Raw genomic sequence first — 124356 nt, 5'->3', positions numbered from 1 at the left:
CCTGTGTCTTTGGTGGTCTGTGAATCTTTTTGAGCCTCAGTTCTCTGTAAAATGAGGATGTGAATACCCATTTTGCAAGGCTGATAACTTGAATCTGATTGGAATAATGAGTGTGAGGCTCGTTAAGCCCTGCTGAGAGCCCATGGCAGATGTGTTTCTCGGGCACTGGGACTGCTACTCCCATCCTTGTTCGTGAGCACAGGCAACAGAGAGCCTGAGCTGAAGGCAGGGGTCCAACCGACTGGGCCACCCAGGCATCCCAACATTTTATGTTTTGATGTCAGTTTACATTGTTTTACACTGTGTATCCATTATTGTAGCTGTAATTGTTTTTAATAATTAATACTCGAGTTTAATAATACCAGAGCTATAAATTATTTACCCATCTACAATATTGGAGTGTTTTGAATTTAACTATATATTTATTTTTACCAGTGAGTTTTATGCTTTTGATGTTTTTATTTCAGCTTGAAAAACTCTCCTTAATGTCTCTTGTAAGGTCAGTCTGGTAGTGATGTTTCTCTTCAGGTTATCTACAGAATGCTTTATCATAATCTCCCTCAATTATGAACCACTTCGCCAAGTAGTTGACAGTTTTTTTTTCTTTCATCATTTTGAAAATATCACCCTACTCTTCTGGCTGGCAAAGCTTCTGCTGAAAAATCTGCTGAATGTATTAAGGGTTCCTTTGTATAACATGTTGCTTTTCTCTTGCTATTTTTAAGATTCTCTCCTTGCCTTTAACTCTTGACAATAATTACAATGTGTCTTACTGTGAATCTCTTGAATTAATTTTATATAGTATTCTTTGGGCTTCCTAAATCTGGGTGTTTATTTTTTTCCCCTCAAGTTACAGAAGTTTTCAGATACTCCAGTTCTTGAAACTTTCCCTTTTACATTCTTTGACACAGCATTTCCTGGTTTTGCTTTTGTCTTCTTGCCTACATCTTGGTGTTGTGAACAATCTTTCTTCCTTCTACTCTAGAGAGTTCTTTTCTAAATCGAGATTCTTTCTGACTCTAAACATATTCTCTTCCTTTAATAGCTTCACTTTTCATCTCTATGACAGTGATTTTCAAATAGTTTCCTAAACCAAGATCTTTTACTCAGAGTTCACATTATGTACCTAACTGCCTATTTGAACATTTCTTTTTTGTGTTCCAAAGACACCTTGAACTCATGAATCCCAACTTGAATTCGTTAATTCATTACTTTCTAAGCTTTCCTCCTTTGCAATCCTACTCATCCTCTTAAGCACAGCTATCAATGACTTATTACCAGCCATGCAACCAGCCAAGCCCCAACCTTGGTTCTCCTTCCTGCTTCTCTCCCTTCTCTGCTCCTCAGAGTCCTGAAGATTCCTCCTCTGCCACCTGCCGACTCAGCCACCCGTTACAGTTCCTATCGCCATCACCTTAGTGCAAGTCCTTACCATCGCTCACCTGGATTATAGCACAACCTTCTGTCTGCCCTACAATAATTTTCTCCTTCCAGTGTATGACTCATACTGTAGTCCAAGTAAATTTTCAAAAATATAACTAAAACACATCCTTCACTGCTTAAAAGGACTCGATATGTTCTCGGGATAAGGTCTACACTCCTTAACATGGCTTACAAAGTCAATAATTTAACCCCTTCCTCATTCAGTATTTTATCTCACTACTCTTTCATGGTATACTCTACATTCGAGTAATACCAGAACTTGTTCAATTTTTTAAAAGGATTTTATTATTTATTTATTTATTTATTTGACAGAGATCACAAGTAGGCAGAGAGGCAGGCAGAGAGAGAGAAGGAAGCAGGCTCCCCGCTGAGCAGAGAGCCCGACATGGGCCTCCATCCCAGGACCCTGAGATCATGACCTGAGCCGAAGGCAGAGGCTTAACCCACTGAGCCACCCAGGCGCCCCAATTTGCTCAATTTTTTAAAAAAAATATTTTATTTATTTATTTGACAGAGAGACACAGCGAGGGAGGGACCACAAGCAGGAGGAGCGGGAGAGGGAGAAGCAGGCTTCGTGCCGAGCAGGGAGCCCAATGTGGCGCCTGATTCTAGGACTGTGGGATCATGACCAGAGCCAAAGGCAGACACTTAACAACCGAGCCATCCAGGCACCCTGAGATTTGTGCAATTTTTATATACAATTCTGGGACTTTGTTCATAGTTCCTGCCCTCTTCTTTCATAGGTCATTCCCATGACCTTTTAGGACTCATCTTAGATCTTCTGACATCTCTGAAGGCCTTGCTGATCCACTACTGCCTTGAAAATAATTGGGGATACTTCCCTCTGGTTCCATACACCTGGTTCTTATCCTTCCCATAGAGCTTTTCATACTGTACTTATAATAAAATCACTGGTATGTATCTTCTATGAGATGATGAGTTTTTTGAGAGAGAAGACATCTTCACAACTTGTCACTACCACTTACTCAGAACCCGGCGTATGACAGTGAATAATTGCTAAACAAGTGGGTAATTACATGCACGTACCTACAAACAAGTGACTTACATTCAAACGTTTATCCCCAAGTTGTTAAGTTCTCTACCGATACTTCCCTTCATTTATTAAAAAATAAATGAACATCCTTCTCAGGTGGGTCTGACCTTAAAACAATGTGAATAAAAGTCAGAGTTAACTTCGTTATCTGAGCCAAAAGATTTTCGAGTCCCTTGAAGTAGCAGGGACATATTCTTCCCAAACGAAAGTGGAACATTGTTAAGTTCTACTTTGTAGATGATAATAATAGGTCATACTTACTGAACACTCACCCTGTGTCAGTGTTCTTACTAATTTACATGTGATAAATTATTGAATCCTCACAACAACCCAATAAAATTGCTACTATCCCATTTTATAGGTGATAATTTGAGGCATAGTTAGATTTAATAACTTCCCCAAAGTTACACAGTTAACAAGCAGAGCTGGGATTTGTATACAAATTCTCTTGCTACCCTTTGATTCACCTTCGAGTCATGGCTATGATAACATAGGCAAATGTGGATCTATTCCCTCTAGAGTCTTCACAATCAACTCAGAATTAATTTCATCCTTTGAAACCAAAGCACAAGTGCTAATACTTGTTACTATTATAAGATAGAGTAATGCCTCCACATGTGCACACTCTTTTCCATAAATTTGAGCATGCATGTATATAGCACTAAATTTCCTTTCTAAATCTCAGGACTGACCATGTCATTTGCAGGAACCAGTGCAAAATGAAAATGCAGGACTCCTTGTCTAAAAATTACTAAGAACTTTAACGTGTCGACAGCAGAGCATTAAACCAAGCATGGGGCTTTTCTAAGTACAAGGGCCTTTGCAACTGCGCGGGAAACTCACCCATGCAACCAGCCCTGCTCACTCCCTTTTCTAAGAGGCGATGAAAACGAATCTCTTACCTACACTTGACAGTCAGTCGGCAACAATACTGCTTAGCTTTTCTGTATATAAGACTAAAAACTCGGGGCACCTGGATGGCTCAGTGGGTTAAAGCCTCTGCCTTCGGCTCAGGTCATGATCTCATGGTCCTGGGATGGACCTCCGCATCCATCCGTCTCTCTGCTCAGCAGGGAGCCTGCTTCCTCTCTCTCTCTCTCTCTCTCTGCCTACCTCTCTGCCTACTTGAGATCTCTGTCTGTCAAATAAATAAATAAAATCTTAAAAAAGAAAAAAGTAAAACTAAAAATTCTATCCTCCACTTTAAAACAACACCTGTAAGTTGTTTAAAATATCGAGGGCGCCTGGCTGGCTCAGTTGGTAGAGCACGTGACTCGATCTTGGAGTCCAGCCCTTGTTGGGTACAGAGATTACTAAAAAAATAAACAAACTAGGGGCGCCTGGGTGGCTCAGTGGGTTAAGCCGCTGCCTTCGGCTCAGGTCATGATCTCAGAGTCCTGGGATCGAGCCCCGCATCAGGCTCTCTGCTCAGCGGGGGGACTGCTTCCTCCTCTCTCTCTGCCTGCCTCTCTGCCTGCTTGTGATCTCTGTCAAATAAATAAATAAAATCTTTAAAATAAATAAATAAATAAACTAATAGTTTCGTAATAAGGTAGTAGTAATAGGTAGTAATCCTCACTACCATTTCCACGTCGCAGAACTTTTGTAATCAAATTGGGAACCTGGTACATATAAAGTATTACTGCATCTGACCCACAAAACACCTTCGCAACTCTGTGTGATAGAAATAAGGGCTCCTGTTTTGCTGCTGAATAGAGAGATGGAGAGAGATTCAGCAATTTCTGTAAGATCACTTACGAATAAATTTGAGGAGCTACTAGTTAAGCCCAGGGCCACCTGCCTCCAAAGCCTGCAGTTTTTCCATTATACCATGCTGCCTTTTTTGTGGCAATGGAAAAAAACACGAAGTCATTGGACTCAAGAGCTGGATTATAAGATGTTTCGTTTTTGCCCTAAGCAAATAAAACCTTACTCTTGTTTTCTCTGTATGTCTCCCCTGTTTATCCCGGATCCTCCAATCAGGCATGTGTGAACAACACAATATATGATCTTTAAAAAGAACAAGGCTATCTTCTGAGAACTGGTGAGGTCCCTGCTGGCAGCACTGTCACCGTCACTCTCAAATGTCAGGGGCAGATGCGGCCTATTAGGAGTTACAAGGCCAGCTGTTGTTTTAGATCATTAGACTTTTGAAACCAACTGGGAAAAATCTCCTTCTGCCAAGAGGCAACTCTCCAGGCTCTGCAACAAATATCAATTCCAATTTGGTTGAAGTTGTGCAGGGTTGCTTTTTTTTTTTTCTTTCCAGTTTTCATGGTTCCAGAAGTGATTCTCTGCACATTGGTTGGAGCCTAACCTGAAGCATGTCATATTTTCCGTCTAGATTGAAGAAGATGTGCGTTTATTCATGCCTTCTGAAGCAGAGCTGGGACACACATTTTCCATCGAGATCGAAGATATACTTTTATTTACGCCCCCTAAGCCAGAGCTGAGGCATAATGCTTGTTGGGACTTTGAGCTCACAACAGTGCATAATTTGCAGAACCAATCATCTTGCCTGAGACAATGGAAAAAAAGGATTATAATTTGTTTTTCTCTCTTGTGAACAGTTACATTGTCCAGTCGAGGGTATTAGCCATCCAGAAATTTGCAAGTGGTTCTCCTTGGCAAAATTTGATTTTGGGTTTGACAGCAATGCTGATGATTTCATAGCATTTTAGAATCATGAAGTGTTAACATTGGAAAGGACTTTGGAGATCACATAATCCAAATACCTCATTTTACAGAGGAGGACATTGATGTTCAGAGATGTTTCAAGGTGGCAAGAGTCATAAAGCTAGCATATGAGCTAGTCCTGGAAATCAGAGCTTCTGATCCCAGTTTAGTTCTCTTTCCATGACTCTACAGCTGCCTCCTTTTACTTAGTTGACATGTCAGACTTCATTTGCTCTCACTCTGCCAGCAGTTTCCAATTCAGGAGGGAAGCGTTTTGAAGTAGGGACATGGAAACAAATCAAGTTTTATTGAGCATATACTTACTGGGTTTTAAAAAAAAATACTTAACACAGCATTCAGCATGGTGCTTTGTACATAAATAGCTTTCAATCATTCTTCTATCCATTTATTCAGTCAACAGAGCTATATTGAGCACAAATAATGGATGCATATGAAGATGGAGTCCATTGTTCGTTTCTAAGAGCCTATTCCCGCCCTAAAGGAGCTTACAGTCCAATGGAACACACATGTATGTATGTTAATCATGTATATAATTAAACAGTAAGTGTTTATATAGTTATAATTAATTATATATTATTTATATAGCAGTGATTCTATATTATAATTAATTTATTATAATTTATTATAGTTAATTATAATAAATTAAATTATAATCATATATATTTACATATAAATAATTCCTAATTATTTAATTAATAATTACAAGCAAAAATACATTCAAGGACAAAGGCATAATAAAAGCACTACAGAAAGATGAACTTTTACAAAAAGCCTTACTAAGTAGGTAGCATATGGAATCAAATAATGTTATCAATAGAATCCAATGTGAGGAATAACACTATAGGTTATAGAGAAAAGAGCATGGACAAAGGCACAGATGAGTAGAAGGACATGTGATATTCTGAAATCACAGAAGGGGATAGGAGCAAGCTAGGGAGGTAGAAAGGTAAAATGACATCAGCTCTTGGTGGTTCCTGGATAACAGACGCAGGAATGTAGATGTTACCACATGAACAATGGGAACACTAGCATGAGGGAACTAAGATGATCCAATCTGTATGTTTGGGGACAGTGTGTATGTTGTACTGGAAAACCAAGAAGAGAGAGATATTAAATAATTACAAATTTATCTCCACCCAGTGTAAATTAGGTAATCTCACTGATTGTGTTTGATTCTGCCACTTTCTCGTTTAAGATCCTATATTGTTAAACCTTTAAAATCTAAAATCTTCAGCTCTTCACCAGATTCCTATCCCACACCATGAACAAAAAAAAATGCAATAAAATCTTTATGTTTGTGCACTGGTGCATTATTTACAAGATGCTTTCTAATACATAGTTCCATTCGATCTTCAAAATTGAGACAGGAAGAGGTTAATATCTTCATTTTATAGATGATGAAATAAAGGCTCAGAAAGACTAAGGTCAACTTATTGAGGGCCTATTATGCATGTTCTTCCAACCCTCCCCTTCTCTAAGTTCACACATCTGGTAAATGGAAGTCTCCCCCCAGGTCCTTGACTTCTCTTCTCCAATGACATTGTCCTCCCGGACCTCAGCCACATCCTCCCGTGGTCATTCTCTGACTTTGTCACGACAAATAAGTGCAACATCTCCATATTTTTTTCATTCATATCCTATTTTTCCATTCACTCTCATTGTCAGTCCAGCCTCAGTCATTTTTCAACCTCGCTACAATAAATAACCCTACCCTTTTCTCACTGGATGTTATTCCTTTGATGTCTCTTCCCTTCCCCCACGTAGCATAAATTCATAGCTAATCATTAGAATCTCCCCCTTTTACACATTCCTAATAACCTTGCCTTCTCACTGTGTCAAAGCCACAGCCCATAGGCCAAATTATGGGCTAGTCCATTTACTGCATCACTATTGTAGATGACTATCGAACACACCTTCTCTTCTCCCCTCAGATATCCAACACCCCCTCCCTAATACCCATTCGCAGCTGATGAGCTTGTGTCCTGCTTTACTGAGAAAACTGAAACAAACAGAAGTTTTAGACTCCCATCATCCCATCAGGTTACCTATCAGCATATGCAGGCACATACTCTTCCTTCCTCCTGTTACTAGACATAAACTCTCTCCTTGCTCCCATATCAGCCAAGCTATCTACGTGCACAGAAGAGATTCCATCCCTTCTCACCTGCCTAAGGACATTAAGAAGTTCTCCCCTCTCCCACAACATCAGTTTCTCCCTCTGTACAGGACAATTCCAACCAGCATGCAAATACCTCATTGTTTCTTCCATCTGAAGACCAAAAAGAAAGATACTGCTACATCTTTCCACACTGCACCATTCCTTTGCTTCCCTCTAGAGCACAGTCTTGTCTACACTTGGTGCTTCCGAATTCTCTCAGGTCTGAAACTCATTTTAATTATCTCCTCCCTATTAAAAACAAGGTCACTAATGGCTTCCTCATGGTTAAGCTCAGTGGTCAATTCTCAGGCTTCGTCTTCCTGACACCATCAACAATATTCGACACTGTTGATCACTTCTCCTTGATGTATTTTCTTTATCCTTCTTTCAAAACATTAACTTTCCTGTATTTTCTCCTGTCTTGCTCCTTTCAACCTCTTTTTGTTGGTTTCTCCTGGCCTCCCTTACTCAGTGTTGAGAGCTCCAGAGTTCAGTCCTTTGTCTCTTTTTCTTTAACTGCGCTCATTTATTTTTTGGTGATTTTTTTGGTGACCTCACCCAGCCGCATGACCTCAAATATAATCTGTAGGCCAATGACTCCCATATTTATATCTTCAGCCCAGAATTCTGCCCCAGACTGCAGGTTTGTGTGACTAGTCCCTTCAGTAACATGGACAGAGGGGGACATTCTGTATGAATTTTACTCCTCAAAAAGCTGAGTTTCATAAATGTACAGAAAAAAAGAACAAGTTAATGAACAAGATTGGCGAAATTCTTATCTGAAAGAATCAAAGCAATGGGAGTAGAAGAACAAGAGCGAGAGGGAAAGTAAACTCTTCTCAGAGCATCACAGAGCTGGCAGGAACCTAGAGGTTGAGCAGTTCTCATTCAATAATGAGAATGCTAAAGTCCAGGGGGCAGGACAGTTTAATCCAGCTCAAAAATAGCCCTGCCATGGCAAGCATCAGGATGGAAACTTGGACATCCTGCTCTATCCAGTGCCCTTTTGATCATATCTCCTTCATCTTTCTGTAGAAAGTAGAGCCGCTCCTCCAGATAAAATTGGCCACAGTGAGAAGACACAATAAAAATCTGAATAATTTGACTACTGAGAATAATAAACTATTTTTGACAGATTATTTTCAAAATCCGATGATAACAAAAACTAAGTTTAGAAGTGGTTAAGTATCAATGCTTCAGCGGCCACTTTAATTAGCACGTGTTGCTAATGTGTATTGCTAATATATAAACACAGTCTATAAATACATAAATGACATATTTTTTAATATGTAACTATGTTTTTTATTGTAACCAAATACTGTTTTCTCTCTTAAATTCCAAAATATTTCTACAAGCTACAACCCACCTTTCCGATCTCGCAGACAGGCGTTGATTTCTGTGTACCCATACTAGGTATGAAGAAGTACCAGGATCCCTTTCTCCGAGCGTGCCCGGCAGAGGTACTCACTTCCCAGGCTGTGATCCAGCCCCACGCATGCGTACTTACAGCCGTCAGAGCTGTGTGGAGGACGGGTGTGGCACCCAAGCCTCAGCATTAAGCAGCTTTCCAGACCGCTGTCTTCTCAGTGACCAGCTCATCTCTAACCTTAGGGATTCCATTCTAGCTGGGTGAAAAATAGCGTGACAGCTGCAAACTAAAAGTAGAAGAGGGTAAAAACTCTCTTTCAGAGGGCCTTATCTTGGGGTCAAGTCTCTTGAGTTAAATTATAATAAGCTACGAAAGTTTCTCTTCAATTAATTTTCTATTTAGTAAATCAGAAAATGCTTTCTTTTTCTTAAACATACCAATGTACCATAAAAAGTCACACTTATGCTACATCCTAGGTTTCCAAAACACTTTTAAACTGGCTCTTTGGGCACCCATTTACCTGCTTCTAAACCGTCTCACAAGATCTTTCTTCACCAGTAGATGATAGTGTATCCTAGAGCAGGATCCCTTTCTAATTTATCCTGTGTTCCTGATAATAGTAATAGGAACAATAATTCTTTTTTGAATTTTTATTTTAATTCCAGTATAGTTAGCAGTGTTACATTAGTTTCAGGTATACAATACAGTGATTCAACACTTCCATTCAGCACCCAGGGCTCATCATGATAAGGGAGCTTAGTCCCCTTCACCTAGTTCACCCAGCCCCCACCCACTCCCCCTCTGGTAACCATCAGTTTGTTCTCTAGAGTTAAGAGTCTGTTTTTTGGTTTGACTCTTTTTTTCTCTGTTCATTGGTTTTGCTTCTTAAATTCCACCTTTGAGTGATATCGTACAATATTTGTGTTCACTGATGGACTTACTTCACTTCGCATTATAACACCCCCCATCCATCCATGTTGTTGCAATGGTAAGATTTTATTCTTTTTTATGAGTAATATTCCTGAGTGTGTGTGTGTGTGTGTGTGTGTGTGTGTGTGTACATACATCATATCTTTATCCATTCATCTATTGATGGACACTTCCATTCAGTAGGTTGCCTTTGGTTTTGTTGATTGTTTCCTTATTTTTTATTTTGATATAGTTCTAAAAGTTTATTTTTCCTTTTATTTCCCTTGCCTCAGGAGACATATCTAGAAAAATGTTGCTATGGCTGATGTTAGGGAAATTACTGCCTGTGCTTTATTCTAGGTTTTTATGGTTTCAGGTCTCACATTTAGACCTTTAATCCATTTTGAGTTTACTTTAGTGCATAGTGAAAGAAAATGGTCCAGTTTCATTCTTTTGTATGTAGCTGTCCAGTTTTCACAACACCGTTTGTTAAAGAGGCTGTCTTTCTCTCATTACGTATTCTTGCCCCCTTTGCTAAAGATTAATTGACCATGTAATTACAGGTTTATTTCTGGGCTCTCTATTTTGGTCTGTTGATCTGTACATCTATCTTGTGCCAGTGCCATACTGTTTTGATTATTATAGCTTTGAAGTATATCCTGATGTCTAGGAGTTGATTCCTTCAGCTTTGTTCTTTTCTTTCTTTCTTTTTTTAAGATGCATTTATTTATTTTAGAGAGAAAGCCTGCATGAACCAAGGGGAGGGGTACAGGGAGAGGGAGACAGATAGAGAGAAGCATGGAGTCTGAGGTGGGCTACTGAGATCACGACCTGAGCCAAAATCAAGAGTCAGATGTTCAACTGTCTGAACAACACAGGTGCCCCTCCAGCTTTGTTCTTCTTTCAAAATTGCTTTAGCGTCTGAGGGTCTTTTGTGGTTCTGTCACATGTTAACATTTTTGTTCTAGTTCTGTGGAGAAGGTTGTTGGTGATTTGATAGGGATTGCATTCAATCTGTAAATTCTTTGGGTAGTATGAACATTTTAACAATATTGATTCTTCCAATCCATGAGCGTGGGATATCTTCCCATTTATCTGTGTTATCTTCAGTTTCTTTCATTAATGTTTTGTGTTTCTCAGAGTACAGTTCTTTCATCTCCTTGGTTAAGTTTACTCTTAGGTGTTTTATTATTTTGGGTAGAATTGGAAGTGGGATTGTTTTCTTCATTTCTCTTTCTGCTGCTTCATTATCGTTGTATAGAAATGCAATGGATTTTTGTGTTTTGATTTTGTATCCTTCAACCTTAATGAATAATTTATCAGTCCTAGTAGTCTTTTGGCGGAGTCTTGAGAGTTTTCTATATATAATATCAGCGGCAAATAGTGAAAATTTTACTTTCTCCTTACCAATCTGGATGCATTCTATTACTTTTTGTTGTCTGATAGCTGTGGCTAGGATTTTCAGAACTATGATGAATAAAAGTGCTCAGAATGTACATCTTGGTCTTGTTCTTGGCCTTAGGGGAAAAGCTCTCAGTTTTTCCCTTTGGGGTATGATGTTCACTGTGGATTTTTCATAAATGACCTTTATTATGTTGAGGTATGTTCCCTTTAAACCTACTTTGTTGAGGGCTTTTATCATGAGTGGATGTTGCACTTTGCCAAATGCTTTTTCTGCATCTATTGAGACGATCATATGGCTCCTGTTGTTTTTCTTATTGATGTCATGTATCATAATGATTGATTTGCAAATATTGTATCCACTGGAATGAATATCACTTGATCATAGTGAATGATTTTTTAATGTATTGATAGATTTGGTTTGCTAATATTTTGTTGAGGATTTTTGCATCTCTGTTCATCAGAGATATTGGCCTATAGTTCTCTTTTTATGATCATTATCAGTAAACTTTATCCAGTATTGTTCAGGGCAATGCTGGCTTCACAGAATGAGTTTGGAAGCTTTCCCTCCTCTTCTATTTTTTTGAAATAGTTTGGGTAGAATAGGTATTAACTTCTTTAAATGTTTGCTAGAATTCACCTGTGAAGCTGTCTGGTCCTGGACTTTTGTTTGTTGGGACTTTTTTGATTTTTTGATTCATTTTCATTGCTTGTAATTGGTGTGCTCAAATTTTCTATTTCTTCCTGACTCAGTTTTGAAGTTTATATATTTCTAGGAATTTATCCATTTCTTGTAGGTTGTCTAATTTGTTGACATACACTTTTTCATAATTTTCTCTTATAATCCTTTATATTTCTGTAGTGTGAGTTATTCTCTTTCATTTATGATTTTGTTCATTTGAGTACACTCTGTGTCTGGCTCTTTTAGGTATAAGGTTTGGTTTTTGGGGGGTTTTGTTTTGTTTTGTTTTTTGTTTTATTTTTGAAATTTTTCTTGTTTCCTGAAGTAGGCATTTATTGCTCTAAACTCCCCTCCTAGACCAGATTTTGCTTCATCCCAAAGATTTTGGACCATTGTGTCTTCATTTTCATTTGTCTTCATGTATGCTTTGATTTTATCTTTGATTTCTTGGTTGATTCATTAATTGTCTTGTACCATATTATTTAACCTCCATGTATTTTTGTTCTTTCCAGATCTTTTTCTTGTGAATAATTACTAATTATTGTGAATAATTTTCTCATGAATAATTCTTAATATGAGTACAATACCTTACCATTTTCAAAGAATGTTCTTATACCCCAATTTCACTGTATTTTCACAAGTTGGAAAAGTATATATGTATTAGAAATTTGAGTCTGAAGACCCAAATTTGATATCTTAGTGGATTCATTTGATATCTTAAAACAAATAAGCTGTGACTCTGGATCTAGAACATAAAATCTTTATTCCCACCAAGGTTAAAAAATAATGTAATAATAAGATTTTGAAAGTCCATGAAAGCTAGTGATTACAGACTCATTGGAGATATTCAGGAGTATAGTTTCTGTGGTATAGTGAGTAATAAAGTGGTTTTGAGGTCTGTAGTATGTCTTCACAGTAAAGAGATGGAAGAAGAAAGTTGATTTAAGAATTTTGATAGTAAAATGGAGAAAGGTGAAAGATGGGTTTGGTGGAGTGGCAGGTCAAGAGAACGTTCTTAAGTCATGAATCCATGAGCATATCTGCATGTGTAGTAAGAGGAAAGAGCAAAAACACAGGTTAGAAGAGTCAGGTAGGCCCAGTATAAGGAGATTCTTCCTGAAGAGGTGTTGAGAGTGGGGCGCCTGGGTGGCTCAGCGGGTTAAGCCTCTGCCTTTGGCTGGGGTCATGATCCCAGGGTCCTGGGATCGAGCCCCACATTCGGCTCTCTGCTCAGCAGGGAGCCTGTTTCCTCTCTCTCTCTCTCTGCCTGCCTCTCTGCCTACTTGTGATCTCTGTCTGTCAAATAAATAAATAATCTTTAAAAAAAGTGTTGAGAGAGAAGAGCAAAAGACAGGACAAAAAGGGTATAAAAAGAAGGAATTTTATCCTACTAGCTCTCTTTAAATTGCATTTTTGAAAACACCTTGAAGTCACATATTTCAAACTGAAAAGTGCATGCAGGTGTTCTGCAGACGTATATTCTCTTCATTCAACAACTGTGGATTAAGAACCTGCTTACAGTAGGCACTGTTTGCCCTTGACCTTAACTTCCTGGCAATGGCTCTCTGAAGTACTTATTTTGATCCCCACTTTTCTGGTTGGGAAACTGAGTCTAATACATACGTGATTTCCCACTAAACCCGGGCAAAGGCAGCTGGCTCACAGATCTCTCCAGCACATTAGCCTGTCCTTCAGAGGATGTACCACCCACTGGGCCAGCAAGACAGGTAAAGTGGGCAATTACCAGACACACTGGGGGCTGCGAGGCCTCCATCCGCCTGGGGACCATCGGAGAAGGTCCGATAAAATATAACAGTTTAAAGTATTTCTTTGCAATATTTAAGAAGCTGTTTCAGATCTTCAGCACAGTTTCTATTTTGAATGGCACTTGCTTTTGTGAAATTCTCCCAATGCCTCGGAGAAAGGTACTGTGGGATGGAAACTGGTTTTAGACACTCTGCCCTCACGTGCAGTTCTTTCTAGAGCCACCGTGTGGTATTGTTGTGCAATTAAAAGAGTGAACCAGTGCCCCCATGGTCCTCTGACCAGTTCTCAACTAAGTATCTTTTCTGCATCTTACCTGTTCATTCTCTTCTAGATGCTTATATCTTTCCCCTGACGTAGGGCTTTATAAACGTCTGTGTTTAAAAAAAAAAAAAAAAATAGGGCGGGTCACCTGGGTGGCTCAGTGGGTTGAGCCTCTGCCTTCAGTTCAGGACATGATCTCAGGGTCCTGGGATCGAGCCCTGCATCAGGCTCTCTGCTCAGCAGGAAGCCTGCTTCCCCCTCCCTCTCTGCCTACTTGTGATCTCTCTCTCTCTGTCAAATAAATAAATAAAATCTTTAAAAAAAAAAAAGAAGTCTGTGTTGTCAGATTTCTCTGGAGGGTGAGGAAACCAGCTGGCCAAATATGTGTGTTCAGAAAAAATCAGTAGGGCACATGTACCCATGTCACTGCTTCAAAAAAGAGCCATCCTGTGTTTGCTGGCCGGCCACTTTCATCGCGGCGCCACACGGGAGAGCAGCGCTTGGCCTGCTCCATCGGAGCGACCCCACGGCCAGCAAGTGGATAGCCCCACTCGGATGCACCGGCTTAAGCTGGTTCTTTGATGCTCTGCAGCTTTTCCATCATGAAAGCCACATAAAAGCACATGAAAAATTAAGTCTCATGTTTAAAAAACCCCTAAGGGAAAGCTATGGCTGGGGGAGGACAGTGCAGACGGCTGGAATCTGGAAGGAGTGCGCGGCACTGAGCTTTGGAATCTGCATCAGAAGTCCTGGAATCTCTTTGGAAACCTATGGCAAAGGTTGAGTCTCTAACTTCCCATCTGTGCTTAAAAGATGATCCTCTTTTCTTTCTTTCTTTTTTTTTTTAATATACTATTGGTTTTTTTTATTAACCTACAAAGTATTATTGGTTTCGGGGTGCAGGTCTGTGAATCATCAGTCTCACACACTTCACAGCACTCACCATAGCACATGCCCTCCCCAATGTCCATCACCCAGACAGCCCGTCCCTCCCCCCAGCCCCCAGCAGCCCTCAGTCTGTGTCCAGAGATTAAGGGTTTCCTGTTTTCTACCCTCACAATCACCATTCAGCTCTTACTGACTACATTATTCTGTTGTTACCTTTGGACACCCTAGAGCACAATGGCTCAGACACCATCTCGGATTGTTTCAGAAGAGAACCAACACCCCAGGTCACATGGAAAGGTGTACCTCAGGCAGATAACAACACAGCCCTACTGCTTTTGTATTCCTGAAGACTTTTCAAAGTGTTTTTCCTCAGGCATGACTCGTTCATTCTCCCAGCAGCTCTGGAACAGGCATCGAAGGTCAGTGATTTTCTTCCAGTCACCAGTGGCACAGGCAAGTGGGAGCTGGGGTACTGGTTCTCCGTGTGCCGTGTTTCCACTTGATCCCAGCGAGCCCTGCCGGGCAGCAGACGCTAACAAACAAGCACGCTCAGTGAATGGAGTTTGGGATAAAAGGCAAGGAAAAGGCATAACAAGAGGCGGGCAGTTGGGGAAACAGAGGACTTCCATGAAGTGCGGGAGACTTCAATAACCTAAATGTAGTATATGCTTTCAACTCCCTTTTGGCAGAATTCTCATAAAATAGCTTGGTAGGCGGCAGGAAAGTAGATTCCATGGCTTAAAAAAAAATCTCATCAGCTAATGTTTGTCATGATGTCTTTCATTTGAAAATGTGTTTTGCACATGTGGGTGCCTAATAAATGCTACTTGCTAATGACAATGAGGACTGATGGGGTGGAATCACCTTTGGCACTGAACTTGTCAGCTTTCGCAAGGGCAGCGTGTGCTGAGGAAGGCTGCATCCCATTAGCAGCCGGCTGAGCACTCGAGTCTGCAGTGGTAACTTGGAGAACACAGTGTGGTGGGGTACAAGGCCATGCACACGCGATGCCAGTCATTCCGATGAAAACTGGAAAATCCGGTCAATCAGCTGAGGACGCATCCACGCGGCACCGAACGTTGGATGACTGAGTGTTTCCAGTTTTCAGCAGGTTGGTGCGTAGACTCACACAGACTCGTAGAGACTGGTGATGCCGCAAGATAAATAAACTCTCGGGTAACATGGCACACTTGGGCTCACGGGAGTGTCTCATTCATTCATTCCCTCAGTAAATACCTTTCTGAGAGGGAAAACTATGTGTCACCAGTCACTGTTTTTGTACAAGGGACCAAACATATACAAGGCACTTCCAGCCCAACAGGGGAAGACAGTAATTATAACGCGAGGTAATAAAATCTGTCCCAGAGACATAAACGAAATGCCAAGGGGAGGCAAAGCGGAAATGCACTACCTCTGCCTGAGCGTTCGCGACGCTTCGGAGATGAGACGGCATTTGAACAAGGTCTTATCGTACCTCAGCAGAGCAGACATAGGTGCTCCAGGTGAAAAAAAAAGGCAGAGTGCCGTACGTAAAGACAAAAGAGATACTTAAAAAAATGCTTTTCAGGGAAAATGACCCCTCAGGAGGGGGCGTAGAACATGAGGTACTTTGGCTGTACCTTCTCGAGGTCCTGTGCATCCGAGGACCAGGCTGCAGTCCGCCTCCGGCTGTACACCTTCCACGAACCAAGGAGCGCGGGCAAGAGGACACGCTCCCCTCAGCCCACACTCAACCCCTGCCCGCCACCCTATGTTTGTCTTTCACAGGCCACAGTCTGCTTTCTTAGGATCCCAAATCCCCTGTCCAAATGGCCCCCCAACCTAGTGGAGAGCTCGCAAGGTCCTCTCTCCAAAATCTACCCTTCCAAAGGCAAAGCATGCCATTGCAGCAAGCACCCCCACACGGAGATGAGGCCGGAGACAGCTACTGGGGAGCGTGTGGACAAGCGTGGATGCGGACTCGAGTCCCCACTGCATGGCTGAGGTCACTGGCACTGCGGCGGGGCCGGATGCAGTAACAGAAGGGGCGCGGGCTGCCGCTGGGGCTGGGAGCCAGCTGTCCCCACCCAACCCCGCTTCAGAGTGGGACTCCCAAGGGTCCCGGAAATGTAGTTTGGAAGCCAGCCGGCAGATCTTATGAAGGTCGGATACCAGTGTCGTGCATTATTTCACAGACCGTTACCTTGCCTGGTAACTTTTGAACATCTAAATGCACGCGGTGTGAGCCTCCACGGATGCCCTTGACCTGGGCTTTATAAACTTTAGAGACAAGTCTGTATTTGGGGAAACTGGTCAGAGAAGAAGCAGAAAGAAAGGCTGAGTCTAGACTCTGAAGGGTTTTATATGAGAGGGTGGACACAGACATTTCTAAAAGTAGATTTGTGTGCCGTCGAATGGCTCAGACTTTCCCTTTCACGTCTTCTCCACGATGACCTCCTCAGAGATGGCTTTCTTTTCCAAAATACCATTGTAATCATCCACAACATGGAGTTTAGCTCTTAATCATAGATTATCAAATTGTTTGCTGAATTCCATCTTGACCCCCTACCTGACTATAAGCTCTAATGCAAGATAATAAATATCTAGCATCTTTTAAAATTATTTTTCTTTTTGTTTTATTATGTTATGTTGGCCACCATGCAGTACATCATTCGTTTCGGATGTAGCGTTCCGTGGCTTGTTTTTTAGGTATGACACCCGCGCTCCGCACAACACGCACCCTCCTTGGTCCCCCGCCCCCCGCCCCCCACCCCTCCCTTCCAAAACCCCCATTTGCAGCATTTCATTTCGGTCACCCATGGATGTCTTGCATAGTTTTAGGTGGTGGTTTTTCTAGTAACTACTTAGTGATTCATTGCAAAAAATTGTTGATGAAAAGCGAATTTCAGGGTCACAGCTGAGCCATGCTCTGAGCCAACCCTTTCCTATTCCTCTGTCCCTTTGGAACCGGCTCTATGATTTGCAGTACCTGGTGCAAAACAAAAATGTGAGGCTTCTTGTTTAAAAATTAAGAATTCCAAGAAGGTGAGAGCAGAGCATTAAGCCAAGTGTGGTCCCTTCTGAGCATGGCCTGTGTGTCAGCCCAGAGGGGTACCCTTCACCCGCTGAAGATAGGTGCTTTCCTCCAGGTTTTGTTCGTAAACTGGGCGAAGTCGTCTTTATGACTCTTTCCCAAAGTATGGCTCAGTGGCAGACAAGCTGATTTTATTTTATTTTATTTCTAAAGATTTTATTTATTTATTTGACAGAGATCACAAGTAGGCAGAGAGGCAGGCAGAGAGAGGAAGAAGCAGGCTCCCCGCGAAGCAGAGAGCCCGATGCGAGGCTCGATCCCAGGACCCTGAGATCATGATCTGAGCCGAAGGCAGAGGCTTAACCACTGAGCTACCCAGGCGCCCCAGACAAGCTGATTTGAGACGGTGCGCAGATGGACACTTGTGTAGTGTGGTGGTCATGTACCCGCGTGTTATGATGCATGTAATAGTTATGTAAGTACGCTTTAGGGAAATACGATTTGCACATCAATCAATAACTTCATGTTTATTATTGTTTGGGACAAGGCTAAGTTAAAAAATGGATCGAATTAAAGAAAAATATTAAGTAAATAAGAGTAGGGATGGTATGCAGATGTTGTAGAAAGCATAAAATGGTGTTCACGTGACAGAAGTTTGGAAGCAGTGGAAACGCTGGATGGTTACGTCGTCCTAACGCCCCTACTATTTGGGTAGCATCCTTGGGCCACAGCTGACCTTTGATTTTCTGTTTTGGCTGATCCCTTTTTTGTGCTTTCCTGCTCATCTGGTACAAGATTTTCCAGGAGTAAGAAGGAAAGTCTGCCGAACCTGGAGCCTCGGTGGAGGCCGTCTCCAGGGATCTCCAGGGATCACCAGGACCTCACAGTCCGTCAGCAGCCGCTCACCACACCCTCTCCGGACCCTATTTTGCAGAGGGATAAGACGCCTTGCGAGGGCCAGAGAACTTGGAGCTAGACACAAAGCTGCTTCTACCAATTTCCAGTCAGCTTTCCACCCATTTTTGCCCTTCCCAGGTTTATGCATGTACATGCAGAATTTTAGCAAAGATCACTAGGGGCAATTGCCCAAATTTACACCCTTTATTTATTTAAAGTTCTTTTAAAAGCGCAGAATGGAATTCCTATTCTTATATGATCTTATCGACATTCCAGTAAAGTATTGGTTTGTCTCTGTTGCCCAGTGGCCTGCCTGGGACTGCCTGCAGGGCAGGTTTCTGCGGGAAGGCTTGCATCCAACTTTTCCCGTTCCCAAATTCATAACATTTCCACCATTCTTTGCTAGAGTGTTGAACACCAGAGCCCCAGGATTCCATTCTAGATGTGATTTCTTCCTAAATTTATCCACGGCCAGTGGTCTGCCTTCCCAACAGGTATTAATCTTAGGGATTTGGGATCAAGAAATCGGAATGCCTGGGAATTCTGATAGTCGTAAGTTATTCTTAAAATCCTTCCAACATTCTTCACACTCTTTACTCATCGTGGATCTCTAAAAAGTGTTCGTTTAATAAATGTATTCATTATTGATTAGTAATTTATCAATATTTATTGTTCATAAATAAGAGATACTAAGTTTGGTGGTACCAGGAAGAACCACAGTCTATAGCAAATAGTCAAACAGTAGGAAACACCAGAAAACACTATTGGGAATTATTTAAGTAATGTGACATTTAGCTCTTCTCACAAGGACAGCAGCAGTACACAGAATCGTATGTCAGAATTATCAACGGAAGGACCTATTTCAGCTCCCGGCTTGTTGTTTCTTCCAGAAACACTATTTGTAGAATTTGCATAAAATATTCCATATGATTAAACTTTCTGTATTTGCACTGTTCCCAGGAGTGAGTCTCTGTCGGCAGCACAGGGGGCCACACACACACTGGTCGCGTGCAGGGGACACAAACAAGGCTGATGGGACGGTGATCCCTCCTGTGCGCTCCCGTCCCGGTACAGAGGATGTTGGCCTTACTCCGCCTCCCCCCACAGGTCCCCATTTCCTGAGATTTCTTTGACTCAGCAACTTCTCTGCGTGGCTTACTAAGTTTAATTCTCTCAGGAGATAATACTTTCCTTTCCATTTTCCCGACTGCTTGGCCGATGTTCTTTGGGATGCATTTAGAAAAGACTGTAAAGGTAAGCAACACACTGGGAGAACTTTCCGTGGAAATTTTAGTGGCGCTCTACCTGCGACGGGCAGGGATCCAGGGTCGCAAGCGTCCAGGTGGAGCTCTTAGTCCCGTTATTTGTGTCCCAAGAAAGAGAAGAGCAACAGTTAAGGTCTCTAAAAGCACTTCCTGGTTTTAAATAAGGAGCCCGTTAAGCCTCATATTAGATAATGAGGGGTCTACACGGACTTAAAATCCACTGTCTTCCCAGGAAGAGCTATTATTTAGGAGTTAATTGCTGGTTGCTCGTTCAGTCTTTCTGGGGCCGTCAGATTATTGCTGAGTGGGGGCCTCATAAACAAGACGCTTCCTAGCCTGTCCTCTCCAGACCAAATGGACATGTGTTTCCCATTTCAACATTTCATTGCCCCAACTGAAAACAAATCAGCTGTGTCTTTGGGATCTGAAGGGGAGAAGGTTGGGATTTATTCCTGGACAAGCCTGAGGAAAACATTACCCTAATGGATGAAATATGTTTGTACTAAAGGCTTCTTAGAAGTGTTGAACTGGTCTTTCCCAACTTGATCTCCTTTTCCTTGAAAAGAGAGAAGCTGCCGTGAAGTCCGTCAGGATTATCCGAGAGCTTTGTCCTTAAAGGAGGAGTAATGGGTAAAACTTGCCCTGGTTTAGGTCAGACTCAGGAGTACTGACTGTCTTTAGAGACAGTCCACACACCTGTGACAATGCGGTCTCGAAGTCATATTCTCTCTTGGCCACACACAGCAATAGAAACCCACTTCCTGTTTTCTAAAGCCAAATTCCTCCTTTGGTTCAGTCTTTCCCAAGAAGGCTCTCCATGATTTCTCAATACCCAATGTGGTCAGCAAGAAAATTGGTTCTGGAAAAAATATTTGACTTTCTGTGTAGAAAATAATGGTCTTCTTAAGACTGCAAGCCCACTGTGGAGGAATTTTGGCTTATTTTATGTTTTGCACCCTGATGGAGCACAGGAAATCGGAAAACAGATTATTTTCCTTGGAAAACCTGGAGCATGTTTGCTTTAGCAATTGGACAATTTTTAGAGTTCAAATTGGCCAGCACGATGTGGGGCCACTCTCAAAATGGTGTGTCAGGGTCTAAAGCATCATTAGGGAAATTCATCAACACTGATGGCTTTGTCCTGAAATCCATGTGATAGAACTGCCCAGTCAGCAGAATATGTTGGTTTCTTTTTCTTTTCTGAGTTGCATTTTGCCATAAAAGGCTTGGAAACTCAAAGAAACTTGAGAGCTGGCACGTCCCCCTGGTGTACCCAGCTAGCTACCAGAAGCTGGCACCTTGCTTATTTTGGGGCCGTGCCACTCAGGCAGGGAAAATACATCAGAGTCATGTAAAAACGACATTTAAAAATTATCCTCATGTAGCTATCTGACTCAAACTTAGAACGAAATGTAGAAATCACTTACAACAATAAACATCCCTCAGATTGGTGAGGCTCCATCTGGAGACAGGATAAGAGAACATTTCCTGTTTTGGGCTTGCTCCTAGAACCAACTGTCTCTTAGCAGAGAAAATTTCAGCAGAATCAGTAAGAATCAGTCGGTGGTTTTACCTAAAGTGTCTCCTGGCTTTTCTGGACCTATACTTCTGGAATACCTCTGATGTCTATGACTTTCATACATGGTCCATGATATTTCTCCATCATATTTCCTTGGTTAATGATATTGTTTAATCAATGTAATCAATTTCTGATAAAAAGGTAGTCTATATAATGAGTTCTGTGCTATTTAAAAATTATATTATCAATATTCATAAAGATCAAGCTTGGTAGCTGTCTTGTTCTATAAGCTTTCTAGTTTTTAATCTTTATCATTTACCGAGAGAAGTATGTTAAAATTTCCAATTGTGATTGTAGATTTTTACATTCTTTTTATAGTTCTGTCATTTTATATACTATAAATTTTAAGGCTACATCATTACATGTTGCTAAGTGTTATCTAAAATTGTGATGGCTTCATGTTGAATTGTTCTTTTTATCATTATGTGATAGCCTTTCTTATCCCTAATGGTGCTCTTTGCCTTAACATCTATGTTATCTCTTATTAATATGGAAAAACCGAGTTTCTTTGGTCTAATACTCATCTGACTTCTATTCTCTTCAAAATATCCTTGTGTTTTATGCATCTCCTGTCAACAGCGTGTATTTGCAGGAAATGCGATCCCATCTGACCACTGGCCATTCATTTGATGTTGGGGTGAGATTGTCTCCTGAGAGGGTAGGGCCTGAGGTATGTTCCCGGTGACAGAGACAGCAGGTCATATGGGAAACAGCCCAGACTTCAGTGTTTTGAGTCTTGGAGAGGGACATTCCACAATCATTTCTCGGCCTCTGTGGTGACTGCCTTTTCCCTTGCTGACTCAAAAACAGTAAATTCCAAACAGACTCTTTGAAACTCGCTTGGAGTCAGGAAGGGAGAGGCTGGGAATCAGGAGAGATAGGGAGTACCATCCAGGCTGAGGGGGTCTCTAGCAGGTCAGCAAACGCCTCCTCCCTGAGGAGAAGGAGCATCGCCCAGTCGGGAGACAGTGAGGAGAAGGACTTGAAGCAAAACGCGGTCTTCCCTCAAAAACGAGCTCTGTGCCCTGCTGCTTTGTGTAACCAAAGAGGAAAGAGGAAGTCATCCCAACTCCTCAGTCATTGTTCTGTCGGATTTCCACTGGGGTGGGAGAAAGGGCTTCTGAACTTTTGAGTGCCATTTTTGTATTCAAGGCAAACACAAAAACAAACATTTCCAAAGAACCAAAACAAAAAACCACACACCAAAAAGAAAGTCAATTTTTATTTAAATTTCAGTTAACACACAATGCAACATTCATTTCAGGTGTACATAGTGACTCACCACTTCCGCGCGTGCCCTGTGCTCGTCGCGGCGAGTGCACGCACAGGCCCTGCCGACCACCCGACCCAACCCCACTGCCCTTCCTTCTGCTGACCCCGGTTCGTCCTTGACGATCAGAGTCCGTCTCTGGGTCCGCCTCTCTCTCTCCTTTTTCGTCCTTTGTGCGTTTGCTTCATTTCTTAAATTCCAGTATTGGTGAAATCATGTAGTATTTGTCTTTCTCTGATGGATTTATTTTGCTTAACATGATACTCTCTAGCTCTCTTCATGTCATTGCAAATGTCAAGATTTCATTCTTTTTTATGGCTGGGTAACATTCCATTATATATATATATATATACACACACACAATGGAATATGAAATTACATATGTATATGTATGTGTGTGTGTGTGTGTGTGTGTGTGTGTACACATACATATATATAAATACCACATCTTCTTCATCCATTCATCAATTGATGGACACTTGGGCTGTTTCCATAATTTGGCTGTTGCAGAGAATGTTGCTGTAACCATCCGGGTACATGTATCCCTTTGAATTAGTACTTCTGTATTTGACTAAATACCCAGCGGCACAAATGCTGGGTCGTAGGTAGCTCTTTTTTGAACTTTCCGTGGAACCTCCACACTTTTTTTTTCCCAGTGGCTGCACCAGTTTGCAGTCCCGTCAGCAACGTGAGAGGGTTTCCCTTTCTCCACAACCCTGCCAAAATTTGTTTTCTTGTGTTGTTGATTTTAGCCATTCCGGAAGGCGTGGGCTGATCAGTGATGTTGAGCACCCTTTCATGTGTCTTTTGGTCATCTGTATGTCTTTGCAGAAATACCTATTCATGTCTTCTGCCCATTTTTTAATTGGATTATTGTTTCTTGGGTGTTGAGTTGTGTCCTTTTTAAAAAATATTTTGGATACTAGCCCTTTATCAGACACGTCATTTGCAAAAATTTTCTCCCATTCTGCAGGTTGTCTTTCAGCTTTATTGATTGTTCCCTTTGTTGTGTAGAAGTTTTTATTTTGATGAAGTCCCAATAGTTTATTTTTGCTTTTGTTTCTCTTGCCTCAGGAGACATATCTAGAAAGAAGTTGCTACATTATTGCCAGTCAAGACCCCTCAATTTTTTTTAAAGGATTTTCTGTCTTTATTTAGTTGACAGAGAGAGCGAGCTCCTGCACAAGCAGGGGGAGCGGCAGGCAGAAGGAGGGGGAGTAGCAGGCTCCCCGCTGGGCAGACAGCCCAATGCAGGGCTCAATCCCAGGACCCTGAGACCACAACCTGAGTCCAAGCAGCAGCTTAACCGACTGAGCCACCCAGGCACCCCAAGATACCTCAACTGTAAGAGTATCTAGGCAAAGGGAAAACCATCTTGTGTATACTTCTGGGAAGAGCAGGGCAGTCACACACATTCTAAACTACATGTTCCTTCTTTTCCTTTCTGCATTTTCCCACCTCCGTTTCTCGCTGCCACACTTTACTCATCCTTGAATTTCTTCTGCTTTGGTGCCACACAGAGAGCCTGGGCCACTGATGACATCCCAGGGCTCTCTTCCCCGTACCTGAGCTGTCCCTTGATCGTACAGAAAGACAAGGAAATCCACAACGTGATTCAAGTAGGCTATCAGTGCTTTGTGCATCTGTTCTCTTTAATCCCTCCCCAATCTGTGAGGCAGATCATCACTTTACAAAGAAGAAAAATACACATAGGACAGGAGCAACTTCCCGAGATTACATGGCCGGAAACACGGCCCGTGCTTGTGTCACTTACCCCTTTCGGTTCCCCTCTGCAGAGATCTGGTCCGTGTGCTGTTCTGCAGCAGGACTCTCAGATCCCCCCCGCTTCACACACACACACACACACACACACACACACACACTTCTCTTCTTCCGTCTTTTCCTCCATTCCGTGTCTTAAAACTATGTCCTGTTCTTTCAGGATCATGCAGGAATGATAAAAAATGGCTAATGATAACTTCAGGGCATGGGCCACCTCATACAGCCCAGACCATGGGAGACTCCTGGAAACCCATACTCTGAAGGTACAAATTTAGGGCCAGTAGTAAACCGAGGGAGATATTTTTGGTAGAAATCTTTCAGAGACATCAACGCTTCTATACCTCAAAGCTCGATTAGGTGAGTTAAGTTATATGCGGGGTTTTTTTTTTTTTAGACCTCTAAGAACATGTACTGTGACCACTTTCCTCTCCACTTGGCTACAACAAAATCTGGGATTATACGGACGCACCCACCTCAATCTCGCATCTCCGCCTGCGGAGGCGGTAAGATACACATACGCGTTCTTTTCTTTCCACATTTAACAAGTTTTGAAATATAATATTCACAGCAAAGTAGAGAGATCAGTATCCTGATGTCTCTAGCAGTGCCCGGAGCTAGAGATGGGGACATGCTGTACTTACCACACAGCTTTCGTCAAACTTTAATACTTGTCCTCTTTGTTCCTCATATTTTTTTAAAGAAATAAGATATTTCAGGTATGTTTGGAGCACGCAGGGGCCCTTTCCAACCCAGTCCCTTGTCTCCTTACTCAGAAGGTGCTTTTTCTGAAATTATTATCCTGAAATTGATTTTCATTCCTATGCATCTTTTTATATTTTTACCAAATACATTCATGTTCACAAACAATATATATTTTAGACTGCTTTTAAACCTCATAAAATAGTGTCACACAGTCTTCTGTAACTTACTTTTCCCCTCAAAGCTACATTTCTGAGAGCTATGCAAGTGGGCATGTGTAGCCATGGTTCACTCATTCATTTTTTATTTCTGAATAGTTTTCCATTATATGAATATATCACAGCTTATTTATTCTCCCATTGATGGACATTTCGTTTATTTCCAAAATTTTGTTTTTACAAACCATTCTGCAATGAACATTTTTGTTCCTGTCTTCCCATGCTCGTGCGTGAGCTTCTCTAGCTGTCCAGTTTTGCTGGCCTTAGTTTACCTATTCTTAACTGAGTGACACTAGGCAAATAAATATATGACTCTAAGAAATAGTTTTCAGACGCCTTCAATCTGTGGAAGACCTGTTTCTCTTCCTTTCAGGAATGCTGCTGTTTCACAACTAGAATAACATTTTGGAAGTTATTTTCCAGGAAGCCCACAGTGTTAGGCATTAATTTACTGAAATGTTTTTTGGTGTATTAATATACTCTTACATTTAATTACTTTATTAGGAGTAATCCAAAAGGCACAAGATCCATTATATGGACAACCATATAACGTCCGGTGTGGGAGAATTAGAACATGTGGTCAGGGAGAGCTATGAGGCTATGAGGTACAAGAAACATCTTGAAATGCAGGTAGTATAGAAAAAAGGAAGGGCAGGCAGGCAGGGGGTCGGGAGGAGGAGGAGGGAACCAGTAGGGAAGGAAGGAGAAGAGGAAAGAGGCCTGCCAGTTGGGTGAGGCTAGGTTGCAGTTCGAAATAGGCCCTGTTGTATAGTGGTTCAACATAGCAGAACTTCATTCTCTGTCATCTAACACTCCAAGATGCTTCCTGGCCAGCAAGGGTTGTACCTTTGCTTCCCACAGTCACTTTTCAGGATCCAAGGCTCACTGCTGCTTTACCATTTTTAAAATACAGCCTCCAAAGTTGAAATGGCCTGGCGACTGAGCACTGCAGCAGTGCCCGGAGCTAGAGATGGAGACCAGAGGAATCGTGTCGGTGCCCAAGCAGTACCTGAAACAAGCAGGCGCCCTGCTTTGGGTGCCCAGTACCTCTCAACCCACGGGACACAATGTCTGGGTCATGGGTGTCCACGAAACAAATCAGGGCGATGGAGTCCTCCCCCAGGATTTTCGTAACAGGAGCTTGTTTCTCTGATCTTTCTTCCCAAGTGAAATGGACGGAGGCTGCGTCTGGCGGTAGCTGCTTTCCCTGCGACGTGGAGAAAGCTCGCACGCAGAGGTGAGAGGCAGAGTTCTGGGGATGTCAGCTCTCAGTTCTGTTGCCGGGGCTTTTCAGAGCTACCCCAGTTCCTAGAGCTCCTCCTTTCTTCTTTGACTTACCCTCCACCCACGTAACAAATCCCCTGATTAAACCATCACCGCCTAATTTGAGTTGGGTTTCTGCCACTTGCAACTGAAATGTAGCCGACCAGGTAGAAACTGATGGGTAAAAGCGGAGCATTGTTACAGGCCCTGAAATCGAGAACCAGGAGACCTGAGGTACTCGGTAGACCAGGGAGGATCTTTACCCAATGCCAGGCCTCCCAGCCTCCCAAGGGTCAGATAGTAGCAAACTCTGCGAAATGTAAGACCTCCCTCTTTTCTAGCAGAGTCAGAAGGCTTGAGACAGTGGGAATTACAGGGGCTTAGAAGGAGCTAGAGAAATGACTGGAGGTCTTCGTTCTCGGCCCCTTCCCAAACCTCCCTGCTGTCCCGTCCCCCCACAAGCCCCATGCAGTGCGTCAGGACCCGTCGACTGGAAAGCCCTTTATACCGCGAGGATGCTGAGTAGAGGAGGCACGTTAACTTTTTTCAAAACTCTCCTCAGCCTGTCCCATGGGAGAAGTAAACTGAGGCCTTAGAAGTAAGCAGAGCTCTGAGTCCTGTTCAGAGAGGAAAAACAAAAAAATAGTGAGGCTGAGATGGATCTACATTCAAGAATTACGTCCCAACAAGATTTCTGGCATTGGTTTCTGTTTAATGGGATATCCAGAAAGTGAACCAAAAGCTAACCAGCCAGATCTTAAAAGAGGTGTGTGGTGCTCCTCCACCGGGCGCTGTCCGGGCAAGAGTAGAAATGAAAATCCAGGTTTATCTCCAGACATTTGTTATCAATCAAGCTAACAATCTATTCAACAAATTATGTCCGACACTCTTCTCTTAATGAACATACTTCCATATTGACCTGGAAACTCAGGCTGACATGTAGGATTCTCGAACTATTTGGAATTCCTTCCCAGAAATGCCCTGCGGGGATGGTCAGATCCTAGAACCCCAACCTGTGTCCCGCTCACCTCCCTTTCCACGTCAGCCCATCCTGCACCCAAAGTAGACTTCCACCCACAAGGGTGGCAATGGCATTGTGCTCACCGAGCTCCGGCTACACACCCTGACCCCCCCGCAAACAGCAGTCGCAGGAAGAGAGGCCCATGGGGCCCTGAAAGTGGGCTCCAGGCTACCGGGACAGGAAGCCTCAATCAGAAATGCCTGAAGCGTGGTCTATGGTGAGGACAGCGGGTTCCAGGTCCGCACATCTGGCTGGCACTGCGGACTCATTGCCCAGAGGCCAGACACCGTCAGAAGAGCGCCAGTGGGCTCCGGGGCAGGGCGTACAGACCTTGGCTTGTCTAGGGGTGCAGCCTCATTCCAGCCTCTGGGACCCCAGGAGCGGCTCGGCTCCAGCAGTCGTAGTTTGGGTCCAGTGGGCACCCCCATGGGTTTTAAATACAGCCCTGCGATTTGAACCAGTTGCCACCTGCAGCTCAAAGAACCCTTATTCATAGACTTTCGATGCCAAAGGGTCTCGAGCAAGTAGTCTATGAGCCACGGCTTCCACTTCCATTTTTCAAGGAACTCATTCCTACCATGACTGGTCAAAATGTGTCTCCTTCGCCCAGCACTGCAGTAAACATCCTCGAGAAAGTCATGCATCCAGTGGCCTTTCCTCCACCCCCAGTGAAGCTGGTCTGCTCCCCAGCATCTGACCATGCCCAGCACTCTCTTCTCTTCGGAGACTCCTTTTCCTTAACTGTGGGGCAGCCAACAAGCTGGTCCTCCTCCTGCTTCTCAAACAGCTCCTTCCAACGGCCTTCAGCAGCTGTCTCCTCGCTACATGTTCTGCAGAGTCGGACCTTCCTCCCTGGGCTGAAACTACAGATGACCCTCTGAACCACATGGGGTCGGGGCGCCACGCCTGGTGCAGTCAGTAATCCATGTGAAACTTTCCACTGCCCTAAAACTTAGCTACTAACACCTGCTCTTGACCACAAGCCTTACCAAGGGCACAAAAAGTCTTTGCACACAAATTCTGTGCATGTATTCGATGCCGTATCTTTATAATAAAGTAAGCTAGACAGAAGAAAATGTTATTACGAAAATCATAAAGGGCCACCTGGGTGGCTCAGTTGGTTAAGGATCGGCTTTGGCTCAGGTCACGATCTCAGGGTCCTGGGACTGAACCCTGCCCTGGGCTCCCTGCTAGTGGGGAGTCTGCGTCTCCTTCTCCCTCTCTCCCTTGTCCCACCTCCTCGTGCTCTCTGTCTCTTTCTCAAATAAATGAAGTCTTTTAAAGAAAGAAAATCATAAGGAAGAGAAAATACAGCTACAGTACTGTGCTGTAAAAAATCCACATTGGTGTGAACCTGGGCAGTTCAAAGTGTGTTGTTCAAGGGTCCACTACGCTGCCAGAGGAAGCACAAGGACTCTCTTCTCTCAAAAACTCATTCATTCTCGTACCTCAAGGTGTCACCTCCTTAAACATGAATCCCAAAGTTGTATCTCCATCCTTGACCTTGGTTTCAAGCCAAGCTTTCATACCTTAACTTACATTTTGTTGTTTTCAAATTCACTTACGTACTTAAAACTGCCATTACTGCTTCTTTCACAGGGTCTCACATTTCTGTTGGTTTTTGTCAGTTTTGTCTGTGATCCCTTCTCCTAGTTCCCACTTTTTCATTTATTTTTATCTTAGACTCTATTCTCTTTTTCCTGCCATAAAGTCTTGTTGATTCTTTCCTCGCAAGATGTGCCCTATTCAAGCTTTGCTTTTTGTCTTCCTGCCAACTGTTCTGCTTCTAGTTCCTGTTCTGTTCTGGCTTCTCTTCATTCTTTTACCACAGCAATCCTGCTGTAGTAGTATGTTTTGCATGACTTTTTTCCTACTTAATAACTTTTAGTGGATTTCTATGGCCTGAGCAAAATTCCAAACTCCTCTGTCCCGACACACCATACTCTGCGAGAGGAAGGCTCAGTTTCAATCTCCAGTGTTTTCCTCCACGTGGATTCAAAACAAGCCTCCGTTCCATCTGGGCCTGTATTGTCATGGTCCCCGAACACAAATTCCTCCTTCCTGTGTCCCCACGTTCATCCGTTTTCTGTTCTCTGACTTGAAGGCAGCACCTCCTGTCTTCCCAGTCCTAGAGGATTAAACGAACCCCAGATCTTCCGTGAGACCCTCTCTCGCTTCAGCTCAGTGTTTCTACTCTATTCATTTGACATCTTCACTTGTTGTCTTGACTGTTGCATACGCTGGTTCATCACGGACTTCCCTTTTAAATCGGATCTTAATCTATATGAAAACAGAACATATGCCTCCCAGTTTGGTTTTCCATCCCCACCCCCATACCCACACCCAGTGCTACACACAGTAGGTGCTTACATTTTACTCTGTTACTTCTTTATTCTAAAATAAACGTGTGCACTATTTTGTCTGTTTTGTCATATAGAGCTGGTATTATGGATTCTAAAGAAATGGGTGAAAATTAACTAAATTCTCATAAAAGTGTCCCTTTACGCATTATGCCAATAAATATCCCCTCTCCCTCCCACCATTGTCTTTGCTTTTGAGGAATAGACAGTTTGCATTTTTAAGAAATGCTACCACACTCCGATGAACGTTCTGTCCACAAATCTTTCTGCCTTCACTCTCCCGGCAGGCACCCTTAGGTCCTAGCAGACTGATTTTTGAAGTTCTAAGAGAAAAGAATCAGCAGACTCAAATGTATGTAACAAAAGACCGCACAGTAGCATCCTTCTTCTTTTTATTGAAAAGGAATCATTTCTATTCTAGCGCAAACAATGTATATTTTACATCATAAAGCAAGATATAATTTACATATTACATTTATTAGGAGATCTTTATACCTAAGTGTCATTCCCTTTTTTATTCAGTCACCTCTTCTGGTTTGACTTAACCTGCCAAGTGTCCTACAGATCAGCATCTAGTTTGGGAAGGGACTGGGGACACAGACAGACAGTTTGCCCGTTTTCATCTGTATCTGGGTTGAACGATGGTGAGGAGCAGGGAGGACGCCTTGGAACGTTGTTGGCCTGAGGCCTTCAGTGGAGACCTGGCTTGGAAGCCAAAAGGCCACTCCTCTAAATCATATATCGAACTTCTACTTAAAAAAAAAAATCAAGAATAAATGAACAATACTGAGTGCTTGTCTCATGTGTATACTTCTTGATCAGGTGCTTAGATAACAAATGTTTGTGGTGTTGAGTCACTAGCAATGAAAATTCCTATGGCTGACCAGCACTGGCTACTCTCTGATTTCCCACACATCGCTTCCCAGGCATTGGTGGCAAAACTGCCCAGTTTCACATAGCGTTTGGGTTTTGGGGTCAGGCTTTTCTGTTCACTACTGAAAACGGATGTCAGGACGAAAGCTTCAGTGACTTTATTTCATATGACCTATTCCTTTCCTCCCTCTTCAAAAATTCCCCTTTCCTAGCAACACCTTGTCTTGTATGAGTTCTGTTCCCTGCACTGTAGCCCAGAGTCCAAACTCCAGATGTTCACCAATTTCTTGGATTTCACTCAATTCACAGAGAATGTTTTCATCTGTTAGTTTACACTGTTCCTTTGAATCTTGATAATCCGCAGCAGCTAGTGGGACCAAAGAATTAGTCGAGGGAATCCTTAGGAAGCAAGTAATATGTGGTGTTCAGCCAGCCCACATAAAAGATCAGTAAGAAATATTTTAATAATACGCTAGAGGAAGAGGGAATCAGTGGATGGAAGCAAAATGCACAAGATGGGCTTTCTTCTTGTTACTAAAAGAAGTATAGATTCAGCATTTAAAATTACATTTTCCGATTGGTGAAAAAGTTCCACCATTGGTTCAACTTGCTAGGCTGAGGGGGGAACAAGCGTGTGCTGAAAGTGCATCTTAAACTCAGCAGTCCATGCCAGTCACTCAGAGTTGGCGTATTTGGCCAAAACCAATCTAAAGCTTTTTAATTGCTGATAACTAAAGGTATTAGAACCAACCTGGTCAGGATGAAAATAGGTCAAAAATATGTCTGTTCTGTGTATCTTATTCTTTGGTCAAGTGATGTGATTTTTGAGAGGTCTGTAAATATAAACCTATTTCTCATTTCCAAATACAAGGCTGAAAGTATTTACAGCAAGGTAGCACTTCCTTGCTAGAAAACAAGGCTTCCAGGTACCTTATCCTTCCATTAACATTGTATACTTTTGTAGTCCCTTTCCTCCCATGGCTACCAAGTGCTGCACAAGCAGAGAACACAGGAAAGAATGAGGGAGCAAATGAATAGAGCCTCACAACACCCCTGTGAGGTAGGTATTGTTAAACCCATTTTACAAAAAGGTAAACTGAGGCACAGCATGGTGGTGTGGTTTGGTCTTGTCCACCCGACAAGTTACAAAAGCACAGCTGGAGACAAAAAGAAAGAAACAAAGACAGGTCAGTCCTGGCTCGCAGCCCTAGGCACTAAACTTTATTTCAAAATATTAGTAAAAGAATAGCCCACAGTCGCCTCTTAAATTTTTGGAATTTAGACAAGACATTAAGGATTCCATTCAAACATGTGTCTTTCAGATTCCTGTTGAGTGGAGAAGGGGCAGATGGCAACATGGCTTTCCCTCCTCTAAATGTGATCCCCACGACGTGTCAGGATATACTCCTGTTCCACCAGAGCGGTCTTCAAACTCAAGAACATTTTTACAGCCTCGAGTAGGCTCTAATTTATTCAAAGCTCAAATGTGAAAATGCGACCTGTTCTGAAACAGATGCCCTGTGAAGTGCTCTGTGGCCTTGATGAGAATTTTGTGTCAAGAAAGAAAGGAAGCGAGATCCCCCAGAACATCTCATCACTGTAGAGATCAAGGACAGTGGTGATGGTGTGAGATGTGCTTTTGGTAGTGTTCAAGAAACTGCAACCTCAAGCTTGCAAGAATATTTTAGATATATATACATAAAATATATAAATATATACAGTATATATATAAGTGTGCATCTGACTATCCTTAAGGCACTAAAGAGATGTAGGCCATGCCTTTCACAACTCAGTCTTTGTTTTCCTAAAGAAATCTCTCTCCCTCTCTCGAATGTCAAGCCCATGACAACGAATCATTCAAAAACAACAAATACCTTTGACTTACGATGGCTGATTGCCTGGATGGGGGTCAGGGGTGGTGGTGATGGCAATATCATCATCTATAGCTTAGAGCTTAAATCTCTAGCTGATAAGGAGAGCTTCGATCTACAGCTTAGAGCTCAGAGTTAGCCAGACACAAGCCAGTGACCAGATGTTGTACATAATTGCTTTCTGAACAGGAGCTGATGGGAAGACCTTACCATGACCGACAGAGATGGAGACCACAAGACAGGAAATTGTGTCTGGCACAGATTTTTCAGAGAGACTTTGGCTTCTCAGAAGCTCCTAGAGCTTTTATTCAGAGAACTGGGAAGAAAGATAGGGGCAAGGCACTGCGGTTCAAACAGGTCATGAGGAGAGGCTAGACAATGACTCTGAATGTATATGTGGTTTCTTTGGCTGCTCTAGTTTTTTTGTTTTGTTTTGAAACTCATACGGCCATGGGGGTGGGTGGGCTGAACCTAACTGAAGAAGCTTGGAGTATATTAAAGCAAAGCACACGAGGAGAAGGAAAAACAAAATCAACACACGCAGAAGCACGTGGTGGTGGTGGTACCCCAGAGGGCGGAGAAACACTGGTGAACTAATTTTCATTTTGCTCCTCTCCGGCTTTTCTCTGCCATGGTCCCAATGTTTGAGTTCAGGTTTTTTGTTTGTTCGTTTGTTTTATTTATTTTTTCCTCAAATGAAGAAATGACAGAGCAGGAAAGGTGTCTTATGGTGTTTGATTTCTTCGTAGGCCTGTTTAATGGTTTTTTCTCCTCAGTTGACTGTTGGCACCTGGTTCCTCTGTAAACTATATTCCTTGGCCTTCAGTCTCAGGTTGGCAATGCTGTTGGCCATGTGGATGCCCTGTGCAGGGCTAGTGTTGGCACATGTGGCGGAGTAAGTAGCCATGGCGCTGTAGGGACAAAGGAGAGAGCAGGCAGAACAACAGGCATTAGTTTCACGAAGCCGCAGTCGGCGCCCCGGGAAGACACGAGTCTCGGCATGGGGCGGGCGGGGCGGGCTGCACGGGTGACCTCTGAGGTCTCCATCAGCCCCGGATCTGCATGGGTCTAGGGCACGCGGGCAAGGCTGGCAGCGTCCGGAAGGGCAGGGGAGCGCGGGGACAGGGCGGGCAGAGGGGCCTGCCGTGTGGGACACAGTGAGGCATAGCGGACTTCTGGGCCGAGAGGAGAAAGCTGCTTCTGCGGAAAAGCGGGACGTCTCCCGGCCGGTGGCCTCTCTGCGTCCGTCACAGCCCCTGGAGCCGGGAGCGACACACGTGGCGTCTGGGGGGTTGGGGCACCGTGGCCTCGTCACCCCGCGCCCACCACACTGCGGGCCGTCGGCGGGGGCCGCGCCGGGAGCTGCTGGAGCAGCAGAGCCCCCGTCCCTGACCCCGCGGCCCGGAGCACCAGGTGCTGCCGCAGTTTCCTGTCCGACCCGCCGTGACTTTGTAGCTTCTTCCCAAGAGGACTTGAGTAGCTCAGGATGCCTTCAGGTTAGTTATTTGGGAACTGTTTAAATCCCCTACATGAACGAGCAAAGGCTCTGTCCAGGTTCAGGATTCCTGGCCTCAGAGATAACTTTCTCTCTTTGTCCTTATTCCTGAGAGAAACCTGAAGTTGTTTTTCATTGTCAGAGATGGTAATTGAGACCCAGAAAAGCAGCTGGACAGAAATGGGCACTTGGTGGTTTTCTGTGAATGGAATCCATGAATTTCTTTTAAAGGAAAAAGTAAGGGTCTCTCAGACTTGGAAGCAAATTATTCTTTACTGTCTACTAAACAGTTAAAAGGGAACTCGTTCTAGTTAAATGAAAATGTTTCTAGTTGTTTCTAACATTAGCAAAATCCCTTTCAACGGAGGCCTGGAATGAGATAGACTATAAATGGGACGCCGGGAGCTCCACTGCTGACTGCACTCCGGGGCGATCGACCAGCCACACGGGAGTTGGTGGTTCTGGGGTCAAGTGACAGACCAGAGACAGAGAAAAGTAAAGCTGCTCTCCAATAGACCGCCTGTGCCGTGCATCCCTATTCGGGAGACCATACATTGAGACTTACGGTTAAGACTCACAATAACCTGTTTCAGTTCACTTACTAGCAATTAGCCCAGGAAAATTCCGTTAATGAAGTATAATCAGTCCCAGATCACTAGGTCTCTCCAGAAACACACGTCCTTAATTTAAAATTCTTATAGCGCTGGTGTGTGTGTGTGTGTGCGTGAGTGTCTTAAGGCAGAAAAAGGAAGACTGCATAGTGCTCCAATAGCGCTGGTGTGTGTGTGTGTGTGTGAGTGTCTTAAGGCAGAAAAAGGAAGACTGCATAGTGCTCCAATAGCGCTGGTGTGTGTGTGTGTGTGTGAGTGTCTTAAGGCAGAAAAAGGAAGACTGCATAGCGCTCCAATAGCGCTGGTGTGTGTGTGTGTGTGTGAGTGTCTTAAGGCAGAAAAAGGAAGACTCCATAGCGCTCCAATAGCGCTGGTGTGTGTGTGTGTGTGAGTGTCTTAAGGCAGAAAAAGGAAGACTGCATAGTGCTCCAATAGCGCTGGTGTGTGTGTGTGTGTGTGAGTGTCTTAAGGCAGAAAAAGGAAGACTGCATAGTGCTCCAATAGCGCTGGTGTGTGTGTGCGAGTGTCTTAAGGCAGAAAAAGGAAGACTCCATAGTGCTCCAATAGCGCTGGTGTGTGTGTGTGCGAGTGTCTTAAGGCAGAAAAAGGAAGACTCCATAGCGCTCCAATAGTGCTGGTGTGTGTGTGTGTGCGAGTGTCTTAAGGCAGAAAAAGGAAGACTCCATAGTGCTCCAATAGCGCTGGTGTGTGTGTGTGTGTGTGAGTGTCTTAAGGCAGAAAAAGGAAGACTCCATAGCGCTCCAAAAGAATCCTACGTTCTTCCGTCTCATTTTTACCTGCTTCACTCTTACCCATATCCGGGAAGAAGCTCTCAGCCATCTGTGCAAAGTTAGGTTCTCCGAGAGCACCCAGGAAGTTCCCTTTCAGCACTTAGGTCAGTGCCTCACCTGTAAGCGCACAGATCCGACCCCACATCTGACCCCGTCCACCACTGTATCCTCGGGTGGAGCTGACCTCGTATCTGGCACGTGTCGACGCTCAAGAAAGTGTGTGACGAATACAGAGCTGAGAGATCTCCTGTGAGGAAATGACTCCTGCTCAGTGTCCGTGGTCTCGCTCGGCCTCCTGCTGGGAGTAATGGGTTTTCAAAAATGTCTTACCAGGGGCACCTGCAGGGCTCCGTGGGTTAAAGCCGCTGCCTTCGGCTCAGGTCATGATCCCGGGGTCCTCGGATGGAGCCCCACGTCAGGTTCCCTGCTCAGCGCGGCTTCTCCCTCTCCCTCTGCCCCTCCCCCCGCTTGAGCTCTCTCTTTCTCACTCACACTTTCTCTCAAAAAAAATAAATAAAATCTTTTTAAAAAATTCACCAATATTCTTTTATCATTAGGAAGTAGTCCTTCCTATTACATTTGCTCTCTTGACAGAATGAGCACAATCAAAGGGACGGGACAAAAGCCAGGGCCAATGACTGCATATTCTTGACCCATCAAAAATATCTTTAAAAAATGAACAAATATTAGATTAGTACAGATCTAACAGCAGACTATCACTTTCCTACTGTCTACCAACAGAGCAGAAAAAGAGTCCCCAGTTAAGATAGGTTTCAATTAGGAGTGAGGTAAATGATCAGAAACCCTGTTAAAATAGGACACGTTTTTTTGTTTCTTTGTTTTGTTTTGTTTTTTAGTGATACACCAAAAATTTTCATTTATTTTTGAAACCCATATAGTACTCTCATTTAATTTCTATATGAATTACTTGCTTCCATTCAAGGCACTACCAGAAATGTATACAAACCCGTAAATCCTACATTCAAAAAATTGCTAGTATATACTGAAACCCAAGGTTTCAAGGAAATGAAAGATGTCATTTGTTAGGATGAGAAACCACTGGGTTTGGGAAATGCTTCTAAGTTACAGATCATAAAATGAACCCAGTCCACCTTTCTTAGCCAGGTTTTAGTGAGAGAATTAAATCCTGAAGATGGTCCATAGTACCATTTAAAATGCATAAGAGAGGAGCTGAAATGGCACATTATCTATGTTATTGGTTAAACAGAATAAAATTGAACGGCTCCTGGAAACAGAAGGCTAAAACTTTATGAGAGAGCATAAAGAAAAAATTCTCTGATGGTAAATTGTGGATGGTCATGGAGTATCACTCTTTCAAGTACTTGACCTAATTCTCTTGAGGTTCTATTTTCCTTTGAGGCTCTAGGCAAGCAAAGTCCTATTTCATAGAGATTTTTCTCCTTTTTTAAAAAAAGATTTTATTTATTTATTTGACAGAGAGAGATCACAAGTAGGCAGAGAGGCAGGCAGAGAGAGAGAGGAAAGCAGGCTCCCCACTGAGCAGAGAGCCTGACGCGGGACTCGATCCCAGGACCCTGAGATCATGACCTGAGCCGAAGGCAGAGGTTTAACCCACTGCGCCACCCAGGCATCCCGGTTTTCTCCTTTTTTGATGGTCAAAGATCGAGTCCTTTTTCCATAGTAGACAAAGGGGACTGGAACCTTTGGGGGTTGTTTTTGTTTACTGAAGACATCATCGCTGTTTTCTAAAAATGTCTACTATAGCTTTGACTTCAATATTATCTATTTTACAATTTTTATAGAGCTGCTTTGTAGTTGACTAATTTCATCTGATATTCTAGTCTGAAGACTTCATATGGTAACACATCTTTTGGAAATACTGAGATTTCCCTCTCAAATGTGTCCAGAAAATAATCCATTTTCCATCTCAAAACCAAATCAATGCAAATTAGTTACATATTGCACAGGAAATTGGATTTTCACTGGGACACTTTCCCCTAAATGGAAGCCTGAGTTTCTAGAGTCGAGAAAGTACCCTTGTCCGATTGTACTGAGGTGCTGTTGTAAGGGTATCACTGCATTCATGACCCTGTGCGATGCTTTGTAGGTAGCCCTCAAGTTAGTGGGGCATGAAGATTAGAACAGCAGCTGCTCTCAATGAATGAGTTTTGCAGTTTCCTAGGAGCACAACAAATGATAACATTTGCCCTTGGTAAATGTTTAGGAAATTATAAATTTTCAAAAATGGATCCAACTTAGTCTGGCACATTGCACAGCTCTAAGAAGTAGGACACAAGAACAGAGCCCGTCTTACTTCATAGACGACTAACCAGGGTTTGGAATAGCGCCTGCACTAAAGAATTACAAGTCTGTGCTCCGTCTGGTAGTTCGACATGGTTCTAGTTCCTCAACTTGCACTGAAAGAGCCATGGAGGCAAGGAGCGGGCAGTCCGTTGACACACCAGTGACAAGCGAGACGTGTGACAGGTCAGAGAAGACAGAATTAATGAGGGGGTACTCTAGAGCCGCTTAGTCATGCTTTAAAGAAAGCATGAAAAGTAAGTTGGAGAGGACCCACTTCCCAAAGTGACAACAGACGTGAGCGCCTTGGCTGGCCGCCAGTGTGAAAGACTGTTGTGACCACCTGTTTCCCAGGCCACCAAAACTTACAAAGGTCTATGTTAGGCAGAGAGAGAGGATCTTGAAACATTTTCTCTCAAGATGAAACCGAAGAGGGTTAATTAGGTATTTTCGACCAATTTTATAGGACTGTTCAAAATGTGAAACGAGCACTCATTCCTACACAAGAGGACACTTGCCGGGATCAGAAAGTGAGACAGAGACTAAGTGATCCATATCGATGACGCACATGGTAACGTCAAGAGCTTAGCGGCACCGACAGGTCCGGCCCGCTGGTCCTGCCTTCTAAGAGCCACCTGCCCCTCTAACAGGACATGCACATGAGCTGAGCACAGGAACTGGGTTAATAGGGTTTGGCGAAAGCATCTTTTCTCTTGAGTTTTGAAGAATGTCGGTTCTTTGTGTCTGTGACCAAGAAACTGCTCTGCCAAGTGAAGTGCACTGCGGAAGCGGAGATGGAACAGAAATGCTTGGGTCCCATCTGTTGATCCAGCAGCTCTGCGCCGGGACGTGGACGGAGCTGACACATTCAAGCAAGCTTGAAATCTTTCCATCTCCTTGTTTGGAGATTCTTAACAGATGGAGATCAGCCACAGACGGCAGAATGCTAACCGCGGCGGGGTTCGGCTCCACTTGCACTGGGGACAGATCATTTTTGATCATTTCAACCTACCCCGGAAGGTTGTCGGGAGGAGGAGCGTGTTCAGATCGCTGCCAAACACCAAGGAAGCGTGGAGAATGCTATATATGGTATGATTCTAAACCAGGAGACTTACAGGCACCTGCCCCTCTGCTTTTCAAAACGCCCCACAGATCACCAAACACTTGAGGAGCGCTTGGGGGAAGATAGCGCCTGCCTCTGTTTTCAACGCAACTTCGTTTTCTCTTTGGCCCTCTCGGACAGATGATGACAAGCTGTTGAAAATTTCCCCCCAAAGACAAATCTGTCGGCCCGAGCAGTCTGGGTGTCCTCCTGAGACCCTGAGGTTTCACCAGCTTATTGGGGGTTTTCCAAAGGCGGTGGGCGCGAGGCCGCTGCGGCGCGGTGATGCTGGCGGTCGGAGGCCAGGCTCCAGCTGCGGCTTTTGCAGTGCGAGAACCAGGTATACCCGCTCTACCTAAGCCCACGCCATACCCGCTCTCCTGTGGACATTTACCTTTAAAGAGAGACCCCATAAATCCTTCTGGAGGTGATCCTTTGTGATTAAATAAGCATTTCTGAAATTCAGAAGCTGATTTTCTGCATTAGCCTTGGCGTGCACTGTTCGCTCACGATCCTTCTGCCATATCTAACTTCCCCTCCTAGGAACATTTTACACATGGGGCCTGCATCACTCTCTCGTCTCGTTGACTTTCGTGTTGCTTCTTTCACATGCTCGTGGCGACCGGGACTTGGACGCCCTGGGAGGCATGGAGAAGGTAAACACCGCTCGCTCGGCCCTAAGGCTGCGTGAGAGCCTGACAACCCGGCTGACGGCCTGCAGAGTGGCCGGAGCCAGGACAAGAACACGGTTCTTCTGACCCCTGCCCCATATCCTATAGTCCCCTACTCCTAGGGTCGTAGCCTCAGTACCACGGGAGAGCAGGTTAGAGACGCAGCCGAGTCCTGAGCCAGACGTACAGAACGCGTCTGCACTGCAGCCTGATCCCAGGAGACTCCCGTGCTCAGTAATCTCGGAGGAGCCCTGCTCTCGGCTGTGCGACTCCCCTTAACTCCAAGGACTCATACGCCCGCGGCTCCGCTTCCCCATCGTATCCCCACCTGAGGACTTCCCTGATGGCGTTGCTAAAAACTGCCAAGACCCACTTTCTCGAACACACTTCGTTCCCACTTAAACCCTACCCCCAGCAGCCACCCTCGTCCCCCTCTGACAAGTTACCTTTTCAGTGTCTTCCGTTAGAATCCGTTATGAAGCCCCTCGTGTAAACAACATCTTGGGAGGGACGAGGATCTATTTTTGAAAGCGTGAAAGGGAGAAATGAGCCAAATGCGTTCAGTGGATGTCAGGCAGCACCATGACCACGATCAAACGGGGAGGAGGAGCAGGACAGGGAGGGGAGCCGTGGACAGGGACAGCTGGCCGCTCTCTCGCCTGTGACTAGTTCTCTGGGAAGCCCAGTCCTCCCTCTGGAAGTGGCACTGATGATCCAGGCCATTCTCCAGCTCCCATAGGAAAGGATGTCTCTGGGGAGAAGCTTCTCGACTACCTCATCTGGAATAACAGGTCAAAGTCTAGGATTTGGTTGGTCACTGCTCCCCAGGAGTTGAAGCCCCCACGCGATTTGTTGGACTTACTACCTCCGGTGCCGGGTGCGCCCTCCCTTGCCCAGTTCTGATCTAAGCAGTGGGCACGTGTGCCAAAAACCAGCTTCCCCCCACGGGCGATGGGTAGATGCAGCAGACACCTGCCGGGACAGCAGCGTCCGTGTCGGAGGACGCTTTGCTCCTCCTGGTGGTTCAGTTGCCTGCCTGACGTCATCACCCATAACATGCTCGAGGGAACGGACGGGGCCATGTCGTGCTATAAATAGGGGGAACCGTATGCCCCCAGTGACGCCTGTTTTTCTGGTGTCATTATTAATAGCACTACCCTTTCACTTTCCGAAGCGTCCCAGCTTGGATGATAAATTATACAGCCACCATGCTGGATATAAAAGACACCCAGAAAAAAATGTGTTGGCTCTCTCCCATCCCATGATTCTGACCACATGCAAACGATTGCTTTGAGTCTTGGTTCCCTCCCCTCCTCTTCCAGGGCAGAGCGGCGGAAGCCAGTGAGCCATCCTTTCTGGCAAAACCGCTCACTCTTGCCTGGTCGCATGACCAAGCCACATCAGTCCTTCAGGGGATGCTCACACACCCCAGAAGGCGGCCCTCAGTTGCACGCATGCAGCCCTGATCTGAGACAGACACTGAATCAAAGGGCATGTTTACAGTTTCCCGGTCTTACTCTTTTTACTGCATTCAGTGTAATGGAAGCCTGAATCTGAATGAGAACATGGTGACGTGGCCTAGTATGCTGGACAGACAGACACAGGCACCACGGGCACCGGGTCTTACTCTGCTGGCTGAAGGCTTACACTTGGGCAAGTGTTCAGTTTCTTCTTTGGAACCAGAGCAAGGACGGAGCTAGCACACAGGAGCGTTCCAAGGATTAACCAAAAGAAATGCCTTTTAATGAATGTCACATGTGAGATAACTAACTTGACATCAATGTACCAACAGAAATAGCCAGTTAATTTTTTTTATAACACAAAAGGTCTCTCATTTCCTTTGCTTTTCAACACTTGTTTCTGTTTTATGTTTCCTAAACAAGACACATTTCCTACCAAGCTTCAAATTGTGAAACCATAATGTATTTTGGTCCTAAACAGAGCAGAAAAATCTCCGAGTAACAGAATAGCCTTGCCACTTTTAGAAATTAACCAAAATATAAACACTTCAGTCAACATTGGGTCAAAAACATTGATATTGATTAAATTAGTGTTTTAAACCATCATTCTTCTACTTCTATCTGGAGATTAATTTATTCTTCATACAGAATATGAACAATCAGATCCTATGCGATTTTTAATTATTTTTTTTACAAACTCTGTATCTAAGAGAAACAACTATATAAAAGTATACCATGAAATGAGTCAAAAGCACTAGCTTCTATGATTTTTAAATGAAAACAGCAGAATACAAGATATGTACACTAAGGCTACACTATATAAAATACTGAACTCTAATTGCAAAAATAAACGAGTTATATCAAGATGGTGGCATTATGAATGCTTCTTAAAAAATGTATCTAGTATTTCTACATAAATCTTTTAAAATAAAATAGAACATTTCCCAAAAAGGCACACACCAATTGCATGTTGGTGATTGCAGCATGACGCCCATGTACCACACGTGTGTGACGCGGGCGCTGGGGCGTGACCCCCACGTAGGGGCGGGCAGTCTGGTCCAGCACTAACTCGGGGAGGCGCTCAGCCTCACCCCCGCAGTGTGGTGCCCTCAGACTCTCTCTCAGGCTGCCAAGGACTACATGGCAGCCATCTGGATCGCTGAGAGCCGGTGTGAAACGTTCCTAACTGGGACCCAGGTAGGGAAAGGAGCAGGACTTCCTGGTCAGGACCAAATTCAAACCAGAGACCTTAAAACATTAATGTTGAACCACATCCATTCCCAAGCCACTGAATGAGTCTGTGAGCTATCAATAATGATCAGACAAACAAAGCGGTCTTCTACTTCTTTAAAATATTAAAAGATACGTGATTTCACAATGGTCTTCAAGATGTGTTTTTAGTAACTTTTCCAATGGGAAAAGAGTCTAAATTTTAAATCGGACATAGGGATAGGACTAATCTTTTGAAATCAGCAAGGCTTACTATATCTGAGAGCTGGAGAAATTTCCAGTTTCCCAGGTATGGGGTCTCTAAGTGCTAAAACCAACATAATTCAGGCTAATTGCACAATGGGGGATTAAAAAAAGTCCAAGCACAACTGTGGCGTGTCTTTGGAGGAATCGATGTAGAACAGAACGAACGATGAGGTGAGGCCCTCGCTTTGATCTAAACCACCGATTCTGAAAAGTATTTACATTTCACGAACATGGCTTTTCACGTTAGGAGCTGAGCTTCCGCTGGGGGATCATCTCCTATAATTAGTTTAAGACCGCTCTTTAAAGCGTTGATTAACCTTCACAATAAAAAGGCAAATAAAAACATAAATGAATTTGTGAACACTTCTCCACTGCAGCTGGCCAGAGAGAACACGCAGCCTTGACCCTGGGTCTAAGAGTACTCAGGGTTAGGTTCAAAGAAAGGCACTTAAGAACAGTAACGATGCTTAGGTTCAGCTTCCCTTGGGCTAAATTAATCTGTGTTATGGGAACAGCATAATAAATGGAGGTTAAAAGTCTTTCCAAGGAATTGAAATAGTACTCTGTTACTTGCTTCTTGAAAAATCTTCACCTTTTTAATATAAAAGTTTAGTGTGAATCACACATTGTTTTTATCTTTTAGAAACCCCACACGGACAAACTGGCCCCCAAAGCACTCCAGAGAAGTGAGAATTCGCAGTAGAACAGGAAGGTATTTTGGAGCATAGACCATCCCCACCTGCTGACCAGGGACCGTGGCCATGAGCGTGGTCAGAACGGCTGGGGGTGTCCCTTCCCCCCTCTCTGGCTCTGTCTCTCTGTGTGTCTCTCGCTCCTCCCTCCCTTCCTTTTCGTTTCCTTCCTTCTTGTCTTTTAATTCCAGATCAGTTTTACCATAACGTTCACCTTTGAGCCTACACTTGGAGCCTTACGAGTTAAATTTCTCCTTCAGTGTAATGAAACCCATCTATCTTAAATTTGGAAGTGGCGTCAAGTTTTGTTCCTGAATGGTCGCAAGAGGGACTCTGGGCAAAGCTTAATGATCTTTTCTTTTAGATTCTTCCCCATCTTTGAAACCTGTGCAAGAGTTCCTGAGTCCAAGAGGAGACTGCTGATGGCCCGTCCCTCTCTCTTCTGCCCCAAACCCTGCTCCTGGGGCAACTAGTAATCTCCCGTGAAAATCTGGGGGTGTCAGCAAGTTGAGTGTCTCTGAAGAGGGTAACCCAGTAAGAAATGTCAGCCGGCCGCACCAGCAGCTGCGCGCGACCGACCGCTGAGAAACGTGTGGAAGTGGAGCAGGGGGGGCGGGCCCGCCATTCACCTGTACGGAGAGGCCGTCCCCCAGGAGAGATAGTCGGTGGGTCGTGGAGCCGGACGAGGCACAATGGGCTGCTCCACAGCAGTCACGTCCCCTGAGTAGGATTTGAGGAGGGAAGCGTTTTTGTTGGCCAGCATGGCTCTCTCGTTCCTGCGGAATTTGGCTCTTCGGTTCTGAAACCACACCTAGAAGAGTGCGGGGAGCAGAGCACAGCGGGGAGAGGGAAACAAAGAAGAGGAGGTTACGCGAATCACGCCAACGTCCTGGCCAAGGTTACCCTATAACGCCTCCCCAGAAGAGACGGGTCAGGTACAGCCCTCTTCCCAGAGCGATACAAAGATGCCACAGCCCTTCCCTGGCGGCCGCGTGAGCTCACCGCCCTCGTATCAGAGACGATCACGACAGGCCCCTGCCGGGCCTCCATCAGCACCCCCCGAAGAGGAGATCCAAGACCAACCCACGAGGCAGCAAAATGTGGTCTATAACCCTTGTTGCTTTGTAATCCAGGAAAAGAGAAAAACCTCGCTAGACCATGGAGACTGGCTTTTTTAGAAGTCTTTTTCAGAATTCTCCAAAATGTGAAAATATCATCCACTTTTGAAATGCTTATTGGACATTTAAAGAAAGTTCTCCGTGTCCAGATCCACTGGTGCCTGCGGCAAGAATCTACAAAGCAAGTGGTTTACTGGGGCCTTGCGAAGAGCACCAGGGCAGGGGCAGGAAGTTACAGCCAGAGGACCCGTCCCCGCTCGCGGCACGCCTCTCATTTATCCAGAGCTGCCAGGGCTAGAAACTTCCAGAAGCGCACTGCATTCGTTGCTTCTACTGATCCTGCTCATTCCGTATACTGGGTTTTACTTTTTCTATTTCAGAGTCGAGGAAACAGGTTCGACGAGAGTAAGTAATTTGTTGGCGTTCACTGGGATCGGAAGCGGCTGCGTTCCTGGGCTCGAGGACATCTGGCTCGTGACCACTCCAGTCGTCCAGAGAGCCACGGACTCGTGTGCAGTCGTTCACTCATTCGAGAAAGCTTTCGGAGGTCCCTGCCGTGTTCCAGAGCCTGTGCTAATTGCCGGGAGTAGGGAGATGAGGCTTATTTTCTGCTCATAGCAGCTCCCAGTCAAGTAAAAAAGACCGGCACGTACCTTTGACAAACTGCAAAACAAATCTTTTAGGTACAATTAACGGGAAATGCAGGACGAGGCCTGGGAAAAAGCCATCCCGTGGTGTGGAGTGGGACAGTGTGCGGCTCCTGGGAGCAATGCTGGTGTAAAACACCACACGGCTAGTGCCCCGTGGGTCGTGTGGGTGCAAGGGCCGGGCAGAAGTCAGAGAAGGTGACTCGCGCTTGCTTTCTGGGTCCGCACGCGTCCCGCTCTTTTCTTGCTCCTACGTCCTTGGCACTACTGTTACCTTGATCGTCTTAAATGTAAGTGGAATCCGCTGTCATCCGCAGCTCTCCATTGCTCACCGAACAGAACCGAAACTTCTTACCACAGAACAGAGTCTGCTCGGGAATGAGCTCTTGGTCCACCAACCCAGCCACGTCCTGCATCTGGCGGGCCTCATGCATGGACCCTCCGTGTTCCAGCTCCCGCCTCCGGCTCGGGACTGCCGGGTGTGTTCCGTTGTTCCCGCCTCTGAACAGTCAACCAAAGGCGCCCTCTGCCTGTGACAGTCCCCCCCCCCTCCGTCCAGGCATCCAGCGACTTGCTTTTCAAGATTTGACTTTAATATCCCCTTCTTGTGAAGAATCCTAGTGGAAAGAACATGACTCAAGTCTGATGGAGTTGGATGAAAATGCCGGCCCCGCTGCTTTAAAATGCCGTCCTCAGCGCCTCCGCACCGCCCAGGGACACTAATACGCACGGGGCTGTCGTGAGAGTGGCACAGAATGGGTGCTTCATTTAAGTGTATTTTTACCCTTTTCCCGGGGCAGATTTGATCGTCCCTTCCTCTGGTCTATCACGAATTCTCGTGTATTCCTTGAGCGGAGGAATCATCTCACGCGTCCGAACAGGGTGGCGGGCCCATCTACGGTCTCGGTCTCCCACCGACCACGCCCTGGAGGAGCGGGCCAGTGTCTTACTCATCCCCACAAAGTGAAACATTTCCAAGAGCATAATAGGTGCTTGATAGATGTTCGAGGGGGAGAAAAAGAATAGGAAAAAGAAAGGGGGGGAGGAATTTTTGCAAAAGTGGTAAGATACGGCTCCCATCCGAGAGGACTCACAGACTCGTGGGGACGTTGGCCCACATGCGACTCAACATAACGGTGTCGTGTTGTGACGGATGCCGTAAAGAAGGCCAAGGTCGGAAGGGAGCGGTGCGGACTGCGGAAAGGGGACTCCCGGAGGAGGAATGACATGGCGGAGGGAGAGTTCTGTCCGCTCACATCCCAAATGCCCACGGCCGCCAGAGGGATCAGAACACAGTGCGCTGAGAGAGGAGGAAGAGCGAATAGTTTCAGCGTCTAAGAAAGCCTTTGCCTGTCCCTGTAACGGGGGCAGGACCGGCTCACGAGCCGCTCTTCCACGTTGAAGAAAGGACGATGCCAGCACGGCCTGTCCGGGTGCCCTTCTGTGCCAGTCAAAGTGGTGCTTCAAGGAGCTGCGGGTCTAAAATGACTCACTACACCGCGGCGGGCCAAGGCCCGGGGCACAGAAGGCGCAGCGGGTGTGAAGGGAGAGGAAGGGATTTAAGGTGGAAACGCAGAGCGCGTTTGGCGCACCGCGGATGGCAGCGTGGGGAAGAGGCCGTGGGAAGGCAAACCTCGGGGCTGTGCTTGGGATGGCGGAACGGGACGACACAACGGAGTCTCGTCCCTGCAGATCCCGTGGGTCCCTCTCACCCCAGCAGGGAGGGACCGCCAGGCAGTGCTGAGGGCCTCGCCCCCACGCGGGCAGGGGTCTAGACAATCTTCCCTGTCGCTGACCTCTGTCTCCTCCCAGGGAGGCCCTTCAAGGTGGGGTCACCGCTTCCCTATGGGGCGGCTCTGGCCAAGGTTCCCCTCGGGCGGAAGGGCCCTCCAGGGCCCTCTCCATCGACTCAAGCGTCCCTCGAGGTATACAGCGCCTCGTGGCACAGACACAGTTGCCACCTCCATGCACTGAGGGTCTCGCCCCAGTCCTGTCGGTCCAGAGATCTGTCACACGCAGAAAGAAATCCCTCAAGCCCGGACTGAGCACAAACACTAGGGACCATTTCCTCGAGCGGACAGGACGGATGGGCCGGATCCGCGCCCGGCCTTGTCAGCCGGCAGCGCGGCCAGCTCCAGAGGACACCGAGGTCATCACCTGCGGCCGCGACAGCGACGCAGCCGAACAAGGAGCCCTCGGCCGGGAGACGCCGCCTCACTCCGCGTCTCCTCTGGGGCTTGACAGCCTGAGCTGGGTCTGCTTTCAGGTCCCGGCCGAGCCGCTCGCCGGCTGTGCGACACCGGGGAGACGCTCCAAGCTCTCCGTGCCTCAGTGTCCACATCTGCAAGGCGAGGGGCGTCCGCCAGCGCCCTGACGAGTAAGCAGACCAGGTCACGTAAAGGCCTTAGAACCGCACTTGGCACAGAGGGTTCCAGAAGTGCTGGCGACGAGGCGATTGTCGTCGTCCCTAATCCCGCCGCGTGATGTCAGGGCGGCCGAGCGGCCCCGCGTGGACGTCGTAGGCCGCGCTGCCCCCTGCGCTGCCCCGCGCGCTGCCTTCCCCCTGCACAGAGCACGGAGTCGCCCCTACACGGGCTCCCGGGCGGCTCCCGCTGCGCTCGCGTCCGCTCCCAGCAGGGCGCACCCCCAAGTCTCCCGCCGGTCTGGACACCCCGAAAGCAGCAGCAGGAGATGAGGCGCGGGGGGTGGTGTCGAGTCAGTCGCTCGGAAAACAACGCGGGTCGCCGGCTCCGCAGGGCCGGCAGCCGCGGGGCGCGCCCCGAAGCGGGGTACGGCCGCCCACCGAAGGGCTCGCAGCCGGTCCGTAGAAATCCTGCGCGGGGACGCCCGTGGCTCCGTCGGCAAAGCGCCTGCCGTCCCCTGGGGCCACGATCCCGGGGGCCTGCGGTCGAGGCCCACGCGGGGTTCGGCCCCGCCCCCCCTCCGCCGCCCGCCGCGCCCGCTGGTGCCCGCTGGCGCCCGCCCTCTCGCAAATCAATGAATAAAACCTTAAGAGCAAATAAAAACGCTCCGCTGCCCCCAGAACCGGGTCTGGTCGCGCCCCCGGCGGCCCCTGGAGCGGCCGCCGCCGCGGTACCTGCACTCGGGCCTCGGTGAGGTTGACGCGGCGCGCCAGGTCCTCGCGCACGAAGGCGTCGGGGTAGTGCGTGCGCTCGAACACGCGCTCCAGCGCCTGCAGCTGGCTGCTGTTGAACGTGGTGCGGTTCCGCCGCTGCTTCCTCTTCTTCTTCTCCTCCGAGTTCAGCGGGTCACCTGCGGCGGGAGAAACCGAGGCTGAGCAGCGACGGTCGCGGGGGTCCCCGGCCACCCGCTCCGGAGCGCCCGCGGGGAGACGCCGCGCCCCGCGCCCCCTTCCAACCTGCCCTGTTGGAGCCCAACGTCCCTCCCAGCGCGCGGGCGCGGCGGGCCCCGGGGCCGTGAGTTCGGGCGCCGGCGAGCCCCGCGGTCCTGCCGTCTGGGCCGCCTGCACCCCCGGACCAGCCCCAGCCGTCGGGAGACCGCGCGCTCCCGGACGCCGGCTCTGCCCCCGCGGCCGCGGACACCTCCCTGCCACCGCGTTCCCCGGGCTTCTGCGGAGATGCCGGAGGACAGGACGTTGCCGGGGGCCTGAGCTGCCTGATGCTCCTCGTGATCCTCCGCACAGTGTCCTCCCAAGGAAATCAGCAACTCTGGCTCCTCCTCGTTAACGTACCCACGTAGTCACGAGCCCGGGGGGCGCCTGGGCCGCGCAGTGGTTAAACCTCTGCCTTCGGCTCAGGTCATGATCTCAGGGTCCGGGGATCGAGCCCCGCATCGGGCTCTCTGCTCAGTGAGGACCCTGCTTCCCCTGCCCCCATGCCTGCCTTTCTGCCTGCTTGTGATCTCTGTCAAATAAATAAAACCTTAAAAACCAACCAACCAACCACGAATGCAGAGTGACTCAAACTGGTGAGGACGATTCCCGTTTCCCCACGCGTTCTCCAGGGGACACCGAGTCATTCCTAACTCCTGTGCTCGAGGCTCCGTGCTCTGCTAAGGGCGGCGGCTGAAGCCTCGGCCCAGATCAGGGAGGCGCCCCTACACCCGCCCCCCAGCCAGCACGGGCCTGAGGCTCCCCCGAGGAGGACCCCGGCCGGGACCGGACCTCAAGATCTCCGAAACAGTCTCACCCAGGACCTCTGGGGAATCGTGACCCCAAGTTTTCACCTGTTTTCCTGTCGATTCCCCCAAACACACCTTGGCAAGCGGCTCACCCAGCCCGCGCATGGGGCGAGAGGGTGGTGGGTCACCCCCCCCCCCCCCCCCCCCCCCGCCCGAGCCAGCACCGACAGGAAGATGGATGCGGGAAGCTGAGCCAACACCAGCGGCACCGCCGCCACCAGCGAGCCATCCAGGGAGGCCGGGCCACCTGCGGAGGCCATGCCGCGCCCAGAGATGTCCAGCGCAGGGGTGCGGAGCCTGAGACACGTGCTCCGCCGGAGGAGCTGGACTTCCACTCCCGCGGCCCTCCCGGCGGACTCCCAGCCTGGCCGGAGACAGACGGACGAGAGCGGGGACAGACGGAGAGAGGAGCTTGGCCCCGGCTCCACACGCAGGAGGAGCTCCTGGGTCTTTTCCCAGCACTTGATGTCTCCTGATCCTCTGGCCAGAGACACAACACACTCAAGAAAGCGCCCGCTCAGTCGCTGAAGCGTGGACTCCTGATCTCAGCTCGGGTCCTGATCTCAGGGACATGAGTTCAAGCCCAGCACTGGGCTCCCGGCGGGGCCAGAGCCTACTTACAAAATAAGTAAAAGCAACTAGCATGAATCCGGATCCTCAAGAGAACTGATACCTGCCCGAGCTGTCATATTATTCTTGTCACAAACTGAGGGCACGGTCTACATTTGGATGTGGATTCAAAGTGCAGCTTATATCCAGGATCCCCCAGCCCGGATCCCTCAGTGCCTGACAACTGAGGCCTCCAAGTGGTTTTGCTCAGAGACCCCTTCTCCCCGAGGGCTGAGCGGAGACCGCACGTTTCCTCGGGGTGTTTCAAGCACCCGGAGAGAGCTCGTGCTTGTTGAACTTGAAATGTCCTTGTCTTTTTGGGTTTCTGCTGAAAAACCCATATAATCCCAATTCCATTCCCCCGGCTAAGAAGAACTGACACTTACTCCTTCTGTTTTAGGGTCACGTTCACAGTCGACCACCTCCCTGGCTTTGTTCCCTTTGTGTTCCCAGGAGCCTTGCGTCAAAGAAGCTGCTATGACACTTTCGGTAAGAATGTCATTTCCGCAGCATCCTGACATGAGAGCCAGTTGAACTAGTGCAAATTCGGGGACCGATCGAGGCCTGGAACATTCCAGCCACAGCCCGATTGTACCACTGTTCACCTATCAGCAGAAGCAGCCACAGCCACATCCACACTAGAACCAAAGTCTGGGTCAGACAGCGCTCAGCAGGGGCCTTACCTCTGTGTCCTCCTTTGTATTTAAATATTTGGAGTCTTTCCTGCGGTTTCCATTCTCTTTCCCCAATCTTTCTATCTAGCTTTATATGGCTTGTACTTCAGTCTCTCTAGGTCATCCGGGCCTTTCTGACGGCAGCACAACGTGCATTTCGTGCTCCTCTCAAACGGGGCTCTGGCAAAAACCTGTAGATTCCATCCTGCCCCGGACTGAGACCGATCGGACAGACCCTGGACGATTACGTTTATTCACATGAAGGAAACCCCTTATTAAGCCAGTCCTACGGTTGGTTTGTCTCCCTCAAAGAGAAGTCTTTCTCTGGTAGAGCCACACATTCTAAATTCTTTATGCTGTTTTATGAGCCTTTTCTTTTTGTGCTGCCAAACCGTGATCAAGAACAAGAATATTTTATGTTTGGTTCTTAGCCCTACAACCTGCTACATAACCTCTTGGTAGTTCTTTAAAACCTTCCACCGTTCGCTCAGATTCCACCGACTGTCCACGAGAAACCACCAGCTCCCTGACGTGGGAGGAAAGGAAATGGAGAATTATAGTTTATGACACAGAATAAATAGTTAGGGTGACCTGACACGAGGCCAGCAAACGCTTCCCAGTGAAGGTTCTTGTTGTTTTTAACAAATGAAAACACCGGCCCGGGTCATGCTGAAGGTGAGAAAAGACACACAAATAACGGGTCCGAGGAGCCTGGATCTGGCAAACGCCCTCCCTAGCGCCGGCCTAACGGGACGAGACGATGCGTCGAACAGCTCAAGCTGGCAGCTCGAGCGGCAGCCCGCGGGCTCGGCTGTCTTTGCTCACCCGCCACAAGCGTTTTCCTCCAAGAACACAGAAGCCGGGAGAAGACGGGACCCAACCCAGGCCCCTGGGCGCCCGAGAAGAGCGGTGCAGGTCGCAGAGCTTTGCAAAGGCCTCGTTCGCGGCGCCTGTGAGAAGCCCTTTCTCGCAGAGTCTGGACGCCGGCTGAGAGACGGGGAGGAGGTCGCGTGTGTGTGGTTGGAGGGGTCGTCTTTCCTGTAAAACCAGTCACGGGGCAGGTCGGTTTTAACACATGCTGCCCAAGGACACCGGTGTCCAACTGGACATCGGGGGCGTCTCAGGCTTTGGGGTTCTGGCGTGGGCGGGACGCAGCGAGCTGCGGGATAACCACAGAGGGCGCGGGTGCGACTTTATCAAAGTCGTAGTATTTCTGATGCGAGGCATTTGTGGGTTTTGTGAATGATTATGTATTTTTACGTGTGTTGTGGATGATGGAGTAAATTGCCAGTATACAGTTACGGCCACGTTTCCTAGTTAAAAAAAAAAAAAGCAAAATGGCCCTGTGAGCAGGTGTACTTTCACGTGGAATCATGAGTCCCAGAACACTGGCACCTCAGGAAGCCGAAGACGCTGTGGGCTTCCACGCTCTCATTTTACAGAGGAGGGCCATGAAGGCTCGAAGAAGGAAGTGAGAATTCCCACAATCACGACCCGGTGTGCCGGAGCCGGAGCCGGACGCCCGCCCTGCCAAGGCCGCTGCGGCCTCCAGGGCAAGTGACCGCGGTCACGCGCGTGAAGCGTCAGAGGCACAGACGAAACCACGCCCCTGGGGAGATGTTGTAGGAAATGCAGGCTTTTCCACATGAATTCTACAAAGAGGGTCTAAGATAGAGGGTCCCTGTGTGTCACGCGTTGTCATTCCTACCGGAAGAGTCACAGAACTGTCAGCTCTCTCATCGGGAAGAGCAGATGATCCAATGTTCCCGAAGTTTCTTTCTCCGTGGCCTCCGCTCCTCTCCGCTTCCTCAGTTAAACAGGAGCAGGTCTTCACGAAGTAGCAAACCCCGTTTTCCGTCTTCTCTCTGCATCCTTAGTAGCCCTTCCCTTTCGTTCACTTCAGGACACAGTTCAGAACCCCCGTTTTGTATGATGCATCCCAGTGTGACCTCCTCTAAGACGCTGCGGTAATTTCCATCCATACTATCTCTCCATTCTCTTAATCCCTACATATATTTTAGTGTGTCATCAAACACTTAAAAAATGATGGTTCGGTTCTCTCAGAGCCAATGTTTTGTCACCTCTGTGCGCTCCATATTCCTGTGGAAATGACTGAGGGTCTCTTGATAAATGATGAGACAATAAAGTCTTGAAACAGTCATGGTCATGTTGTGGCATAAATGCAGTCCCAGAAACTTAGAACTTTGGCGATTCACCTGAAGTTTTGAAGGCTGAATAATTTCTGAATTCCCAGTTATTCTTTTTAACAGTTTCTAGCAAATAACTGGGTTAACAGTATCTTTTGTTTCTGGATAACTTTACCCGTGGAGGACAGAACCTTCACTCTCTCTTCTTCAGACAGGTTAGGAGAGATGGGAGGAGCTGTGTGGTTCTGATTCCTTCATGAATGAAGAAATTCATCCTTCATTTTTATTCCATAGTAGAAAAGAGGCTCCAAGATAAAGGAAGGGTTCCAACAAGGAGAAACACTGGTGAGAACGAGATGTTAAAAGGAACGGCCCTTGTGATGGATGCGGATGAGAACACATGGGAGCGTCGCTCCGAGTCCTCAGTGGGAGCCCCTACATTCAAGTACAAGGTAAAGGGAACAATAGGTCTGTGCGTCCCCAGGGCTGCAATCACAGGGGACCCCACATCTGGCTGCCAAGCTGCCCTGAAGGCTGGGTGGGGAAGACGACGTGAGGAGGTCGGTCCTCTGAGGGGGGACCGGGTAGCACGGGTGACCCCAGCTGCCGACGGCCTCGCACTCGCCCGGCGGGCTTCCCGTAGCTCCCAAAGACCCCGACCCTCTTCTGCTCTGCATCTGGTGGGAGAAGCCTTGGAAATTCCAAATAGGTCAGCCAAATGTAATTTAAAGGTACAGCAAAAACATATTTTAGGAATAAAATCTGAAGAAAAATGTGTTTCGTATGCCTGAGTCACATCAATTTGGAAAGAAATCTGATGCAAGAAGATAAAACGCCAGCTTCAGTAGCAGAGACCAACCACCACATCAAAGCCTGCCTTCTTCCTTTTGGTTGAAAACATGGCAGGCGAGCGGATCTCCAGAGCAGCCCGCTGATCATTTTATGGGCATTGAAGAATGTGTTCAAAGGAACTTACATTGCACAACAACTACTTACTTTAATGGGATTTGTGCGGTTCGGGCCCTGCAACCTTTGGAAAATTGAAGGGAAGTGTAATTGCAAAAGCCACTAAAAACTGCTTAGCTTTTCTTGCAAGGCCTATGAAAAGCAGCAAGATACAGCGGCGGCATTCATTTGAGTTTCTTTAGTTACACTAAGCTCCAATTGCAATTAGGACTGTGTCCTTTTAATATGTGCCCGATAAATGGCACAGGGGTCATTTCACTGGGATGGCTGTTGCAGTGTAGACCAAGCCTAGCGCATCACGATGACCAAAGCCAAGTTTAACGGAGCACCCATGCCTTGTCAACAGCACAGCTGAGCTCCTCCACCACGGAGTCCCGACACGGAGGCCCGGCTGTGGGGCAGCGCTGGTCACATTGTAGCTGCCGGACCTTGAACTTCGCATCATCGTCCTTGACATGCAAATTTCTTTCTTTACAGTCAACTTGGCAAATAACACTATTTATTTTTAGTCAAGTGTCAGTCCTAAGCCTTAGAAGATAGCATGAAAACACCTCAGATGTAATTTTGGGGACATACATCCTTTGGAGAATAAAATGCTCTTAAAAGTGTACAATATTATTTGTAATAGTTTTGCCCCCAAAGCTGAGTCAGTCGCTCTGTGTAAAGCTACCGTGGTTTCATGTGGAGACAGCTCAGAGTTCAGCACTCTCAGCACAGCGGACGATCCTTCGGAAGACAGAAGCCTGCAGGGCCAGAGGTGTCCTCGTGGGACCTGTGCTGCTTTTGACTCTGTCTCATGGGTTCACTCGCACCTCTCCAGGCCAGAGCCTTTCCCAGAGAGCCACAGCTCAGGATCACCTCATCTACTTTAACTCTCTTAGGACGTTTTTCTGAAAGGATTCCTGATCGGAACCCCGAGGAGAGCCGACGTAAAGCCTCCCCAAGCAGCCCCGTGCTGGAACCCTGGCTCTCTCCTGGGACTCGATGCATCGTTTCCTCATGCTGGGACCTGCTGTGGGACTCTGAGTCTCCTTCTGACTGTAAACTTGAAGTACAACATGTATGTTTGCATTCAGTAAACACGAACGGAGGATCAGATGTAAAATACTCATGTGCCAGAATTATTACTACAGGACTTCAATTACCCAACAAATACGTTCTCTTGTATGAAAAATAAAATAAAATCCTGGCTTCAGATATGTAACCTACTCCCAATTTCTTTACGGATGAATTACCTATTTACCTACTTTCAAGTCATTTCTAGATGTCAAAAAACAAAACAAAACAAAACAAACAAAAAAACCGGAAAACGAGAGTCTTTCCATCAGTGCCAATTGAACAGCCATTGGCAGGGGCACGGCGCGGAGGAGAAGGGAAGGTGAACCGGCTTGGGAACCGAGACAACCTGTGCTCTCCCACAGGCCCAGCTTCTGACTGACTGCGTGGCCTTGGATAAGCCGCCTTCCTTCTCCGAGCCTCAGTTTACAAAACAGTAAAACGGAGGTAAGACGACCTGCTTTCTTGGGTCATCGGACAGCGCGATGCGCACGCGGCGGGCACGCGGTCTGGCACTGGAGAGGCACCGGGCAAGGGCAGGCTTCACGGCCACCGCCGCTAGCATGGTTTCTCCTCAGAGACAGACTGACTGCTCAAAGCCACTGCTGTTGTTTCTTTTTTTCCTTCTGTTCACTGTTTGTTGGTATTTAATCGGGAAGATTTCTATCACAGCAAAACTGCAGAGAAAGTGAGAAAACCACCCACATATGTGACGCCGCTTCGTTGGTTTGATTTTGGCTACTGGACCACGGAGTGAGATCTACGGAGCTTGACAAACGAACAAAAGCTTTAAGAGTCAAGATCTGAGATGTGGTGGTTGATCCAAAATTGCACCACAGAAGTCATGCACAGACGTTTGTCTGAAAAGCCCCATTTGGGACATTCTTTCTGCTAGTCAACTCCTGGCTTTCTAAGAAGACAATTTTCCTTTCTCAGTTCAGATTTTGGGGAAACGTTCAGAAAGCAGGCAGATTCTACACTCAAAGACAGGTAAGCCACGGGCACTTTTAACAAGTAATCTCACTAGAAATGAAGTAGAAAGGGAAAAAAAAAAAAAAAAAAAAAGACAGGAAACAGGAAGAAAGCCAAAGGCTAAGCCCGGCTCTGAAAATTCAGTGATTTCCCAGCCGGTGTGCCTTGGGTTGACTAATTTGGTTGCCACATGTCTAAAAACACGAATCTTGGGTCATATTACTCAATATTTATTCAGTGATTTTTTTTCCCCCTAAATATCTGAGCCCCTTTGGTAAATGCCAACGGGATGAGAAGAAAACCAAGAAAGGCAAAGCTCTGGGAAAAGAGTGAGTTCTGACTGAGATTTTAAGAGCTTTCTAAACTTGCCATATTCCAGGTGTGTGGTCCCCACGAGAGCCCGGGTATTCGAGCAGGATTACCGAGCTCTAGATGAGTAAGGCCCTGCCTTCTGCCCATGGCCCTTCTCCTCTGTAGCGAGACTGTTGTCACTTCGAAAGAGACACAACATCAATCTTGACATTAGCCGCAGAAATTGGTGTCTTCATGGGAGGTAACCACTCTGAGTCGTATTTTTTAATGATTCATTTTTGGGGGGAGAGGGGTAATAAATTTTAAGGTTCTAAAGACAAATCTGGGGAAAAAGCAGGTTTTAAAAAAAGCACAGCTGAAAGCGAGAGCAGCGGAGACACGTGCAGTTAGTGACGAAGCTCGGGCCTTGGGAGAACCGCGGTGACGCAGCAAGACTCTTCGCTGGAGAAAACACAATGGAGAGGCTGTCGTGGGCATTTGAAAACCTGAGAAGAGAGACAGGATTTCACTTCCTTAACTTCTTCATCTCAAGTTGTTTCTCTCTTTTTCTTTCGTCTCAAGTTTTAACTGTAGCACAAGCAGCCTACAGCGCAGAAAGCCACAGGGAACAGGAAATTCACTTCTCCCTGCAACAGGAGAAGGAACCAGGGTGATTTTGTGCTGACACCAGACAGAGTCCAAGAGGGGCCCGTAGAGAACTGCAGCCCCTCGTGGCAGTTTTTCCAGTCTTAGACGTCGGACCGCTGTGGAGCCCGGACTCTGCTAGCGCGGTCAACAGAAGAGGCTTGCTGTTTTCCAATGACGTTTAAGTGGAAGGAAATTAAATTCTGTCTCTCTCTTCTTTCCGGTTCATGTATTTATTTCAGCGAGAGACAGCGTGCCCCTGAGTGGGGGCCAAGGGAGAGGAAGAGAGAGAATCTCCCGCAGACTCCCCGCTGAGCATGCAGCCCGACGCTGTGCTCGGTTCCGGGACCCGGAGGTCAAGGCCTGAGCCAAAGCTGAGAGTCGGACGCTTAACCGACTGGGCCACCCAGAAACCCCTAAAATTCCCTTTTAGGAATAAGAAGAGCCAAATGTAAAGAGCGATTTAAGCTCAGTATTTTGTGGAGGAAGAGGCCGCACCGTAACATCTCTGCGTTTCAATCTTGTCTGTAAAACGGGTTGTAAAATACAAGATAGGAACAACACACGTTTTTAAAATTGTCACAATCAGACATACACACTTCTATTTTGTTTTAAATTCTCTGCGGAACAATGTAGAAAGGGCTCGGCGGGGGTGGGGGGGGGACAATCAGGAGGCTCAGATTCTAACCCAGCAGGATTACTGGTCAAATCTGTGACGTTGGGCCTCAGCGTCCTTATTGCAAAATCACAAGTTTGGACCCAGTGACTAAGATCTCCTCCAGATCCAGCACCGTGGGTTTGTAGGGATTGTTTTGTATTTTCCGTAACTAGTCCAACAGAAAACTTTCAATCATAGCTTATTTAAGGCAGTGGCTGAATCTTGTTCTTTTGTGGTTATTGTTGTGTTTTTGGTTTGCTTTGTCTCGATTTGTCTTCATTTGAGAACACCTTTGGCTGGGGACAGAGTGGATGAGGGCTATTGTCACCCATGCTTGGGAACAGCCCAGGTGACTGGACTGTTCCTCCACACCCAGAGCCCCCTACAGAGATCAGTCTCCAAGCTGGAAGCAGCATGACTCCATTTTAAAAGAACCAAGTTCACCTATAAACACAGTGCAGAGAAAGAGGAAACCAGAAGGTTTCTAATAGACTTGAAATTAGCAGACAGAAATGAGAATGACTGTTTCTCTTCTTTCTCCTACCAGCCTTGACCTCCTGACCACGGGTGAACTGACAGTGTCTGTATCAACCAGCTTAGGCTAATCCCCAAAGTGAGGTCGCTAATGGTGGTCACATCAATCCTGAACTTTCACACCTGGTTCATGCATTTGAACACATATTTATTGAGCGTGTGAAGCATGCTGGGCAGAGAGGCACTCGACGAGATACAGAGAAATGATCGTACGTGTAGTCTGCCTTCAAGAACTTTATAACTGGTGTGGGGAAAGAAGTCACAAGTACTTGAAAAGTGAAGTGATGGTAACAAAAAGATACCCCAGTAGGGGTGGCGGCCGGCAGAGCCAGTAATGGGCCAGGGAGGAGGGCAGAGACAGCGGCACGGGAGGTAGGTCAGAAGACGGTCTGCCGAGGCTTCCTCTGTCTCGCTGAAGTCCAGCGTCCCTCTCTCAGCCATGCTGGGACATGTCCTCCAATCACCCCACTCTAGTTGTGCGGCGGACATGGTGACTTTTTGTCTTTCCTTTCTGTTCTCCTTTGGCCTGATTCCACCTGACAACACATCCTAGGCCTTACTTGTAGCCATTGAGTCTTTATCTCGATGGTTCCTTGTCCTCCTCCAATCTCAGTCACCTGTCAGCAATCCCAGGGACCTTCTCTGGTCACCAGCCAGAAGCAGCCTTCCCCTCGTGGCCCTCCATCCAGCATCTGAAACACCTGCCTTCTAACAACACCTCGGACCAAATGCGATTACGGCTGCTGACCGTCGCACTAGACTACGAGCTCCGTGACGAACCTTTTCTGACTTATTAACTGCCTATCCCAGCATCCTGGCACACCGAGGCCCTTCTTTGGAATGACAGAATGGATATGTCAGTGGTGCCGGGTGAGATGCCTATCTGGGGGGCATCTGGGGGGCACCTGGGGGGCTCAGTCGGTTAAGCGTCTGCCTTCAGCTCCAGTCATGATCTTGGGCTCCCTGCTTGTTGGGGAGTTGGCTTCTCCCTCTCCCCGCCCCTCCCCTGCTCATGCTCTCTCTCTCAAATAAATAAATAAAATCTAAAAAAGAACAGAGAAAATGCCTATTTGACACACCCTGATCAACTCACATGCAGCCACCAAATCTGACAGCCCCTTCTGGGGTGAGTTTCTGGAAAGCCTTGGCACACAAATTTTCCTGAAATGAAGGTTTACTGCATTGTTTATAAGACGCATAAATCCCAGGAGCATGTGTTACCCAGGCTTTTCATGTACTTTCTCTGTGCAAGACTTTACATCAGTAATTATCTCCCCGAATTAGAAGGCGAGCCTCGGAGGCAGGTGAGCAAAGCCTAGAGAATGGCGGCCTGTACTTCGTAGCAGCACCCAACAAACGTTTGGCTTTGATAATGATGACACCTATGGAACTCCTGACCATTTTAGACATGTCCTGGCACACTCATTTCTATGTGCCAAAAATTATGTTTAGCTTCAGGTTGTATTTTCTTGTAATTAGTCCTTTCTAGTCACTGTGTTTTCTGTTCCCTTTCACTGGCAAAGGAGCTTGGGCAAAAGCCAGCGACTTCATTCTCCAGCCTACAGTGACATGACTGCCAGCCAAGCACACCTAAACCTTAATTATATAGTGATTTCCCCTCCAAGGATGTGTGACTCTTTTAACTAGGAAGGAAGCTGATGCACTAAGGTCACATGAGGGGGGAAAAAAAAGGGTTTCAGGCAAAACGCTCAAAAATCCATGTGGAATAATCTTATTCTACTGAATCATGTCCCTGTTGTTGAACAGCCCTGAAGAACTCCTTGTCATTAGGTGATTCTGTCTGCCTGGGGTGGAAACCTATGAGTAATCTGTGTGTCACTATGACTCATGTCATGGCCACTATTTCCAGCTCCCCTCTTCCTGAGTGTTGGCAGGAAGAAGTCATACCTCAAATCATAACGGGCAGAAGCCAGCATAGAGGAAAGACCTCATGACAAATCTTATTGATTAAAAGAAAAGAGAACCAGAGGCGCCTGGGTGGTTCAGTCGGTTGAGCCTCTGACTCTTGATCTCAGCTCAGGCCTGCTCTCAGGGTTGTGAGTTCAAGCCCCACACTAGGCTCCACACTAGGTTTGGAGTCTACTAAAAGAAAGAAGAAAGAAAGAGAGAAAGGAAGGAAGGAAGAAAAAGCAGGGAGGGAGGGAGGAAGAGATACCCAGAAAAGCAGGATGACCAAGGGTAAGAACAATCCACGTAAATGATTCTCTTCCTTGGCATCTGCTTCCAATGTGCCTTCTGGGTCAACGCAGGCATCCTGCCCTCCACCTCCTTGAGTGAGTGATTTATTTATTTATTTCAGGTTTCTCCTAGCTTTAGACTTTTTTCAAATTTGTAAATCACTTTCATTAAAGGACTTTGAGAGCAGTATGTTGAAGCAAGAGGAAGGACAAAAGGGGGCAGCCCGGTCTGTCATTCCATGGCAGAGCCATTTCCCAAGCACTGATAGAACTTTTGTTGGCAGCTTCCCTCCTCTTCTCTTCTCCTCTGTGTCTCTAATTCAAATCGCACAGCGTTTAATGACCTGATTACCTTACTCTGAAGCCAGTACCTTTAAAATAAAGTATCTTAGGGATAAACTGGAAGATTCTATGAATTCAGGGGACCCTATAAGACATACCCTAATTAGGAGGGCCGGTGGGGGAAGAGATTTTGGAAAATCAGATTTTACAAACAAAATGTTTGCCATAAATTGGTTAAAGGAAAGTATATATATTATAGTGGATTTAGGCAAAAGTGGGGACATCCTAAACTACGTGTTTACGATTTTTTATCTAGCCCAAGCGGGAGTTACTTATGAGGAAATCTGCTCCATTTCTGCTCTCCAGACATGTCTGCAGACCTTTGCTGGGCTCCTTCAATTTGTTCATTTGGTTACTCCTATACTAAGGTTTTCTAGGGACAGTGATCATACCTCCTTTGACAGCAGCGGGAAACATCTTCCTTTATTACAGATCTGTTAGTCTCGGGCTGATTTATTATGATTTTGATTTTCCTTCCTTGACATTTTAGTTTTAGGACCGGTCCCAGCTCTTCCCAAGACGAACAGGCTCTGGCTTTGCTGGCCACCATAGGTGCGTGGGGATCAGGTAACACTACATGGTAACCTGACTGGAGGGAACCCATTCTTCTAATATCAAAGACTTTCTTTCATTTGTCAGAGCCCCACAGCAGACTTGTATAATAGTGATTTTATACCCTTTATCACATTTTCTACAATTCAGTAGTTTTAAATTTTTTTTCAAGAATTTTATCATTAAGACAACTTTATATAATGGGGGTGGGGGACGCACTCCAGTGAATTAGAAGTCAAACAATGTGAGTTTCATCCTGTCTGTCCCTAAAAAGTCACACGATCCCCCCCCAAGTCCTGCCATCTCAAGAAGGTAGCTTTGCGGGGGGCGCCTGGGGGGTGCATCCGGCGAAGGAGACGACTCTTGGTCTCAGCTCAGGTCATGATCTCGGGATCTCGAGATCAAGCTGTGAGGCAGGCTCTGCGCTTCGCACTGAGTCTGCTTGAGATTCTCTCTCCCTCCTTTCCCTCTGCCCCCCCACTCATGCTCTCTCTCTCTCTCTCTCAAATAAATAAATAGATCTTTTAAAAAAAGGTAACTTGGCCAAATGTGTTTCCATTCCTACTGCTGTCAAACGGGGCACTGAATTAGACTGTTTCAAATATCTCTTCTGGATTTTAATTTACAAATTCTTCTTCAAATACTTGACCAATGGATATATCTGTACATTTGCAGAGTAAAGAACAATATACTTATTTATTACTTACCTCCATTTTTATCATCTATTAGTTTAACACAGATTAACTACAGTTTATATAATTCAATGACTACAGACTTCTATAGTCAAATGTGTAATGTTCTTGATGTTTTAAATAACATTACAGGGCATTTTTGTGGATATCAGAGTCATTTCAACACTGTATGGATGCTTATTTTCTTTTAAATAGTTTTTAAAGAAAATAATCAGATTTGACAGTTATGCAAGCAATCGAGAAGGCAGCAAAGATGAAAAACACTTTTGCAAAGTTCTGGAATTTTAAAATAATTTTATGCTGAAAGATGGAGGACATAGTTCTCATAAAATGTCAGTGTGCAGGTGTGTGTACATGGTATATGTGGGTGTCCGTACCGGTGGACGTGTGACTCAGCTCAGAAAATCCTGGGTTGAGCTATAACAGTGCCATGAACATGAGAACGAGAAGCAGATCCAATGGCCCACAGGGAAAAGGACAAACCTGTGGCACTGTGAAAGGTCTGGCTGGTTTGGGCTTTCCGGAGAGCCCACTGAAACTGCTGAGACCTATCGTCATTGCCTAGTCTCACGCCAGCGATGTCTGGTAACTCGCTCTGACGTATCAGTTTCTAGGTTAGAAGCTCCCAGACAATGGCTCATGGGAGGTCAGTGCCAGCTGGAGTCAGCTGCAAGCAAAAAAAAACCCCCAAAACTCCACAGTATCTTAAATAGATATTTCAGATGTTTAAGATTTAAACAAATGCAAGTTGGTGCAGCCACTTTGAAAAACAGTGTGGAGATTCCTCAGAAAGTTGAAATAGAGCTTCCCTGTGACCCTGAAATTGCACTACTGAGTATTTACCCCAAAAATACAGACGTAGTGAACAGAACGGCCTCCTGTACCCCAGTGTTCATAGCAGCAATGGCCACAGTCACCAAACTGTGGAAAGAACCAAGATGTCCTTCAACGGACGAATGGATAAGGAAGATGTGGTCCATATACACTATGGAGTATTATGGCTCCATCAGAAAGGACGAATACCCAACTTTTGTAGCAACATGGATGGGACTGGAAGAGATTATGCTGAGTGAAATAAGTCAAGCAGAGAGAGTCAAGTATCATATGGTTTCACTTATTTGTGGAGCATAACAAATAGCATGGAGGACATGGGGAGATGGAGGGGAGAAGGGAGTTGGGGGAAATCAGAGGGGGAGATGAACCATGAGAGACTATGGACTCTGAGAAACAAACTGAGGGTTTTGGAGGGGGGGGGGTCAAGGGGAGGATGAGCCTGGCGGTGGGTATCAAGGAGGGCATGGATTGCATGGAGCACTGGGTGTGGGGCATAAACAATGAATTTTGGAACCACACACACAAAAATAAAAAGTTTTTTAAAAAGCCATGAAATACATTAAAAAATTTTTTAAAATAAAAAAAACAAGGCAGAGTGTACTGCTCCAAGTGAAGTCAACTGCCACGATGTGCCGGTTGGTACAAGTACTTTATCAAAGGAGTCACACACTGCTGCATAATGCAGACACGGAGGAGGAAATGTGCCTCCCCGCCCCCCCCACAAAAAAAAAAGAGTTGAGAGGGCATTAAAGGTAAATTCCTAAGGATACTCTTCCATTATACTCTGAGTGCTTACAAAGTGACAGCAGCTCACTTGGACCCAAGTAACCTGTGAGCCTTTAGAACCATTTGCTGTATCTCTTTCAAAGTCCAGACCAAGCTACTAGGTAAGTTTTATTGGTCCCTCTAGAAAGCAGTTTCATGACAGGGCTGGAAAATAATGTTACAAAGGATCCAGGAACAACAGAATCTAGGCCTGTTCATTAGATCCAAGTCGATGCCTCTTCCAAGAGAACATCCAGAAAAACAATATATTATCCAGACCAAGTGAGAAAGTCCAACATTTAGGGTTAAGAAAATTTTGGTATATAGTCTACTGGACACAGGATGAAGATCTGTTGATGCAAATCTGTTTAATTTAATTTGTTTCAACAAAGACTGTCACAAAGGTGAGTTTTGCCAAGATCATCCCTTGTGGGAGCTTAAAACAAAAGACAGGAAGGTGTATGTCACTGGCTTTCTGAAGTGTATCCTGCCTTTCAGGGTTCCTTGAAGAGCACAGTACAGCCAAGAAGGCATGTTTGCATACATACGGTGCTGTACAATGACCACAGTGACCAATGACCAATGAATCAATTACATCTCGTGCACCCTACATAACCTTTGGAGACGACGGGTATTTGGAGTGTGTTCCTGTGGTCTCAAGCCAGGAGCTAACCACACCCTAGAGATTGTTGAACCTCAGGAAAATAACTAGAAATCTATGTTCCCCACTCTATTTTCAGTGTAGTTGGAGAGAATAGAATTCCATTAGAGAGAGACAGTGTAATTCTGTTCATAACTTTTGAGCTGAAAGTTTGCATTTCTACGGAGCCTTTCTTCCAAAGATCATAAAACACCTCACAGACGCTATGTCACCTATATTTCAAATCTCTTTTTGGTATAAGAAAAGAGCACAATATAGTTGTAACAAAAAACATTAATAATTTAATAGTGGCTAGCAAAACTAAGTAAAATAACCTTTAGTTTCATATATAGGGGAAACCAACTTCTAGTAACACTCAGAAAAAGAATGATCAGTAGGCATGTACATTATCTTTAACCTTTAATTAAAATTTTAATTTTGGGTGCCTCGGTGGCACAGGCACTTGGGTGTCTGACTCTTGGTTTTGGCCCAGTTCGTGATCTCAGGGTTGTGGGAACGAGCCCCATGTTGGGCTCCACATTCAGCACGGCATCTGCTTGAGGCTCTCTCTCCCTCTGTCCCTCACACTCATGTTCTCTCTCTCTCTCTCACCTTCTCTCTTTCAAATAATTAAATCTTTAAAATTTTTTAAAAATTTTATCTTACTTTTCTCAGCTTCTCCAGACCAAATTAGTCCTTTTTTTACCCCTAATTGCACAAAGTGCTTGATTTATACAATTAGCACATTGTCATGCACTGTCTTCTTGTCTTTGTTTTCTACGTGTTTGTCTCAGGAGCTACTAAATGGAGACACTGGTGTGTACTGGAAATGGCAGCAAGAAGGCAGAGCTCCGAGAGCCAGTCCTGTCTCTGTCACACATCATCTCTCAGCAAACTCCCTCATCCTTCCTAAGTTCCAGGGTTTTTTGTTTTGTTTTGTTTTACTTAACAGTGAAAGAAAATCAAAGTCCAAAATGTCAGAAAGTGGTAAGTGAGGTTCAAATAAGATGACTTTTCTAAAAATACTAGGCATATAAGTAAGGCATCATCATTGTAAACTTTGAAGGCAGCGACAACATTTTGTAACCCTTTACATATTTTCTAGGATCTAATGTTGGATAAATATGGCTTCCCAAGTAGGTGCTTAATAAACATTCCTTGATTAACAATCACTGAGTACTTGCTGTTTGCCAGGTTAAGTGCATTATGTGGAATAGTCCATTTTGCATCCCCGGGAGGTTATGTAATTATTAGCCCCATGCTGCAGATGAAGAGGCTGAGGCAGAGAGACGATGGGCAGCCTGACCAACGGCAGAGAGCTGGGCTCCCTGACTCCTGCCAGTCTGGCCACAGAGCCCAACTGGGAAACGCTTGGCTCCGCTTGCCTCTCATACAAACAGAGGTCCTGAAAGGATGCAGAGGTTAAGAAATCTGCTTCCTAAACTACTAAAAAGTGGAAGAACTTCTAAGAAGTGGGTAGGAATTTGAGAGAATGTGTTGGGTACAGTTTTAACCTGGAAATTAAAATGGGTAAAGACACCAACTTCTTGCTATGGTTGGGTTGCAATCACATGGCTTTTATAAGAGGTGTTTCGTGCAGAGAAACACTTCTAAGCATTTGATTTGGCAACAAATTGGGAACTGCAGTTTCAGCCTGCAAGTTCTCTACTCTTCCCCCATCCTCTAGTTACAGACCCTCCCCGAATCGAGGGAGCACGAATCCGATTACGCACAAGGCCAGCGGGAACAAGAGGACTGCACAACTCTAGAGCCCATCCGTTATGCGCGCGTCATACATCACTGAGCTGCCACAGCCTCAGCCTTCTGGAATCCCGAGTTGTCTGAAACATTCTACGCTTGCCATTTATGGAAGAACCATATTATACTGTCTTTGCCTTAAGTGCTATCGAAATAAAATTTCCAATTGGAGTGTTTACCCTTCCGAGGGTGTTCCTGTGATAGGACGCTGGAAACACGAGAAAACGGTTCAGAATTTGGAATCTTCTGATGTCCACCTGGGCAAGCACCTCAATCTAAGGACTGGTTAAGCAATTAGGGAATTAAGTTGGGTAAGGCGCTCTTCAGTCCGACTGCGATGCGCATGACGTCGGTTAGCAGAAGTGCGGGCCTGCTCCTCCCTCACGCACACCTCACAGCCTGCCGACTCCATGGGGGCGTCTGACCAATGTGTAATTCTTGAGTGAAGCAGGCAGAGCGTTTGGTCTGAGTGGACACAGAACGATCAGTGGCCACAAATGTGAGCTTTTAAACCCTGGACTGAAATGAAGTTGCAGTGATGAACCCATTTCCATTGCCCACTGCTGCTTGCTTGCTGCTCAAGGCGGCGCGTGTCTGCTGCCTGCTGCGGGCTGGTGCGGGCGCGAGGCCGGTGGCCTCCACCCCGCCGGGACCTCACAGGTTAGTAAGAGAAACAGATACATCCACAGTAAGTTTTTAACGAACTGAGTAAAATAATGGCAGCGCAGACCGTCACGCTGTGGCACAAAGGAGGGAACCCACCGGATCTTCCTACGTGAGAAGAGAGTCACGGCGAAAGAGGAAGCGACTGCACGGAGTTTTGAAGGAAAAATCCGCATTTTGACAGGGGTGGGGGCGGGGCGGAAGCGGCGGGAAGGGCCTGGAACCGGGCAGAGCGGCCGGAGCGGAATTGCTCCTCCTCACGGTGGGCGTTCTCCTCAGTCGCTCCTCAGCGCCGCGCCGCGCGGGAGCCAGTCGTCGTGCTGATGCTGGAGGTGCGCGGAGCAGACGCCGCGGGACCGCGGGGCTGAGCAGCGACCCGGCCTGGCCCTCCTGGGTCGGCGCCGCCGAGCGCTGGGGCCTCTGAGGAGGCGAGGACGACGACGCTGTGGGGAAGCCGCGCGCCGCGGGCCTCTCGCCGTGGACCTCGGGCGCCACTTCTCGGCGCGAGGGAAGCCGTGACGGACTCCGCGGGGACTGGGCGACGGGAACCCCGGGCAGCGTCCGCGAGCCGCGTGGAGCTCGGTTCGGGCCGCGCACGAGGCCGGCCTCGGAGCCCGCGGAGCCGGAAGGTCCGCCCGAAGGACGGGATCCTCCAGCGCGGCCGCTCCCGTCGCCGCGCGTCTCCGCCCCGTCCCTCCGGCCGGGGCTCTTTTCAACCGGCCTGTCGTCCTTCGCTCCGCCTGCGGGGCGTCCACGCACCTGATCACTGACGAAGCACAGATTCCGGGCAGCACGAGGCATCCCTTTCCAGGGCCGGGAGCCCACGGGGTCGCCGAGCGTCCCGCCGAGAGTCCGCGCAGCCGCGGGCTGGAAACTCGCGGACACCAGCCCCCGACCACCTCCGACCCTGCACCGGAGACCGGCTGCGCGTCCCGGCGTCCCAGAGCCTCCCTTGCAGCCACCTGATTCATAGAAAAGGACTATTTCCGAAAACACAGAATCAGGACAAAAATCGGCCTGAGGATGTTTCCAGATTGCTCACTCCGCTGGGGCATCTAAAATGCAGGCACGTCTGCGCGAAAGCTCCGAGCGCATCGGCTGCTTCCCGGAGGCAAGCGCTGTTCCTCATTGTGTTTGGGGTCACTTTGCTTCATTCCTAAAGGCAGAAAATCCCGAGGCGAGTCTAAGCAAGGCCGCGTCCGTGGGAGCCCCCGGGAGCCCCTGTTCCCCCTTTGCCATCTCCAGCCCCTTCGTCCATGGGGTCGCGCGGTCGGCCGTGGACGGACCCCGGTCTCCTCCTCCCGGAGCCGCCGCGCCCAGGACGCCTCCCCGCGAACCCCGCAGGGATGTGCGCGGGGCCGGACTGCGGCGCGGGGCCGCGAGACACGGGGCCGCGCGGGAAAACCCAAAGGCGCCTTCTCATTTCAAGGAACGAGCGCGCACCCCTCGAAAGAGTTCTGTGCGAGAGTAAAAATGAACAGTGAGAAAAACATACAAAACCTTACTAATGTTTGCGGGGGAAACGGAAAGCTTTTCCACAAGAGAAGTCCCTTCTGTGCAGAAATCGGCCGCCGGCCCGCGCAGACCGCGCTCTGAGGGGCAGCCCGTGGCTGGCGACGCGGCAGAACGCGCCACAGACGCCCGCTGTGCTGCGCTGGCGGAGCGGAGTCCGTCCCCACACCGAGCCTGTGCCACTGGCGTTGGAGAACCGAGAAATCAGGTCTCATTGACCACGAGCGGCCGAAGCGCAGACTCCGCGGTGCATGACTCTGACAGAACATTCCAGACCGCCCGCGGCGCGGCGCGCACAGGGGAGCAGCAGGCTGGGCCCGCCGGCCTCTGGGGGGGCGGGGCTAGAACGTTAGGAGCAGCCGCTTCTCCGGGACCCCCGCCCCCACCGTCCCTCACCCGTCTTGTCCCCTGTGCAGGCGGACTCTCGCCTTCGAGCACCTTCTGCCCTGCGCCCGGGGCCAGCAGGAGGCGGGCGGCCCCGCGAGCTCCCGAGAAAGCTGCGGTGGCTGCGGGGTCGGCGCTGGAGGAGCCTTGGCCGAGGCTGTCAGCCGTGACTTGGCCCGCTTCGGCCCTGAATGCGCGCTATTGATGAGCGTGGAAATGCCGAGATGCGGCTTTGAAAGCTCAAGCAGGACTGGGGTGTTACTCTCTCAGCGGCTTCATGCAGAGGCTCCATGGTCAGAAACAGCGGATTCTAACGAGCAAAGGCCTCCACTGCGGCGCGGAGACACGCTCCCACACTGAATGGGGCCTGTGTCGTCCGGCGGGAAGGCTTCCCCGTTCCCCCGAGGCATCGGCCCGTCTTTAAAGGACTGCACCCCTAGGAACGGAAAACGAACAGATGCCTTCTTCTCCAGGCTTTAAAATTAAATATATATATATATTCTCAAGTGCTTATGTAAGTGGCAAGAGATCTGTCTCTCTCTCCCTTTTTGGGATTTCATTTATTTGTTTACAGAGAGAGAGAGTGGGAGTGGGGGAAGGGGCAGAGGGAGAAGGAGAGAGAGACTCTCGGACTCTGTGCCGAGCGTGGAGCCTGACACGGACGCAGTCCCCGCGCCCCGAGACCAACACTTGAGCCTAAATCAAGAGTCAGCTGCTTAACCAACTGAGCCACCCAAAACACTTTGGCTTTAACTTCCCAAAGTACGAGGGCTTTACCAAGCCACTGCCACCGTGTCACGAGTTACCTTGCTGCCGCTTAAATGAGTTGAGATAGTCCCAGAGTCTCTAGCAGAGGCTGACTTATTCTCTTGTCTCATGGGCTACCCGCGTCTCCATATGCAAACCTCAGTATTTCATGAGAATGAAATGACATCTGTAAACTACTTAGATAGTTTGGTACAGAGTATCCAATAAATGATGTCAGCCCTGTTCTAGAGATTTATCTAGAGATCAAAGTTTGTTTATAAAGATTTTCATTGATATGAAAGAATGCCTGTGATATGCATGTATGTGTACATGTGTCCATATGCATGAATATAAGTCATGCATATGTTATATTGTTAACTATATAAAATAATATTCGGAAAAAAAAAAACCAAAACTGGAAGGAAATAAATCAAAATGTTAAGAGTGTTCATCTCCAAGCAATGCAATAATGGATATTTTCCCCGTACTGTCCTTCCTATAGCCTACTCTTATTGTCTGCGATGAGCTCGCCTTACATTTACTATGAGAGACAAATAAATAGGAAAAAATGAATACAAAAATAGAAAAGTTACAGGCAAGGAAAAAATCAAACTTAAATATTATACTTCAAAACTAAATATTACACATATAATTGTACAAACTTGTTTATACCCAATATGATAACCCTTCATGGGAGACAACTGTTCCCATTTTACAATAAAGTAACTGAGGGTCTAAGAGATTCAGTGGTTTGCCCTGTGTGTGTTTGTGTGTGTGTGTGTGTGTGCACGGGCACGTGAGCACTCACACTCACGCACACCAACATGTTCACGTTCCGTATCTTTTCCAGTTAATGTCTGTGTAAGAAGTGGCTGTATTCATATACAAAGCTCCTGATGTGTCCAGATTAGACCATGTACTCCACATGTGGTCTGCTGCGTGCGCAAAACCGATCACAGGCCTATCACTGGTGGGCGACCCCCTTTAAAAATCACGGGGGTTTGGATGGCTTTATTTAGCTCTATTAGGCTCAAATAATGTGCCAGGCAGATTCTCAGTCCAAAAATAATCTCCTTTTATTGGTGCTCTAAGTTAACTCGTGGAGGAGTGGGCTGAGCTAAATTAAAGCTTTCATAAAGGGGAGGCGCAGGCATTTTTACTGAGTGGTAAACCTTTTCTCTCCGTGAGAACTTTACTGTTTCCTTCCTCTGGGAGAGGCTGTGCTTCAATGCAAAGAAAGTAGCTCAAAGCAGATCTTGGAGAATTCATTTTATTTGACAAAGACTCTTAGTTTAAGCCCCCTGGTGTGAGACGTTTAAAATTTTATAGGTTTTTCCTAGCTTTTAAAGTAATTTGCATGTAAATAAAGATAGTAATCTCTAGCAAAAATGGCAAAATGTGTTCTTTGCCCTTTTTAAACTGGAAAATCGGATTCCTAAGAGTCATTGGGGGAAGTATTTCTACTTACAAAGAATTTCAAATGGCTCGACAGACATTAACCACTTCCCTTCTGGACTGCCAGGGGCCGCTCGTGTTATCTCTTCATAAGGAAGACCCCGTTTCACTGCTCTCTGAGAACAGCACACTGGGGACGGGCAACCAAAGGCTTAAAATATGATATTGAGATTCAAGGTCGCCTCTTTTTCTCTCGTGCGGATGTGTCACTGCTGGTCATGGATAACGGTGCCTTTACCACGGCGCCCACACTGTGGGACTAACACCCACTGAGTTCCCAGATAGCCACAGAGCAGCATGCCAGGCTTGTCTGACTGCCGTATGGCCCTGGGACTTCTCATGTGTCACTCTCTCCTCTGCTCCTGCCTACCTTGTAGCATGAATGAGTGACCGGTCCAGGTGTGAGGTGTTGATCTCTGTCTTTTGCACCGGGTTTTGGACGTGCGCTCCCCTGCCGATGGGGCACACTGAAGGGCCAAACCTTTCAGGCCGAAGTCTAGAGGACAGCACGTTTAGGTTTTATTTCCCCCATACTGCACATCTAGAAGGTCCCAGAAAAATCAACCTGTTGGTCTAAGCCTTTGCTGGGTTCAACTGAGGTTTCAGCGACGGTCCCAGAGACAGAGCCGAAAAGGGCGTATCCAGAAAACAGAGTGAAGAGAGAAGATGGGGTCGGGTTAGTCGGCGGGGACGGGAAGACGCAGATTCACACCTCCGATGGGTTTCTCATTCTGTTTGTTTATTTGTTTTATGGATTTCTTGCTGACCGGAGAAGTGAGTTTGAGGTGATGTGCGCGAACAGAAGCTATCACTGGTTGCGAGCTTATACGCCCCAGTGAAAAGAACTCGGGCACAACTGGCAGCTTCTGGTCCTGACCCAGAAGGAGAAAACGCTCTCCTCTACCCAGCTGTGGCTGAGACTCACTCGTGTGCACATTCCCAGCAGGAAAGAGTGACCTTTCCAGCCACAGATGCTGGCTCCCTCCCCCAACCATGTCTGGACAGACAGACACACTAGCATCAGATACATTCCAGAAAAGTGTTGCTGAAAGAAGGGGGAGAGGCCGGGGCCGAGTGCCTGGATGCACAGGTGCGCGACACTGACCCAGCACGTCACCCCGAGGGCCGACAACCATGATGCAGCTCCGGGAAGCCACCGTGGAAGGCAGCAGGCGCTGAGCGGGAGCAAAGCTTGCCTCCTGGCCCCAGTTCTGCAACGAGCGAGCTGATCCCGTGCCGACTGCCCCGGTTTCCTTGGTCTGCAAAGACAAGGTTTGCAAGGAAATCCTCTTGGGCCCCTTCTCAGCTCTGCCAATCCATCAGTCGCAGTAAATGAAGGTAGCCATTCCCCCTGGCAGCTGTCTTGTAGGATCCAGGTCTCCAGAGACATCCGAGGGGCTGAGCGACACCCTTCCCTGCAGGGCCCCGAGGGGCCAGCCCAGGCCGAGGCCGCTCAGGGCTCAGCCTCCCCGCAGCGCCACGGATGCTCAGGCTCTGCCAGGTTCCTAGTCTATTACATGAAGAGCCTGAAGGACAAATTAGAAGAGCTGATGCCTTTAGCTACCTTTGAACTCCTACACCCGTTGTTACTCCAACAACAATGACGAAACCCTCGGATGTTCCCCTACTTTAATTTTTATCTATAGAAACCCTCGGAGCACAGCTGCTGTTCATTAGAGCCCCGGCCGGGGCCTTTGGTTACTACAGGATAAGGAAAAAAGAAAATCAGTCGAGGGGTGCCTGGGTGGCTCCGTGGGTTAAGCCTCTGCCTTCGGCTCAGGTCATGATCTCAGGGTCCTGGGATCGAGTCCCGCATCGGGCTCTCTGCTCAGCAGGGAGCCTGCTTCCCTCTCTCTCTCTCTGCCTGCCTCTCTACCTATAATCTCTCTCTGTCAAATAATAAATAAAATCTTTTTAAAAAAAAGAAAATCAGTTGAGTTTTATGTATAATCTGCTTTCATTATGAAATAGTAGGAGATCCTGAATCAATAAAAAGATGTGCTTGGTTCTCGAAGTATAAATATGCTTTCTTAAAACACTGGTAAACACTGTGGGCACGTTTCCCAGATTTTAAGTGCGGTTCCAATTCCCTTATTTTCCCCGTCAGTGCGCTCACACTTCTTAGCCCATGTGACCAGCTTTTGAGAGAGAAAATGCAGTTACATAAAAAATATGCCTCTTACAGGACACATGTGTTATACGCACACACAAGCATATGCACACACAAGATTTTCATATAAACTTGATGAAACTAATTTGCACCCTGCGAAGCGAACAGCTGTTCCTGAGATGTGGTTCTTTCTCTGTGAAATCTTCGAGCAGCCTGGATTCTGTCCGCCCAGAATACCGGATCCTGGATCCCAGAGTAGATTTGATTCAACAACTTATAAACGCTTTCCGTTTTGAATTCAAAGATTCTCTTAAGTCACTATATTTCCCTAAATTCATTTTATAAAAACGGATCCAGCCTTTCTCCTGCATGTCATGCACTGACCTGAAGTATAACAAACCCAAGTGAGAAATGGAAACTTCGTGGTACTGAAATTTGGATGTTGGAGCCATAAATTCCCATTAATGGAATAAACTCCTTTGTGGTAGTGCCCTTCCTCCCAGAAAACTGCAGAGTGCTTTAGAAAACTAACACTGCATTTGGGGGGCGCCTGGGTGGCTCAGTCAGTTAAGCGAGTCTGCTCCTCCCTCTGCCTGCCCCACCCCTGCTTGTGCTCTCTCTCGTGCTCGCTCTCTCTCTCTGACAAATAAATCAATAAATTCTTAAAAGAAACAAACAAACTATATTTGCCTCATGGAATCTCTGTGTGGTAAATGATACTATTCCCATGTCTCGCAAGCAGGAAACATAAAAACTAGGAATCACATATTTGTAAATAAGACGGAATTATTGCTCCCAGCCATTTGACTTTGCAAGCAAAAGTGCCCCTGGGTTTCATACGATGCAGAAGCATTGCTTGGCCATTGTATCTCACCTTCAGTAAGATCAGATTTCTAGGAAAATATATTTTCCTTGATCCACTGTCTAATCTTGAAATTTAGTCCAATTCAAGATCTGAGTTTATCAACTTTTTAATTCAGTTTCCAAGAAATTACAAGTAACAAATGGACCTGTCAACCCTACTAGCCATTCTCCACCATACTCTCCATCTTATCAAACTTCTTATTCCTAAAAGTTTTCCCTTTAAGAGTCTGGCTGAGCCCGTTTTACCCAGCAACACAAATTTTCAAATTATTTACAATTTTAATTGTTGAGTTTAGTGGGTGTGGGGGATGGGGGCGTAGGGGATTGTAGCCCAGCAAGAAAGTCAACTGTTATTCTTCCCTGGGCCCTTCCGAAGTAAGGCAGAACCGCCATATCAAATATCCTGTTTCCTGAAAGCCTGCCTCTGAGGTTGGTATGTGCAGGAAATTACATCATTCCAGAATTCGGTCACACTGACCCTAAGTGCACCCATATTCCAGCGCTTGCCCTCTGACCCCGCCTCCTTAATCACATTTGCATGCTGTCTCCACTCTTTATAGTAATATTTAGAGCCTTTCTACAGCATACTCTATTTTGCAAGTCATTTATCAATGCTAATTCATCCTTCTCACCTTCATTCCTCTGAGGCAGGGCCCTGTGATTAGTAATAATAACAAAACCATGGTATTTGGCTTTTCTGTAGCTTCTGTCTCCTGAGAACTCTACATGTATTAACAACACACACATCGGTCTCCTGGAATGGCTCAGGTCACAGGAGGAACAGGGAAGAATGCTGTGACTAGCCAGAATGGAATAAATTGAAGGCTGGGTTGGAACCGAATCAAGATGCCGGTGTTAATGTGCTCAACTATTTAGGAAAAGTTCCAGGATCACTTAATGATGAAAAGCAACACGGCTGTCAAAATTTGCCTGGAATATATATAGGATTAGGCCACCTCCTAAAATTTCCCAAGTACCTCAGGGTCAAGGGCTCTCTGCAGAAGGTAAGCCTTCTTGATGACATAAAAATTTCAAAAGCCCCAGATGTAGAAAAACATAAGAAAGTAGGGTGTGTGTGTGTGTGTGTGTGTGAGAGAGAGAGAGAGAGAGAGAAGAAGGGAGGGAGTGGGAATTAGGGGTTTCTTTCACTTATTCCCAAAGATTCTCTGTTGGATCCATTTCCATCTTCACTACTTGTTATGGCCTATCATTTCTTCTCTTGAAAAAATGATTCTTCAACTAGGACAAATCTGACTATTAAATAGTAAGAGAAAACTAAGAGTCTGAAACAAAAAGTTTTAGTTTTTCATCAAATACATGTAGTACAACAGCTTAATAACAATGTAAGGTTATAATGCTTATTATAATATAAGGTTATAATCCACAATAATGCAAGGTTATCCTTTAATTTCATTCTAAAGAGTTAGCCACATTCTACTATACAGTTCAGCAGTGAACCAAGGAAGGATGTTCCAATGCATTTACTAACCTTCACTTATTGAAACGTTAAGACTCTTCTCTTGAGTTAAACCCTTAAAAATAATAATTTAATCAAAAGTGTTAAAACTATGGGACAATAAGAAATTAGCTCTTAACCCATAGGATTAGTGTCAGTCATTGGAAGGACTTCCTGACCATGGACAATTGTTAATATAAACACATATTCCTTCCTGGAAATGCATAGAAATGTATTTCCTGGAGACATGTTTCCTGAATAGATCCCACTCCAATTCTGAATTGCCAAGATGAAAATAACTACTGTTTCCTATAATCTGTTCCTCTCATAGGTTCCTTTCCACTTGATTTTGTATATATTTGTTTATATATCTAATCTAGAGTCCAGATTCTAGACCCATAAACCAAGTCTTAAGTTACCTGAAGAACAAAGAACTTAATATCCCTGAGTGCTTAACATAGTACCACATACACATTTTTGTACATTAGATATTTCTTGAAGAAATGTTGCAATAAGGCAGGTTTGAGTGTTATAATAAGGCACTGTGCCTCCCCCCTCAACAGAACGTCCCACAGGCCCCTGAAACCTGCTGCTGGAACTCTCTGAACCACCCAGGGCACAAGGGTTAAGGTTTTCCCACTTTACATTAAACCCTTGGGACTACGCTCCTTTACTTTGTTTATTTTCAATACTATACTTGTCATTCACACAAGGACGGGGAGCGACAAGAGGGGGAGGGCAGGGGGAGGGAGAAGGAGGAAGGGGAAAGAAGAAAAGGAGGGGCGAGGGAGGACTCGAAGAAAGGAGAGGGAAAAAGAAAGGGCGAGAAGGAGGAAGGAAGGAGGCTGAGGACAACAGAAGGCAGTGTAATAAAGACAAATACACAAAATAAAGACAAAATAAAGACAAATACACAAAAATACAAAATAAAGACAAATACACAAAAATACTGAAATAAAGACAAAAACACAGAAAAGGGGAAAAAAGGAGCGAGGCAAGATGAGAGGAAGGGAGGGAGGGAGGGAGGGAATGAATTTCTTCTCGGTGAAGTCAGACTCCCTCCGCGGGACCCACTCAATAAAAACAAGCGGTTTCCCACTATCTGTGTGTCCGACCTGATCAAACCCATCAGCAGTCACCAAAAGACGCTTTTTATTTCACTCCAAGTTTGGCTGATAAACATTTTGACCCAATCTTTGCTTGCTGGCTGGCACCCAACCCACCTGCTTTATTTCACTATTCATTCAACAAAAACTTTGACCAACAACTTTCCAGGTGGGGATCGGCTCTGAAGAAAGAATGCTGACTAAAACTCCTCTCTCACCTGAAAGCTCACTCTACCTTCTCCACAGGCACCCACAACCCAGACTTGTGCTATTACCCACCCCCAAATGTTGTCAAGCAAACAACTTTTTATCACATTATCTTCACTAGCCTCAGTTTGTCTGCCTGGAATAAGCTCGCTGCAGTCATGGCTTTTCCAGCGGCTGCCTCTGACCAGGTCGTGCATTTCTTTGTTCTGATGCCGACAGCACTACCCGTGTCAAGTCAACTTCCTATTCTCTCTCTAGGCTCTGAGATTTTTTGAAATTTCCATCTGTTTTCTAAGTTTTATTTTATCTGTATTCTTCCTGGAATCATACTTCTTCTTCTTTTTTTTAAAATTTATTTATTTGTCAGAGAGAGAGAGAGAGAGAGAGCGAGCACAGGCAGACAGAGTGGAAGGCAGAGTCAGAGGGAGAAGCAGGCTCCCTGCAGAGCAAGGAGCCCGATGTGGGACTCGATCCCAGGACGCTGGGATTGACCCGAGCCGAAGGCAGCTGCCCAACCAACTGAGCCACCCAGGCGTCCCTGGAATCATACTTCTAAGACCTCTCTGGCACCTAATCTAGGTAGCCCATGTATATCCATCCTGACCCAAAAAACATCTGCATATCTAGAGCTCAGTCTATATTATAATTGCTCTCATTACACAAATTCTCATGTATGATGGGTTGTGAGGAAGTCAGGTTTTGCCAAACATGTGTTCTCTCTCATTTTCAAATTCAAAAATTAGTCTCCTGATGGTAACTACTGTTTGTGCTTTTGAGTATGATTATTTTTTAAAAGATTTTACTTATTTGAGAGAGAGAGAGAAGGATAGATAGCATGCTAGAGAGAGAGAGAGCATGAGCAGGGGGAGGGATCAAGGGAGAGGGAGAAGCAGGCTCCTGGCTAAGCAGGGAGCCAGAGGTGGGTCTCAGTCCCAGGGTCCTGGTATCATGGCCTGAGCTAAAGGCAGATGCTTAACCGACTGAGCCACCCAGGCGCCCCTTGAGTATAATTATGCATAAATGCTAAGACCCAACCAACCTTTCTCATACATACCACAGACACTTGAACTGTTCGTGGTGGCCTAATGGACATTATAATAATCTCCCTCCCCTGATCTATTCTAAACGATGGACAAATGTTCATCTTTCACTATCCAGCTCAAAGTTCCTATCTTCCATGAAGTTCTCCCTTGGCCACTGGATGACAACTCCATTCTTTGCAACCCTTCTTTATCCTGCCCCAATCCTGACTCCACTTTAGAACCCAAAACATACTGATGATTTAGGATTCACACATCTGCTTCTTGTAAACTATGAGCTCATAGGGGTCAGGGACCAGACCTTATATTTCCAATACTTCTAGTGCTGTGCATGGAACATTGTAGATGCTCTGCAATTGAACGAATGGAAGGGTAGAGAGGAGGGAGCATCTTATATATCAAAAAACACTTAAAAAAAAATAAGGCTAGCGGGAGCTAGAGACTTTCTGGTAGCTCCTGAATTTTCCAAGCAGAATATTTTCTAGAACCTCATGACACAAGTGTTTTTTTCAGCAAAAAGGTAACCAAATCTTTAAAACGTTCTCCCTTTTTTGATCTATTTATCTGTCTGTCTCTCAAACACTTGCTGATCAATCTGCTGTCCAGATCTCCAACCACACGCTTGCTTCCCCTTTCATAGGATAAGATCCAACCTTGGTACCCCAAGCTCCCCACACTTCACCCCATATCGCCACCTGGTGTCCTAAAGCAAGCAAGATAAATACCTAAGAAATGAAAACTTTTTTTTTTTTTTTTTTTAAGCTGCTGAGTATTAGGACCCTGGAACTAAATACTAAAAGTTAAACAAAACAAAACAAAACAGCAACAACAACAAAAACCCCCACGTCCCTCTCAGCATAGACTTCTGGTCATAAACGTAAAGATTTAGTGCAAAAACCTCCCTCAAAGTACAGTTTTATTTCCACTCATATCTTCACCAAAAAATATAAATGCTCTCAATCTTTTCAGCATCATGGACCACCTTCTTCCCATAGAGTCCATGTTTTACAACTTTTTCTACCAAGTAAACCATATTTTGTCATTTGCATCAAGTAAATTTAAAACTGTCTGTCCAAGGTACACTTTAACCCGTGGTGGTGGAGAATATCATCATTCAGTCCTGCATTCCTCTAGCTCTTTGAGGAGTCCCTACTATGTTCTAAGGACTGTACGGGGATCCACAGAGTCATTCTAAACTCAAATTGATGCAATTGAAAAATCTTAAAGTTTTGTTGTTGTTGTTGTTTGTAGAGAGTACAAATATATTTTGGTATTAGGTGCCTTGAAACACTGAAGATTAGTAAAGGTTTCCTTTACTACCCCTAAGAAATTGTGGACTATGAGATTGGGTATCAGTGGATGAGGAAACAACATATCCTGACGGATTCAATATTTGCAGTACAACTTCAGTACAACTGCAAATCAATAATTCATGTCTCAAATGTCTACTTTTAGCTTGGATTGTCTTTTATCTGGTTTTAACTCCGCGGTCGGTTGTTACTGTACATTGATGATAATTTGGTTGTCATGGAACTGGGAACCAAAAGATGTATAGCTGAGGAATAATATAAATTTTACTTGAACTTGGGTCACCACAAAATCATCAAGTGAGTTTCATTAGTGAAATCGGCAATTACATAGTGAAGTATAGGAGGCAGAAAGCAGAGATCCCCGTCAACAGTTCTCAGAAGAAAGAACGAAGATTTCAAGACTCCAGAATAAAATGGAGGGGTAGTAAGAACGCCATAGTGAGTCTCTTCTTAAGTTAAATGCACCCATTTGTTTTATTTTGAGATTATAATCAATTTTGTTATGTTGGTGCTATAATGCCCCTTCTTTCCTAAAAGAATATACAAAGAAAATAGTAGGATGTTTATTTAATATCCTTACTTGGCTAAATAAGTAAGGGTACCCATATTTTTTAAAAGAAAACTTAACTGGGTAAATATATTTTTAAATACGAGATAACCCTGAGCATAAATCTGTGCTAAAAGTTGGAACCCTTGTAACATACCTGACTTTGTGTTCTTGTTAAGACCAAATTTAAAAATCGAATTGCTTTTTCAAACAAATTGGTTAAATAAAAGCAATTTTTAAGAAAAACAGAAAACAAACCAGCCACCTTAATTTTGCCACAAGTATAGGCCATTTCCAGAGGTATCTTTTAATGCTATGTAACTTTACATACTCCTGACCCATATTGTACCTTGAGTGTTAGTCCTTTCTCACATTATTTGATACTGCTTTCTGGGTTCAAAGTTAGTAGAGGGCTCTAGGTTTTACCTTCTAAGATCTCTTTTCATAGGTAAAGTAATCCTAACAGGACAAAGTTTTAGAGAGGCGCAACCACCAACTTCGAAGCCACTCAACAAATGCACAGAGGTACAGCTCAGGTGCTTTGACTTCGAGATGATACAGTAAACACCAAGTTGCTTCTCACCCAAAATGTTCTTGATGCTTAGCTTTAAGCAAAATCTATTTCTCTCTGACCTCTTCTCTTTCCCCCTTTCTCTCACCATGAAACTTTCTGGGTCGAGTCAACGTATTTGGTCACTTGCTCTTTGACCCCAGAGTCTCCGGAGACTATATATTCATTTTCAGAATGAGTCCCTTTAGTTACCTAAAGTGTCCTCAGACTAAACTGTTTCCAGATGTTTACGAATATTTCAAGGAAATATGCACATGGTTTTATGGCTGAGTGATAAAGGACTCCACAGTGTCTGCTCTTGTAAAGTAAGAACGCAACACTTACTCTAAAACAACTTCCATTTGGAATTTGCCACATGCCAGGCACAGGGCTAGCCACGGTCAACACATACATTATGCTCACAATCCCAGAGTGGATCCTTGTTTCAGAGTAAAGAAAGTTGAGGCTCCAGAGAAACAGCACAGAACAAGCAGGTGAGGGAAATGAGGGGTTCCACGGAACCCATGTTCTTGGCTCCGGCGGGTCCCACCACTCCCTCAGAGCAAAACTCAGACCAGAAAGGCCAGAAAGAATTCACCAAAGTCGTGGGCTACTGCTGAGCATCCCAAGAAATTTCCTGTAAGACTCTGCAGAGGGAAGTGTGTAGACCCAGAGCCCCTGTGTCCAGTGGGGTTTTCACCAACTATGACCTCACTGGACTGGAAATGTTTGATGCCAGAAGTTTCTCATTATTTAAGGACCAGCTTCCGCACTGAGGGTTTGAAAGCTGCCTGTTTAGTGCTGATACTGTTCTCCACTCAATATTCCAAGTTGTAAAAACAAAAACAGAAACACAATCCCCAAATGGTCAAGGTGACCTTTATTTACAAAGCCCTTAATATCATAGAAATCGTGCATTCTGTTTTATTTTGTGCTACTCTTAAAACAGGCTGCTGTTAGCAGGAGAACTTAAATAAGTTGGGTTTGGGGTGGAGATGGGGAAGTGGCCAACCAATTCTTGATTATTCTAACTAATGGAAAGAAGCAAGGCATAACTGTTTACAAAATATGTGATGAGCACTCGTTCCATTCCCCAAAACAGAAGGTGGTATAATTAGCCCTTACTTATGCTTGGAAAATTACGTGGTCTTCTTGCTCTCATTTACCTAGGAGGTATACACTTCCAACAGGTCTCACCTAGGTTGAGTTTGCAGATGACCTTGGAGTCTCCAAGTGTAGTCTCTCTGAGAACGAAGGAAGTCTAGTGTGTGCCTCAGAAACACCAACGGCAGCTTGTGAAAAGAATCCACCAAGTGGGAGATCTATATGCAGGCAATTAAGAGGTGACTCTGTTTGTTCTGGAAATGCCTCCCATGGAACTGAGTGAGCAAGCTGCAGCCGCCACCTGTCCCCCACTGATGCCAGATGCCATCTATTCATGCCACCTCTTCCTCCTGCTCTCATCAAACACCTACCCCCTAAGGCCAGAATTTGAATGAGTGTCAGACACTGCTAACCTTGGCAAATCACATTTTCCTTAGTCCCACTCCCCACTCCACAGAACTCTCAGACTTGTGACCTTGCTGAAAACCATGGGATTATGTGAATGAGAAACTCTTTTCTCCACTTCTCTTCTTCCCCTTCTGCTTCCCTCCTCTCCAAGGCCACCATCAGTCCTTCTGAAGAAAAGCTGGGATGTGCAACGCTGAGCTGCCCACCTCCCCCCTCTTAGGCGTCTGGTCCCCCAAGCCAGCCTGTTTTCCAAGCTGCCATTCTCCTCCACTGGGCAGACGATGCGTTTAAAAAAAAATCTCTGGGACACAAACAGCAACTTGTTTTTTGTACCCTTGACTAAAAATCTACCAGTTTTTTTTTTTTTAATGTAATGTAGTTTCAAATCATTTTTAAATGTGTTTAATGCTGGTGAAAGGGGCCAGATTGACAGTCTGGGGGCGGAGAGTCGGTATTTTTAAGGATGACGGAGTGAAGCAATGTCAGCTACTGGCGAGGAAACGCAGAGGCCTCGCGAGCCCTGCTGCCTGGAGCGGCTCTTGCGCGACCGAGCAGGCCCGCGTGCATTCCCGGTGTGCGCGCCTCGTGCTCACACCGTTGCTAACTCGCAGCGCTCTGCCCCGTGTCACCAATTCCAGGACACTGAAGTCCCGTTCGAGTGGCTCCTCTCCCGTGGAAAGTCTCCCCAGGTGCTCCGCCGGGTGTGGAAACTCCCGCCTCCGAACCCCCGGCAACGCATCCCTCACTTGTGGCTCCACGGCGGTACCGGTCAGACCTGGACCACGCATCCCTCCTCCCCCGCCGCAGCCCCAAGACCCCACGACAACCACAAACAAGCAGACGTTATCACGCCGTCGTATCAGCACGTCCCGGAGGCCACTGCACATAGGCGGAAATGAAGGCAGACCCGAAATCTAGATTTTTCCGGTTCCAAATTCTTTATTCTTCATCTTCTGAAACAAATATCTTGTAAGCTTCCGAGTCTGACTGAAAGTACTATAATCCCCCAATTCGATTCCCTCCAAACGTGTCCTGCAGGTCGCCCAGGGCAGCCGCTGGCGGGGAGTCGGGCTTTGGAGGGCTGCCGAGTTGTCCCCCGCTCGGCCGCTTGTCCAGACCTGAGTCGCCCTTTGACGGCACGTCGCACGCTGCAGCGACTCGGACCCACCTTCCCGGGCGCAGGCCTTCCCCGCCTCGACAGCCCTGCGGGGGCCCCGGTATCAGGGGGTGCAAAGGCCGGTGGTTTCGGCCACAGCCGGCGGACGCTGGACCGCGTGAGTCCGTCTCCTCTGCCTTTTGTTTTGTTTTTCTTTTTTGGCACATTATGAAGACATCAGCGGAAGTCGGAAGAGATAAGCCTAAGAAAACCCCAAATAAACCCTGCGGTAAAGCCAGTGTCTCAGCCTCGGGAAAATACGGATTCGGCTCCCTTGTGTGAAGAAGAAACCGACAGCCTCGGAGCTCCGGTGTGGAGTCGGCGCCCGTCGTCTCGTCCCGGGTTCGCTGCCGGTGCGGACCGGCTTCTCCGTCGCTTCGCGGCCGGCGTCTCCGACTGCACAATGGCGCGTCTCCGCCGACGGTAACTTGCCGTTTGCCCCACGACGTGCCGTCGCACCCGCAGAGCGCTCCGGAAGGTGAGCCAGAGCCAGCGCTCGCTCTCCGGGTGCGACGAGCTGGAAAACGCTTCGACTATTTGCGGTTCGAAGCCTTCTTTGAACAGCCCGACGGATCTGCTCAACCTTCCTCCTGACGGTTTTCCGACGGGCGGGCTCTTGCGGGTGCAGCTCCTCCCGCGCGTCAGAGCGCTCCCGGCGCGCGCGAGGGGAGAGCGCACCGACCCTCGTGACGCGGGACGTCCGCCCGCCAGAGGCGCGCGCAGCGAGAGGCCGGAAGGGGCGGAGCTGCGGTGGAGACCGGAAGCCGCTTCTGCCGGTCCCGCCGGGGCCTGAGGCACGGTCGGGTCAGAGGGAAAAGAGGAGTGTTCGGCCTCGGGAACCGCAGCACGGGGCCAGTTAAAACGACGCGAGGTGAGCCGTGTGCGAGCGAGCGCCGGACTCCCCTCAGCAGCCGGACGACGGGCCCTTCCGGCAAGAGCCCAGGCCCGAGGCTCCCCCAGCGTCCTCCGGAGCGCGGCACAGGGGACACGGACCGTCTGTCAGCGCAGTGGCGGGTGGGGGGCAGCGCGCTCCGACCGCAGCCTGGAGGAGGGGTCGCCCGGCTGCCGCGGGGAGAAGACACCGGAGGCATCTCTGACCGGCGGCAGCGTAGACGCGGACGCGCTGGAGGGAAGCAGCTTCGACCCAGGGAACACGAACCCCTTCTGGAGGCATTTCGGCTGCAGGAGCCTCAGGTCCCTGGACTGTAGCTCTTAGCGGCGCTGCCTTCCGATGTTTTGCTAAATTACAAAGAGGCCGCTTCTGCAGAATTGAACAGAACCCTTCCTTTCGGGGAAAATTATAGGCCGTACCTGAATTACAGGCTCTGGCTTTTCAAATAACAAACTCAGGAAAAAATCGCTCCCATTTCACACCCCGCTGCACCCAGCCACTCCCTCTCCTCTGTCGGCTGCTTCCAGGGAGCCCGCCAGGGGAAGGCCGGCGAGTCCGAGAGAAAACCTGGGTACAGAAATGCAGAAAAGAAGAGACTAAGAAAAGTAAGTGCCCTGGGTGAGTCCCCGGGGCAAGGCCTGTTGCAGGGACAAAGCGAGGCGACTCGCTGGCCTCCTGGGCCCTCTAGCAGCCCAGATGCTGCCCACCACCGCCGCTCGGCCTTCGAATCACCATAATCCCTCAGTGGCCCACGGCAAGAACCTCCAAACTGCATCCCCTTTCTCTTCTGAGAAAATCTGCGAACATTCTCGATAGAGCAGGTCGTTCTCTTCACTGTTTAAGTCAGATCACAAGACCCCCCCACTTTCAGTCACTCCCATGACTGCCCACTGCCGTCATTCTTGGGCTGTAAGCCTAGCTCTCCCTCTGTGACCCCCTGACCCCTGCGTGGCTCTGACATCACTTGCTGTCCTCCACCCGCCGTGTCCTTCATTGGTTCCTCAGACTTTCCAGGTTTGTTCATGCCTACTGGCCTCCACACGTGTTCACTTCGCTGCCTGATTTTACCTGGGAGGTAAAATGCTCTGGTGGTCTCTACTCTGATCTCCACATAGTTAGCACCTTCCTTTCCTCCCTATCCCTGCTCAAATAAGGCTGGTTCATTTCCTTTCTAGGACTTATCATTATTTATAATTGCATTATTTACCTAGTTGTTTGTTTACTTGTTACTGCCTTTCTTTCTCAGGAGAAAATAAGGTTGTGAGCAGAGGCAAGTGGAGTTTTGCACTGCCAAATCCCTGGCACCTAGAACAGTGATGGGCGCACAGCAAGTACTCAACACAAATTTGCTGAGAGTACGAGAAAGTGAGCAAGAGAAAGAAAGAGTAGAGTGGGAGTTTGTTCTGCAATCATTACAGACTTAAACCTAGGCCTCCAACTTTGTTTCATCAGCAAATCCCAAAAGATGGGGCCTTGGAGGGCCCAGGGCTCATTGCCTGTTTGCCCACATGATGACAAATCAGTGCCTTATTTCCCACTCAGCTATCGCTCTCTGTGTTTGTCCTCCTTCCTGAGAACTCTAGAGAAGAGGGATGAGTGGGATGATAGGCACATGGACCGTAGTGGCCAGGGGTGGGTGTTGCAGAAGACCGCGCAGAGACTAAATTCATCTTGTTCTCAATTTTGCCCAGCACTGTTCCTACACCAAAAAGAGGCCCAGGCACCCTCTTCCTCTTTACTGTTGAGCCACTAAGCCAGTTCCTTCCAGAAGCAACACTCTGGCTGCCTCCATGCTCAATACAGTCCGTCTGTCTCATACATGTACCAACCTTTTGGAGGCTTCCAGGGAACCTAATTACCCCTTGTAACATTGCATCTGGAAAATGAATTTCCAGCCCCAAACAACCAAATCAGACTATCCGAATCTTTCTAATAAAATCCTATTCTTAACTTAAAAAACAAACAAACACACACAACTCACTCCCATAGAAGGAGGGAATTTAAGCAGAAATTTGGGGTCTTTTTATCCCCCAATATTCTCATCGGTATTAGAACTGATGCAATTGAGAAGCTTTGTACTTTGAGGTAAATAAAGTAAGGAAGGTCTACATATACCTGATTTAATCTTTAAGAGACTCGTCAAAAATACATTGCTGTTCTTCCTGTCTCCTAAGACTAGAGCTTAGAGGGCCTTGTGGCATGTTCAAGGTCAGAACCATGATCAAAATCAATTCTTCACCTTCAGAAAAGCTCTCTGGCTCACCTAGCTTCTCTAACATTATCTTCCAACTCACTTTTTCATTCGAGTTCACTGAGCCCCGTAATTACCCTCCATTTTGCCACTCACTGAACTATCCAGTGCCATCGAGGCATTTTCTTTGCAAAGGTATCATTTCCGGATGGGGTATTTGCATTTTTTCATTTGCAATCCCAATACACAGTCCAGGACTACATTTCCTGGAGTTCTGTGTCTCACTGAATAAATGTTGCAGAAAAGCCATTCAGCTCAACTTCTCCTTCCAGCCGTCTATCCACTGGAAGGTAAATGAGAGAATTATGGAATACCGAGTTCCAGAGGCATTGAGATAAGTGCTGGTTTCAACAAGACCGACTTTGAAGCTTCAGGCAAGTTGTTAAGCTCCTCGGAGTCTCAAAGCCCTATCTGTGAATTCAAGGGTGACAATACCTACCACTCAACATTACTGTGAGAATTTGACATAACATCAGTAGTATAAATCACCCAACACATGACCTGGTCATGTTGGGTGTCAATAAATCTTCATTTCTTTCCTTTAGGAAAGATGGAGGAAGTTTTAATTTCCTTCCCTTTCTCCCTTCTCCCTGTGAAAGTCCCAAAGGCACTAGATGAGTGGGGTCATTTCTGAGCAGCCAAGGGCCAAACACAAAGAAATACTGGGACTACTCTCCATTCCCTAGGCTAACCCAGAAACTGTCTTTGTTATTTGATTGATTCATCTTATATCCTTCTGGGATAATAGAAATAAAGCCGCATTTTACAGTTACATTATCAAAGTCAATATCACAGTTGGGTTTGTGTTTCTATGGAAGCATTGTGCTTACTACTCAGAAAACTGCATTTAAGCCCAGAAGCCCAGCTGTCTTTGGTAACTGTTCCTCCAAAAGGAAAACTCATCGAGAAGGTGAGTCAGATGGGATAACTTTCAGGACAATCACGAGCAAGGCCAGCATCTGCGAGTCTGAAATATGGGATGTTATGACACTTGGTGAATTACTTCTGACGTACTTAATTATGCAACAACAAGATTTGCAGGAGCATAACCACACAGTTCCCCTGGGTATGCTGCCAGTGCGCTCCACAAATGATTAAATATAAAATAAACAACAGCTAACTGTGAATTATGAAGTTGTAATTCCACCAAGGGGGTTCCAGTGATGTCATAAACCACGAGAGCGAAGTTCATGTCACCAAAGGATCCCAGATGGGCTCCGAGCCTGTTACTCAGCAGTGGTCTCTGCTGCAGACACAGCTCCCGAGAAGACCTTCCCCTTGCTTTTGGCCCTTCTCATCTCTGCCATCTCCATTCTTGTTCTCTTCCTCTGAGCTTCCTAAAGTCTGCTGACCGTGCTTTTCCAAGTGATGTTTGATGAGTTAAATGGTCTGTCATTTAAGAGGCTGTTTCTATCCTTCCCCCTCCCCCTGCACACACACACACTTTGGACAACAATCTATGAATTGCATATACTTCATTAGGAAAAAAAGCTTAATATTTAATAGAAAATCCATTTAGGACAAAAACCTTGGAGCATACCTTAAAAGAAGATATTTCAGATGTAACTTGAGTATGTGCCAATCTAGGACCCCACTAATGGGATAAATTTGTCTTTAAACATGGCAGCGGGGGGCAGCTGGGTGGCTCAGTGGGTTAGGGCCTCTGCCTTCAGCTCAGGTCATGATCCCGGGATCCTGGGATCGAGCCACACATTGGGCTCTCTGCTCAGCGGGGAGCCTGCTTCCCTCTCTCTCTCTGCCTGCCTCTCTGCCTACTTGTGATCTCTGTCTGTCAAATAAATAAATAAAATCTTAAAAAAAAAAAAAAACCAAACATGGCAAGGGGGAAAAGTTATGCTGAAATTTCAAATAAAACCTTCTCACAGCCAGTATCTGAAAAAGACAGTAACTGCAAACTTAGTGACCCCACCCAAAAGCTACTGAATCAAAATTCTTGGAGTCCAGGAATCCGTGTTTTTACAGCCCCCCCAGGTGATTCTGATGTGTGCTAATGTTTGGGAGCCACTGGTCTACTAATGGGACCCAAGGTGGAGTCTGGACGTGGCTTTTACTTGGTAATTCAGGACCTTATCCACCCAAGAGTTTCTGCAAGTCCTCGGGGGTGTCCCCACATGACGACGAATAGTTCGTTCAGTCCTTCAGTCACCACGTGATATCCAGCCACCTTTTCCCTCCGTAGTATGAGTTGATGAAGTTATGCTGAACTTATAAACTCATGCTTTAGAGTTTTGTTTAGAAAACGCTGAGATCCATCCTACTCATTGAATGGTTTTTGATAAAATTCCATGTGCTGGCAAAACAACAACAACAACAACAACAAAAAACAACTGGGCTTTTCCAACTGTGTATAAAATAAGTAAGCAGGGGCCCCTGGGTGGCTCAGTCATTAAGTGTCTGCCTTTGGCTCAGGTCATGATCCCAGGGTCCTGGGATCGAGCCCCGCATCAGGCTTATTACTTGGGGCAGGAAGCCTGTTCTCTCTCTCCCACTCCCCTTGCTTGTGTTCCCTCTCTCACTGTGTCTCTCTCTGTCAAATAAATAAATAAAATCTTAAAAAAAAAAAAGGTAAGCAAAATTGCACAAATAGAAAAACTGTGCTTTATCAACCATCAGACAGGAAGGGAAGACTTTGTTAAAAAACAGAGAGAGAGAGATGCACAAAATACTGAATCGTAACTTCTAAACGTGGCATACTTTTCATCTGAAAACATACTTGAAACTGAAGTTAAATTGCAAACAATAGTATCTGTGTGATAGACTGCCCTCTCTTTGGTACACGTTTTCTCTTCCAGAATAAGAGCTAAGATAACAATCACCTAAAATTAGTCAGAGTTAGGATTTTTACAACTTTCAGTAATCGCCTTAAATGCCTTTTCCTTTTTCCCCCCCTCAGGTGAAGCACTTAGAACAGTGCCGGCAGCGAGTGAATGCGCCATGCATTGCGCAGTCAGCAACTGCTTAAGTCATTTACAATAGGAAAGCACCGCCACGCTCTGAAGTATAAAGCCTCCTTCGGTCTGCCCTTCTCTTCAAAACTTTATACACCTTCTGAAGAGAGAAAACCAACGCTTGTAAGGGGAGAGTTGAATGACAGCGGGCCACACAGGCCGGTGGACAGCAGGCAAAAATACATCATTTGATGCCAATCGCTATGAAAGAATGTGGTCTACGTCTACATCTACAGACTTGACAGCATATGAAAATCATCTGGGGTAAAAATGCACGTTTTGGGGAGATTCTGATTTGCTGGGTATGGATGGGGTCCCAGAATCTGCATTTCAAGACATTTCAGTTCATTCTGATGAAGACAAACCAGGCATCACACTTGAAGATCTACAGGATTCGACCATAAGTTTGGTAGAGAAAGAATCCCATGACCTGTTACTTCTCTTTGTCTGTTGCCTCTAGATCATTCGACATGAACCACACAGGAGACACAGAGAAGGAGGAAACAAAGTCAACAGGACCAAAGGAAGGTTTTCCTGCACGGGGACAGGTGCCTGCTCTCTAAAGGAGAACGGCGATCCAGCTCCTCACACCCCAGTCAGAGACTGTAACCCTGTAAAGCAGAGCCAGTGTTTTAGCAAACACACAGGTCCTCCTCCGTGTGTCAGAACTGGTGCTGCGACAGGCCGGTTCCTCGTCTCCAGCTCACCACCAAGCAAGCTCAGAGCTCTGCCTCTCTTTGCAGAAAGCTCTCGGCAACTGCCCCTCCGGCCCCACGCAGAGCCACGTGACGGGCTCGTCCAGTCGCCTCACCCACAGTGACCCTTTCTCTCCGCATGTACCACAGCTGAGGCGCACCTGTTACCAAAGGATGCCAAGGAGATTCAATCATCAATTGCCTGGCAGCAAAACAGAGAGTCTCGGATGCTTTATGATACAGAAATGTGGTGTGTATATCTTCTAGGTTGACCAGATTTCAAAGCAACACACGGGAGAGCAGGTCACGTATCCGACTGGGGAACAGAATGTTTGTCTTCCTCTGCTGGTTAGGAAAGCCAGGTTGGCACAAGAATGACAACTGTATGCACAATCACAGAGAACATGGCGAGTATTATTCGTGTCTAACTAGACCCCACAGAAGTCTGAGGGGAGTGGTGAACGGTGCTGTCAGACACGACACCACAGAGAAAACCCGGCACGGCTGGTCTCTGGGAGACACAGCGGCTGCGGGAGTGCTGGGGTAAGAGGTCTCGACCCCCGAGGTCCGAAGCCAGTGTCCTATACTCTCCATTAAATTCAGGGTCAGGTTTGGAGGAAGGCATCTGTCTTCTTCGGTCGTGCACAGTCCGCACTGATGGATGAAGCCAGTGGAAGCATGAAAGGCTGGTGCCATCTCGGAGCTCAAGAAGATTCAGATGACCGGTTCACGCTAATGAGGAGAAGGGTGGCCTGAAGGAGGGGACCACGGGAGGGATCCTCTGAGCCAGACTCCCAGCTCTAGCAGGCACTCATGGTGTGACTTAGATGTGCGTCACTAGAGATCATAAGGCATCAGTTCCTGACTGTAGATCAAAAACATCTGTCTACTTAGTCACTTGGTAAGTGACAGGCTTAAAAGCATGGCTTTTGGAGTATGGGAATATTCCTAGTTTTAATGACATTAACATGGCCTCCAACATTGACTGGGAAACCACACTGAATATACATCCGAGCCTGGAGTAAGTGACATTTGTCAGAGACATATCTCAGAGATTCTGGAGGTGGGAGCAGGACAAGAGCAGACATGTCCTTGCACGCCTTCAGTGGGACAGAAGTAGGGTGTTCCACTCCTTGTCCACATTACCTCATTATTCCAAGCAACAAACCCGTGTAATAGCTATTAACGTGCCAGGTTTTTAGGTAAGGAAATCAAGACCCAGAGAGTTATCTAAAGTCAACCAGTAAGTAAATTGTAGAATCATAACTTACCACAGAATTCTGTAAATACAAAGTAAAATGCTTCAAAATCCCTGATGCCTTAAATCTAAATGAAAGATTCTTGCTTTTTGATGGCTGGGGATATATTTATTGAAACACATTCTTACCTTTCAATTTTTGCTTGATAACATAGTTTAGAAAAATCTCCATTTGATTCCTATGGTGTAATAATAAATTGGCCCTTTATTCCTCAAGTATTTTTGCAAACGCAGTACCCTTTTGGCCTGCTGTGTTCCCTCGAGGAAGACAGGTTTAGCAGTTCCCTGCCCACTTTATAACAAAGACTAGGAGCCAAAGGAAATAAAAGAGATTGTGCAGCATGGTAGTATGTTGTGAAGTGGTGTGGTGGTCTCTCTACTCCTAATTCAGCATTGCTTCACTAGACTATAACGCATCCACAAGAATTTGGTTGACAGCAATGATGATGGGATAAAATGAAAAAAATAATTAAAACAGGATCAGGAAGGAAATACTTGAGTCACTTAACAGTAGATCCCTAAAACTCTCCAAGCCAGTTTTCTTCTCTGTAAAATGAAAATAATTGCACTACCCCCACCTGTTTCTTCAAACTGGTTTTATAAAACACAATAGTGTTGGTAAATGTTCTTGGAGTTTGTGAAGCAGTTTCTTATTTTATGTCACTTCATTATTTATATTATTAATTCTTTAAGACAAAGTAGGGCATTATTTATACAAGTAATCAGGGAAAAGAATTAAATCCTCTAGCAGTCTGAGTACATATAGTAAGTCAGTTAAAATGATTGACTTTAAGGCCTACCCAGATACAGCTGGAATTTCCTGGCTATTCAAGGTAGCTCTGATTCTCCAAACCAAAAAAATCCAAAACAGAGCAGAAAAAAGATATTCTTACCACCCTGAGGAAGGAGAATGTCGGGGTGAAAGGGGATAAGAAAGGCATAAATTTAAATAGTGCTCCACATATTCTGAGTAAAAATGATCACACCCAGAAAAATCTCTTCTTCCCTGAGGAAAACTAAGAACAGACTCTTCACAGTCAAGTGTGCGGTGATATTATGTTCCGTTTCTCTTGTCAGGAGGGATTCAGCCTTTGAAATATGTGTAGCAAAACTGCAGATTTCAGTTTCATGATTAATGAGCTAAATTACATTTTATTTCTTAAATGTGTTGAGGATTCATCCTGTGGTCTTTCCTCAAACTTGAGCAGAGCTGCTGAAGAGCACATCTGGTTACTGGCAAAGAGCTCTCTGGGTGGCTCACGTTCTTTCTTCCCTCAGAAATAGGCAGTGCAGGGAACTGCAGAAACTTTTATTGGACAAGTGTGGTTTTTTAATCCTTGAAAATCATGATTCTCTGCTCACCCTTCCCATGAGAGAAAGATTAATTTCTAAGATATATCTAATTCATAATTTAAAGATTTTGTTCTACACAATTTTATATCACTAAATAATACTTTCCCTAAAGAAAATATTTGCATTCATCAGGCAAATATTTTAACATCAACTTGCCTGGGAATGATTTTTGAATACACTTCATAATAACAATTTATATTTTCTCTGCAATTATCACTTTAAATAAGGGTTGTGGCAGTGTAGACTTTCATATACTAATAAATGCATTGTATTTTTAGAAGTGCTTCTCCTACCAAAATACTCTACTGTTTAGTGTCTACCTGATCATCACTCTACAAGTTATAAATAAATGTCATTTTCCTTCTCCTTTTTCACAGAGGCATTGTGTAAGTTTTATGACATTAAAAAAGAAAAAAAAAACTTATAAAATGAAAAGTCAAGATCCAGAGATCTACGAAAACAGAAAATGTACACTCCCTTAAGACATCTTTCTCCTCAACGGTTTTATGGAGCAGTTCCTTACTAAACCATGTAAAAGCTAATTTTTTGAGCTGTAGCTCTCCAACTGTGGTCCTGGAATGTCCTTTAAGTATTATGCAGGCTTTTCCAATTTCAAAAGGAGACATGTGCTCATGTCTAGGGAAGGTTCCCAGCTAGAACAAGCAGAAAAGAAAAAGAAGCTGTTTACTCTGAAGGTCTTACTGCTGGGAGCCAGCCCACCGGAAGCCGGAACTCTGGGAAATGGGAGTGACGTCACAGCTCCCACAATCGTTGCGGAGCTGTTGTTTGTTGTTTGTATGTGTGTGTAATTTTCTGATGAGAGCAAGTGGGTTATATGTTTGTGTATTTTCTTAATTTGTGGTGAAACTCAATCTTTGAAAATGGGATGAAAATTCCTCTGTTAATTTAAGAAAAATCAGTAATGGAGAATGTTAATATAAAAACTGTATAAAAAATAAAAAGGAAATATTTTAATACCAAACTACAAACTGCGTCTATTTCAGGGTGGTGAAATATGGGTGATTTTACTTTCCAATTTAAACTTTTTTAATGTAAAATAATACATTTTCTAAAATGAGCATGTATTGCACTTCAGCATTATGCTTATATTAAGAAAAACTACTCACGGCTAGAAATTGCAAAAACAGCAGAACCACACTCTTTAAAAAAGAAGAAGACCTACTTAATTTGCTTACTGCAGCTTTCCTATATATAGTGGGACTCTGCCTCTCCCCTACCCGTCCCCTCAAAATCTCTCATCTTAAGAAAATCCTCTAGGTATATTAACAACCATATCATACTTAGAAAATAATTAAGCAATGCTTGTAAAAAGCACTGATTATTTCTACAGTAAAGCATCGAGGGAAGGGGTTTGCTTGGTCTAAAAGGAAGCAGTCAAGAAACGTGTCACAGGGAGCAGAACCTTGAAAGGTGGCATGGCTGGGTTTGCAAAGAAGACGTACGGAGCAAGGACGTCTCCTAAGAGAAGTCAGAGCAGCAGAAAGGCGACTAGAGGACATGGGCAAATGTTCTAGCCTAACTTGCATACTAGGGAAAAGTAAGGGAGCAGTTCTGGTCTCTGTGTGAATGGGCAGGTTGCTGGGACATGATGGAAATATAGACTATGAAAGGTAATTAAGAAAAAAAAAACACCAAACAGGACAAATTTGGTCCTGAGGTATAATAAAATAAAATGAAAACAGAGAGGGAGGTAAACCATGAGAGACTTTTAACTATAGGGAACAACTGAGGGTTGCCCAAGAGAAGGTGAGTGGGGAGGAGGAGGGGGTAACTGGCTGAAGGGCATTAAGGAGGCACTTGATGAAATGAGCACTGGGGTGTTGTATGCAACTGATGATTCATTAAATTCTACCTCTGAAACTAATAATATAGTATATGATAATTAAATTTAAATTTAAAAAATATAAAGCAATTGTGAGTTCTAAAGGAGAGGGCCATGATTTTTTAAAAATATGTTTGTAAAAGAAGGTACTCACATGCCCTTTTTTCCTTCAGCAAATTCTCCTTGAGGATCTATTATATCCACCCTGTGCGCCACCTACAGATGGGAGGACAAGCAAGGACTCAGGGAGACCCCGTTAGTTTGGAGGCTGGTAGAGCCATGCAGGGAAGATATTATAGATTTTTAAGAGGAGATGGATTCAGGTGATTTTAGAAGGTAAACTTGTTGAGATTTGGACATGGACTGGACAGAGGCGGAAAGGAAGGAGTCAGGATGAGTCTGAAATTTCTGAGTTTTGTATCCCCATGTTGTGGTAGAGAAAAACAGGCAAAGCTGTAAGAGGATCCGATTGGGCAAAGGGAGCTCTTAGGTGCCACGCTTTGTTGTTTTGGAGTCTGAAGCACTTCTGCCAAGTTCACATGGAAATGTTGAATCAGTGGCGGCACATGGACCTGCAGTCCCCAGGCGGGGCGTGTGGACGTAACCTGGGGGTCTTCAGTATGCAGGTGGTGAGTATTGTTGAAAAGGTGAGCCTATGGGGCGCCTGGGTGGCTCGGTGGGTTAAAGCCTCTGCCTTCAGCTTAGGTCATGATCCCAGGGTCCTGGGATTGAGACCCACATCGGGCTCTCTGCTCAGTGGGGAGCCTGCTTCCCCCTCTCTCTCTCTGCCTGCCTCTCTGCCTGCTTGTGAAGAACGAAAGAAAGAAAGAAGAAAGAAAGAAAGAAAGAAAGAAAGAAAGAAAGAAAGAAAGAAAGAAAGAAAAGAAAAGAAAAAGAAAAAGAAAAAGAAAGAAAGAAAAGGTGAGCCTGCAGAAGAGCTCCTAGGCAAATGGTATGAAGTCAGAAGGGGAGCAGAGGGGGCCCAGTGCTTAGGCTGGATTTGAAAGGGGATCCCCTAGACACGGGGAGGTGATTCTCCCACTGATGCATTCACTGAGCCGAGGCAACGGTTTAGCAGCTATCCCAGTGCTAAAGGACTGCTGTGATCCAGACCAGGATTTAGGGAAGTAGGCCTGGTAGAAAATAGAGAGAGAGTCACAATGTACATAATCCCTGAGAGTCACCTCCCACTCTGGATGAATGGCTCCATGTCAGTACTCAGGTGTAAAGGGTTAGACTCAATACCTATTTCCATTGAAACTTCCAACTTACATGTATTCCTGAGTTACCTTAAAAAGAAGCAGTAACCAGCTCCCCAAACCTCTGCTTCCAAGAAGTCTGTAAGTGGGCTATTATAAAATGAATTATCAGAGAGGAAAAATACTTGAAAATACTTGGTTTCATTGAGCTCAACAGCTCTCTCCTTTTCTGAGGATTTTAGAAAATGCCATTTAGGAGGCTTTCATGGTCTCTAGGCACCAGTTTTCCTGGCAGCAGACACCTCTGGGACAACCAGTCAGGTCACAAGGAGTGCAAAGAAGGATGGTTGACAAAGGCAGGAAGCTGGACCCTGACTCCCCCACCACCCACCAGGCCTGGGCCATATCTTCCAAGTCTGTTGCACACCAGCATGAATCTGTGTGCATAAATACAGTGGAAACTTGAGCAAATGGGGTTGTAGATAGAACCGAAGTGCTGGCTAGGACTTTCACTTTGCCCCATAGTCAAGCTGATTCAACTTAGCATATCCTGACTCAAATTTTGATTGAGTTGGGCTCCTTGGCCCTTAAGTTGTGTATCTGAATCTTCTTTGAGAAGCTCTGGCCTCCCCATATACATTTAGAGTGCTGGGAGAGCCCCATCTGTTTTTATGCTTATTTATAACTACTCCACCTTCCAGCACTGTGAGGTCCTCTAAAATATAATGACATGACTTATGATGAGAAATTAGGTGAATGGGGTGAATGTTCCTCCTCTCAGACGAACGTCTGTGGGAATGCAATTTCCCTGGCAGCCCTGGCCTGGCCCTTCTGTTGCTCGCGAACACCCCAGCTCAGACTATCGGGAAGGTCCGCATGACCCACCATCTCTGCTAAGAAGACAGTGTTCCTTCTGCCCCTTGGTTGCTCCCACGGTTGCCTTGACTTGGTGACCTCCAGATTCAGGGTGTGGTAGGAGAGAAGTAGAAAATCCCAAGATTTACGGAAGGGGGTTAAGAATTTTCCTCCTATGTCCTGTGAGTCACCTGAAACTCTTGCACCAAAAGGGAAGATGGGTAGAAGCCAGGAGTTCGATCTGGGGACAAACACACAAGACCTGGGGTAAGTACTGCCCTTCCTTCCAGGGAAAGAGGGTTCCTCCAACCGCAGGGCCCAATTCTAGGACGGCCAGTGTCTGCCCCCCGGGAAGAGGCGGTGTCCCCGCAGGGCCCCTCACAGGCCGGCGCCGGCTCTGCAGTCCGCTGCCCCTTCTTCAAGCCCCGGGTCCCCTGCACACGAGGCTCGCCCACCTGCGCGGAGACGGACCCTGCCCTTCCCACGCGCCGTCGCTGGCACCACGGACCCGGTGCCAGTCCCACCGGGGAGCCCTGGCAGCGCCCCTCGCGGTGGGGCTCACCCGCAGTCGCGGCCCCGCAGGCCCGGGCCCACCAGCTGTAGCCGGGCTCCTGCCGAGACGCGCGCGGCGCATGCGCGTTCGCGGCCCCGCAGGGTCCTCGCGGCTCCGGCGCGCCCCGTCGTTGGCTGCTCGCGTGCGGCCCTGCAGGGCGCCGGGCCCCGGGCTCTCTGCGGGCGCGGTCGGGGCGGCCCCGGCCCGGGGCAGGGGGCGCCCCCTCTCGGCAGGAGGAGGCAGAGCGGGGCTCTGGGGCCCGGCTCGCCGCGCGCTCACCCTGCGGGCGCCGCGCTCCACGCGCTCCTCGGACGCGGGAAGACGCGGGGAGACGCGGGCCGCAGCGGGGAGGGAGCCGGCACCTGTGTCCCAGCCGGGGTGCGGGATGCGGGGTGCGGGGTGCGGGGTGCGGGATGCGGGGTGCGGGGTGCGGGGTGCGGGGTGCGGGGCACCGGCGTCTGCGCGGCCGTCCAGTCCAACGTCTGCTCCTCACTGCAGTTCGGGATTAACTCTCCGTCCTCCCTCCAGTCTCCACCCCGCAACGGCGAGCGTCCGCCAGAGCCTCCCGTCGGGCCGAGCGCGGTCCGCCCCGGCCGGGACGTTCCGGCGCAGTCGCTCCTCGCGCGCCCGCGAGGGACACGTCCAGCCGCGCGCAGACAGCTCCACGCACCAAGATAGGAACCAGCGGGCCGGCCCTTGCTCTTTCTGTTAACTCGAATCTTGGGGAGCCACATTAGTACGCATTTTTCAAATCCATTCCTCATTTGAAGCCGAGTCTGGGGACATCGACAGCGGCAAAAATCAGCCTCGGGAAAATCCGTCTCGCGGATTGGAGCGCTCTCGTTCCGCGGCGCGGCAGAAGGGCTGGGCCATCCCTTACGCGAGGACGAGTCCTGGGCCTGACTTCGTCCCTGCATCTGGGCGCTTTACAGGAGCAGCAGAATCCGTAAGATTCTGATTGTCCTTGGACTCTCCTGAGAAGTCACTCTTGTGTGCGATGGATTTGTTCTGACAAGTTTTCTTTATTTTCTTTTACAAAATTTCCTCCACCAACCACTGTTTGTTCCTGTTCCCCCACCTTGCCCTGAAGTGACTATCACCCCTGTACTCGTCTTCCCAATATTTTTTCAAGAAAAGTGGTTCCAGGACAAGTGCGGTGTAGTGATTTTAAGTGGAAACCTAAAACCAATAGTTCACAGTTTTCTGTACAACTACTTCTGTAAGCCTGCCTCACTAAGTTAGACAAATGACCACACCAAGAATCTTCTCATATTCGGACCACAGTAGAGACATCTTACTCGAAAACTTCTATAGGTGGAAAACAAACCCGCTAACCCCCAAACAACACTGACTGTCTCTCCTCAGATGTCTGGGCAATGTATCTCCGTATTTATTGATTTAATAAGAAAGGGCATTCAGAGAAAAGGAGATTGTGGCAGTTTGTCGAAATTGTTTTTCTATTCCAGTTAATTTTTAATTGAGTATTGTTAGTCTGCTCATCAAGCGATTTAAATACAAGAATCCAAATTCTCGTGGATAAATATTAATGCTGTTGACATAGACATCCTCTTTGTATCCTTGAAAAGGGAGTTAAAAGACACCAAGCCTGGGGCTGGTGGTACTGGGCCCTGCATCAAATTAAAACAGAATTGGAAGCCGAGACTAATCAGATTACAATGGCATGGACGCACAGGTAGTCCTGTAAATGTTTGCACACCCAGTGGACATAGGAAGTTAGCCCCTTACCCGAGTATTTCCTGTAAATGTCTAATCTCTTGCTCAGAGGAATACTGCAAGAATCCTCTTGAATGACCTTACGAATTGGTTTGAATAGAGGATGCTGAACACCCAAGTTTTACTCTTTCTTCGGGGTAGAGTTTTTCCCCAAGAAACTCTTTCACCCTCTGCAAAGAAGAAGAAGAAGAAGAAGAAGAAGCAGCAAAAAGCAAGCCTCATCTCCTCAATAAAGAATGCTCTCTGATTTAAAAAAAAAAAAAAAAAAGTACTTTCTATGGCTTCTTCTAACTCCATCTCTCAAAGAATAAAAAATAAACAGATTTTCTCAGAACCATTGAAAGCTGGCACCACCAGGAGCAGGAGCCATGCAGGGATAGCCCTGCACACGTAGGCATGCACAGATTTGCAACACCCCAGTCCCCAAGTCCCCTGGGCCCTCCTCCTGCGAAGGAGCTGAGTTCTCCTGGAGCTAGTGGCCTGCTTTGGGGGCGGTGGGCCCTGCTGAAGGAGGGAGCAGGTAAGTAGGGTATTACAGGAGCGGGATTGTAAAAGAAACACATCTTTTAAAATAAAAATCAAATGGACCTTTAGCTGAAAATCTACAGATACCGTTTAAAAGTGGGAAAGGATCTCTGGTGGGGGGAGCGCCTTTTAAAATTCGGATCAGAGTGGATCGGAGCCAGTCGGATAGGAAGGTATCTTTGGTTCTGAAGATGCTGTAATTTTTTCCACAGGAGAGGGGTGTGCGTGACATCTTGTTGGGTTGGAGAGGATTTATTCACTCCTGCGGTAAAATCTAAAATGATGCCCCTGAGAGGAGGAAGGCTCTGCTGGGCTCCCTGTGATCCACGCCTGCCCGCCTGACGCCCCTATGTTCTGACCTAAGCATGTGGGGGATCATTAAAGCCGCTTTGCCAAAATGCAGGGCTGCGTGACACCTGAGGAGCGGCAGAGGCGCTCCGGAGTCTTGGAAAGGGCTCCCTGGGAGCAATGAACAGGGGAGGCAGGGGCTCACTGTTCTAGAGTTGGGCGATCTGCAGCCCTAGTGAGTATTGGCTGCTTGGGGCGTCTGACTATACAGGCCCAGATCCCACTCCAAGCAGCCCTTCTACCCAATGCGGGTGGGAGTTGCCAGATGGTCCATTTTTTCCAAAATATTAAGAGGAGGCCATCCAGTGCCCTGCTCCTGCCTGTGATATAAACAAGATTTACCTCTTTTTCTCTGAACTTGACATGCGACCATGGGGGACTCAGTGACCTACCTCCATCCTGGATTTCATTGCCTCCTGTAAAGAGAAAAAGCTTCTAGGCTACCCTTAAAATGATATAGATCGTGGGCTCCCCTTTGAATCAAGATAACTGAGGCCCAAATTCAGAGTGCCAGCACCGATTCCAGGGCCCCGGGTGTTGCCGCAGAAATTAAGGGTGCCCTGGGTGTTAGAAATGCTGAAAATCCAGGGAAACTGATACTCTGTTGTGTATTCCCACTTAGGGAGCCCCCTAGAGATGTTCCAGCTCCCTGGGCTTACCTCTGGGGGGCGGGGTGGGGGAGAGCTGGTGGGGCTGGGCCCCGGGAGTGTGGTGGGAGGACTGTGGGCCGTGGATTCCTTCGCGCCGCGTTTACACCTCTCCCTTTGTGACAAATCGATTTCCCGTGCCGCCGTTCTGCATTCGCATCCCGCCAGAGGCCCGGGGCCCAGCTGTGCCCCAGTACACACTTAGCACTGGTTTGGGAGTGTGTGCGTGTGTGCACGCGTGTCTAATTGACTTTCCGTCTACCTTTTTATGACTACATGTGTTTCCAACAAAAGGTCTTATTAGGACAATCTGGTTTCACTAATTTAGAGGTTGGGAACGTGGAAAGCAGGAGCTTTTTTTTTTTTTAAGAGTTTGCAGAAGTTCAGATTAAGAAATGACAGCGGATGCACTGTCGTCTTAGGAGTAGGTCTGCCTATTTTTATGACCTGTTCCTCTTTTCTCTCCCAGGCTTCCCCTGTTCTACCCCCCTTCACACCCCATACTCCCCCATTAGCCACAGGATTCCTAACAGTTAAAGAACCATTTCTTTTAAACACTTAAGGCATCTGAACCCAGAAGTCTGAGACATTTACTGGGCTGGGAAAACCAGTAAAAGGGAAGAGGGATCGTTCTACAGAGAGGAAAGTGGAATGAGCATGAACCAAGGGGAAAGAGAATTGTGGTAAGCAGAGAGGGAGAGCAGACAGAAGCTCCCATCCGGATCATGCTAAGATCACGCCAGGTGGTACCTGGACACTCTGAAGCATGAGTGTAGATGGAATATGTCTCATTAATTTCCGCTGAAAAGAAAATCTAAGAAGAACGTTTCCATAGAGTTGGAAGAGTAAACCATGTCTTTTATGTGTTCCCCATGTTTTCCAAAGGAGATTATGGTTTCCCCCTCGGGGGTAGACTCCAGCAGGCCGCAAGGGGCACCTGACTCTCAGTGTGGCTCTCTGTCCCCTTCCGGTCCAGAGCCCCACGTTAGTCCCGAAGACTGAAAACTCCTCTCCTCTCTGACTCACAGACTGAGCCTCACTGTCCACTGCAGACTGGAAGCCTAGCAGGGCCCGCCCGTCCTCACTCAAGTAGTTCACAACAGACCCCTCGGCAACACCTGACTGGGGGGGGGCGGCAAGGGCTAAGAACAAGGCTCCTCCTGGACACCCTGTGCCCCACTGGATGCCTGTGCCCTACTGGACACCCTGTGCCCCACTGGACGCCTGTGCACTGGACACCCTGTGCCCCACTGGACGCCCTGTGCCCCACTGGACGCCCTATGCTCCACTTACCAGACCTTCCTGTCCTCATCTCAGAGATGCGTGAGGAGCTGGAGAAAACATCGCTTCTTTAAAGCAACAACCCTTTGTTAGAAGAGGCCCCCCGCCATCGCATGAAAGCAAGGCCTATCGGGTTTCCCAAGTGTCGGTCAGTCACTTTGTCCCCCCCACCTGGGTCTGCATTTCTGCTACCTCCTTCTGAAGGGTCTGTCGACCATCCTTCTGCCTTAACTATCCTTTTCCTGGCTGGTATCCTAACCTCAGTTTCCTTCCCCTGCCCACTCCCCACTAGGCAGGCCTCCTTACTCCTTGCAACTCGGAGATGCAAGCACTTAAGACTGCATCAGGCAGGTACCGGGAGGTTTCATCCCCTTCCCTTGCAACACAGGGTCCCCAACTTCGCCTAGGCCCTTTTCGTGTCCTCGCGCATACCCGCGGACGCCACGTGCACGGCGCGACCTTAGCCACGCCAGGCCTGGGTTTCACGGGAGTCAACCCTGGGCTGCCTCCCCGCCACCGCCTCAGCTTCCAGGGTGCCCGCCAGCCGGCCTCCAAGCCCAGTCTCCTCCGGTCCGTACTAGAAGGCCACCGTGAACCCGGGCTCCCTTCTGCGAGGCGTCTCCTCGGAGCCAAAGGGCAGGAACGGTCGGCATCCCGCGCGCATCAGGGCCGGCGCCCGCCGGGCTTGCTGTGGCCCCCGTGAGCCTGCTTTTCGCACCCCCCGCTTGTTTTAGGGGTAAAGCAACAATGGCTGGTCCCTCCCGCCCCACCCTGGTCTTTTAAGCAGTCGTTTCTTCACGACCCTGTTTTCTGTTGTGGGTCCGGCCTCCAGTTCTCCCAACAGTGGTAAGTGTCGTGATTAATAAATAACCATGGCGAAACCGGACCGGCAGAAAGTGCAGAAATCAGTGAAGCTGGGCGATAGGCACTTGGAGATTCGGAACACTATTCTCCCCCTCTTTGCACATTTAAGTTTTCCCTAGTAAAAGCGTTTAAGAACAATCCCATTATTTCGCGGTGCATTTTCCCGGAGTTCAAAGTGTCTAGGCAAACAATTAACTCCCGCTGTGGACAGCGCGTGCTGCACGAACCACCCTCTCCCCCACCCCCTCGCAGCACCAACATCTCCGACAAGGAAGCTTCGGCGTCTGTGCTCAGCCATTACGCGGGACTTGGGAACACCAGGTCTTCATTCCTCAGAGCAGCCGCCTTTCTCTAGTGACAGGCCAGGCCAGGCCGGATGACCCTGTCCAAATTCCCCATCGCCCCCTGCCTCTGGGAATACCTACGGGGGATTGACTCCAGTTTGATTTTGGCTTTAAAAACAAAAGGAAACAAAACCAAACCTGAGGGGATTGTAGGCCTGGACCTGGGGAAGCGGGCGAGGGGCAGGCGGCCTGGGGAGAGAGGGTCTCCTAGCCTCTCCTTTCATTGAGGCTGCTGCTGGGCTCCCACAGCTCTGCTAGGGCCTTGCTTCCAGCTGTCTCTGGGTCCGGTTTCCTTCCCCTACTATTTCCTGAGAGTCTGATATTGGCAAATTTTTTTTTTTTTGGAATGAAAGCATGCCTAGGGGATCTCCTGTTTTCACAGGTTCCAAATTTGAAGACAAAATAACAGTCTACAAATAATGAAATGGAAAAGAATTGGCCTCATATAAAAAACTTCCAGCCAAGTGCAGACTCCTGCAGTCTCAAGGAGGAAATATCAAGGCCCATGTCACCTGGGCTGATTCAGGTGACAGGTCTGTAACAGACTCCAGAACGTATGGATACACTTGCCACCACCTTTTAAGGCGCGGTTAACAGCGCAGTCGAGATTTCCGCGGGGGCGCGGTATCAGTCCGGAGGGATGGGAAAGGGAGACCGCGTGGACTTTTCTGGGAGGACTTAGGGCCGATAGGGAGAGCTCGTGGAATGTGGCACCAGACTAGGCACCGGAGTCCTCGCTTTCCCTGCGCATCTCTCCTGTGCGGGACGGAGCGGGGCAGGAGCCCGGGTTTCACCCCAACGGACGCCCCCTTTGCTTTGCCCGAGTTTTCCCGGGGCACGGACCTTTGATTCTGCCGGGGGTCTCCAACCCACGTGCAGGTGGAGCGCGGCGACAGCAGAGGACGGAGAGCGGATCCCGGGTTGGGGCTCGGCGCTCCCGCGCGGCCCCTCCCGCACGCCCCGGCCATCGGGGCCCCGAGCGCGCTGTGCCGCAGGAGCCGCGCGGGTCCCGGCGCTGTGCGCGGTGCCCTCCGCCTCTCCGCCCCGCCTGCCCCCGAACCCACACGCTCGAGACCTGGGCGAAGCCCTCCCAACCCAACTCGGCATCGTTAGTCCGCTGCCTTCACAAACAGGGCAGGCTCCCCGACTTTCCGCCCCTCCTTTCCTGCCAGTACGGCTGCCCCGCAGGCAGGAGGACCTGGCCGCGGGGCTCGCCCGGGGCTGAGGGGCAGCCCAGTCGGCTTCGGCGCGCGTCCTCCGCGGACAGAGTCCCTAAGCTCGACCTCAGGGCCTCGGGACCGCCCTGTGGCGCCCGCCGCGGCTGCACCCTCGGCAGATCCCTTTTCATCATCCTTTCCTCCCCGTCTGTGCCTGGCCCTTCCTCTGGCCACGGACACCACCACTCCTCGCCCGCGACTTTCTCTCCCTGGTCCGGGAGGGTTCCAGGCGCCCAGCCGGGACCCCGGACCCCGGTCGCGGACACACACTCCCGCGGGCATGCGTCCCTCACTCACTGTCCTGCTGTGGGGTGTCGCTGCCGCTGGTGAGTCCCGGCGACTCCAGTAGGCTTCGGCCGGCCTCGCCCACGCTCTCGTCCGCCTGCGCCGCCACCATGTCCCCGGCTTCCTCCAGGTCTAGCAGGTGACTGACGGAGAAGTTCTTTTTCGCCTGCAGGGTGTCGAGGTTGCCGGGGCTGTCCAAGCGGCCGCCCAGCGCCGGTTGCCGCTCCAGAACGTGCCCGTAGCTGGAGGTCATGGTCTCCCTCCGATCCCACCCACCCCCCTCTTCCCGCTCGAATCAACACCAAACGCTGTGGGCGCGAGGGGGGAGAGGAGCCGAGTGGGGAAGAGAGAGGGGGGAGTGGAGAGAGAGCGAGAGCGAGAGCAGGGGAGGGAGGGAGGGAGAGAGAGAGAGAGAGAGAGAGAGAGAGAGAGAGAAGGAGGCTAAGGACAAAAAAAAAAAAAAAAAAAAAGGAAAGAGGGCGGGGGACCCCCTTCTGCAGAGCGAGCGTTCTGCACCAACAGCCTTCGACAGCCTCGGTTGCTTTCCTGAGGCCAAGCCCGGCGCGGTCCAAGGAGATAATCCACACCAAAAAAATAAAATTAAAAAGTCACCCTATGTTCAAGTCAGGAGAAAAAAAAAATTCCTTCTAGCTCTCCAAACGCGTCCACACGCACACACTAAAAATAATAATAAGGGGGAGAAAGGAAAGGGGAGGCCAGCAGGGCGGGGGAGTTAGGCAAACAGAAGAAGAGAGACGAAGGGGTGGGAGAGAAGAATCAAAGTGGGTTTTTTTTTCAAGGTTAAAAAAGTTATTCCCAGGCAAGAGTTCAAGCACCAACAGAAGAAGGCTTGTTCCAGCTTTAAAACATCTTCAAGAAAACGTGTTCCCCCTCTCTGCACTCCTGTGGATTCTCAGGAGTGACTAAAGTTTCAGGAGGAGAGGGTGATGTCTTGCAGATGTATTGGAGAGCAGGATTCTCACTTTACTTTTCGTAAGAAGAAAAAAAAAAGGGCTTCAAGAGTCCGAAGGAGGGTGGCGGTGGGTTTCCCCCTTTCCCTTCCCGCTCGCTCTCCCCCTCTTCTCGCTGAGCTCCTTTTTCCTTCTCAGTTGGATCAAGAAGCTCTCTGGCACTTCAAAAGGCACAAACTGGCATGCAGAGGAGGCTTTGTAGGGAATACAAGAAAATTGGAGACCCCTGGGAGGGCAGATCTCGACTTAATAGGAGCCTGTAATTACGTGGCAAAGCCTTTGTGCGGTGCCTGACGTTTTACAGACCCCCTTTCTCCATCACAATCTCCTTCTTCCTCCTTTCCTTCGGACCAAAAAACAGTCTGATTAAGAAAACCCCCTTTGCCAACATCTGAGCCAGAGAGAAAGAGAGAGGGAGGGAGCCAGAGAGGGAGGAGGGAGCGAAAGGGGGGGAGGAGAGCGCGAGAGCGAGAGAGCCCCTTGGACTTTTAAAGCAGAGGTCTAATTATCATTCCCTGCAGTAGTATCGCGGGGAGACAAGACAAACTGAAACCCACAGTCACTTCAAACGGGCTGACTATTTTGCTTGGGCATTAACTCCTCCAGATTTGTTTAAGATCCTGTTGGAAAAACTCATTTGCATGTTTTGATAACAGCTGCGGGGAAACTTGTTGGAAAAAATCCACAACTATCTCAATCAAATTTTCTTCTCTCTGCCCTTTTTTTCTTTAGCGTTTCCTGTCGTTCTAACAGTTTTGGGGGGTGGGGGAGCGTCTGAGAGCGCACGAAGGCGAGCGCGAGCAAATTAAGGCTCCGTAGGGCTCCGCAGAGACAGCCTATGAAATAATGTAATCAAAGGACGGGAGGCTCTCCCACGCGTCTTCCGCGAACCCAAGGCCGGTTCGGGGAGAGCTGGAAGGTGCCGAATCGATTCGAGTCTCTCGCGCCGCTCGGAATCCCGCGGCCAGGGCAGCAGGAAATTTACATATTTATTTCGCTGGAGGAAAGAACTCGAGGAGCGGAGCTTAATTGCTCCCTCCTCCCACCCTGGCCAATTTCGTAACCTCTTCCGTGCGGCCAAGGTCGCTTCCCCAGGCGACAGCGCGGAGTCGGGAGGGTCGCGCTGCCCAGATGCGCAGGAGTCGGGGGCATTCCTGGAGCGAGTGGCCAGGCGACGGTCCTGAGCACAGGGTCCGACCCGGGCGCCTGGGCGGGCGGGGGAGGGGCCGTAGGAGGAGGGACAGGGAGGGAGAGAGGAGCTCCCACGTCTAGGGATAATGCCCTGCCGCCCGTCTGCCGAGCCCTAACTTGACAAGGAACAGAGAGGTGCTCAGGGAGTTTTTCATGACCTGTTGGAATTTGGTAACAGCTTTAATAGTCTCATTAGAAATGAGTTACTATATGACGAGTAAGTAAAATATTAAGTGCTTATTTGTGGCATTTTATGTTCTTCAAACACACACACATACTTTCCCGCTGGCTTGATTACTAGACTTTTTCTCCCCCCTTCTTCTCCCTCCTATAGCCGAGAGGCTCGACTGGAGAGAAAGAAGGGTCCGAGTGTGTGTAAATGGTTTCTGGGCTCCAAACGGCCATAGTTAGCCCAGAACGCCCAGCCCCGATCTGGGAAAAGAACATTTGATGCCATCAAAGGGCTGCAGATTGAAACCAGATGTGCTCGCGCGGTTCTTTCCATGCATTTAATTAAGGAGCCGGGATGGAGGAGACTTTTTCATCATTAGTCCACCCACTCCCCCTCCTATTTCCACCCCCTCGCCCTCCACCCGCCCCCGCTCGCTCGCACCCCCGACCGGGAGCCCCAAGCCCCGCCAGCGCCGCGCGGTGCGCCGCGCCCGCCGCTCCGTCTCCCCAGCGGTCGGGGCTCGAGGCAGTAAACATCTGTCCGCGTCTGGGCCGGTGCGAGCCGAGCGGCAGGCACCGGGGTGCTGCTGGGCGGCGGACGCGCGCCCGGGTGGGCCCGCGCCGAGGCGGACGCCTTCCGCGGGGATCTCCCGCACCGCCGCGCGCGCGAGCCTCCGCTGGGCCGCACACGTGGCGGTGCCACCCGCTCGCTCGAAGGGACGCGACTCAATCGCACAGAGAGGTCCTCCCCAGGGGTCCCGCCGGCCGGGCTGGGCTGAAAGGGCCGAGGGCCCTCCCTTCCGTGCAGGCCGAGCGAGGCAGCGCCGGTTTCCGCAGCCGGGTCAGCCTCCTGCAGGCTCGCGGACCCCGCTCAGACCCGCACGGGGCCCGAGCCTCGCCCTGCTCCTCCACCCTCGCTGACAGTCGAATTTAACGTTTCTTTTTGTCCCGACACTGACCGAACTGCCCTTTGTGACAAAGGTCTGGGGAAGAGACCAGGGGCTTCGGACACCCCCAGGACGCGCCGCGCTTCCGCTGGAGACCCAGGCTCTCCGTCAGTCCGGGAAGCCCGCCTTCGGGAGACAGCGGCCTGGTCCCTGCAGGGCCGCCCCGCAGTCTGGTTAGTGGCCGGGAGGCAGCGACTGGGAGGAGAGATCAGAGCTGGGCCCTCCTGGGAAGCACAGTCGGAGGTCTGCGCTCGCACTCGCCGTGTTCTCGGGAGGGATCAGGCACTCCCTCAACATTATCCACTTGTCATTCGTGTAATAATGTCAACCAGTCCTACCAATACTAACTACGACGCCGTTTCAACAAAAACATCAGACACATTTGCTTAACATTTGTCGACCGAATATGTATCTGTGTGTAAGTTATATAAATTTTTCTATGCACTCTTCCCCCAAATCCTCAGCTGCTGGGGCTGAGAATTCAAATACCTCTGACTTCGGGGTGAGCTCAGCCGTGGCCCCGCAGCTCTCCCACCAAGGCTCTCAAGGCCCAGCCTGGGGGTCCTCCTCCAGCAATTGCGGTGGCCTTTGCGGACCTTGGGGAGGGAGGGGTGGGCGGAATGTCTTCCAAGCCCGAAAACGAATTCAGGGTCAGACTAACAAGGTGTCCAGGGAAAGGGAGAAGCCCGTGTTGGGACAGGGTCTGGAGGCAGGGGACAGGGTCTGGAGGCAGGCGGCAGGGTCTGGAGGCAGGAGGCAGGGTCCCCTCTCACCAGCCCGAGCGTTTTTTCCTGGAACCCTGCGGAGGCGCGGGAGAGCGGAAGGAAGGCTCCGAAGGCTCGAGGGGCCCTTCTGCACCCCGGCAGGCAGGCACCCTTTGGCCTCCGCGGCCAAGTCCCAGAGTCCCTCAGCCTCAGCCAAAATCACCGCGGGGAGTCCGGACAGCAGGGTGGGCTGGAGGAAAGCTCTGGGAGGGTCCCCAGGAAAGCAAATAAATCCCCAAGGCAGAGGCCGGACAGAATGCTTTTTTGGTGTTGCTTTTTTAGACCTTTTTAGGTTTTTTCTTTTCCTTTTTTTTTTCTATTAACAATTACTAGTGGGTTGGATCCACACCCTGATTATGCTTACACAACATTTGTAATTTGCTGAGATTCTGGATTTGCTGGATTGTAATTGAAAGCTATGCGGATAACCCTACAGGGAGATTCAAGACCAAATGGAGAGCTCTGGTCACCCAATAAATGGTGAAAAGCATGGGTTTGTACCTAGCTGGCCAGGCGGAAAAGGCTCTCAGGGACCCTCAGAACCAGCGCCAGTGCTCTACTTTGGGCACACAAAGGTGGGCAGGAGAGGCCTTCTCAGAATGCCCAAGGTGGCTGCCTGGCCTCTCCTTGCAGTCCAGGCGCCAGGCCTTGCTCGCTAGAGAGGTGGAGGGCGGGGGAAATTGGTGGATCAAAGTTCTTTCGGCTCAGGTTGCAGGAACCAGGAGGGCCAAGTACCTCTAGAATTCAAGAACCACCATCTGGCAAAAAGATGTCAGGAGAAGGGAAGCTGTGGCTGGGAGCATATGCCCGTCCCAGCAAGCAGGCAGCAGGTCTGGCCTGGGAACTTAGAAGGCCCCAGAGAACGCTGTGGCCTGTTTAGTTCCTTAATCACTACTTTCCTTTCCCCATGTGATTTCCTTTTGGGAAGAGTTGGGAGGAGAGCATTTCTAACTCAAAATCTCTGAACATGTGTAGATCTTTCCTTGGCTTTCACTTTGACTTCCATCCATCAATCAGTATTTATTAAAAATCTGAAGCTCTGGGTGATGTCAGTAACCAGAACCCTCTTCCTCATGACCCTTCCAGCATCTAAGAGTGCCTTTCCAACCCTTCTTTCGGCCCCACCCTTTTAAAAAATAACTCCTGTTTCTGGATTCTTCCACAAGTAAGTGGGAGCAAAGCTGGGACTAGCAAGGAAAATTGCCAAGAGATCAGAACAAGGTAGGAAGGAGGAAGGAGGTTTGGTTTACAGCCATGTGCCCTTGGGTGGTCCTATTCATAGTTAGGTTTGGTATTGATTACTGTTCAGGGTTTCCTTGGCACAGGAAGCTGGCAGAACTGTGCCTCATCTGGCTAGCAGAATGTGCCCCCACCCTAAGAAGCTTCCCCTCTGAGGTGGAAACCAGGAGTTGCCTTCCCTGACATGTTCATAAGCTGACATGATAATCACATGTGACAGGTCACCGGTTCCATGACACATAAGCAAGACAATACCACCCTCATGCAAATAATATGCTTTGGGGGGTAGAAATGCTTTCCTGCTCATGGTTCACAATCCAATATATATTCATTAATGATGAGACAGGGGAAAACAGAGAAGTGCAAGATAATTCCACAGGCTCACCGGCTTGTAGTGTTTCTGAGAAGGAAGCTCAATGCCAGCCTTGAAAGAAACTCTCCTTTACCCTTCAATTCTGGCTCTTGTAATCGTAAGTGGCATTGTGGGACCATTCCTGCCTTGCAGGGGTGAGTGCCCTCCACTGACTCCCACCTCCATCCAGGAGCCCTATTGAGTGATATTGAAATTTTGCAAGAATGAAATACAGTAGGACTAAAACACATTTCCAAGTAGTACACTGGTAATGTGCCCATCCTATTATAGGCCGGAAGTCCAACATACTCAGTTGGGACTCAGTGCAGTTTCACAGGGGCTATCTGCTCCTCCAACCACTGACACTAACGTTGCACACACCACCGGGCCAGCTTTAGCTAAAGACATCTGTAATCTGCACATTGCCAAACTCAGTGAATACTCTTAGACCTTATTTTGCTAAATGTCTCAGCTGTTATCAACAGTACTGAGCATTCTCTTTTTGAAATTTCTTCTCCTGGTGTCCTCTCTTGCTCTGAAGACCTCCTGGTCTTCAGAGAATATTCCTTTTCTGCAGCTCACTTCTTACATGTTGCTACTCTCCAGGGTTCTGCCTTTCATCTTGCCCATCCTCTCCATTGAACAGGTTGTTACTGTAAGATCTCACAGATTTTCACAGGTTAACTACCACTTGTTTGTCAATGAGTCTAGTGTCTAAAGTTTAAGCTTTGTTACTTACTGTCACGCTGGGCAAAGTGAGCAATTTAGTTACCTCTGTAAGCCTCAGTTTACTCCTCTTTCCCATAGGGCTAATCATGGCCCCTCCTGACATATATTTGTGAGAATTAAATGAGAATGTATGCAAGCCCTTTAACACAGGGCTTAGCACATAGTAAGCCCAGAAAGAAAAAAAGATAGCTCTGTTCTTGCTGACAATCGTTCATTCATCAAGGAACCTTAAACTCAACAAGTCTAACACCAAACTCGCCTAATCTCTCCATGCCCCTCCTCTTTCCCCAGCAGGAAACTTAGGAGTTACCCCAAATTCCTCTCTCTCTGACCCCAACTCCAGCTTATCCAGGTTATCATGAAGGTCTGCCTACGTTACATAGCTGGCATCTAATCTGTCACTATATAGTCTATAAGGGATGGTTGATGGTCCTGAAGGTTAAGTAAGACCAGAGCAAACGAACAGGCGACGTGCACAGCTATGATATTATGGTGTGTTCCAATATATAAAACACAACAAGTAGTCAAAATGCCTTGTGAAATACCCTCAGAGGAAACATGAATGTGCAGGTACTACAACTTCTTTCTCCTGAGGAAGCCAAGGCTTTCTAAACCAGGAAAACTCAGACCTACCACAAACGGGCAAATGGCTGTTGGGAGGATTAAGAAGACAAAAGAAGGAAGTCCTACCGTAGTCCTTACTCAACAAATGTTGATTTCTTTCATCTGCTCTTTCCCTTAGGATCAGATAGCCCAGGCTAGGTTCCCCTGGGCACCACAAAGAAACCGGAAGCTAAATCCTTGCTGTCTTTCCATTTTAGAAAAGTCCCTCAAGGGTAGGCAAATGCATGTGATGAAGATGCTTCAAACTGGGAACGGTTCCAGGCAAGCAGCAGCACACAGAGCTGCTAGGGAAACCACTGCGACTCTTCCCTGCTGCCCCAGAACAGCTAAAGCCTGGTGGCTTCTCATATCACACTCAGAATTAGAGGACCTGCCTGCTCACTAGATTCTTGGCCCTTCACAAGACATCTGAGCTGAGGTCCCAGGCTGGCTTTCTGCCTCTGCAGGCTCCCCGACTTTTGGGCCCTGGAGCACTATTTCTAAGCCAAGCAAAAGTGGGTGGGCTCTTAAAGGAGAGCTACAAAATGCTTTGGGCCTGGGTAAGTCTGGCTGAGTTGAAACCCATAAGGTCCTTCAGTTGACTTTAGTGCTTATTTATAGCCTACCCGGTGGGTGTGCCACTTCGGATCACCTTCTTTGGCTTGCTGCTCTCATAAATCTGGAGCCAAGTGCAGCCTAGTCTCCACCTGCTTTCTTCTCCAGAGTCCTTGCGCGGATCTCTCCTTCCAAACGGGGCTTGCCCTTCTCTTCTCCCAGTTCTCCCCTTTCCTCTAGGACCAGCTTCAGGCGGACAAAGAGCCTAGCTGCGTCTCCTATGGGCCAGTTACACTTGCTAGGTATATATATGTATTATTCTCCTTGTTTTATATATATATATATATATATATATTTTATCATCTTAAACCCACCTGGATTTGGCTTATCTTAAGTTCTGCTCCACGGCAAGCAGCGGTAAGAAATTTCAGGGCCATATTTTTTTTGCTCACCTCCAAAGTTTGCTGTGAGATAACATGTATATGAGGAACTTAGTATAAAAGCCATGACTGCAAATAAGACTAGTTCTTTTCTTGCTTCTTTATCATTACAGAAGAAGAGAGGAGAATTGATAGAAAGGGATTTATGCATTTAAAAAACTTTTAAGACCTGAAATAACGTATTATTTCAACACTTTGTGGCTCATGAACTATTAACTTCAACATTTCAAGTCACCATTCACCTTTTTATACAATACACACCCTTACTTTTCATGAACTTGGTGTCCCGCTTCACATTTAAAACACAAGAACCAGCTTCGTGCAATGGCAGTATCATAGCCAATGAGGTTTATCCGAGGCGCGATCATTGCTAATTAAAACACCAGAACCATCTTTCTCAACATGATTTTTTTTTAACTTCCTTTTGCCACTCGCCTTTTAATCCTTTCCTCTTTCTGGAATTTTTCCTTTGAGTATCTGCTGCTCCTTTAAGCTCGAAGTCTGAATTATTTCCTTCAAAATTTGAAGAGTATGATTTATTGATCTCTCTAATTTATCAGGTGTCTCAGTTTCCCCATTAAAAATTATTATACAGGATCTCAAATATCTGGTTTTATGTTATTTTGGACCAAATGACCATTAATCTTTAACCTTACCAGACAGGCTATTCTGTCCCACTTTGAGCCTAGCATGAGAGAAGAGTAGAGCTTTAGCAGCTCAGGGAGGTAGATTCCTTGGTTCTATGTCTTAAAAATTTCAAGTGAGTTACTTAGTCCTTCTGAGCTTCAGCATTTCAAAGAACTGCTGAAAAAATTTAAGATAACATAGGTAAGGATCCATCAGAATGCCTGGCAAATAGTGAATATTCAACGATAGTTCACAAAGTGATAGTGTCCACTTTGGGCCATGATGCAGCAGCTTGCAGCAGACCAACCATGTTCCCACCAAGAGCAGCCCCAAAAATCTGAAATATTAGATCCTCCTCACCCCAAATATCAGAGGCTTGTAAGGCAACTAGGACTTAAATGATTATGTTCCAGAGAAGAATGCTTTTTGAGACAAACCAAACTTTGTCCATCTCCCCTTTATCCTTGGGTTGCCTACCACATTTTGGCGTAGAACAAGAACAAGAAGAAAGTTCCTGCTAAGAAGCAGGGACTCCAGCAGAGCTTTATCAATGGAATGGCATTAAAGGAAGATAAGCTTGAGTTTGGGATTGCTGAGCTTTCATAAAGGAGGGAGGCTGAGACAAATGAGACCAATATCCACATGTCTGTCCCCTCAAGGTATTTAAGTTGAACCAGGCAAAAGGCTGAGAGGCATAGCATAATGTGAATAAAAATTAGATCGGACATTTTGGCAACCTGACAAGGGGCAGGAAGATAAAAATTGAAGCTCATGGCATATTAAGGAGAAGAAGCCACAATAAATACTTCAGGCTCTCTGTTAGGAGATCTAGTAAACTATACCCTAAAGAATGCAAACAAATTGATGCAGACTGAATCGAACAAAATTGAGTTCATTGCCCATTGAATTGAGCTGATTTGCCTCTCTTTTGCTTTCAAAGACAAGCTGAATTCTCTGTTAAGGTATACAACATCCAGAGTCACTATAATTTTCATATAAAATGCCTAACATTTCATTCTTTTAAAAAAGGGGCATATTCAGAAACAAGACCAAGGGAAACAACACACAACAGAAATAGGTGGCTCAGATATCAGAGAAAGCAAGCATGGACTTAAAAAACTAATAACATAACTAAAGTAATGTATCATGAGAATTTCACCAGTGGAATTTTAAAAATCAAATGGAATTTCTAGAACTGAAAATATAACTGAACTTGAAAGTCCAGTATATAAGTTTAAAGGGATATTTGACACAGTTCAAAAGATAATTAGTGAGCTGAAAAATAGACCAGAAGAAAATATCTAGGCTGACGCATGGAGGTTAATAAATGCTGTGGAGCAGAAAGTATTCTGGGAAGCTGGAGGAGTAGGAGGCACCAGAAATTATCTCTCCAGTAGACAATTACAGTGGCAGAATCTGTCTAATATATGGATGGTAAATTGAGGTTAATACTAAGCCCCACGGCAGGCAGTTGTGCACGTGTTCCTAGAGCAGCTAGAAACTTACTAGATCCCGATTGGGCAAAAAGAATTCTATCCTCCAACATCAGGGATCTGTGCTCTAATTACTGGTTGCTGCTTCTGATCACAGAGGTGCAGATGAACAGGAGGATGACAATTACTGTCATACTCCCCCATTGCTGCAATCCCCTCCCCTCAAGCTAAAATGATCTCTAGGGGTTTTAGTGGCCAGTTCCCTTCCTCCCCCCTTCATTTCACTCTTTTTCCCCATTTAGGAGATAGACATTAAAGATTACAAGATTCAGGGGCACCTGGGTGGCTCAGACAGTTAAATGCCTGGCTCTTGATTTTGGCTTAGGTCATGATCTCAGGGTCCTGGAAAACAGCCCCACATCAGGCTCTATGCTGGGTGTGGAGCCTGCTTAAGATTTTCTCTCTCCCTCTCCCTTCACCCTCCTTCCTTGCCTCCCCCCACCCCCGACTCATGCTCTCACTCTCTCTCTCTCTCTCTCTCAACGACAGTAAAATAAATAAAGATTAGGACATTCACAAGCAACTATATGTGTGGAAAATTAGAAAGTGACTGTTCGGGCGCCTGGGTGGCTCAGTGGATTAAGCCGCTGCCTTCCGCTCAGGTCATGATCTCAGGGTCCTGGGATCGAGCCCCGCATCGGGCTCTCTGCTCAGCAGGGAGCCTGCTTCCTCCTCTCTCTCTCTCTCTCTCTGCCTGCCTCTCTGCCTACTTGTAATCTCTGTCTGTCAAATAAAATAAATAAAATCTTTTAAAAAAAAAAAAAAAAGTGACTGTTCACACCCAAGAAAAGGTGCAGGCTCAGGAAAGACCTGAGAAGATCTTAAGTTTGCCCCTCAGGCGGATCCTTGGAACACAGACGGTCTGCAACAATAAAAAACAATAAACAAAAACAATAATTGAAACCTTGGGAAAGGAGAAAAATCTGATTTCCAGGTTATCACATTATTAGATTCAAATGTTTTACTTTCTTTCTTTCTTTCTTTTTTTCCCTAAGATTTTATTTATTTATTTGACAGAGACAGACACAGTGAGAGAGGGAATAGAAGCAGGGGGAGTGGGAGATGGAGAAGCAGGCTTTCCGCTGAGCAGGGTGCCCGATGTGGGGCTTGATCCCAGTACTTTGGAATCATGACCTGAGCCAAAGGCAGATGCTTAACAACTGAGCCACCCAGGCACCCCAAACATTTGGCTTTCAACAAAAAATCACTAGGCATATGAAGGAACAGAAAAATAAGGCTTATTAAAAGTAATAAATAAATAAATAAACAAAAAGTGTTCCTGGAGAAGATTTGACAGAAGACCTACTAGAAAAGGCATTAAAAACACCATTGTCATAAATATGTTCAAAGAACTACAGGAAGATGTAGAGAAAGTAAAAAAAAAAAAAATGATGTGTGAACAGAATGACATTATCAACAAAGAGAAAGAAAACATAAAAAGGAGTCAAAAAGAAATTCTGGAGCTGAAAAGTACATAACTAAAATGATAAATTCACTAGAAGAATTCAAAGGCATATTTGAGCAGGCGGAGGAGAAAATCCACAAACTTGAAGGTAGAATGGTGGAAATTATCAAATGTGAAGAACAGAAGGAAAAAAAAATCGAAGAAAAGTGAACATAGCTGAAGTGAACTGTGGGCCACTATCAAGCAGGCCATTTACACGTTGTGAGAGTTCCAGGAGAAGAGAAAGAGAAAGGGACAGAGAGAATATCTGAAGAAATAATGGCTGAAAACTTCCCAAATTTGAGGAAAGACATGAATATAAATATCTAAGAAGCTCAACATTCTCCAGATAAGACGAACTCAAAGAGAGTCACACTGGGGCACATCATAATCAAACTTTGAAAAGCCAAAGATAAAACCAAGCCAAGATAATCTTGAAGCAGCACAAGAGAAGCAGCTAACCACATACAAGGGATCCTCAATACAAGCATTAGCAGATTTTTTTCATCAGAAATTTTAGAGGTGAGAAGACAATGGTTCAATATATTCAAAGTGCTCAATGTGGGGGAGAAAACATCGTCAACCAACGGATCCTGTATCGAACAAAACTATCCTTCAAAAGTGAGGGAGAAATTAAGGCATTTCCAAATAAGTAAAATCTGATGGAGTTCAGTTCAACTAGAACTGCCTTACGAGAAATACTCACAGGAATCCTACCAGGTGAAATGAAAGGACACTAGACAGTAAATTGAAGCCATTTGCAGAAACAAGTATCTTCATAAAGTTAAATCAAAGGCAGTTATAAAAGTTAGTATTATTTTAACGGTGGTTTGTAATTTCACTTTTCCTGTTCCACATTACTTAAGAGACTTAATTAATGTATTTCTTAAGGTTATTATCTAAAAGCTAGTGTCACTATAACTTTGGCTTATAACTCTACATGCTGCTTTATATATGATTTATAAGACTAATGCATTCAAAAGAATTATTAGTGTAGCTTTTTGGGCACACAATGTAAATGATGTAATTTTGTGACATCCACCACCAGGAGAGGTAGTGACAGAGCAGTAAAGGAGTAGAGTTTGTATATCACTGAAGTTAAACTGGTATAAATTTAAATTACAGTGTTTGAACTTTAGGATGTCAAATGTGATCCCCATGGTCACCACAAAGAAAATAGCTACAGAATATATACAAAAGGAAATGAGAAGTAAATTTAAATGTTTGACTATAAAAAATTTAAACACAAAAGCAGATAGTAATGCAAGAAATGAGGGACAAAAAAGCTGTAGGGCCTATAGAAGAAAAAACAGCAAAATGACAGAATTAAGTCCCTCCTTATTAGTAAATGGATTAAACTCTCCAATCAAAAGACAGAGACTGGTGGAAAGGAAATGATGTGTGATGGAGCCATATGCTGTCTGCAAGAGACTTACTTTAAATCCAAATCAGAGACTGAACGTGAAAGGATGGAAGAAGATATTTCATCAAATAGTAACCAAAAAAGAGCAAAAGTGGCTATAGGGATATTAGAAAAAATAGGTTTTGTATCAACATAGGTTAAAAGAAATGAATAAGAGCACTGTATATTAATAAAAGTTTCAACACAGCAAGAATATATAACAATTATAAGCATTTATATACCTAATGACAGACCAGCAAAATATAGGAAGCAACAACTGACAGAACTATGGGGAGAAGTAAACAGCTTTACAATAGCAGGAGCGTCAATGCTTAACTCTCCAGAGCAGACAGAAGTAGATAGAAGATAATGCAACAGAGGTCTTGAATAACACCACAGAGCAACTAGATGGAACAGGCCTCACAGAGCGCTCTGCTTGAGGACAGGAGCACTCACATCCCTCTCCAGTGCACACAGGGCAGTTTCCAGGGTAGACCATATGTCAGCCACAAATCAGGTCTCAGCAGATTGAAATGACAGATACCATCCAAATTTTCCCGACCACAACAAGATGAAATTAGCAATCAACAACAGAAGCAAAACTGGAAAGTTCACAAAATAAACAACAGACTTTCAAATAAACAATACTATTTGTAACAGATTTAAACTGCAAATAATCCAAATATTCAATATTATGAATATATAGCATGATGCTGATATAACTGAATATTACCTGCTGCTACGTGAAAAAATATGATCGAGGCCCACAGAGATAGTGTTGATAGGAAAATGTCAGACATAAAGAACACCTTTTGTTTGTTTCTCTTATGTTTAAAAAAGCCAGTTCCCTTCATATTCCACTTCTCAAGCTGAAGACATCCCACACTATATTTTTTACAGGAACTATAATTCAAGCAAGAAATTGGAGGCCTAGTTCTTGCCATTTATCTACTGTTTGTCTTCCACAGAGAATTTCTGTAAGGATGAGTAGAGGCATGTAAGAAAAAAAAAAAAAAAAAAAACCTTAAAACAGAATATTAGTTGGCTTAACAAGTATCAAATATCCTTAAAATTGCCTTCTGGTATGTAGCAGGATATTAAATATACTTTTGTGTGTTCAATTAAGTGATATACTAAGTACATAGCACTGAAAACAGATGTCTAAAATATAAAGGCCATGAAATTTCCTCCTAGCTAAGCAGCCATTAACATTAACCTCAATCTCCTAACTTTGGAACTGCAGTAATAGCAATAATTGCTATCATTTGATGAGTATTTACTATAAGCCAAATACTGTGTTCCATTTTATATATCCATTACTTCATTTAATCTTCACAATAATCCCAGAAAGTAGGTTTTACTATCCCCTTTTGCCAATAAGGAAACCAAGGTTAAGTAATTTTCCCAGGGTAGGAGAGGGCACTCAGCCATGATTAGAACCTGATTCTCTGACCACAATTAGGCGCATGCTGCCAATGACACTGACAGATAGTGTGTCATGCTGGTGTGTATCAGTGATTTACAGAAGTGCCAATGCAATAATCTGAACCTGTAAATGTAAGATTTCTTTTTTAAGATTTTTTTTTTTAATTTGACAGACAGAGATCACAAGCAGGCAGAGAGGCAGGCAGAGAGAGAGGGAGAAGCAGGCTCCCTGCTGAGCAGAGAGCCTGATGCGGGGCTCGATCCCAGGACCCTGAGATCATGACCTGAGCCGAAGGCAGAGGCTTAACCCACTGAGCCATCCAGGGGCCCTAAATGTAAGTTTTAATACAAAATCAGCCTCAGGACTCCCTGCTTACCTTCCCATGGCCTCTACTTTACTCTTACTTGACCCTCTTGAGTATACTGTAGCAGCAATTAAAAAACTAGAAATATCAGAAGGAAGAAGAGGACATTGGTCCCTTTGTTTATCTCACCAAAGGGTGCATATCCCCAAATTGGGTTACCATTGAGTATTTTGGAGCCTCTCTTTGCTTTCTTCCCCTGGGAATGGAGTAACGAGAAAAGTTGTACAGTAGCATTCAGACTTACTATTTTTCTTGGTGGAAAAGTGGAAAAGAATTATAAAACGTAGGGTTAAACACCCTATAAATCAAAGTATACTTGTACTTAGATTATTTTTTTTTACCCAGCTCTTGTTTGAAAGGTTCCAATTTTTTTTTGTTTGTAATGAAGATTCCTTTGCCATATCACATTGACATAAGTATTATCAAAAGCATGTTCCTCAGTTGCTAGGAGTCAGACTCTTATTCTTAGACCATAGGAAAGACTTGTTATCATGACCTTGGACTGTGTTGCTGAAATGTGCTCTTTCTGAAGATAAGAGTCTCATTGAAAAATGAATCTATACTTCCATAGGTTGAAGAAGAATTTCAGCTACTGCACCCTGCTGTAGCAAGACAACTAATAAAAACCTTGAACCCATTACTCATGTATGAGAACAAAGAGAGCTTTATTGAAGATCAAATAAAAGTAGAAATACTGAGTCAGGCAGTAGATTAAGTGAAGATTCCAGCATTCTTTTTTGTTCACATTGCTTTTAATGATATTTGAGATTAAAGGTTCAATAGAATTCAACACAGTGACCTTAAAAAACTCGATTTTCTATATTTGCAGATTCTAACTATTCACCTCAAAACTTTACTTCTCAACAAGATGTCTGTCTTCATTTTATTTTTCATGCCTGTCTGTCTCAGTCTTAACCAGCAAAATATGTCCCTTTTTAAATCTCTCAGACCCTTCTGCATTAGATAGTCATTCATTTACTTACTCAACTCAACATGTGTTGATTGCCTACTGACCCCGAGGATTAAAACAAGCAATCAAGCAAGCAAGCAAACAAACAAACAAAAAAAACAGGTTTGCTCATGGTATGCTCACTGTCTAAGAGGGGAGATAAACACTCTGAAATTTAGACAATGATTTGGCAGAATCAATGACTGAACATTATATTTTTCAAATAAAAAAAGTAATTTCTTTAATTTCTAAAATTGATCTAGTCCCAAGCCCTTCATCCAGCAGGACCTAAAAAAACTTAAATTCAGTATTTAATGGTATCTCAGAGTTCTAGAGCCAAATAGTCTCTCCAAGATAATTCAGTCTCTTTGGGGATTCTGGTGTTCCTCTTTCCACTTGCTTTCCATCCCCTGGCTTTCCTCTAGGAGCATCTAAGCACATCAGGGAGGGGTTTCAAGCCTCAAAGATACTGAGGAGAGAGATTATAAGATCCACAAATAGGATCCACAATCCACAGATAAGTCCTGTTTCGATTACTAGGTCTTCTGTATGGGACCAATTTCTGGCCTCCCTTTTGCAGGTATTATTGATGAACGTATACTTGCTTTCTCTTAGATGGTTAAATCAGTATTCATGTTGGTTCCCTAAGGCCCACTTGGACTCTATCCAGTACACCCCTCTCCGTTTCAGCCCCCTGGGTCCAGCTCCCCAGTGCCAGGATCCTTTTCATAAGTCTCCTCATCCTGTGCCACAGCAATACCATAAAAGTCCAATGGTTCAAATCAATTACTTTATTTACCTCCTACCTCCCACACCATGGGGCTTGTGAATTTCTGGATCTCTTCTATACATTAAAGGAGAGGAGGGAGTCTTCAGAGGGCTAACTCAGGCCTCCTAAGCAAACCAAGCCTTTCCATCTTTTTTTAAAAAAATATTTATTTATTTATTTATTTGAGAGAGAGAGAGAGAAAGGGGAGGATGGGGAGAGGGAGAGAGAATCTCAAGCAGACTCCCCACTGAGTGTGGAGTCTATCTTGGGGCTTGATCCCACGACCCTGAGATCATGACCTGAACCTAAATCAAGAGTCAGACACCCAACCGACTTAGCCACCCAGATGCCCCTGTTTTTTCTTGATATAGGATAAAATTCTGTGAGGTTATCTCTTTTTGGATTTCTAAATAGGAAATAGAGGGAAACGTTCTTGAGGTTGGGAGATATGGTGGGGAGGCGCTCTATGGGAGAAGGCCTGAGAAACTGATTCTGACCGCTTAATAAGCATAATTAAAACTAGAATTACAAAGGAAAGTCATATTGACTTCAGATGAACATGGCAGGCTGAGCAGGCAAACCCCAAACCAAGGAAAAGGAATGCCTGAGCCAGAAAGAAAGTCCTGAAGAAAACCCATGAAAATTAATTTTCACAGAGGAGGAGGAGCCAAGATGGTGGAGGGCTGGCAGACTGAGATGACATCAGGTCGCAGGAGTTGAGCTAGATAGTTATCAAACCATTGGGAACACCTACAAACCCAACAGGAGATGGAAGAGAACAGCAGCAGTTCTAGAAACAGAAAATTGACCACTTTCTGAAAGGTAGGACATGTGGAGAAGTGAATTTGAAGTGATGGGAAGATAGACCATGGTGGGAGGGGCCAACTCCTGGCAAGCGGTGGAGCAACGGAGCACAAAATTTTAAATTTTAGAAGTCTGCTCCACTGAGGGATGTTGCTCCAGAGGCTAGTGGGGGTGGAGCCCTCACAGGGACAGTCTGGTCTCCGGTCCTGCGGGGCCACAGAAGGACCGGGGATGTCTGAGTGTCCCAGAGCTGCCAGGTATCAGAGCAGGGAAGCTGGCTGTAGAGACGGAGCCGCGAAGTGAGCTATCAGCTCGGGGCTACCTTAAACTGTGACCCACGGTACAATCAGGCCACTGTTGTTTGAGCAGGACCCCACAAGTGGAAGATCTGGGGAGATCCACCTTCATCCACTGGAAGAGCAGACCAGTAGGAATCTGCTGGGTTTGGAGACTCCAAACGGGGCCATGCACCAGAGATAGAAACACTTGGTCACAGGCTGATTGAGCCTGAGTGCAGCTGGAGACCAGGGGCACATGAGGGAATGACAGCTTTTCTCCAAGGGCACACTGAGGAATGGGGCACCAAGCTCTCAGCTCCTCCAGCCAGAGACCAGCCATCTTCATTCCCATCCTCCAGAGCTCTACGGAAAGTGCTCAGGGAACAAAAGTTCCAGAGAGCGAACCTGAGCAGATTGCTTAGCCTGGCCCCTGGCAAGGGCGGTGTGGTTCCACCTCCCGCAAAGACATTTGAGAATCAGGGCAACAGGCTCCTCCTGCAGAAGATCAGCAAGAACATCCAGCTAAGACCAAGCTCACTGATTAAGGAGAAGAGTGGATTCCAGAGGAGGAGAAAGCAAAGCATGGAATTCATGGCTTTCTATCCATGATTCTTTAGTCTTGCAAAGTTAATTAATTTTTAAAATTTTAATTATTTCCTATTCTAATGTTTTAACCTTTCTCTTTCCTCTTTTAACATTTGTAACTACTTTATCTTAACAATACCTTTCTTAAAAAAAAGTTGCACAGTGCTTTGTTCAAGTCCCAAGCCTGACCAAATTCTCTCCACTTTCTTTTTCTTTCTTTTTGAACCAACTTACCAATTCCTTTTTTAGATTTTTAAAAGAATTTTCATCTTTACACTCACATTCCATCCCTTCATCGTGTTTATCATATATATATATATATATATATATATATATATATAAAGTTTTTCTTTCTTTAAAATTTTGGGAGATAGTTTCTTCTAAGAGATCAAAAGACACTCAAAATTAAGTGGGTGGCTCTGTTCTATTCACCAGTCATTCATATATATATATATATATATATATATATATATATACATATATATATATATATATATATATATATATAATTTTTTTCTTTAAACTTCTTTTTACCCCTCCTTTTCTTCTTTTCTTCTCCAACCAAATTGGGGTCTCTTCTGATTTGGTTAGTGTACATTTTTCTGGAGTCTTTTCCACCCTTATAGTATTATATTCTCTTGTTCATATATTCTTCTCTGGATAAAATGACAAGATGGAAAAACTCACCACAAAAAAAAAAAAAAAGCCAACATGAGGGGTGCCTGGGTGGCTCAGTGGGTTAAAGCCTCCCAGGGTCCTGGGATCCAGCCCCACATAGGGCTCTCTGCACAGCAGGAAGCCTGATTCCTCCTCTCTCTCTGTGATCTGTCTGTCAAATAAATAAATTTAAAAAAAAAAAAAGCAAGAGGCAGTCTGAAGGCTAGGGACCTAATCAATATGGACATTGGTAATATTTCAGATCTAGAGTTCAGAATGACGATTCTCAAGGTTCCAGCCAGGCTTGAAAAAGGCATGGAAGATATTAGAGAAACCCTGTATGGAGAAATAAAAGCTCTTTCTGGAGGAAAAAAAAGAACTAAAATCTAACCAAGCTGAAGTGAAAAAAAAACTATTAATGAGGTACAATCAAAGATGGAGGCTCTTACTGCTAGAATAAATGAGGCAGAAGAGAGAATTAGTGATATAGAAGACAAAATGACAGAATAAAGAAGCTGAGCAAAAGAGAGGTAAACAACTACTGGACCATGAGGGGAGAATTCGAGAGATAGGGGATACCATAAGACAAAACAACATTAGAATAATTGGGATTCCAGAAGAAGAAGAAAGAGAGAGGGGGGCAGAAGGTATATTGGAGCAAATTAATGTAGAGAATTTCCCTAATATGGCAAAGGGAACAAGTATCAAAATCCAGGAGGTGCATAGAAACCCCCTCAAAATCAATAAGAATAGATCCACATCCCATCATCTAATAGTAAAACTACAAGTCTCACAGACAAAGAGAAAATCCTGAAAGCAGCCCGGAACAAGAAATCTGTAACATACAATGGTAAAAAAATATTAGATTGGCAGCAGACTTATCCACAGAGACCTGACAGGCCAGAAAGAACTGGCATGATATATTCAGAGCACTAAATGAGAAAAACATGCAGCCAAGAATACTATATCCAGCTAGGCTGTCATTGAAAATAGAAGGAGAGATAAAAAGCTTCCAGGGCAAATAAAAACTAAAAGAATTTGTAAGCACCAACCCAGCCCTACAGGAAATATTGAAAGGGGTCTGCTAAGCAAAGAGAGAGGCTAAAAGTAGTCTACTAAAAAGGAACAGAGACAATATACAGTAACAGTCACCTTACAGGCAAGACAATGGCACTAGATTCTTATCTTTCAATAGCTACCCTGAATGTAAGTGGGCTAAATGCCCCAATCAAAAGACACAGGGTATCAAAATGGATAAAAAACCAAAACCCATCAATATGCTGTCTACAAGACACTCATTATAGACACAAAGACACCTCCAGATTTAAAGTGAGGGGGTGGAAATCCATTTACCATGCTAATTGACATCAAAAGAAAGCTGGGGTGGCAATCCTTATATCAGACAAGTTAGATTTTAAGCCAAAGACTATAACAAGAGACTAGGAAAGACACTATATCATACCTAAAGGGTGTGTCCAAAAAGAAGATCTAACAATTTTAAATATCTATGTCCCTAACATGGGAGCAGCGAACTATATAAGCCAATTAATAACAAAATCAAAGAAACACATCTACAATAATACAATAATAGTAGGGGACTTTAACACCACCCCCCCTCACTGAAATGGACAGATCATCCAAGCAAAAGATCAACAAAGAAATAAAGGCCTTAAATGACACACTGGACCAGAGGGACATCACAGATATATTCAGAACATTCCATTCCAAAGCAACAGAATACACATTCTTCTCTAATGCACATGGAACATTCTCCAGAATAGATCACATCCTGGATCACAAGTCAGGTTTCAACCAGTATCAAAAGATTGGGATCATTCCCTGCATATTTGCAGGCCACAATGCTCTGAAGCTAGAACTCAATCACAAGAGAAAAGTTGGAAAGAACCCAAATACATGGAGGTTAAAGTGCACCCTGCTAAAGAATGAATGAGTCAACCAGGAAATTAAAGAAGAATTGAAAAAATTCATGGAAACAAATGATAATGAAAACACAACTATTCAAAATCTATGGGACACAGCAAAGGCAGTCCTGAGAGGAAGATATCTAGTGATACAAGCCTTTCTCAAGAAACAAGAAAGGTCTCAAATACACAACCTAACCTTACTCCTAAAGGACCTGGACAAAGAACAGCAAAGAAAGCCTAAACCCAGCAGGATAAGAGAAATAATAAAGATCAGAGCAGAAATTAATGAAGTAGAAACTAAAAAAACAATAGAACAAATCAACGAAGCTAGGAGCTAGTTCTTGGAAAGAATTAATAAG

The 124356-nt window shown here is 46.5% G+C and overlaps 2 protein-coding genes and 1 non-coding gene across 4 annotated transcripts; 1 reads left to right on the top strand and 2 right to left on the bottom strand.

Annotated features, from left to right (window-relative positions):
* Positions 1-30349: 30349 nt before the first annotated feature.
* PRRX1 (paired related homeobox 1) lies at positions 30350-103724 on the bottom strand. Of its 2 annotated transcripts, XM_032317480.1 has the most exons (5): positions 103325-103724; positions 48184-48359; positions 43951-44132; positions 40140-40211; positions 33541-33651 (listed from the first exon to the last, which is right to left on the bottom strand). In XM_032317480.1, exons 1-4 carry the CDS (start codon positions 103563-103565, stop codon positions 40157-40159), a joined length of 654 nt encoding a protein of 217 aa, XP_032173371.1. In that variant the 5' UTR covers positions 103566-103724; the 3' UTR covers positions 33541-33651; positions 40140-40156. The 2 variants fall into 2 exon arrangements, with proteins under 2 accessions (XP_032173369.1, XP_032173371.1); XM_032317478.1 differs by lacking the exon at positions 40140-40211 and having other exon boundaries at positions 30350-33651; positions 103325-103723.
* A 1-nt stretch (position 103725) lies between these two features.
* On the bottom strand, positions 103726-111642 carry LOC116576698. The gene is made up of 4 exons (XM_032319177.1): positions 111542-111642; positions 106605-106762; positions 106280-106515; positions 103726-106247 (listed from the first exon to the last, which is right to left on the bottom strand). The coding sequence occupies exons 1-4, from the start codon at positions 111640-111642 to the stop codon at positions 105984-105986; spliced, it is 759 nt and encodes a 252-aa protein (XP_032175068.1). The 3' UTR covers positions 103726-105983.
* Positions 111588-111735, top strand: LOC116576854. Its single transcript, XR_004280313.1, has one exon. It is a non-coding gene; the product is annotated as a U4 spliceosomal RNA (small nuclear RNA).
* The last annotated feature ends 12621 nt before the right edge of the window (positions 111736-124356 follow it).

This window comes from Mustela erminea, chromosome 17 (genome assembly GCF_009829155.1).
Source record: "Mustela erminea isolate mMusErm1 chromosome 17, mMusErm1.Pri, whole genome shotgun sequence".
NCBI lineage: Eukaryota > Metazoa > Chordata > Mammalia > Carnivora > Mustelidae > Mustela > Mustela erminea.
This window is presented reverse-complemented; position numbering and strand designations above follow the sequence as displayed.

What these genes read in the sequence shown, in the direction of transcription:
- PRRX1 (XM_032317478.1), bottom strand. Translation starts at nt 103,565, where the DNA reads ATGACCTCCAGCTACGGGCACGTTCTGGAGCGGCAACCGGCGCTGGGC. An exon ending in CGACACCCCACAGCAGGACA is followed by an intron (nt 48,360 to 103,324) that starts GTGAGTGAGGGA and finishes CTCCCGCCGCAG; the next exon opens with GTGACCCGCTGAACTCGGAG. An exon ending in TCACCGAGGCCCGAGTGCAG is followed by an intron (nt 44,133 to 48,183) that starts GTACCGCGGCGG and finishes GCACTCTTCTAG; the next exon opens with GTGTGGTTTCAGAACCGAAG.
- LOC116576698 (XM_032319177.1), bottom strand. Translation starts at nt 111,642, where the DNA reads ATGATCGCGCCTCGGATAAACCTCATTGGCTATGATACTGCCATTGCA. An exon ending in TTGTCACAAAGGGCAGTTCG is followed by an intron (nt 106,516 to 106,604) that starts GTCAGTGTCGGG and finishes TGCGGGTCTGAG; the next exon opens with CGGGGTCCGCGAGCCTGCAG. An exon ending in GCGGGAGATCCCCGCGGAAG is followed by an intron (nt 106,248 to 106,279) that starts GCGTCCGCCTCG and finishes CCACCCGGGCGC; the next exon opens with GCGTCCGCCGCCCAGCAGCA.